Source organism: Vulpes vulpes, chromosome 8 (genome assembly GCF_048418805.1).
Source record: "Vulpes vulpes isolate BD-2025 chromosome 8, VulVul3, whole genome shotgun sequence".
In the NCBI taxonomy this organism is placed as follows: domain Eukaryota; kingdom Metazoa; phylum Chordata; class Mammalia; order Carnivora; family Canidae; genus Vulpes; species Vulpes vulpes.
In genome coordinates, this window is record NC_132787.1 from 74,514,462 (window position 1) to 74,656,568 (window position 142,107).

The 142,107-nt window shown below is 47.0% G+C and overlaps 5 protein-coding genes across 10 annotated transcripts; all 5 read right to left on the bottom strand.

Moving 5' to 3' along the window:
• Nucleotides 1-429: 429 nt before the first annotated feature.
• On the bottom strand, nt 430-35,705 carry PSD4 (pleckstrin and Sec7 domain containing 4). 4 transcript variants are annotated; one of them, XM_072767133.1, is made up of 17 exons: nt 35,353-35,606; nt 15,407-16,497; nt 14,157-14,282; nt 13,818-13,896; nt 12,940-13,321; nt 9,716-9,892; nt 9,224-9,304; nt 8,967-9,079; nt 8,672-8,730; nt 8,378-8,467; nt 7,244-7,287; nt 6,717-6,877; nt 5,605-5,675; nt 5,352-5,515; nt 4,495-4,639; nt 4,170-4,313; nt 430-2,657 (listed from the first exon to the last, which is right to left on the bottom strand). In XM_072767133.1, the coding sequence occupies exons 2-17, from the start codon at nt 16,382-16,384 to the stop codon at nt 2,400-2,402; spliced, it is 3,072 nt and encodes a 1,023-aa protein (XP_072623234.1). In that variant the 5' UTR covers nt 16,385-16,497; nt 35,353-35,606; the 3' UTR covers nt 430-2,399. The 4 variants fall into 4 exon arrangements, with proteins under 4 accessions (XP_072623234.1, XP_072623235.1, XP_072623237.1 ...); XM_072767134.1 differs by lacking the exon at nt 35,353-35,606 and adding an exon at nt 23,551-23,799; XM_072767136.1 differs by lacking the exon at nt 14,157-14,282 and having other exon boundaries at nt 35,353-35,705.
• A 9,774-nt stretch (nt 35,706-45,479) lies between these two features.
• Nucleotides 45,480-62,674, bottom strand: IL1RN (interleukin 1 receptor antagonist). Of its 3 annotated transcripts, none has more exons than XM_072767137.1 (5): nt 59,097-62,674; nt 51,029-51,080; nt 49,199-49,287; nt 47,946-48,058; nt 45,480-46,787 (listed from the first exon to the last, which is right to left on the bottom strand). In XM_072767137.1, the coding sequence occupies exons 1-5, from the start codon at nt 59,104-59,106 to the stop codon at nt 46,575-46,577; spliced, it is 477 nt and encodes a 158-aa protein (XP_072623238.1). In that variant the 5' UTR covers nt 59,107-62,674; the 3' UTR covers nt 45,480-46,574. The 3 variants fall into 3 exon arrangements, with proteins under 3 accessions (XP_072623238.1, XP_025850158.1, XP_025850157.1); XM_025994373.2 differs by lacking the exon at nt 59,097-62,674 and adding an exon at nt 51,222-51,350; XM_025994372.2 differs by lacking the exon at nt 59,097-62,674 and having other exon boundaries at nt 51,029-51,215.
• A 30,023-nt stretch (nt 62,675-92,697) lies between these two features.
• On the bottom strand, nt 92,698-96,183 carry IL1F10 (interleukin 1 family member 10). The gene is made up of 4 exons (XM_025994664.1): nt 96,152-96,183; nt 94,030-94,115; nt 93,612-93,739; nt 92,698-93,329 (listed from the first exon to the last, which is right to left on the bottom strand). The coding sequence occupies exons 1-4, from the start codon at nt 96,181-96,183 to the stop codon at nt 93,117-93,119; spliced, it is 459 nt and encodes a 152-aa protein (XP_025850449.1). The 3' UTR covers nt 92,698-93,116.
• Nucleotides 96,184-104,784: 8,601 nt separating this feature from the next.
• On the bottom strand, nt 104,785-110,317 carry IL36RN (interleukin 36 receptor antagonist). Its single transcript, XM_025994663.2, has 5 exons — nt 110,273-110,317; nt 110,033-110,093; nt 108,390-108,475; nt 107,200-107,327; nt 104,785-107,005 (listed from the first exon to the last, which is right to left on the bottom strand). Exons 2-5 carry the CDS (start codon nt 110,059-110,061, stop codon nt 106,781-106,783), a joined length of 468 nt encoding a protein of 155 aa, XP_025850448.1. The 5' UTR covers nt 110,062-110,093; nt 110,273-110,317; the 3' UTR covers nt 104,785-106,780.
• Nucleotides 110,318-129,270: 18,953 nt separating this feature from the next.
• On the bottom strand, nt 129,271-134,732 carry LOC112916862 (interleukin-36 beta-like). Its single transcript, XM_025994713.2, has 4 exons — nt 134,717-134,732; nt 134,372-134,479; nt 130,773-130,912; nt 129,271-129,960 (listed from the first exon to the last, which is right to left on the bottom strand). The coding sequence occupies exons 1-4, from the start codon at nt 134,730-134,732 to the stop codon at nt 129,730-129,732; spliced, it is 495 nt and encodes a 164-aa protein (XP_025850498.2). The 3' UTR covers nt 129,271-129,729.
• Nucleotides 134,733-142,107: the final 7,375 nt, after the last annotated feature.

Here is a 142,107-nt window from a genome sequence, read left to right on the forward strand (position 1 = left end):
TCAGAGTCGCAACCCTCTCCTTGGCGGACTGCTCCAGAAGGTGGGAGGCCTGGCCTGGATCACTGTGGATTTAGGGAAGTGGAAGGCTCTGGTTCTAGTGATGGTTGGGGACAAACAGACTAACTTCCTCTTCTTCAGGGAGCAGAGCTCTGCGGCTGGACACAGGGGCCCCACAAGCTTGAAAGATGCAAGCCCGCCCCCCAGTGGCCACAGGTCAGAACTGCAGCCTAACCACGCAGCCTGCACCTTCCCAGGCCTCCAGGCCAAGGGACGCCTAGGCAGCATTGGCCCGCTGCCGCCGGCCCTCCCCCCCCCCCCCCCCCCCCCGCAGTCACCACCTGTCTCTGATGGCTTCCCGCGCCCAGGTGAAAGAGAGGTGCCAGTTCTACTTGAACAAAGAAGCATCAAAGTGCCACACACATGCACAAATGTGGATAAACCTCTGCCTTTTTTATTCTGGTTTTAGAAATAAGGATATGCGTTCAGTGAGGTCAAATAACCCACTCAAGGCCAAGCTTGTGTCAGTCCTGGGGCAAGTCTCATCCACCTGATGTTAGGTTTTCACCTATTAACTGCACATCAGTGACCCAAGCTGCTTTTAAAAACAAAAACAAAAACATAATCATGCCCTCGACCCAGACCTACTGAATCTGAATCCCTTAGCATGGGATTTGTTCCTGAGGATGGGAATGCATCCTCAGCATGCCTCCCCAGCAAGATAAAGTGTGCTTCTATACTGATAGCAAGGACCAGAGAACAGGACTGTTACCTCCCAGAGGCCAGAGACATGTTCCAGTCATTTTGGAAATCCCTGTACTAGCCCATAAAAAGTGGTCAATATTATTTCTGAAATGAATGAATGAGTAGATGAACAAATGATTCTGAGGTCCCCTCTGGCTCACAGTCTTCCACACATGCACACAGACCTACACACGCACATACAGACACGCAGAGGTACAGACACACCTAGATGAAGGGAGACTAAGCCTGGCACCCTGCAGGTGGCTCCAGCTGCTCAGAAAGGCCTGACCCTCCCTTCCTCACACATTTGTGCACGCCTGCATTTATTGTGCGCTCACTGAGTACCTGGCCCGGCCCCAGGCCCTGGCCAGACACCTCTTATGGTCTCTGAGGGCCAGCCCCACTTGGTGGAGTTCCAGGCCACGGGGCTGGTTACAAACACAGAGGGAGGAGGCCCCCCACCCTCTGGCAGGAAGGCCAGAGAGGCAATGCGTCAGCCAGCAGGCGGCAGACAGGCAGCAGAGGCCCCTCTTGGCGGGCAGCCTGCTCGCACACTTGGCTGAACAGAGACAATGGTGGCTGCTTCTCCAACCCAGCCTCCTTCCCACAGGCAGAGTCTGAGGTCCATGAGTGTCCGGAACCTCCCCCAGAGCCCAGCTGGGAGGCAGAGGGCAGCACAAGGGGACTTCCCAGGGAGGGGAGCAAAGCCCCCTGTGAGCTGGTGGGGGTAGGGTTCTGGAAGTGGCCCTGGCACCCCTCTTGGGAATGCAACTTTATGGGATGGGGTGTGTGGAAGGGAGCCAGGCTTCTACCTGGCCCTCACAGCTCTCAGCTCCTTCCAAGAGAGCCCCCCGGGGGATGTGTCACATCTTGCCCCTCAGCCCTCTCCCAGGGTCTGAACCTGGAGGACCTCATTCCCTGCTCTGGAGGAACAAAGGCCCCTTGTTCCCAGGACTCTCCACAGAGCTCTGGAGGCTCCAACCCCTTCTGGCCCTCACCGACCACCAATGGGTCTGCTCTGATGATTAGCAATTGGGCGTGTGAGGTGGGGCCTCCTTCATTTGCCCCTGGTGCATGGATGATTGTAGGGGGGAAGGACACAAAGGCCGGGGGCCCAAGAATCAGCCTCACTGAATTTGTTCTTGAAACCCTGCCTTCCCAAGGCCTACCTGTCAGGGGGCAGGGTTGAGCCACCCTGCTGTCACCTGAGGATGGCTGGGGTCTCCCAGGACCTCTCACCACAGGTCACCAGACTCCCAGTGCAAGACCACCCCCAGGGCTATGGCTCCACTGGTTTGACTGCCCAGAGGCTTCCGCTGCCTCAGCCTCCCTTCTGGAAGCTCAGAACCCAGGAGTACTCTGAATTTCAAATGAGTGTTGAGCTGCCCCTGGGAGTATAGCCAAACTCTTATCCATCCTACCCTGAGAGTGAGCAGGGACTGGGGCAGCTGGGGGCCAACCTGGGGGTGGGCACAGAGTATAAGGAAAGTTCCAGTGAACAGGGAGGGAGGATCACAGAGAAATCGGGGTTGTCCTTCAGTGGAAAGGGGAAGGGCCTCATCCCCCATCAGGGACCCACTGAAATGAGGCTCCTCTGTGGGGTCTCATCTCAGGTCCATCCCGGACATGTGGTCAGAGTCTGTGAGGTGGCACCAGCCTCACAGCTGATTGCGGTTCCTCTTGGGTATGATCTTCCGGTAAGTTCTGCGCTCTGAGATGTTGCGCTTCACCTTGGCAGTGGTGGGGGCCTCCTCCTGGTGTAGCGACGGGCTGGAGTGGGACTTCTTCAGGCTGGGCTTGGGCTCCTGAGTGCCTCCAGCTTCCCTCCCCAGCTGCTCTTCCCACAGGTCCAGGTCATCTGAGGAGCAGTGGAGACGGGCCACCAGCAGCTGCACGTAGGTCTCGTAGCGGGTTTTCTGCAATACACGGGACCCGCCACCTTAGTGCCACCCTGGCTCCAGGGCTGGAGGAAGCTGGAATCATGCGGGACAGACCACTCACATGTGAACAAGACTCTGGTGGTAAAGATTTCTGCAAAAGGAGTGCTGGGCCAACAGCCAACATCTGTACTGAGCTTGACTTTGCAGACTTTGCAGGACACAGCAGCAACGTGCCCAAAACGTGCAGTTATCTGGACAGTTTTACAATAACACCTACCAGCCCAGGCTTGTTCTAACAGCCACCACCTTGTAATGCTGTAACTAACGCCTCCAGAACACGTTACATCTCTGAGACACTAAAAGATCCATAACCCACTAGGCCTGATCTGTGCAGTGCTGCACACAAACAGCTCACATCTGTACTGAAGCCTAATTGAGTCTGAATAGCATTTTAACAATTGGCATCTGGAGAGTGGGATGCTAACTACCTTCATCTGTTTAACTCTCCGAAGGCCTCCATAACTAGCAGCTTTCAGATGTGGGTGGGGTCCCAGGGTACTGAGTGTATGCTCATCCTCCACCCCACCTGATCCTCATCCCAGCCGTGGCTGACTGGGTGGCCAGGGAATCGTTTTCTCCACCTTATAAAGAAGGGAATGAGATCTAGGGAGAGCCAAGGTTGCAGCTGACCATAGGCAGGGAGAGGCTAGGATTCTGCAGGCAGGGATGGATCCTGTCACCCCCAGAGACTCTGGGAAACGGTGCATCCACCGCTGAGGACCACCTACCCAGCTAAGGGATGAGCCAAAAAGGCAGGGAGAAGGCAGCATGAGACCTGGCGAGCACAGCCCAGGATGACACAGATGCTTCCTTCTCTGGTCTCTGCCTCTGGATGGCTCTGATCCTCTCTGTCCTCATACTGCCCCCTCCTCTGCCCCTCTTGGCTTCAGATCCCAGAATGTGTGCACTGACCAGAGGCCTAAGATGTAAGATGAAGGAGGGGGGGTAAGATGTGGGGCCAGGGGATAAAACAGTGCGGCACAGATCAGATTATTCCTTAGTTAAGACTATGAGGCACGGCCCTGCCTGGAATAGGATGTGAATTCATCAAGTTTGGAGAAATTGTTTAATCTCTCCCTGCCTGCTTCCTCATCTGTAAAGGGAGGATGACGGTCCCTACCTCAGAGTTGTTAGACGCCTAAATAAGATAATACCGGCAAGTATTACAAGCTCTATACATACTGTCTACTAGTACTAGGTAGGTATTAGGGAAGATAATTCAACTAAAATACAGTTTTCCTTTCAATTTAGGTAAAGGCGAATATAGTATGCTCCTAGGTGAAAGTGATAAAGAGTCCGCTGGAAGAGTTTGCAGACCAGCAGCTGCCAGGTGCCCCCAGGACAAGGGAAGGGGCCTGCGTGCACAGGGACACGCACGCGGCACAGGGCGCTGCGGGCCGCCGAATGCGGCCACGAGAGGGCGGCAGAGCGCCGCGCCGGGGGGGGGGGGGTGCGGAGAGGCGGGCGGGGGGGACTCCGGCGCCTGACCTCGTACTCCAGGTACTCCTTCCGCAAGCGGTACTCCTCCAGCTCGCGGCCGCGGCCCCGCCTCTCCGGTAGGTTCCGCTGCAGATCGAGCAGGTCGTCGGAGGCAGCGTCCAGGCAGTTCTCGTGGGATCGGTGCTGCTCCTCCTGGGAGCGGGGGAGCAGGGAAGCTGTCCCACCGCTCCGTCCCGGGCCCCGGCGCGCAGCGCAGCCCCCATCCCCGCGCGCCGCTCCCGGGCCCAGGCGCTCGGCGCCCCCGCTCGGGCTTGCCAGGCCCGGCGCGCAGCCCCGCCCTCCCGTCGGCCCGTCCCGCTCCCGGGGGCCGTACCAGCGTGCTCTGGGCGGGGCCCACAGGCAGGATGGGCCGGACAAATCTGCGCTGGGAGCCCACGGCGGCAGGGAAGGGCGGCGCCGAGTGCGTGGCGGCCGCCAGGTTGATGCGCGCGATCCAGGAACTCATCTCCTTCGCGGTGCTGAGGGCAGAGGAGGCCGTTAGTCCCAGGGTGACCGAGTCGGCCCTGTCCCTCTCCCCCCAGCCTCCTGCGGGCTGCACAGTCTTCCAGACTCTCAAGACCTAGAGCCTCAAAAAGCCAGAAGCCGGTCACCAGCCGAGGTGGCTGACCTCTGCGGGTGGTTTTTATCATCTGTCAAAGAGGAAAATCTAGGAAAGCAATGGAGTTTAGATCAAATGCAAAAAAAAAAAAAAAAAAAAAAATCAGTGGCTAGAGGCTTTCCTGGAATCCTCTGTTCATAGGTAGGAGGCTGGCCCGGGGCTTCCAGGGAAGAGGCCCCTGCAGTGGCAAAGTGGGCAGGGTCAGAGGAGGCCTTGGGTGCAGCCCTAGGACCCCTGCCGGCTGCGGCGTTCTAATGTTCCGGGCCAAGAAGGCAGTTCCCGGGGATCCCTGGGCGGCTCAGTGGTTTGGCGCCTGCCTTCTGCCCAGGGCGTGATCCTGGAGTCCTGGGATTGAGTCCCACATCGGGCTCCCTGCATGGAGCCTGCTTCTGCCTCTGCCTGTGTCTCTGTCCCTCTCTCATGAATAAATAAATAAAATCTTAAAAAAAAAAAAAAAAAAAAGAAGGCAATTCCCACCAAGGCCCCAGCCAGCAGCCATCAGAGGGTGAGCGTGAGATCAGGGAGAGGAGGGCTAGGGCCTTGCTGCTTGGCAGGCACCCCCAGGGACTTACGGTGCCTGGAAGAGGTAGAGGCGCCAGTCGGCAGTCCGCAGCTGGAAGACATGCGGCTTCTTGGTGTAATGGGTGGCCGGGGTGGCCAGTGAGTGGTGCACTCCCACCGGCTCGTCCACCATCTGTCCCACCAAACTCTGGCCAGGGGGGCAGTGGTCCTCTCCCTGCCACAGGGCACAGGGCCTCAGAAAAGGGGTGCTTATCAGTTGCCCACCCTCCGAACCATTCTGGTTCCCCACCCTGCCCTTCCTACCTTCAGGAAGTAGAGGACCATCCCTCGAAGCAAGGTGTGGAACATCTTCCAGCCACGCTTACCCCACGGTGCTGCTCCAGGGGCAGAACACAAAAGCAGGTGGTAGCACCCCAACCAGACACATGCAGTCCCCTCTCCCCGCCAACTCAGTCCCTCCCCAGGGTGCACATAATAAACACACAATGATGTACCAACACAAGAAAACAGTGGCAAACAAGCAGATGCCATGCCTCACACCCAGGCAATCGTGCTTGGACCGCACAAATGACAACAAAACCAGATATCCACACCAACCATCCTCCCCTCCAAACACTCCCACCTGCAAGCACAGTTCCACCAGACATCTTTCTGGTCCCATCCAGAGAGTCATAGGGCTCAGGTTGTCATGCAGTAGGTGGCCGGCTTCCCCGGGGTCGCCTCCCGGCCTTGCTCAGGCCCAAATGCTAGCTCCTGGCTGGTCCCACACCCCGTCCAATCCAGAATTCCATTACTGCTCTGGTCCCATGGCTGCCCTGCCCTAAAGCTCCCACCTGTCTGCAGAATGAGGCCAAATGTACCCCCTGCCATTCTGTCACACACCCCCTATTCCCAGCAAACCATTCCTGCTCCTTGTCTGTGGGAAATGCCCTCTGGCCTCTTTTGCTCTGAGGTTCAACTCTGATACCATCATTTCCCAGAAGCCTCACCCATCCCTGTCCCCCACATCTCACCCTCCAAACAAAATCAAAACCTAGCCCTCCTCCACACCCCCATACTTGACCTCCCCCTCCCTACACCTCTCAGCAATTTCTACCTTTTATCCCAACACTGATGTACTTGTCTCACCTCCCCCTTACCACAGGGGTCCTGGGGGGTCCTGAGGGCCAAGAAGTACCTAGGTGTGTCTTGTCTCTGCACCCCCGCCCCCTGGCATCTTACCCGGCACCCAGCACATGGTCCCCTTCAAGGAAGGAACACAGGCTGCCTGTCCTTGACCTGCGCCATCTCTGTGCATGCTGTCACACACTTCAGCCCATGTCCCTGTGCCAAGCCACTCTGCATGCCTGTATACACACACACTCTGGTTCGGTGGCAGACACAAGCCCCACACACTCAGCACAGCAGACACTCACTCTTCTTGCCATCCGCATCGTGATGCATCTTCCGAGCCAGGATGCCCTGCTTGTAGGTGGGCGCCGTGGGGTTCTGGGCCAGCTGGAGGAAGGGGTTGCTCATCTTGCCAGAGGGGAGAGACAGCTGGGCCTTTTCTGGTCTGCCTGCGTTGTCTTCGTCCCTGGGCATCAGAGAATCAGGTTGGGGGTACTGACTGGGTAAAAGCCACCAGGAGGGGCCCGCAGCTTCAGCACCTTCTACCTTCTTTCTCACTGGGGAGCCATGTCCCAGGACCCCCCAAAAGGAGTCCTTCAAAACCAGCTATTCCTGTCATCCCTACTCCCCACGGCCCCTGGATCCTCCAGGTATTACCTGGACTCCTCCACCCTCTTTGAGATTGGCCTCTGTCTGGACCCCACACAGAGGGGACCACTGTCCAGAGGCCCTGGGCTCCTCCAACTCTCAGGTGGGTGGGTGGATGGAAGGAGGATAGGCCCAGAGGCAGGGGAGAGGGGTGGGGAGTAGAAGGAAGAGGAGTCTTACTTACACGGCCCATTCAAGCTTCTCACTTCGGATAGACCAGTAGAGGGCCTAGAATGGAAGTGCACAGTGGGCAGGGAGCCTCTGCCCATGAGGCCCAAACTCAGACATAGGACAGGGAAAAGCTGCAGTCTGCCTCTTCCATCCCCTTCCTCCTTGACCAGGAGGCAGCTCATCCATGCATCCATGTCCTCATGCATACGTGCAACCATTTATGGAGCGTTCACCATGTGCCAGGGACTGTGCCAGATGCTGCACGGTGATCAAAGCAATCCTGATCCCTACCTGAGATTCATGAGGCCTGAGCTAGTTCTCCTGAAAAGGAAATGAATCATCCACATACCATCCTGGCCCAGAGGGATCTGACAATGCAGGAACAGCTGACTAACAGGGCCAAAATATGGATGGTGGAAGAATGAGTAAATCAGTGCTGGAACTTGGAAATGATGCAACAAAGAGTACTCGTGTCCATGCATCTTGCTGGCCTTTGTAGCTCTAGCGATGCCTAGCATCATGCCAGGCACACAGCAAGTGTTCGAGAAGTGTCCATCACAGAGACGAAAGAATCAGTGCCATCATAGCTTACGAAAAAGCAGGCTTGTGCCCCTTGTCATGCTAAGCACAACAACCTTTATTTCATTGTGATAACCACACTGTAAAGCAGTCGCTACTCCTGGAAGAACTTCAGCAGCCAAGCTGCCTAAGACTAGAAGAATTCAAACCCTAGAACACGCAGCTCCTAAGTCTTAGACTTAATGCCACTTAAAACTTTGCCTTGGTTCATTTCTGAGAACCAAAAAACAAAACAAAACAAAACAAAACCTCAGTGAGTCGCAGATTCCCCATGTCTCAGAAGCACCTGGAAACTCAAGAGAACATTTTAGGGATCCTAGCCCCAGAGATTCTAATTTAGTCGGTCCAAGGCAGGGGGCCTATGAATTTGCACAAGCCAACAAATTTCAAGGTGCTGCTGCTGCTGACCAGGATGCACACTTTAGCACCTTCCATAAACAAGCCTTGGACTCCCAAGGACTTTGCAGCAGAGCCAGGCCCAGGCAGGGCATCCCCCCCGGGATGAGGAGCTACACAGGAAGCCCTGGCATCATGATCCCAGTGAGCCACCAGCCCCCCCGTGCCTTACCTTCAGCAACTCCTTGGGGAAGTTCCCGCCATCTCGCAGGCCATTCAGGTTGGTTATGAATTCCTGGCAACTCATGCTCTTCCCAATGTTCTGTGGCCATTGAGAGAAGTGGGACAGCTGGCACACACTCCCCACCCCAAGAGAATAACCCCCTAGCCAGCCACTCTGGAATCTTCTCCAGTTCTCCAGACCTACTCCTCCCCCACCCCCCACCCCCAGTTCTCCAGACATAACCCTGCCCCCGCCCCCCGGGGCCCTTCCATGCCGCTGGTCCCAGCTCCTTTGCCCTCTCACCTGTCCATGCAGGTCCGTGTTAAGGAGCATGATGGCACAGGTCAAGGTGTGTACAGAATCTGCCCCAGAGGGAGGCAAGTGGAGAGAAAGCTCGTTGGAACCAGGACTCTTGCCTTTCCACTGCCCATGCTGGGTGCAGCGACGCCCAAGTGCTTCTGGTTCTCCACAGCCACCCAAATACTCCCACGAGCTACTACCCAGTGAACTCCTGAGCAGACCCCTGGGGACACTTCCATGTCATCCTCCCAGGCACCAGAGAACCCCCTGCCCTGCCCTCAAGGCCTGCCCCTCCTACCTGCGGAGGAGAAGGCCCCAGGATTGCAGTGATGGAAGCGTTTGGAGAACTGGTAGAGGACTCGCTCTCGCTCCTGTGTCTCCCCACTGAGCACCAGGGCCTGGAGGAAGCCCCTGGAAGGAGGGCCAGACTCCAGGACAGAGCCCAGGCTGGGGCAGCCAGAGGGCACCCGAGCTGGGGGACAATCCTATTCCAGCCTCCCCAGGGCCACACCTCCCAACTGTCCCTCCTCCCCAGAGAGGGCCTGGCGGCATTACCTGAGGGCTCGGTCCAGGCTCTGGCCTCCAAATTGGAAGAAGGACAAGTATTCCTCAGCCACAGCCCTACTGAAGTCATTGCTGCAGAGAGAATATAGCAGTGAAGCCCGCCCTGGGGGTGTGGCTGGGGCCCCAGGGCCTGCACATCCCTGGAGGGTAAGAGGGCAAGGGGGCAGCCAGGGTCCTGTCTGCCACTGGCACCCATCCAACACTGAGTGGGGAGGACACATGGAGTAGGGTTGGGAGGCAAGGTGGCCAGGACTGGGGGCTCTCGGGTGGGCTCGAAAGTGTGGAGAAGAGGTGACAAGTGGGACTAAGAGGAAGAGGCAGGCACCACAAGAGGACAGGGGAGGGGATGGAATAGGACAGGAAGGACGGGTTGAAGGGCAGCAGGGACACAGGGACAGGAGGGGCAGCTGGGCGACAGAGTCCGCTGACCACTGCTCCCTCTCCTGACAACCTCCAGCCTTGCACAGGCTCCAAGCCCCTTACTTCTTCTGCAGGTAGGCAGCCACTTCAGACTTCCGGAAGCCTTCCAGGTGATAGAGGCGAGAGGCCAAGTCCCAGGCCACCTTGTCGGGGCTGACACCATTAGCCAGCTTGTCTCCAGCCTGTGGCCTTTGGCCTTCCTCCAGGGACTGTGTTTGGGGCATGGGGCTCTCAGGAAGCCTGTAGAGGTACAACAGTGTCCTCAGACTACCACGTGGGATGGGCAGGAAGGGGTACTGGGTCAAGCATCCCTATAGGTTAGCCATGGGAGGGGTGCCCAGAGTCCACGCTCAGAGTTCAGCAGGGGAGCTGGAGCTCCCAGGCCTTGAGTATTGAAGGCAGCAGCTGGACCAGGGCCTTCCTGGGGAAACTGGGGCCTGGCCTGGCCTGGGCACAGGAGGATCCGGAGAGGTGGCATACCTGCCAGGCCAGCAAGCATGGGAACCAAGCTTAGGCCCCAGCACTTTCTCAGTTAAACCACAAGGACATTTTGAGCCCAGGTCACATCAGCTGTCACGTGCAGTCCTTTGAAGATGCCAGTGGTATCTAATCCATCCCCAGGAGGGATGGCATTTGTCTCCCCGAGTCCCACCAGCCATTTGTCTCCCTCACTTGTCCTGCTGTGCTTGTGATGCCTCCCTGCCCCCTCTCCCCCTCTAAGACCCAGCTTCAGGCTTCACTCCTAGAGCTGGAGCCAAGGAAGGTGCAAGGGTGAGGGATGAACAAGAAGCCTGGCTTCAGGCATGGCGACAGCTGGGAGGGAGTCAAAGAGGTGGCTTCTGACCTCTCCCTTCTTATACCCACAGGCTTGTGGTAAACAAGCCCTCTCCTCAGGAGCCTACATGGTGACCTGTTATTATTATCATGAACATACAGAGGACCAGGCCACCCTGACAGACTCGGGGGGTGCTCAGGGTCTGACACTCAGAGCCTTGGAAGTCACCAAGCCAGTCTCCACCCGACTTTTCCGTTTCCCCTGCAACATTACAATTGGGGGCGGGGGTATCATCATTAATCTGAATATTCTGAATCCTAGTAACCACAGTTAGGAAGCTGTACAGATAAGCAACACCATGAGAACATGAAAATGTTCACTGGTAAACTGACCACTTATCAAATGGGGCTGCACTCGACCACCCTCTCTCCTTAACACAAGTGTCCATCTCTGCCCCCAACCGGGCCATGTCTTCACTGTTCATTTCTCCCTGAGTCCTGAGGCTCCCGTACACCCAGCAAGGCAGGGCTGGCATAACGGAGACCTGCGGAGAAGCAACATCACCCATCTTGCCCCCCCCCCAAAACACGGGACTTCATGAAGTCTGTGTTAGTGAGGCCAGAAGAGTCTAGGAATCACAGGAAGAGCCACTGACAAACAAGGAACTGGAGCAGTGAGTCCAGTGGACAACTGAAGAGAAAAATATGGACAACTCATCACATCTGAAGAGAACTCTGATAGCTGAGCAAGCCCTAAAATGCTTTTACAGAAATGACCTGGCCAATTGGTGTGATTACTAAAATAATATCTAGATGGGGAGTTACTCTGGAGGAAAAAATGATGCAAACATAAACTGTCATGGGGTTGTGTACTTAAATAGGTGAATTGTATGGTATGTGAATTACTTCTCAATAAAGCTGTTATTAAAATAAATTAATTGGGATGCCTGGGTGGCTCAGCGGTTAAGCATCTGCCTTTGGCTCAGGGTGTGATCCTAAAGTCCTGGGATCAAGTCCCACATTGGGCTCCCTGCATGGAGCCTGCTTCTCCCTCTGCCTATGTCTTTCCCTCTCTCTCTCTCTCTGTCTCATGAATAAATAAATAAAATCTAAAAAAAATTTAAAAATTTAAAAATTGGGATCCCTGGGTGGCGCAGCGGTTTGGCACCTGCCTTTGGCCCAGGGCGCGATCCTGGAGACCCGGGATTGAGTCCCACGTTGGGCTCCCAGTGCATGGAGCCTGCTTCTCCATCTGCCTATGTCTCTGCCTCTCTCTCTCTCTCTATCATGAATAAATAATTAAAAAAAAAAAAAGATTTTAAAAATTTAAAAATTAACTGAGGGGCGCCTGGGCAGCTCGGTTGGTTGTGTCCAACTCTTGGTTTTGGCTCAGGTCGTGATCTTGGGGTCATGGGATTGAACCCTGTGTCAGGCCCCCTGCTCATCAGGAAGTCTGTTTCTCCCTTTGTCCCTCGCCCTGCTTGTGTGCTCTCTCTCTCTCAAATAAATAAACAAAATCTTAAAAAAGAAAATATGGTTCTCATTATAGGTGGATTTACTTACTTTTATTTTGAGTTGAATTGACACTAGTGTTGGTATGACAAGCCCTCTCGTCTCAGATCCTGAAAGACTCCCCTGATTACCAAGCCTCCGAACACCTCCAGAGGCAGTATGGTTTTCCAGATGCAAGGGGAAGATGCTCTGGTTTTGGCACTGCCTGAGATTCTGTCCCCATCACCCAGTGACACTGAGATAGGGGTGAGGCCGACCTTCCAGTTAGTACAATCTGAACCGTCATCACTGGTTCCTCCTGGCCTCTTCAGTATGTCCCCTACTCGGGCAGCCAGAGAACAAAACCCCTCTCCTGGGTGGAGGCCCTGGGCGCCGACAGACCTCAGGCAGCCTCCTGGGGCAGGCAGACATTGAGACTGGCTTCCCAGTTGTCCTATTCCTGCCTTGGGCCACAGTTCTGTGGTTATTCAATCCCATTATGGGCTCTGAGATCCACTCCCTGGTTCCAGTCAAATTTCCCCTTGGTGTTCTGACTTCTCCTGAGATCTGAGCCAGCACCCTGGGCCTAGGCTCATGGATGAGTTTCTCCCAGACACCTGCTCAAGTTCAAAGCAGTGTGTAATTCACAATCACCAACTCTGATCTTCCCACTCCCCAGCCCTGCCTAGCACGACTGCCATTTCTCTGGACACATAGGCCTGGTCAGGTCCTCTGAACACCCCCACCCCCACCCTCCAACCCCCCGGTATCCAGGCTCTTGGGGCATTGCCTCGGCACACACCAATCCTGCCCCACATGTGTAATTGTCTGCTTTTTGGTTTCTCATGCTTTCAAATCCTCCAGTACTGCTCATAACTGCTGGCACCCAGTCATACAATCCTGGCTTAATAGATATTAGTATGTTAAATCCCAGTGTGCATTTCTCATGCTCCATCCAGACCAGGGTATTCTTAAATGCATCCACAATTAGAAGTCAGACGACCGGTTAGGCTAACACTTACCCTTCTGTAGAAGTCAAGCGAGTGCCAGGCTGGAAGGCTCCAGCCTCTGCAGTCCTGGCTGGACTTTCACTCCTTACTTCTTCCCCAGGGTGTGGGGCCTCTCCCGCCTCTTCTCTCTCCAGAAAACTTGGTTCTGTCCCATCTGGCTCCAAGAGTGAAGGGCATGAAGCATCTAGTATGCACCCGGGAAAACTGCTGCCCAAGTTGTGGTCCTGGTGCTGTGGGCTGCCTTCTTGGGAGGACACAGGGCTGGGCCTGGGGCCAGGGCCTCTGCCCTCAGACTCGGGACTGCTAGGCTCTGTCAAAGAGGCTGTGCTCCCCCAGGGGCCCGGAGCCAAGGTGTATGGAGCAGACTTCTGGATACACTCAGCATCACTGTCACCTGAGGAAGAGCATGGAGGGAAGCTGACATGGGGCGAGAGGCAGGCTGAGGGCTGGGGGCCTGGCAGAGCTAGGAAAACCGCCTGGGCAGCCATCCACATGCTCCCTCCCTGGGGCTCCTCCCCTGAAGCTGGGCCGCATGTTCTGTGCCTCCTTCAGACAGGGACCTCCCCCAGGCACAGGGAGTGGGCAGAGGGTTCCCAGGACTCCCGTCCGAGGCAACCCAGGGCTCAGGACTTCCTAAACCACTGAGGCCCAGGCATCAGAAATGCTGGGTCTTTTCCACATTTCTTCATTAACTCTATGCAATGAGCATTTTCAAACCCATTGTATGAATGAAGTCACTGAGGGAGAAGCAGGATTTCACCCTTGGTCTGGCTTCAACACGATATGATGGGACTTCTTAATGATATCTATGGATCCAAGGTCCATCTTTGTCCCTACCCAAATCCAAAGCCTCCCACACCCAATTTCCCAGAGTCTCTAATAGATCTCACCTCGGTCCTGGGAGAGAAGAGGCACCTGGGCCCAGGAAGGGCCCTCTTCTGTCTGCCAGCCTTCCGGGCTGGGCAGGGCCTGTTGAGAAAGGCAGGGGATCTCCATGAGCCTTGGGAGACACTCAGAGGGGAGGGCAAGAGGGGGAGGATGACTGAGGAGGGTGACAGGGCCCCTCCTTCTCTGCTCTCTTCCCACTCTGACAGCATAGCCTCAGTTCAGAAGAGGAATCCGGGGTGAGAGAAGACCCGCATCCTAGGAATGCTGGTGCTGGCCCAAGAACCACCAGGGCATTACTTCATACAGATGGGGAAGGGGGGGCCGGGAGAGAAGTGACTTGCCCAATGTGGCACACGATGTGTGGCAGAGCTGGGATCAGATTCCACTTGTCCTGTGTCCCAGGTCAATGCTTTGTCCACACAGGATGTTGCAGATAGGGCGGAGTTAAGACTGCTTCCCAGCAAAGTCTTAGAGAGGAGAGGCAAGAGGTTTGACCCAAGGGAACAGTTCTTAGGGCCTTAAACGCATCCCACAAGGATTCCGGAGCCCCTCGTCCATGCTCACTGACTCTTGGTCTTCTCTGCCTCCATCCTCCTCCCTCTGTGGTCTGCAGTACCAGCCCAAGGACGGCCTGGATTATGACAGCTCCCAGGCACGGAGGTGAGAGCAAATGCTACTTGCTGTGAGGATGGGGCTCCCAGGCTTCCCTCTGAGGACCCCAAGGGCCCTAGAGCAACAAGGTCCCAAAAATGTACTCGCACAGGACAGAGCCACAATGCCCCATGCTGGACCTCCCAGCCTTCAGGTGGGGGCCGGGGGGGGGCCTCCAAGAATACCTAGCAGCTCCTCTGATCTTGGGGTCAGGTGAGAGAGCTGCTCTGGTTCACAGCTCTTCTGCACTGTTCTTTGGGACCAGAGAGATTAGAAAGTTACAGCCCAGCTCTCCATCTTGAGTGTCCTTATCTCTTAAACAGAGGGCTCCTTGGGAAAACAGTGCTCCCCACCGTCTCACGTGTCACTTGTCCCCAGAACTTGTCCTAGTTGATATCAAGAACCTCTGCCATTGTTATGCAAGCCTGATCTATGGCCCCTGGGGAGGAGGCGGAGGGGTGGGAATAAAAGACTGTGAACTAAAAGTAACCAAATGCTGAAATATCTCAAGAAAAGAAAGGACAAGACTCTTAAAAGAGATATCTCCCAGCCTGGGGCAGAGGTCATCTCGCAGGCTGAGCACTATCCTGTTATAGCTGGGTATGTCTTGGAAGTGGGAGGGGTAGTGTCTAAGAATGGTCTGGAACATACTGCAATTGGAGGAGCTGTTTGTTCTCTAAATGTGTCCAGACTCAGCCCCCTGGAGCTGGTGAGATGGAGACATTTGCAGACTTAATTGCCATCATGTTCTGATGACATCATGGCATTTATAAAATGCCCTATAATTCTGAAGGTCATACTGGGCCTGTTTTTCTGCTCTATTACTTTAGGATTCCAAAAGGCCCTACCATCTAAAAAGGGTGTTCTGGGCCTGGTGACCACAGAGAAAGGCCCTTCCTTCCATGCACAGCCTTGGCTTGGTCCCCAGGGCTCAGCTTACCTCACTCTCTGTCCAGCACCCTGGTGCTTCCAGCGTCCCCTTGGTGGCCTCATCCACCACAGTCTGTGAGAAGGAGTGAGGTTTGTAGGTGGGCACAGGGAAGGGAGGTGTGGTGTGGCCACTGGAATCAGCTGTGCCATCCCCCAAATCCGGCTCACTGTCCAGTTCCCACAGCACCCCTCCTCCTGAGGGGGGAGGCTCCAGGGTCTGGGGACCCTGGGGCTCAGATCTCAAATCCATGCAGGAATCTGAGAACTCCCAGGAAAAGTGAGCTCCAGAAGCACCCGTGTCCGAGCAAGGGCTCTCCAAAAAGAGGGGATTGTCAAAGAACACACTCTCCTCCTCAGCACCCCACTCTGGGGAGGAGTCTGTCCTTCCCTTCCTGGGCCACACAGCATTCTGGTTCTCCCCTTCAGGGTCACTGCTATCTCCCCCTGGGGCTTCCACCGAGGGTGAGCTGGGATGGAGGCCTGAGCTGCGGGGGCCAGCAGAGCTGGAGGGGAGAGGGGGCAGTTCCACAGGGGCTGCAGGGATGCAGCATCTCAGCTCAGCCCGGAGCCCCTCTGTCTTCTCCAACTCTTCCTCCAGGTCCAGGACACACATCTGGGCCTGTAGAATGCCTGCCCAGAACATCACCTGGGTGGACGTGCTCTGGCTCTGCCTTGGGCTCCCCAGGGGATGGCTATCCTTGGGTGACCTAGGGGGTGCTGCTTTGTGCCCGGCCCCGCCCTGGGAAGAGCCACTCCCCAGGTGCGGGGGCTCCATGCTGGCACCACTGGGAGGAGCATCTGGCCTCATGCAATCAGGAGGCTCCGAGGCCCAGGTCTGTTCCCGAAGAGGTTCAGGTTTGGGAGGGTCAAGAAGGCTGCACGTTTCCTTCAGGTGTGCTTCAGGACATGGCTGTAGGTTGTCTCCCAAATAGAGGTTAAGAAATTCCATGGGCTTGGGTTTTTCAGAGAGTCTGTCGTCCCCCATCATCCAGAGTGCAAGCTGCTCCAAAGCCCCTAGAAGTGTCTGCCTTCACAATCCCATTGTGAGGATTGGGCGTGGGGAGCGCTGGCCCAAGTGGCAGCTGGGAGTCCACACCTACCCTGGAAACGCCCAAAGTAAATGCAGGTTAGCAAAGGGCTGTCAGTCCATGGACACATGCGTCTTGTGTATCAGACAGGTTTCAGGGTGCCTGTTGTACCCCTGGCACCGGTCAAGGAACACATGCCCTCCATAGCCCTCCCATAGCCCTCCCAGGGGTGAGGGGTATATCATCAATGCTGTCCATCCCACAATCTCAACTGCTCACACCAGGGTGGCACCTGCTCCAAAGACACCCATCTATTGGCAGAAGGTGGCTGAGTGGCTTAGCTGAGAAATATAAATGGGACACACTGGATCTTTTTTTTGGGGAATCTGGAAGGGAGAACAGAGAAACTGAAGTGGTTGGTAGCAGGAACAGAAGGTGGACATTCCTCAGAGCAGCATAAAAGCAGTGGCAAGCTGAACACACACATAAACCAAAGTATGGGGGAGCCGAACAGACACAGACTAGAGGTGAGGAGCCCTGAGCGAGAAGCAGGCACCCAGGAAAGGAAGGCACAGGCTGCCTTATTTCTACTTTCCAGGGCTCCTGTCTTTGAGGCCTCATCTTTGGCTCAGCTAAACTCACTGGGGGCCCCAATGAGAGGACCCACAGCCCCTGCGGCCTACCCAGCTACGAGAGGGAGCAGCAGGAGACTTGTGGCTGCACCACATCTGCCCAGACCTGCCCAGTGCATCGGCCACACTAGCTGAAGAATCTTGAAGGATCTTTTCCAGAAGCATGCATCTCCATCCTCAGCATAGAGACGAGTTACAAGACTCTCTGGGTGGCCCTACTTCTTCAGGACAATGGCTTGTTTTGACCACATAGACACTCTGCAACTCCTAACTGGACCCATTTCCTGCTTGGTAGAGTCCCAGGAAGTGCAGGGCTAAGTGCACAGCCCTTTTAGCGTGGATGCCCAATACTGAACATACCCCTGGCTGCACTGGAACTTTTCTGGGTTTCCCTTTGGCCCACATCCTGCACTCACGTGTTTCCATCCTAAAATCTTGTGTGTGCTTGTGTGCTGTGTTAAACTATTTGGGGGAACAAAGATATAAAGAGACACACACCTGCTCCCAACTTGTAACCACCTGGGGCCTACCTATTGGCCCACCATTAAACACTGGATAAATGGGACCCCGCCCCCCGGAGCTGGAAAACCAGGCTCAGGTGGGGACTTACTGTTCAAACCTATCATTTAAGGTCACCTAGAAAACATGGCTTGGCACCATGCCCTCTTTTGGGACAGTATCTGACAGAAATGACACAAGACCACCAGAAATTTCAGTTTCTTGCTCCTTCTGAGAGCTTCTTCCTAAAAGTCCCTTAGAACCCCTGTCTGGATTTTTCCCTCTCTGTCCCAAACCCTACATTCCTCTCTCAGAGCAGGAACCTGTCATTGCTTGGGCCTCAAGATCTGGAGGCTGTCTCCCTGGGAAAGGCTCGTGTCCAGTGTCCAGCCTTCGGGGCTACCAAGTTCTAGCAGTGACTGTGTGGACTGTACCTTCCCTGAAGGCGAGGCTAGTCCTTATTTTTAAGCTTGTATTCGATGCTCTGAATCAAAGCAATGTGCACCAGTCTTACCCTTGGCTCTTGTCTGGGTCTCCTTGCTCAGCCATTGGTCCTTCTCATTTCTTTGTCTCCACCTCACGCCCCTCTTCCCAATTATAGGCTGAGGACTCCTATGCTTTGCTCCTTAAGTCCTGCACTGGTCCAACAGGCAATACCAGAACCTTCCTCCCCTCAAGCAGTGTGGTCTGTTTTCTACTCTCAGTCCTCTCTGGGTACTTCCAAGGGAGAAGGACGAGTGTCTCACAACCCACTGTCTATATTTGGGCTACCCCTCCAGATCCAATCTACCTCCCCAGGCCTGTCTGGAGAATGATCAAATGTGAGAGAGGAGGTGAGATCTCCCCACTGCAGCCTTCTCCAGCAAGCCCACAGGGTACAAAGAACACAGAGAAGGCAGCTCCATTTAGGAGACAGAGGACAGAGGTGGAGGGGAGCACCTTCTTTACAGTTCACTTCTGGATCCCAAGGCTGACCTTCCTTTACCCTCCCTTCCTGCCAAGACCTGGGCTATTTGTGCTTAGCTGGCTCCCCTCCCAACACCCCTGCCCTGGTCTTCATTCCTCTACACAGTCCACATGTTGTACATGAACATGTGCCAGCCTCAGGAGCATGTCCCTGTGGGAATGAGAGCATTTTGTCTGGATAACATCAACTCCCCTACTCTCATCAGTGACCTCACTTGGTGGGAAAAGTTCAAACGCCAGTAACTGGAATGGGAAATGTTGGCAGCGGCCTTGTGGAAAGGAGTTCTGCAATTGCTATGAGACAGGAGTCCCAAGTGTTTCTCTTTGCAAATATGTACTTTTAAATAAATATGTATATGAATTAAGGAGCCAAATGGGTAAATGCTCGTGACTCTGCTAGGCATAAATTTGCCCTCCCAGAACAACCCCAGATCAACAGGTTCTGGGCTGGAGGGGCAGGGGAGGGGGCGGACAGAAGCTGTAGCAGCTTTCCAGAGATCAAAGAGGAGAGAGCAGATTTCTGGGACCTGAGGGAGGTGGGGTAGGGACCGAGGAATAGAAGGAAGAAGCAGACAGAGCATTTGGTGACAGAAGAGGCATACAGTTTGGCTAGTCCATTACTCTGAATGGATTAAAATCGACCTGACTCCACCCCACCCCTCACTCTGTTTCAGAGCATTTATCCTGAGGTGTGACTGTTGGTGTTTCACTCACATGGCTCCTGTCTGCCCTTCCCAGAATGGAAGCACCAAGAAAATAGATAGATTAGAAAGCTAAAGGTTACTTTTGACTCAAGAATTCAGGACCACCCATGGGACCCCTGGAGTTACAGAGCCTGGTGGCAGGTGTTCCTGGTTCTAGGCTGGCAGTTCCAAATGGGCAGCACATGGCTTCACGGTAGAGTTGCCACCTTTGGTAAATAAACATAGTGGATGCCCAATATTTGGGACATACTTATACTAAAAATTTACTGTTTAACTGAAATAAAAATGTAACTGGGCATCCTGTATTTTATCTGGCAACCCAACCCCACAGAGGAGGTGAAAAAAATGTACCAAGCCCCCGCAAAGCACCTGTTATCCAGCTAGGTGCTTCACAGCCATGAGCTCATTTGTCTTGACAGCCACCCCACAAATGAGACAAGTGCTATCATCTCCTTCCTAATAGAAGCTAAAGCTCAGAGAGTGTCAAAAATGTACTCATTTTTGAGTAGCTCAGCTAGTAGTATGTGGCGGAGCTGGAGTCTGCATGCAGGTCTGTGGCTCTCTTACGTATCACTCTCTCTCCCCACCCATAAATCAATTCCCTTGGGCCTTCATGAATTGAATGAAGCATGAATTACTTGTGAAGCAGAGAGTCTCTTGAATTCATCTGTTTTCCCACTGTCCAGTTCAGTGTCTGCTTGACTCAGAAGTGGTACTCCAAAAATGTTTGTGGAAATGAGAGGATGGATGGATGGATGGAATGAAGGGAGGGAGGGGGAGGAAAATGGATGGACGGATGGATGGATGATGGATAGAAGGTATGGATAAAAGAGAAGGATGGAGGGATGGGTGGATGGATGATGGATGGATGAGTGCATGGAAGGGAAGGATCCTGAAAACCCCTCCTTGACAACCTTACCAAAGGACTGGGGAGATGGGGCTTGGAGGAGATTTAGCATCATTTTGACCTTGCAACTACCTCCCAAGGACAATCTGCCTATGAACCAATCACATCTTCCTTCCTCCCAGGAAGCCCAGGACCCTTGGGGCAGAGCTCTCCCAGAGGTAGGGTCCTGCCAGGCCAGCAGCCAAAATGTTCACATGGGTCCCAGCTCCCAGGCAGCAGCTGGTAGAGAGGAGGAGACATGAGGAAGACTCATTCAATCACGTGATTTGTGCTCTCCGCCTCTGCAAGGGCTACTGTGACTAGAGTTTACGTGTTTCTCCTCCTCTGCTCCCTTTCTTCCTCTCTTTCTCTCTCTCTCCCTTCTCCTCTCTCTCTCCTTTTTTAAATCACTCCTCCCTGAATGAAGGGGTAGAATGGCCTGATGGGTAAGGTCACTGTCTATGGCCATCAAGGCAGCCCTGCCTGGGTGAGGGCAGGGGTAGGGGCCTGTTTCCTGGAGGCAACCTTCCGTCTTAGTCAGAGGTGGGCCAGGACCTGGGGACCAGAACTCAGGTCTCCATATCTAGAATTGTCTTGGTTTACCTTTTTTTTCAGCCCTGGTGTTGAGTGAAATCTCTTTTGAAACCACTTATTTGGGACCCCTGGGTGGCTCAGTAGTTGAGCATCTGCCTTGGGCCCAGGACGTGATCCTGGAGTCCCAGGATCTAGTCCCACATCGGGTTCCCTGCAGGGAGCCTGCTTCTCCCTCTGCCTATGTCTCTGCCTCTCTGTGTGTTTCTCTCATGAATAAATAAATAAAATCTTAAAAAAAAAAAAAAAAGAAAAAAGAAAAAAGAAACTGCTTATCTCAGGTGTCCTAACCAGAACAAACGAGGAAGAAAGTTCTACTGCATGCCTTACACGGTGAGTTTTGTTAACCTCCAAAATAAAGCGGCCCTTGGATGGCTTGGGAAGTTGAAGGATAAGCTCCTGGAGAAGCAGAATGGCTCTATGGAATCCAACAAAATGTTTTGAGCTCCAGAAGACAGGAAGGAATGGGAAGAAGCTGAGCTGGAGGAGAGGGAGGAGGTGGGGGGGAGGCGCCCCCTCTCTACTGGAGTGGAGAACAGTGCAGGGGCTAGGCTGGGCCTGGCTGATGGGAATATATAGGACACACAAACTCATCACTGGGGGATTAAGGGGCCTAAGTCCCTCCACCCCTACCGCCCCTCACCCTGGGATTCAATGCAACTTTGTCTTGATCTCGGGCAAGGGGGAGGGGGGATGGTGGCGCAGGAGGGCAAGGAGACCAGTTGGCTCTTGGACTGTACTTCTTGAGAGTGCATTTGCTTTTCACCCCCCACCCCCGCCCTTGCTGGGGCACACGGCTTTACTCTGAGGTGCAGGGAGGCCACAGGACACTGGGGGAGAGCCTGCCCTGGCCGAGGAGGTGGCAGCCTTGCATGTCTGTAGCCCCCCTATGTCTAGAGGCTCACAGACTAGACTCAAGTTCCAACTACAACTGATGAGCTATGTGACTTTGGTCAAAAACTTCACCTGGTTCCTTATCTATAAAATAAAGGAAATAAGATGGAGTAAAGCTATGCTATAGATTTGTGATAAAGCAGGATGGGTCTGAGAGCTGCTGCTGGCCTGGCCCCCTGGCAGGTGCTCAGAAATAGCATGTCCTGCTCAGTTTAACTTTGCTGGTTATTTAGAGAGGCCCAAACAAATAAGCCCACAAACAACCCTCCCAGTGGGCTCCCTAAGCTCTGAGCCCCATCCCCGAGTTTTATGGCTCTGTGCCTCACTCCCTTGAAGCTTCCAGATTCAGCAGACATTCCTTCCTTATCCCTAGAAAATTTTCCTTCCTATGGAAAAAGCAAAGGCTCCTGGCCCATCCAGGAATTTAGGAAGTGGCCTGTCCCTACACACCCCTTGGTAGGAGCCAGGTTAGGGATGTCATCCCAGAGGGCAAAGGAATAGAGGAAGAGTTCCTTATCTGGAGTTGCAAGACAGATGCTCCTGCCTAAACCTGGGCAAGAGCACCGTGAGAGACATGCCTAGGGGCAGCCCCACATCCTGCCTACACGGAAGAAGCCTTCATGCAAGTGTGCACAAAGAGAGAGACAGAGAGAGAGAGATACCAGCAGTGCGGAGGATCCCGTAGTGGGGTCAGCTGGGGCTCAGGCAGAGAGGGAAGAGAATGAGGGTACAGAGACAAATGGGGTACAGAGACAATGGGGGAAGAGAGGGTGGGGGAAGGGAGAGTGGGAGTAGAGAAGATGGGGGGCAGAGAGGTTGGGGTACAGAGAGAATGGGGGCAGACCACCAATGTATCTCCAGAGCAGCTGCCCCCTGGGAATGACAAAGACCCCTAGGAGGGCTCAGGGCCAGGCTGGGCCACCCTCACCCCTCCTGGGTCTCCCCTCCTTCCCCAAAGAGCCCAGCAGCCCAGGTTCTAAGCCCTGTGCTGGGTGGTTCATTACCTGCAGAAAGCAGCAGCTCTGGGATGTTTTAAAGCCTCAGGAGGCTGGGGATACAGGCCCATCTGAGGCGCATTCCTTCTAACCTGGCTAAAGTCCAACGGGCCTGAGGAGTATTTATTATCTGCTGATGACAGCTCACCCTCCCCTGCCTTTTTAGCAGAGGAGTGAAGCCAACCATAGGATCTTAGGCCCTTAGAAGGACCTTCCCTCCGTGAGACTCCATTTACCATGAGGATGACAGCTACGAGCAGAAGGCCTCACAGTGTCCTAAACAGGGAGGCTTTGGCGAGTAAAATGATGGCCACTGCATATCAGGTCAACGGGCCTAAACCACGGCTGCCCTGGCAAACCAGCTAGTGGGGTCCCTAGCACTAATCCAGCCTCTTGGGGTGGGGCCTGAAGGGCAAGGTAGAGCTGGGAGCCCCCTAATGGCCAATTCTGCGGCTGAGCTCCCTCAGCAACTACACCCAAAGCTGCCTCCGCCCCAAAGCCCAGGCCTGTCTGGCTTCCTTCTCTCTAGCCTCACTCTCAAAGGCTCACCCGGAGCTTCTGGTCACAAAGCCCCCACTGGGTACCCAGCCACAGTGGTCACCAGGGACCTGAGGAGGCCCATAAGAGGTTCAGGAAGGAGCCCCTTCCCCCTTCCTAATTGGAGACTCCCAGCGGCTCTGGAGAGGCCAAGGTACATAGGGGTCAGAGCAGGGATCAGAGGCAAGGCCAGATTGGGTGGGGTGGGTTGAGGGAGGAGGGGGACAGAGAGAAGGAAGACGAACGTGAGGGCTGCAGGCCTGCCAGGCTCATAGAAGGTGGGCCCGCAGTGGGCCTACAGAGCCCTCCTTCCTGCCCACCTGCCCCTGCGGCTACCACAGGGGCCCACATGGGACTCTCCACATCCCTTGCTCCCCTCAGCTCCCGCCAGGCCGCCACCCCCAGCAGGCCCACCTTGCTCACCTCCCAAGGACCCAGGAAGGGATAAGCGGGCCTTCCCCATGCAGGTCCGTCCACCAGTGAATGGAGAATGTGGCTGCCGGTGCTTCCGACTTCCGCTCCCCTCACCACCACGACACGCTCACCCCTCCCACCCCGCGGCCTCCTCCGGGCTCCTGAGCAGCTCGCCACCTCACACTTCCTGCCCACAAGCCAAGCGCCTCCATTCCCAGGTCCACTGCCTCTGGCCCCCTTCCTCAGGCCCCTGCTGCCTGCGGGCCCCCTACCCTCCAGGCGGCCCAGAGAGACGTGGTGACGCCCTCCTCCCCAGGCTAGGGCCCAGGGAGAGAAAGGGGAAGGTGCTGTGCCCCGGGCTGTGGACAGGCCCCACCCCCTTCCTCCCTGTGGTTCTGTCACCAGGTTCTCATCTCTGCCCCAGCTGGCGGTCCCTCGTCGCCAGGCACCCAGGGGACAGAGGAGGGCCCTAGCCTGGCAGCTTTTCTTTTTCCGTTTCTCACAAATGATATTGCAAACTGTGAAAGGCTTCTTTTCATACAGGTAACAGCGGTGCCTGACACACTTGTCTTGCAGCTACAAAGTGTCCCCCAGGAGCACCATACTGCACTCCTCTCAGCTCCATTATGAAGTACCGCTATATCCACTGCAGACTGAAGGCAGGCTTGGAGAGGTGACACCACTGCCTGGGGTCGCACAGCTGGGAAGTCACACAGCGGAGGTCAGAACTCAGAGTGTCTGACCATGAGAACCAACAGTCATCCATTCCCCACTACTGAATTCCTGCAGGATGCAGGTCACAGCTGACCACGAGTGTGACACAGAGGCTGGTGGGGAGCCTTGCTCGCGTACCATTCTCTTCTCCTTCTGTACAATCTACATCTTCAGCCTCAGGCACCCCCAGCTTCATGCTGAGGCTCCAAAGCCCCCTCCCTGCCCCAAGCTCTGGTCTTCACAATTCCAAGGGCCCAGGAGACTTTGCCACTTGTGAGCCCCAGCATCAGAATACCTTCTGACCCAGGCTGTCCTGGCCCCTAGTTTAGAGGCCTATTTCCAGCTCTACCCCTCCTCCGGCTGTGTCCCTCCCCCAGAAGGTCAGGCCCACCAGGCCTTTCTCCACCATACTCAGAGCACCCAGGAGCCTGGAATTCTCGGCTTCCTGGGCCCATGTGGCATCATCCTACCAAGAGGCCCTGCATCACTGCTCTGTACAGCCCTAGACTGCAGGGGGGTTAGGGAAAACAGGGAGAGGAGGGACTAGGTTTGCACCTGTGGGCAGGTTGCCCCCTGCAGGCACACGTGGTACAGGGTGGAGAAGAGGGAGGGGAGGCTGGCCACAGCAGGGGTTGGAGGCCAGAAGTGGGCTCTGCTGTGGTAGCCACATTCAGGGGAAGCCGAGAATCTCAATTCAAATCTCAACAGGTCACACTATTAAGATGGGAGGTAGGAGGATAGACACACTTCAAAGAACACTTTGTCAGTTGCAGTTCTAATTTTTACATATTTGAACACATCAGATGGGCCCCTCCACCATTCATGTTCTGGGGCTAGCAAATGCTAGGGGCAGGTTTATCTCCTGAGTGCCTCAGACTCAATGCAATGCTAACCGGGTTCATCACCCCCACCCTCCGTTGCCCGTCCTGCTGTATTTGGGATCTTACAGAACTGTGCCCAGCTGTACATGCCAGAAACCCAAAGTCCCCTCAGCCTGAATGCAAACCCTCCCTTGAGGCCTCTCTGGAACATGGCCCCAGCCGGCCAGCACCTACTCCTCCTGTGCTTCCTATGAGAGAAGCTGCTGACCCCTCAGGAACAGGACACAGGACATCTGTCCCCAGGGAGCTTCCAATCTAGTGACAGAGGCAGAAAATAGACAAGTGGCCTAGGTAATCTACATCTGATTGTAAACTGTGGTTACTGGGGAAGGTAGGGGTGGGGAGCCAGGAGGGTCAGCAGCAGGAGACCTGCAATGCTCGTGGGGACCGTTACACCCTGGTGAAGGGGAGCCAGCATGTCTAATTCCTTGCCTGAGACTGGAAAGTTCTCCATGGGTTAAGGGGACAGAAAGCAAGCCAGTGTGGCTGGGCAGCTGGCTCAGGGGATAGTGGGAGGAGATGAGGTGGGAGTGGCAGGACCAGATGCCAGGGGGGCCTCAGCAGCCAGCCAGCGTGCAGGCTAAGCAGGGAAATGACAGGTCAGGAGCACTGCCATATTGGTTTTTAAGATCAACTACTACCGTATGGATAACAGACAGTCAAGGGCTCACAGAGGAGCAGGGACCAGCTGGGAGCCCCGGGGGCCCAGGAGAGGCAGGCTGGTGGCATGGAGGGGCTCAGAGAGGGCAGAGCAGAGGAGCAGGGGGGCTTGGGATACACGCTGGGCTGAGTGGATGGACCAGCTACTCAAGCAGAAGCAAGGTGTGAAGAGGAAAGACTAGTCAGGGGCAAGCCCCAGATTCCTGACTACAGCAACCAGATGGGTACAAATGGGATTTGCGAAAATGGCAGGATTGGGGAGAAGATCCAGAGTTTGCTTTTTCAGAGTTCTTTTTTTTCAGGTTTGAGATACCTGTGAAACTCAAGCAGGCAACTGAAACCATGCCTGGCGGGGATAGGAAGGCTGGGCTGCAGAAGTGAGCGTGCGTGAGCAGCAGGAAGGGGCTACTTGAGGGACTGATGGAGCCTACTAGGGACGAGTCTGCAAAGGAGAGTGAGGAGGGACTGCCAGGGAGGGGACAGAAACATGAGGAGCATGTCATCACAGAAGACAAGAGAGGAGATAACTACAGAAGGAGGAAGTGGTCAGCTATGTCAAATGCTACTAGAAAGTCTAGGAAGATAAGGAGCAAAGTGGCCATCCAATGTGGCTGCACGGGCAGCCCTGGTAGCCCAGTGGTTTAACGCCGCCTTCAGCCCAGGGTGTGATCCTGGAGACCCGGGATCGAGTTCCGTGTCGGGCTCCCTGCGTGGAGCCTGCTTCTCCCTCTGCCTGTGTCTCTGCCTCTCTCTCCCTCTGTGAGTCTCTCATGAATAAATAAATAAATCTTTAAAAAAATATATGGCTGCACGGAGCTTATGGACAAGCAGAGGTTGGGAGCACCAGGGGCACGATGGGGGCTGAAGCCAGGCAGTCACAAGGTGAGGACTGATTAGGAGGTGAGGACCTGGGGTCGATGTCCCAGACCCCGATTCCGGCTCTGCCCCCCACAGTCCAGCCTCTACACCACCGCAGTGATCCTGGTGCAAGCAGCTCCGGTGGCTACAATGCTGCTGGTCAGGCAGGGTGCCAGTGGTCCGCCTCCTCTGGGGACTTATGAGTCCACATGCTCCCCACACTACCACCTCCTCAAGGGAAGGACCAGCCCATTCACCTGTGGAGCACCAAGGCTGTGGACGCCTGGCTCATGCATGCCCACGGCCACTTGAGTGAATGAATGAAAGCTACTCGTCTCCTCCTTGATCGCATCAGGAGGATGCCACAGGGAATAGAATCTGTCCCTCCCTTTCCTCCCAACCAGTCGGGCGTATGGGGGGCTTGTATGCGTGCATATGGGATGTGTGTCTGGTGGTGTGGGGGTGTTTCTACTCACAGCAATCTCCAAGAACAGATTCCCTGACTGTACCAGCCACCAGCTCTCTTCCATCTCCCAGAGCTTTCAGCCCCTTCTCAAGGTTTCCAGGACTAAAACTCTGGAGGGAGGATCCCTGGACACAGGCAAGGAGGGCACCAACTCAGTGGCCATGTGGCTTGGATGCGGGCAGGAGGAGGGAACTGGCAGGAGGAGGGAACGAGGCCCCAGAGCTCTCACCAGCACAAGCTTTGACCTACCTCCCCTCCCCACGCCCAGGGATTCCCCACCCAGCCCACCATCCCCACCCTGGAGCCCAGAGGACACCCAGCCCCCTGACCTGACCACAACCCCTGGGCATGCAGCCTTGCCAGGCAGCCCCTTCCTGCCTGCCTGGAGGTAAGTGACTTCCTGTTTGCCTGCGGAGGAAGGTACTCCTCAGCAAAGGTACTGAGGTATAGCTTAAGAGCTAAGCACAGAGAAGGGAATAGGGCCCACCTTATAGGGGAGGAATCCCCTCTGGGGATTCCAGCACTGCAGTCTGCCCTCCTGAGAGATGGAGGCATGAGAGGAGACGGGCAGCAGGGAAGGGAACAGGCACCTGACTTATAACTGCCCTTCACCACGCGCTGCCCCCCGCCCCTGTACCGACATTTACCTGGCCCTTTACAAACTGCATCTCTAATCCCCCTGAGGTTGTTGTATGAATGCGGTGTCATTACCCCCATGCTGCAGCACAGATGAGGAGACTGAGGGTCTGAGCAGTTACTCTGGCTGGATTTGAACCCAGGACTGCCAAACCCAAGCGAATCCACTTTTTGCTCTACCCCGTTGCCCCTTGCCTACTGCTGATGTGAATGAAGGAGCAGATCTCCTCTGCAAGTAGCAGCACTACTGACAGTGTAGCCTGAACTACCTCTCCCTGTTCGAAGCTTATAGAAACTCCTGGAGCTGTCCTTGCAGGGACACCAGCCATTGGGCAGGGTGAGAGCTGAAGCCAAAAGTCCCTCAGTGGGTTCCTGTGTGGCTGAATAACACTTTCTGTTGTTTAGGCAGCTACACGTTTTGTCTTCCAGAAAAGGCCCTATTCCCTCTGAGTTCTCCAGCCTCCACAACCCCGGGGCCCCAGGGAGGACAGACAGGAGGACGCTTGCCTCCCTAAACATTCCTCTCAGGTTAGATGGGGATACCTGCACTGGTCTATGTGACTATGGGCCCCCTGGGGGTCTGAGCCAGGAGCTGAGGAGGGAGCACTGGGGGTGGTAAGGGCTTCCTTCCCCCTAGAACAGGAGGGAGAAGTCTCTCAGAGGCAGGGAGCCCAGTCTAGTGGTAACACCACCACCACCGACCTCTCGACACCTATGTGGGCACCAATGCTGCCCCTGGATTCCTGGAAAAAGGCAGGAAGTGATTATTATGACAGTGAATGACAAGCTTCTACCTCTTGGGCTTGGTTGCCCAGTTCCATGGGAGGCACAGTAACTTTGGGAAGGTGTTTCTACACTGCAGGCCCAGATGCCCAGGCCACAGCTCCCTGGCTCTCCTCTTCCTTGGGACTAGTCTGGCCCCAGCCTCTGTCTCCCAAGGCTCCCCTTCTCCACTCCCTCCCAACTCTGTGTCTTTGTACTTCCCTACAGCCTCTTGTCATGGGTCTGCCCTCCTTAGGCAAGCGTGGGTAGGATCCTAGCTATTTGCCTGTCTCCAGCCCACCCTTGGCACCCAACAGATGCTCACAAGCATCTGCTAAAGTACAAGAGTATGCAGTTCTTCCAGTGGCAAAAGAGCTCACAACCTCAACACCCATAATTGGGAATTGGATAATAGATTATGGTAGAGCCCAGAGCCATATGGTGAGCCTCAGCCACCTTTAACTATCTCAGTTTTAGAGAGTATTTAATGCAGTGGAAAGATGCTCATGGCATATTATTAAGAAAACCAATTATACATTCATTATGATCTTAATTTTTAAAAACATGTTTGTGTATTTAGGCAACAAAATACCAAAGCATTGGTTGATAGTGGCTGAACGCATATGGCAAGGCTATACATGATTTAAAGTTCCTGATGCACTTTTTGGTATGTAGCTAAATTTTAAAAACAAGTATGTATTATATTTATCAGCAGCAAAAGCAATAAAGGCATTAGGAAATTAAATATGCTGAATTAAACAACAAGTGACGATTTCCATGCACTTCAAAGACTGGGATGTTCTTGACCAACCTCGTCCCTCCTTTTGGGTGGAGGCAGGGAGCTAGTATGCCACGAGGACAGTCTGCAATAGTGTGCACTGTTTTCGGCCCCTCACTGTCACCACCCTTCAAGTGGCTGCCGGGGTGACTTCTCTGACGTCTTTGACGGGGACCTGTTTAGAATTCCGGAGTTGCTAAGAAGATTATTTTAAGGTGAAGACGTTTGAGATTTGACAGGGGCAAAAAGAAGTCTTCTCAGAGCTTTCTTTAACTGACTAAATGCAGCAAATTCTGGAAAATACAGGTCCCATAAATTCCTGCTTCAGGGTGGAGCTACCCCCAGAAGATGAAATAAAAATTCTCCCAATTCCCTTCTCCAGGAAAGATTATGGCCCTGAAGGACACCGAAAGATCACCCATACCCTAGAGACAAATGTGCTCACAAACTTTCTCATCTCTCACCTGTTCTAAAAACCCATTTGTCTTTCCTAAAGAAACGGATCTGTTCTTCCCATAGAGGCCTTTTGTCTCCCTGCCTCCATCCCCCTACTAAGCTAGGTGTATACACTTTTAACCAGCTGCTTCTAACAAGCCAGCTGCTTCTCTGGTTGGGTCTCAGGTGCATGCCAAAAAACCTCTCTTGACTGGTAATCTTTTGTCAGTTTAATTTGCCTGTCCCAGTGACTGAATCTAAGAGGGCAGAGGAAGTTTCCCCTGGCTCCTACATGGCAAAGATTACTTCCTCCAGGATTCCATGAACCTAAGGCTGTGTTTGCCTAAGTAGGGATGCAGTACACATAATGAACATTTTTAGTAGTTGAGTATTTATTTGAATATGCATTTTAAAAATATAGCTGATACAATGAACCTGGGCTGTCATAGATGTTGTTTCTTAGGGCCATGTGGAAGTAAATAATAGCTATTTTAGTTTCAAATTGTGTGTAGTCAAGGAAAAACATGAAATGAAATAGTATGGATGGAAAACTCTCCCGTCAAAAATCATGACAAGACATGTAAATGAGTAGACACTGTGTACTTTCACCTTTCCGAGCATTTACTTTGAAGAAAGAACTGGGAGTTATGTATGATAATGCTAATTAGCCTTGATGGGTTGTCAACTGCTGAATGGATATTCAGGCTTACGATTAGCAGGCATGCAAGGCTGTGTTGTTCCATAAAGCAGTGAACAGGTGTGAAGGACCTAGTGAAGGAGGAAGATGACACTTAGGGCAAGGCATTTCCTGGGTCCACCTAAAAGGCCCCAGACTTCCCTGGAGGTGCTGGGACTTAACCCTGCTCAGAGCCACAGAGCCCTGGGCTTCTTGGTCCCTTCTCTGTGCCAGCAGGACCTGATCCATGCTCTCTCCACTGTGGCCCGCAGGGACAGAGGGGTGGCCTGGCATGGCAGCTTCCAGTGGGAACAGCACCAGGGAAGCTCAGAGCTCATCCCTGGGAAGAGAGCCCGCACACCTGCACCACCCGAGGTCCTCTCCCTCTTGTCTGTCTCTGTGTGTCTAGGCCTCCTCTGAAGCTGCACTGGGAGACACCAGGAAGGCAGGGCCCTCCACCCCACACCTGCCCAGGCTCCCATGCTGAGAGGAGGCCTCCCTGAAGTCATGCAGCCAACAAAGGGAGAGTTGCAGAGTGTACCCAGCCTCCTTGGCTGGTTCAGCCTGTCCATCCACTTCTACTTGCAGGCCTGCCCCAGGCTCTGGTCTGCCTGGGCCTCTCTGGCCCTACTCTCTCCTGGGGTGACCTCACTCACCTCACAGGTTCATCTCCCTCCCACCTTCTTGCTGAAAGCCGGGAGTCCTAACTGCCAGCAAGAATCCTCTAGCCCAATGAGCAGGAGTTAGATTCAGTAGCATGCCCCACAGTATGCCCACATGCCCACAAACACGCCTCCCCATCCCTGTGCCCAGCCTGCCCTCCTGGGTCCTGTCTGTGGTGTCACATCCACCCAGCTTTCCAAGTTAATAGCCCTAACACCAGCCCAGACCCTTCCTGACCCCAGTGCCCCATCCTGCTGCTTCTCCCTCCCCAGCACATGCCACTGCCCTACTCTCACCCAAAACCTCTCTCACCAGAACTGCAGGGACCTCCGGCCTCTCAGAATCATGGGCAGAAGGTTCCAGTTTTCCAGGAGATCACTCTTGCCCTTGTAAATACTTCTTGCTATCTCTCAGCCCCTGCCTTACCCATGTTGCCATCTGAGAAGGTGCAACACTGGCATGTGAGACCCCCGCAGTCTCTCCCAGGACCACACTTCCACATCCCGAAGCACAATCCTGAAGTCTAGGGGACTCCCTCAGTGTCCTTGGTACTTTGGCACACTGCTGTGTCCTCATGCTATGCTCTGGGTCATCTGTTCCTTTCACCACTTTCCATCTCTTAAATCCTCCTCAGCCTCCGAGGCTACTCCCATAATTTCTCCAAACCATCTTTATAGACCAAGCCACTAGCCAGAAAGAATCAGCTATTATGAGAATCCCATAATCCCAGCTAGGGAGCACCAGGCAGCGGTTGGGAGCGACCAACCAAGTGCTCACACAGCACTCAGATCCATCTTTTTAACAAAATAGCTTCAGGCTGAAAAAGTAAAAAGCACATGATTTGTAGCACAATACAATTTATGTAAGTTTGAAATACATGCCTATATAAATCAACATCATCTATTTCTCTAGAATACATCCAGATCCCAGAATAAACCTACCACAAACATCTCAAGAGTGGCTGTTGCTCACAAGAAGGGGGTGGTGGGGGGTGCGAGGGGGCAGTCGGTGGGACTAGATTTGAGGGATGAAGAAGAAATCACAACAAGACCCCTGATAATTCAATCACAACAAAAAGGCCGAAACCGCCAGCCAAGGATGTGAACGGTCCACAGAAAGAGAAAGACCAATAGCTAAAAACAGGTGTGAGACATAACAGCACTCCCTATAAAGACTTATTAAAATGACAACGTGGTGCCAGTTGTTTTCATCTGTCACATTGGCAGGAACAGGCTGGTAACACACCGAGTTGGTGGAGCAGTGGGGAAGCAAGCTGTGTCCGAAGTGTGTCACATGTGCCCCTGGAATGCAGGGCTGACAGCATCGACATCTAAAATACTCGTTGCTCTTCAGTCGGTAATCCCACGTTTATTCATTTCCCCTGCCGATATAGTCACAGAAGTGCACGGACCCATAGGTACACGAGTGCTTGCTGTCACGGCAGACACACACAAAACCGGGGAAAACCACCTCAAAGCCCATAGAGGACCGGCTAGAAAAACAGGCTGCACCCACTCAATGGGACATTGCATGTATATTTAAAAAGGGTGAAGTATTTCTTTATGTGCTGAATCAGAATAACTATCTTAAGTAAAATAATAATGATGATAATACAGAACTGAGTATTACTACTATTTGTTTAAAAAAAAAAAAGAGAGAGAAGTTATAGATACTTGGATGCTCCTTTGCAAACAGAACACATCTCTTTTGAAATAGTCTTGAGAAATTGCCTCCGAAGAGGAGAATTGAGGGTCAGAGCACAGGAGGGAGAGGGAGATTTTCCACTGTGCATCCCTAAGGGCTGATAAAATCCCTAGGGTACTACACACACAGGTAGTACCTTTAAAAATACTTTCTAAAGAATTTTTAACCCGTGCAATATTATCTTAAAAAGAACAAAAGAGGTGGAATGTGCTTCTAACCCCTACTGTCTCCTCTAACCATCCCCTGCTGTTAGGCCCTAGGATCTCTTTCTACTGGATTCCTCTCCTTTGTGAACAAACATCCCTTCAGCCAAAACCTCCCCCATCCCCTCTCTGTCTCTCAGTGCCTGACTCTAAAATTGTGCCCCTTGATGGTAAATCCTGACTCTTCACTTACTAGCTGTGTAAAAGCAGGCAACTGTCCTACTCTCTGGGTCTCTCAGTTTTTTTCATCTGTGAAATGGGACAGTACCTACCTCACAGAATTGCTGTGAGGATTTGTGTTTGCACAAAAGGTGCTCAAAGGAGAGCCTGGCATAAAGTATGTGTTCAATAAATGTCAATGATAAATGTCTTGTTTTCCTTTTAAGCCTAAATGAGTCACCTAATTAAAGACTGAAAGGTGACTGGAATCTTCCAAGAAGGCAAGTTTTTCTCCCCATATCCAGTTTCCAGAGATTTACTAATTTTTAAAAGCTTGGGATCTGTTTTACTACTTTAGTTCTCTTTGTGTGGCCCCATGATGGTTTTCCTGATGGATACTGGGTGTGAGAAAAGCAAGTGACACCCCTCGTGCTAAGACACATACTCTCCATCTCTAGTGATCACCTATTCCCCTGCTCACTGTAAACCATGAGGCTCTGGGTTTGCAGAGAATATGAATCTTCCTGCCACAGCACCTGGGAACATCATCTGCTTTCTTTAATGCCTCTGGTCATCAGGCTGTGGCCACACCTGAGGAGAGCCTCTGAAATGTCTGCTTGCCTCCCAGAGTCACACTGGCCTCTTTCCTATTCCTCCAGCCCATTCAGCATGCCCAGCATGCTCACCTTATTTATGCCTCAGGGCCTTTGCACTTGCTATTCCTGCTACCTGGAATGTTCTTCCCTCAGTTAGTCACATGACTACATCTTATCTACATTCAGGTTTCCACTAAAATTTCATCTCCCCAGCACAGTCTGTCCTGACCACTCTACTGAACACAACAGCCCTATCATCTTCCAACCCCTTAAGCTACTTTCCTTCTCTTAATAGCACTTATCAGATATGACCTTAAAATTGCTGTTATTGTTGTTTATTGTCCATTTCTCCCACCAGAAAATGAACGCCGTGAGGGGAAAGCCTATATTGTTCGCTGATGTATCCTTAACACCTGGAATAGTGCCTGGAACATATGGGCCCTCGGTAAGCATTTGTTGAATGAACAAATGAGCGAATGAACCCACGAAGCCTGTCTTCTGGGGAAGCTTAGAGTTCCGCCTTGATGTGAGCTCCCCAACAAGTGTATTCTGAGGACTCCAGAGAGGAGCTACTCACCACTTATCCATTGCTCACTGACCCCTCAGAGGCAGCTCAGAAGTCTCTGCTCATGGAAACGGAGGACATCCTATCCTGAGCCCCAGAGTTTTAGGACCTGAAAATTGTACCACCTTCCCACTTCATTTAGAAAGCTTGTACCTTGGCAGCCTGGGTGGCTCAGTGGTTTAGCGCCTGCCTTCGGGCCCAGGGCATGATCCTGGAGACCTGGGATGGAGTCCCACATTGGGCTCCCTGCATGGGGTCTGCTTCTCCCTCTGCCTGTGTCTCTGCCTCTCTCTCTCTCTGTCTCTCATGAATAAATAAATAGTCTTAAAAAAAAAAAAAAGGAAAGTTTGTACCTTATTTAGCTAAGGGCCAATTTCTCTTGTCTCACCACCATGCCCGCGACCAGCCAGTTTCTTTTGTTTTAAAATATGCTCTCTGAAATAACGTGATTCACCCACTTACTTATTTTCTCTCTCATGTACGTAAACAAGAGCGGCTGCCAATGCCTACATGCCTGGTTAGCAGGCAGCACTCAGTAAATATCTGTTGAATGAATGAATGAATGAATGAATGAATGAGTGAGTGAGTGAGTGAGTGAGTGGCTCTTCGTCATAGGCCCCGCACAGAGAAAACACCATGTGTGAAAGTAAAGAATGAATCATTCTGCACTATCTGCTATCAAACCTTGGCCTTGGTGTATTTCTTATGCAGAGGGGCTCACAGACATCCAATTAGTTGCTAATTACATTCAATCAGCTCTGGGCTGGGGAAAGGGCTGGGCTAATGAGGTTCAAGGGCAGGTGGAGTCCCAAACTACTCAGGCCCTCCCTTTGATACTGGCCTCCTGACCTAGCATGCAGGCCACAGACACAGGGGTCTGGGTGAGTGCACTGACCAGAGAAGCAAAACCCATCCTGCGGCATGGAAAAAACCCAGCAAGGAACGCACATTCCTGGCTCCAGCGTCCCAAGAAAGGACAAGCTGGACTCCATTCTAGGGCCAGCAAGGAACCCTGGAGGGAGTGTGAGTTTGTTAGTTGAGCAGGCACTGTTTACCTTCCCAGGAATCTCTGATGTCTTCTGGCCAGACACATCGAGATGGGCCAACATCCACGAGGGCAGGGAGGGCAGGGGCCACGGCGGCACAGGGCAACGGTCATTAGCAGCGAGGCCCTGGTGTCGCCCGGCGCTAACACCGGGGCGCAGATCCAGCGGGCCCAGCTGGAGGAGCCCGCGGAGCAGAGCCACCAGCCCAGCCCAGGCCCGGGCTGCCTCGCCCAGGGGGGCACCGTCGCACTGTGCGCCGTCCCTGTCACCAGATGGGGCTGGATTCCGAGGGCGCCGCTCGCTCTCCACCCTCCCGCCGCCTCCTCGGCCCGCAGGCCCCCTGGACCTGGGCGCAGGGCCCCGCAGCCCCCGCAGGTGCTCCCGCGCTCGGCGCGTCCCGGCGCACGGCCACCGTCGAGGGCGGCGCGGGCGCCCCGGCCCGGCCTCCCCGCGGGCCCCTCCCCACCGCCCGCCGCGCGCCTGCTCCGGCCTCCCGCCGGCCCGGCGGCCCCATGGCGCGGCGCCCGAGCGCGGGCGGGAGCGCGAGGGCTGCGGGCGGCGGCTGCGCGGGCCGGCGCGGCCTGCTCGGGCGCCCGCGGGAGGGCCCGGGTTTCCGGGAGGGCGGGGAGGGGCGGGCTGGGGGCGAAGCCGCCCGACTGGTCTGACGGCGGCGGCGCGGGCCGGCTGCGCGCTCCGGGGCCGGGGCGGGGGCGGGGCGGGGCGGGGCGGGGGCCGAGCCGTCCGCCGCGGGGCCTCCGCGCGCTCACCCCGGACGCCGAGGCCACCCAGACGCGTACGCGCCTCGAGCCAACGCGCGCAGCGCCCGGGCCCTGCACACCCGTTGCTTGTATTTCGCGCGCGCGAGGAAACTGCGTGGTCCGAGGGCGCATTTCGGCCGTGGCTGCCGGCTGCGGCGCGCTCCTGCTAGCTGCTTTGCTACTTGACGGCATGATGGCCAAGAGTTGTGTTTTGCAACGAGCGTGTTTTAGCAGCCGGATCCTCAGGCGTCGGTCGACGTTGGCGGGCAGCTTTTAGTTTTCGGGATTCCACTTGATGGCTCTCAGTTCCTGGTTTCTGTTTCTGTGGCTACCTTAAGGCACCGTATGTGAAAATCCGGGTTAAGTGATTCCTTATCTCCGACATAGCCGGTGAGACGTAGCTCCCCTGGAGACTGGCACCCGGGGGCAGCCCGTCTCCTCGTCTGATGCTGCCTAAAATGGAACTGACCAGGCTCTCCTGGAAGGAACAACAGCTAATGTTTATTGTGTTAATTATGTGCCAGGCAATAGCTCCCTGTCTTAGCACGTGCGATCCGCTCAACTACCCAATGACAATGACGTAGGCAGCTTTTCACCTAACGAAGAAACTGAGACACAGATTGATTGAGTAACCTGACCAAGGTCACACAGCCAGAAGGACCTGGAGTCCATGCTCTACATCAGCGTGCAGTGCCGATGCTTTGTCTTTTTTAGAGGGAGCCCCGCCCGATGCTAGCTCAGCCATCCTATAACTTATTCATTCATTAGTTCACTCTGCAAACATACATTATGCACCTGCAGCATATTTGTCAGGCGTTGAGGAGGCCTTGTGGGATAAGGGATGAAGACTGACCATATAGACTGACAGTGGAGAGCAATCACTGAATTTCAGTGGGTTAGCTCATGGAGATGGTTATCTTCACCTTTCTCAATGGAATTAAATTACAAATCAGTAACAGTCTTTTACCTGGAAAATGCCAAATCAAGCAAGACATCTCCAAACAACCCATGAGTCAAAGGAGACATCACAGGGAAAAAGGAACACTTGAAACCAAAGTGGCATAAAGACAGAGAAGCAGATCAATGTTTGAACCAGACTTTTCAAGTTATAGATCCACACACAAACGATCAACTGGTACCTTTTGACAAAAGCATTAAAGTAATTCAACGTAGAAAGAAAAGTCTTCCCAATTGTTCTGGAACACCTAGAAAGTCGTATGGTAAAACGTGAACCTTGGGACTTGTATCTAGAGTGAATAACGATATCTTTCAGTTCAATAACAAAAAGACAACCCAACTGAAAGATGTGCAAAGGATCTGAATAAATATTTCTGCAAAAGAAAAAGATACACAAATGGCTCAGAAGCACAAAAAAAAGATGTTCAACATCATTAGCCATCGGAGAAATGCAAATTAAAACCACCATGAGATACTCCTTCACACATTAGGCTGACTACAATAAAAAAAGACAGTTAATCTCTCTGTTGAGAAACTGGAACCCTCATATATCACTGGTGGGATTATAACATTAAAAAAATGATCTAGCAACTTTGGAAAAACAGTTTGACAGCTCCTAAAGGTTAAACATAGAAGTATCGTATGACTTAGCAATTTTACTTTTTGGTATATACCCAAGAGAAATGAAAATATATCCCCACACAGAAATATGTACAGGAATGTTTCTAGCAGCCTTATTCATAGTAGCCAAAAGTAGAGCAACCCAAATGTCAATTAACTGATGAATGAATAAACAAAATGTAGTATATGTGTGCAGTGCAATATTATTCATCTTATCTGATACATGATACGACAATATGGATTTAATTTTTTTTAAGATTTCATTTATTTATTTGAGAGAGAGAGAGGGAGAGCACAGGAGTGGGGGGGGGGCAGAGGGAGAGGGAGAAGCAGACTCCCCGCTGAGCAGGGAGCCCATCACAGGGCTCAATCCCAGTTCCCTGGAATCATGACCTGAGTCAAAGGCAGATGCTTAACCAACTGAGCCATCCAGGTGCCCCTGGATTTAATTTCAGAAGCATTTTCTCAGTGAAAGAACCAGTCACAAAAGACCCTGTATTGCATGATTCCATTTATATGCAATGTTCAGAACAGGCAAATCTCTGGGGACAGAAAGTAGATCCGCTGTTGCCTAGGCCTAGGGAAAAGGGGAAATGGTCAGTGGCTGCTAAAAATATGGGGTTTGGGTTTGGAGTGATGAAAAGGATGAAATCAATTGTGGTAATAGTTGCACAACACTACCCAAACGCTTGTATTTGAGTTCTTCAAAGAACTAGAACCGACAGGATAAATATACAGATTTCTATAAAAGTGGAGATTTATTATAGGAATTGGCTCCCGATCTGCCTTCTACAGGCTGGAGAACCAGGAACACTGGTGGTGTAAGTCCCAGTCTGAGCCCAAAGGCCAGGGGAGTTGATGGGCAAGGGCAGGAGAAGAAAAGGGATGTCCTGGCCTAAGCAAAGAGTGCAAATTCACACTTCCTCTGCCATTATGTTTTTTTCAATGGGTTGGATGATGTCCACCAGTATTGGTGAGAGCCACCTTCTTAGTCTACTGATTTAATGCTAACATCTTCCAGAAACACCCTCACAGACACACCCCAAAATAATGTTTTACCAGCTGCCTGGGTATCTCTTAGCTCCCCCAACAATAAAATTAACCATGACAGTACCAAAAACCATTGGATTGTACACTTTAAATGGTTGACTTGGGGATGCCTGGTGGCTCAGCGGTTGAGCATCTAGATGCCTTCAGCTCTGGGCACGTTCCTGGAGTTCTGGGATCGAGTCCCACATTGGGCTCCCTGCAGGGAGCCTGCTTCTCCTTCTGCCTATGTCTCTGCCTCCCTCTCTGTATCTCTCATGAATAAATAAGTGCATCTTAAAAAAAATAAATGGTTGAATTTTATGGCATGTGAATGATGGTATCTCAATAAAGCAAATAAAAAAAAAAGAATCCCGTGTTTCACCTCACATCACACATAGAAATTAACATGGATCATAGATCTAACTAGAAAAATTGAAACTATAAAATATCTAGAAGAAAATGAGATAATTTTGCAACTTTGTAAGAGACCAAAAGTTTTTACAATACTAATTGTATTAAAAAATTTTTAAATTAAGTTCACCAAAATACCCTGTTAGGGAAATGAATAAGCAAGTTCTAGATTGGAAGAAAATATTCACAAAACATATATCTGACAAAAGAATTATATCCAGGTCATAGTTGACTGCTGCAAATCAATAGTAGAAATACAAACCACTCAATTAAAATAAAGGCCGATAGACTTGAACAGACACTTTACACTGAAAGATAAATTGCCAATAAGCACAGAAAATGATGCTCAGTATCATTCATGCAAAATAAAACTGCAGTGAGATATCACATCATCTCTCCAGGAATGGCTAAAATTTGAACACTCATAATACCAAATACTGGCAAGGAAGTAGAATGACTATTACTTTGCTGATGTAAAAAAAGATGGAACCTTTTTGGAAGGCAATTTGTCAATTTCTTATAAAATATAACACATCTGGCACTGAACTCAGACATGCCACTCCTAGCAATTTACTCAAGAGAATGAAAAATAAATGTCCCCAAGAAGACTTGTACAAAGAAGTGTTCACAACTGCTTCATTTTTCAAATACGAACACTGGAAACAACCCCAAACTCCATGAATGAATAGTGATTTATTCATAAGTTGGACTAGTGCTCAGCAAATAGAAACAATCTACTGATTGCCCACAACATGTGGATGAATCTCAAAAGCATGATGTTGAATGAGAAATTGTCATTTCAAAGCAGCAAGCAATTTTGTCAGGAAAAAAAAAGGAACCTTTGGAAAGGCATTTGGGGCAGGTAGATCCTTCGTTCTGGGGGAAGAATGGAGTCATTCGATTATGCATTTGTCAAGCAGAAACCATCCTCCAAAGGGGAGGCATTGGAGATTTACTCTGTAGGCGCGTGAGCAGGAGAGGAGAGACCGAGTCCCTGCACACTGCTTCCTTGTGTTTCCTTCCCAAATCAGAATCGTGCCTGCAAAATGTTGCTGCTGCTTCTGGGGAATGCTCAAACAAATGATCACAGGCCAAGTGTTTCACTGGGAACTGAAAAGGCCTCACCAAGTGCTTTTTGGGGAGACAAGTGCCACCTAGTGGTATAAGAGCTGAAGAAATAAACCCTCTTTCCCTTTCTCAGAACCCACTAGGACACTTTGAGAACTGGATGCTCTGGGATGATCTGGAGAGCTCGCCCTTGGTCCAAACAATGATGAATAAGGGGTGGAAGGTTTGGGGCTAAGGTCTTGACAGACAAGAGTGTGGGCCCCTTACTAGGTCATCCCAGCAATCCTATGGATTGAGGGGAGGAGGGAAGGGTGTTAAGGGGCAAGCTGGACCGGGATCCTGACACTCAGACCATGTGATTTGCTTTGTTTCCACAGCCTGAAGACATCTGGGGACACTTGGGTTATAACATCATTTTTTAAAAAAAGATTTTATTTATTTATTCATGAGAGACACACACAGAGAGAGACAGAGACAGAGACAGAGACATAGGCAGAGAGAGAAACAGGCTCCCTGCAAGGAACCTGATGTAAGACTCGATCCCAGGACCTGGGGATCACGACCTGAGCTGAAGGCAAACACTCAACCACTGAGCCACTCAGGTGCCCTGGGTTATAACATTATTAAGCCAGTTTTTATATAAAGCTTTTATGCAGGGTACTTTTACACATGCTATTTAATCATCAAAACAACTGTGAGAAGTACTATGATCTTGGTTTTCCAAATGAATAAAACTAGCTTCAGGAAGCTTTAGTAGCCTGTTCAGAATCCTCTAGCTATTACATGGTGGAGCTGGGCCTTCTTCCTGGGCCTTCTGACTTCAAGTCAGGGACTTCTGTTGCTCTGCTGCCCTCTCCCTGGCAGGCTGGCATATTGGATTCTCTTCAGTAAAATGCTGACCTCTGGTGGACATTTTTTGAACTGTTTTTTGGGTGTTTTTTTTGGTTTCCGGGTTTTTGTTGTTGTTTGAAAACCCTCACATACTGGATGCAGCAGAAGACCCAGAAACATTCTTTTGAAAGCTGAACATCCCTGTATTTAGGCTTTGTCAGATTTGAGGATAAGAACCCCAAAACACATACTTCAACTATCTCCAAACTTTTCTAAGAATTGGGTTCAATATCAAGCGTGTTACATTTTGCCGCTATCATCAGGGATTTCATAATGTTATGAAGAGGAAACACAAGATTATTTGGTTTCCCCAAGATTTGCAAGACTTTTACCCCAATTTAACATCTACAGTTATAGCATAATTTATGCCAAAAAAAGAAGCTCCAAGTGTGTCTTAACTAGACTAAGTAGAAAACCTTCTACCTTCAACTCAAATTAAAATATAGTCAAAATATACTGCTGACTTGGTAAAGAACCTTTCTCTGAAGGTAAGCATCATTTACCTCCTTTGCATTTCCAGATGCTACCAGACAGGGTTCACTCTGGGGGAGCAGCTGTGAGGACTTGAACTCAGGAGCCTTCTGGTCCAGAGGGGTCTTGACCTGGGCGTGCCCTGACCACCCCCAAACCAGTCTCTGGAGATGGAGTCAGCCTTCCATCGGTTTTGGTAAAGCTCCACAGGTGAGCCTAATGAGAGCCACAGACCTGGTCTCATCCCCTCCCTTTGTAAGTGAGAACATGGAGGTCCAGAGAAGAGATGGTATTAGGTCCGCTATTTAGTAGGGAAATTCTGACTAGACTAGGAAAGCTTTAAAAACCAGATGGAGTCCCATACTTTCAGGTTTGCAGTTTCAAATGAGCTGTTCCATGATTCTGTGGTCTTCCAGGGCAGACCTCGAAGTGACCGAAAAGGCCACATTCCTCTCCGAATCTTGCCCACCTTCCCTCCCTGTGCTTTGCTCTCCTACCCAAGCCTCCAACCTCCCAGCCACCCTGATTGCCTCCTTGTCGCTTTCACGGGCGGCCCAGGCCTGCCTTTTCCGAGCCACTTCCCAGGCCCTGTGCTATGTAAGGGAGCCAAAGGTGGCCTCTGCATACTGGCCCCTAGGTCGCTGATTTCTTCACAGTGAGCTGAGACCTATTCGCTCCAAAGCCCACCTGAGGCCAAATGCAAATGTTTACACAACCAATTGTTTTACACATCACCCAAATAAGCCGTGTTTTAGCCATTTAGAGCCTGCCTGCTTTGCATACCCCACAAAGCTATTCCCAACATCTGCTAGCCAGGGATAAGTGTCAGGTCATAGAGTCCAGCTGATGCTGCGCTGACCCAGAAATCCCCCACTGTGCTGCTAGTGACATCACCTAGACACATGAGTACCCTCTCTCTCTCTCTTTCTCTCTCTCCTCCCCATGCCTGCCTCTCCTTTTTTTTTTTAAGATTTTATTTATTTATTCATGAGAATACACAGAGAGGAGAGAGAGACCTGCCTCTCCTCCTAAGTAGCAACTTCCTACCTACCGAGTAGCCTCTGAAAGGACTTCCAAGCCTGCGGGGAAGGGCACCTGTCAAAGGGTAGCCCGGTAAAGCCCATGTGCATTACTGCCACCTTGTGGCCATATCTTTCTCCTTGATGAGCTCCAAAATCTCTGCAACCTGCAACAACACCCTCATCTTTTTCCCTTCTTCTAGGTTTCTTTCAAAAATTCCCTGGCCTAAGTTCCCTGTCTTCCCAAATTTTCTGACCCATGTAATACATTAATTCCTACTGATGTATCACTGGCCAATTCATTTATTCATCCAATATTTATTGGCCAACCTGTACATATCACTTGCTGATCTAGGTACTTGGGGTGCGTCGTAGAAAAAAACAGAAAAATCCCTGCATGTGTGGAGCCGATGATGTTCTAACAGGACAGAATGGGCTTAAAGCTTTTCTTCTCTGTCTCTCTTTTTAAAAGAGTTTACTTTTTTATTTAGTTTGTTTGTTTTTAAAGATTTTATTTGTTTATTCATGAGAGACACAGAGAGAGGCAGAGACACAGGCAGAGGGAGAAGCAGGCTCCCTGCTGGGAGCCTGATGCAGGACTCGATCCCTGGACCCCAGGATCATGCCCTGAGCTGAAGGCAGACGCTCAACTGCTGAGCCACCCAGGCATCCCAAGATTTCATTTATTTATAAGAAAGAGAGAGAGAGCAGAGGGAGAGGAACAAGCAGACTCCATGCTGGTCATGGAGCCCGACACAGGGCTTGATCTCAGGACACTGAGATCATGACCTGATCCAAGTGAAAACCAAGAGTTGGATGCTTGACCAACTGAGCCACCCAGGCATCCATAAAGCTTTTCTTCTTAAAAACACTTTAAGCCAGAGAAGAAGGTTTTAATAAGGGAGTTTGGGTATCATCAGTGAGCTAGTGGGAGGAATGTTGCGGACATGGGTTAGGTTTATGAGAGTCAGTTTAACAAATGCACCTGAGTTTATACACCACATGAGGGCTGCTCTTTGAAGCAGACCTTCTTAAACTTGAACCTGGATTGAATTACCTGGAGATCTGCTCAAGATGAAGATTCTTAGGCAGTCTGGCATGAAGCCTGAGACTCTGCATTTTAACTCTTCAACACTGCTGCTGCTGCTGATCTGGGTACCACACTTTGAGCACCAAGGCTTTCAAGCAGATTCCCTTGAGCACTGACTCTTCCAGAACTGATAACAGTAGTACTACACAGAAATATTGCAAAGATTAAATAAGTCAGCCTTGTGCCTTAGTTATTACCTGCATTTAGAGATGAGGAAACAGAGCATCCAAGACATTAACTCACTTGTCCGTGAGTACTCTTTGCAAACAGGAGAGCCAGAACATCCTAGAGCTCATGTGCATGGCTGTCTCACGGCCTTGTCCATTATTTACCTAGAATTGGCTGTTTGATCTAATCACACAAAGTGGCTGAGCCTCATGTTTTCCCCTTCTGTAAGAGGAGGGCAGGGTGGCTGTAGAGCCCCACAAGTGTTGTCAATACTGGTACCATTAAGCCTCGAAGTGTTTTCAGCCCTGAACTTCCTCCTTTACCAAACTGAAATCTATCTGCCACCTGCACCCTTCTCTGACACACAGCATTGTACCCACACTAACTCATTTTATCCCCCAATCATCCCTGAGGAGCAGGTGTGGCTCCTTCCATCTTCCATCTGAGGAAGAGAAAGCTGACCTGAGGGTGGCCTCCTCCAAGGAGCGGGAGATCTTAACAAGAGCGTAAAGATTTTCTCCAATTAACCAATTGGTAAACAGGTTGCCTTTTAACCTGTTGAAGTTAGTTTTTAGCGATGAAATCTCCTCTTCCATCAAGGGGATGCGTGAAGTCCGGTCTGTAAGTGGAGAGGATCAGAGGGCTTAGCTGGAAGTGGGTTTGAGGCGTGGAGCTCAGCCTTGTGACTTAGATTTGTGGAGTTTGGTTCTGTTTCCTGGGCCTTGGAGAGAAGTCCAGGGAACGCTGTTTGCAAAGCCCATCTAAGTCAACAATCTTTGGAAACAAGTGATCAGCAGGCCCCAACGAGGGAGGCAACCCAGCTGGGCCTGACTCAAGGACTCCCGAGACCACGTCCAGAAGTCAGCAGAACCCAAGCAGGAAGAGGGACCGCACTATGTTTGAGGACAGTCTTGCACTCCCACCTCACAGGGCCAAATTCAGTATTCCACTTGGAGTTCTCATCATTCCCAGAGCCCTCTTTTCTCACACCTCAGAGGGGCAAGGTTTTTAATTTTTTTAGATTTCAAAATTATGAAATATAGCATACACACAGAAAACTGTCTAATCACATTCATGCCGAGAAATAGTGTTGCCCAGATCCTAAAAGCCTCTGGGCACTCCCCCCTGACCCTCTGTCTCCCAGGAGTCACTTAGAAACTCCACTTTCAGACACAGCCCGCCCCTGCTTCTCCATGTTTGCACCACCTGTCTACACAGCTCTCCCTGCAACTGCTCAGTTTTGCATTTTAGCTTTATGTAAATGGAATCATGCTCTGTGCATGCTTCTGTGATTCTTGACTCCACACCATGTGGATAAGATGCATGTTTTGTGGATTGCAATCCATCCACTTTCTTTGCTGTTGAGCATTGCATTGTGTGAACACACATGATTTCTGTTTCGTTCTTCCATGATGGGTGTTTAGATTGTTTTCTACTGGGGGATATTGTGGATAATGATGCTACACACCTTCCTGGCAGGGAAATTTGCTCTCATGTATCCAGAAAGAGTGAACCCCAAAAAGAAAAAGACTCTCAGAAGAGAGGCAGTCAGGCCTAGTCCCTGGGGTGAGAAAAGGCCCATTGGCCTCCTCATTTCCCAAGCTCTCCATGTGCCAAGCCTGGCAAGGCCCTAGACACAGCCAGTGAAGTAGATGAGTTTTTAAGATTTTATTGTAAAACAGAGCTTAAGTCACAGAGAGTAGAAACCTTTCTACTCAACACATACAACACACATTCAGTGAGCACGTGCTAAGGGCCGGAGCTGTGTGCTCAGCCCTGCGGGAGCCCCAAAACACAGAGGTCATGCTCCCTTCTCTTGGGAACTCACAGTTTGGTGTGGGAGACAGACAGAGACACAACCTTTCAAACAAGTCTCAGAGTGTCAGAAGTGCTAAAATGGTCCGAGAGTAATTCCTCCCTCCCAGGAACAGTGGAGCCACATTGATGCCCTGGCCTGGAGCTGGGAGTTTTGATGGGAGAGATGGGGGAGGAGAAGCACTGCAGGTGGCTGTCAAAGGTCTGGAGTGGAGATGGAACCTAGCTGGAGCAGTGGGGCCAGGCTTTAGGAACGTCACAGAAAGAAAAAAAGTAGAGACCAACATAACACACTAACTTGTCATTTTTGCAGGTCAGGACGTTACAAAAGTAAGAGAAATCAAAAGGGAGAGCTACTTTCATCCTTGCCCACCCTTTTCCAGAATGGACATAGTGTCTAAATAAAGGACTCTCCTTGAAACTGGATGAAATTGGCTTCAAAGGAAAGCCAAGATGAAATCCTTATCTTCCATCTTGGCACAGACTCTAGGGTTTCCCCACAGAACAGCATCGGTTTACAAAACACAAGGTTTGGGAGGCCAGCAAAGGGGCAGGAGGGATCCAGGACATGGACATGGGGCAAGGGAGGAGAGCAAGGAGTTACGGAGAGGAGAGCAGGGGGCCAGGCTGGCCAAGCAGCCTGGCTTTAATCCAGAAGGCAGAGGCAGCCCTGAAAGGCCTGGAGCAGTGCTGCAGCTAGAGGTGCACTTTAGAAAGACCACTGTGGTGGCAGCATTGAGGTTGGCTAGCTGAGGAGGCTGGAGGCAGGGTCCCATTACCAGGGCTCTCATACATCCTTCTGAGGGTCCACCCCACCGAGGCTGCTCCTCAGAGCCTCCACCACAGCCAGGAGACCCCGGGCAGAATGGAGAGGCATCTCTGGAGTCATTGATGTGTTGGGAGTGGGGGGGGAAGCACGGAATGGACACACTATTATTCCTTCTGGAAGTAGAACTTGGTGACCATCATGGCCTCTTCTGGTCTGTTGGTGAGGCTGACAGGCCGGTCGGCCTCCAGTGCTGTGCAGAGGAACCAGCCAGGGCAGGCAGCAGACTCAAAGCTGGTGGTGGGGCCACTGTCTGAGAGGATGAAGGTGAAGCGCTTGTCTTGATCCTTGTTCTTACTCAGGTCAGTGATGTTAACTGCCTGGAAGCCAAGAAATGAGCAGTGAGAGCTGAGGAGCCCAGAGGTCCCATGCTGCCTCCCTCTCCCCGCCACGATTTAGCCTCTGGCTGGCCCACAAGTACTGGAAAAACAGTGACCACGGACTATTGCAGTAGACCATGTGTCCCAGGTCTCTAGGATAGCAGCGACACAAAGAGGCTGTCCCATTGTCACACCTTGACTTTGGGAAATCTGGCCACTCTAGCCATGGGCCAATATGTTTGGTGAATGCATGGCATCAGCAGCAGAGGCCAGTGCATGTGGAGGCTGGTGCTCTGTTAGGGCCTGTGCCACTGGTAAGAGGGCATGGTGGAGAAGGTGGGCAGAGAGTACTGTAGTCCACTCAACACGGTACATACAATGTCCTGGTCACTCCTACTCCACACGGAGTAGTCACCCTCCAAAAGAATGCCCCTGTCCACTGGTGGGGGGAAGAGACAGGGCCACTGTTACAGCCACTCACATTGGGTTAAGATCTTGTCCAACAAGTCCCTGAGACAAAGCCATCTTTTCCCAGGGCTGGTAGCCCATTAATACTGCAGGGATCAAGGAGTACAGGGCCCTGGATAGGCTGCCAACTTGTGGGTTTGAGTGGATAAAGATTAAAAGAGGAAAGTTCTGAAGCTTGGCTTCACTGAAAGAGGGCAAGTCTAAGTGGGAGGCCCTCAGGCAAGAGAGTGGCATGCAGAGAATGAGGCTCCCGAATGAACCATCCTTCCTGTCTCCCTCCCTTATTGAGACTAGATTCAGCTACATGACTAGCTTCAGCCAATCGGACATCAGCGGTGTGATGTCAGCAGGGGTTTAACAGGCATTTGCACATTGTCTTTTTGAACTAATCTCTCTGGGAAGCCAGCAGCCATGCTGTAAGGAAGCGCAAGCTGGCAGTGCAGCTCTGAGAGAGCACGTGGAACAAGAGCCTAGAGGGTGAGAAACCCCCTTAGGCACACCTCCCCCTACCTCCGTGTCAGCAGAGCTCCCTGCTGAATGCCGCTCTGGGAGGGGTGCAGGCTATACCAAGTGGAGCACGATTGCCCAGCCTCGCCTGCCTAATCAACCCACAGAGTCCTGAGAAAGAACACAGTACAGTTGCTCCAGCCACCAGGTTTGGTGTGGTCATTATCTGAGACTGGTCCTTACCTCCAGCTGGAGCCTGGTCTCATCTCCAGACTTGACACAGGCCAGGCACAGCTTCCCCCCATGGATCCCCAAGAATACGGCATGAGGCTCGACAGGCACCACATCTAACTTCTCTGGAGGAAGAGCAGAGGGCAGGGTCAGGTTGTAGAAAGAAGAGGAGGCAGCCTAGACTCTCCCAGGAGATTTTTCTGTCTCCCTCCCGCCACCCTCCACCAACTAAAAACCTAAGGTCAAAAGGATGCTGAGGCCACATCATCCTGGTCTGCATTCAAACAGAAGATCAAACCAAGCACTCTATCGAGTTACTCCTCAAGTTCCCTATCACCCAGATTCTGCTCCTCATGGGTTCTATCCTCCCTTCTCCTCAGGACACATGTGCTCCTGGTCACCAGGGGTGCTGCCCATGGGCAGGGAAATAGCACACAGTGGGCCCCAGGGCTACACACAGGGTCTACAGGGACCTGGGTGACTTTGAAGCTGCCTCTTACCCTTGGTAGTCTCTGAGCCCTCACATAGCTGTGAAAATCTCAGCCTTTCTGCGCTTTGGCATGTCCATTAGGAGAATTAACAGAAGGACAGGGAAGGCAGGTCTCACGCTCTCTCTGAGGGAGGCAGAGGGCCAAGAACAAGGGGATGGGGGAGGGTGGGAAGGTGGAGATCACATCATCCTATAGTACCACGTCAGCAACAGGGCCATGAAAACATCCCAGAAGGCTAGCGCTGAAAGACTCTCCCCCATCTGCCATCACACTGGCCTCATTTTAGCAAAGAAAAAACTAAGGGATGGAGTAGGAGAAGCCTGCCCATGTTCATGCAGCTTGTTTTGAGCAAGGACCAGAAGATGGCTGAATATGGTGTCTGTGAATAAGGGGCATAACCCAGGCCTAGATATCGTGTATTCATTCTGGGTGGTAGTTAGGGTTTGATCAACATAGGAACATGGAAGGCTTAATAGTCACAGGAGGGAAAAGGAGCAACTTGCCTTCTGTGCCCTACCCCTGCCAGCTGTGGCTCTGGAACACCGTGCCAGTAGCTGGGGGCTCCTGACCTAGGATCTGACCCTGCTGCCCTCTGGAGGCTGCCCTCAAGTGTGCGCTCTAGTGGCCAGGCCTCCCCCAGCTTCTCACTCGGCCACAAACACCCAAGTGGGGATTAAGACTTTGAACCTAAGGTTTTCTGGGGGGCAAGCTGGAGACTCCATGGCAAAGTGACCCAGGACCCACACAACGTCCACTTGTCTGGCAACCACTCACCTTCTAATTTAGTATTTGATCCTTGCAAGTATCCAGCGACTAGTTGGTTATTCCTCAGGTAGAAGGTCTTCTGGTTAACATCCCAGATTCTGAAATGTGAAAGGACCCAGGTACAGTGAGCCACTTCTGTGGGCCCAGCCCTGTGCTCCACCTCTTCCTGTGTCTCCCAGAGCTCACCGAATCTTCATTCAACTTTTGGCCAGGAGTGTGGCCAGAGGTGTGGTATTTTTTTGGGGGGGGGGGGGGATGGCATTTTAGCACATCCCTGGCATGGAGGAAAGACTGAGGTCAACACTAAGAGGCAGGCCCAGCTGGAACACAAGGCACCCACATTCTACCCCTCTCTTCATCTTTCTCTTCACCCTCAGATTCCCAGAGCAGACACATTCTACTCCAGCAAAACATGCTCTAGAGTAGCATCATCCAATACAACTTTCCAGGGGCAGAAATGTTCTATATCTGCACTGTCCAATATGGTAGCTGCCAGCCACATATGGCTATCTATCGAGTGCTTGAAGTGTGGTGTGACTAAGGATCCAAATTTTTAACTTAACTTAATTTTTATTAATTTAAGTATAAATTTAAAGAGTTATCTGTGACTAGAGGTCATCATGGCAGTTTCAAGGGACAAAGCACGCTGCAGCTAATTCACTTGGAACCTTAGACGATGAGGGTCTCTTCCCAGTGCCAGTCTTCCATCACTCGGTGGCTGCTCTGGATCTGACAGGGGCAGCCCTCCCTGGGAACGAGCCAGCTCACCCGGGGGCTCCCAGTCTTTTCTCCTTGGTGAAGGGCTTAGAGCAAGGCTTGCAGAACCCCAGCCAGAATGTGGGCCCTCCATTCCCTGCTGCCCACCCATGTGACCTTGGACCTGTGCCTCATCTCCTCACAAATGAAATGTGGCTGACAATACCCATGTCATCAGGTGACTTTGGGGAGCTCATGAGCTCAGTGAGGGGTGGTTGGACCAACTGCAAAGGTCTTTGGACACATGAGCATTTGACCTTTCCAGATTATTCTGAGTTCCTGGATGAGACTCCTACTGGAGACCTTTAGGTGCATCTCCTGGAGCTCCCAGCCAGTAGGAGGCAGCAGAGGAAAACCTCGTGAAGCCTGGAAAGGGGAGGTATCTGGTGTCTGGAAAGGGGAGGGATGCACCCACCCACATACACACACACAGAGAATCCTGAACTGCAGCCTCAAGCTAGGAAAACTCAGTTTGAGGGTGATGTGACTCAGTCCTGGGATATCACAGGACCCAGGGCCCATGAGGACAGCATCACAGCCTGCCAATTTTCCAACAGTGCTGGTGACATCTCACAAAACTCCTGGCCCAACTTTTAAAAGATCACGTAGTTTTCTGGCACTGTGTGATCTTCACGACAACCCAGTAAGGCAGGCAGGAAGGAGGTGATCCTTAACCCCACGTTGCAGATGGGGAGACTGAGGCCCCCAAGAGTCCTCCACCATGTCAATACAGATCCGCAGCGCTAGTCAGCAGTCGCCACCAACAGTGGCCCTCCTGCTTCCTTGCCCGGCAAAAAGCCCCAGCATGGCTCCTCCGCATCTGTCTGTCTGTCTGTCACTCACTGAATTGCCAGTCTATGGGAGAAGAAGCCAGGCTTCTGGCCAAGTTCTGCCCATCTTGAGCTCTTCTGAAGCACAAGCCCTGATGACCACACATGTGGCTCCCCTTTCAAGAATCACGGACATGCTTTTCCAGCCCAAACTCAGCCCAGTCTCAGGCACGGCAGAAGCCAGAGGCCCTCGATGGCTGTGGTGGCTCCATTTCCCGGTCTGTCCACCCCCCCTCCTGGGTGGCCGCCTTACCTGAAGGCTTGCATCCTGCAAGGTCTCTTCCCCAAGGGACGGCAGGCTGTCTCTGAATGGGACAGGAAAAGGAGGAAAGAGATTAGGTAGCTGAGAGGACACCTGCAGGTTTCCATTCGGTGGCCACAGCGAGGCAACGGGACACTGCCATTTCGGCCCGGAGTCACTCCTTATAAAGAAAATAGTCACTCACCCAAGCCAGGCTGTTGCCGCCCTGTCCTGCTCTGAGAAACGGAAATGCCCCCACATTTCCAAAATGAGAAACCCTTGTTGTTGTCACTTTCAACCGTGCTGAGTGTCGCAATGGGATGTTGTAATTGATTCCCTCCCTCTTTTTCCCCTGTGCAATTTCCCCAAAATTAAGATTTCTATTTCCCCTTCACTGAGTTCCTGGGAAGAAGAGCACAATGAAAACCGAACGCCTTTATCTGCCTGACAGGTATCCTGAGGCTGTTTGTTGACTTTTTTAAAAAATAGATTTAAGTAGAAAAGTCCTCCTTCCTAATCAGCCCAGCAGTAGGGCTCCTCAGCACACAGGGCGGTCTCATGTCACTTCGTGTTCTCTGAAGGGGGGACAGCCTTGCTGGACTCTGGACCCGGGACCAGCAAACATTCTGTGAAGGACAGGATAGTAAATATTTTAGGGCTTGTCTTTGTCACGATTTCTCAACTCAGCTAGCGTCTATCGTAGCTTAAACAGTAGTAGGTGATCTGTAAATGACACTCCAATTATGTTCCAATACGACTTTATTTACAAAAACAAGTGGTGGCTGGATCAGGTTTTGAAGTTTGCTGACTCCTACTATAGAGGAAATTTCCTAAGAGCTGCTTTGAAGCCAGCGCTTTTCCTACTAGCCAAGTCTTTAAAGTTATGGTCTTGGGAAAATGGGATCTACCCAGCTCAGCAGTTGTGTAGAAACGGGTCCAAATTTCACCCCTTTCATGTGCCACTTGCTACCAGTGTGACCTGGAACAGGTCACTTACCTCCTCTGCCTCGGTTGCCCAGTGGGAGATTGTTCATGTCTTTCTCATGGGTGAAAAGAGGGAGGAAGGAGGGAAGGAAGAAAGGGAGGGAGGGAGAAATTCTAGCCTGCAGTGAGCACTAATAAGCATCACCTTCTTTCCTTCCTACATTCTAGAAGTTAGGGAAAATGTATGCATACTCCTATTTATGGCTAGGGAAAACACGGACAGGGCTTCACATGACCAGAGCACATAATGCTAATGCAGAAGCGCAGATGGCAGCATTGGAGAACTGGCTGGGAGCTCAGCCTTCGTCCTATCCCACCCTATCATTGTTCTGAAGAACACTAAGAAAGACCCAGAGAGGGAAAGGGACCTGTCCAAGGCCACACAGCTCATGAATGGCAAAGGCATGTCCAGGAATCCAGGTCTTCAGACTCCCAGACGGTGGTCATCATGTGACAGCAACTGATCTTGATGAGTCTGACTTTATTTTCAACCAAAAAAATCAGTGTCCATGTCCAAATGAGAGTAAAATCCTGTAAGGAGGGAGGCTATACTATATACTTGAAAGTTGATCATAAAAGTTCTCTTCACAAGAAAAAAGATATTTTTATAACTATGTATATAAAACAGGTGATGGGTGAATTGCTATGTTGTACAACTGAGAGTAAAATAATGTTATATGTGAATTATACCTCAATTAAAAATTTTTTAAAAATGAAGGTTACAAATGAATATCTCAAATCTTTAAAGAGCTCCTCTTTCAGAGCAAATGGAACATTTCTGCAAAAGTTGTATCACCTCCCTGTGTGATTACTTTGAGGGGCAAAGTGACATGTACGTGTCCCCTCTGTTCTCACAAGGTGAGTGACCTTGACAGAGACATTCACCTTTGAAACACATGCAAGAAATAATATCTACCTTTGAGGGCCGGGGGGTAGGGGTGAGTTCTGTTTGTTTGGGGGAAGGCTGGCTGAAGGACATGACGTTTAAGAACCTGCTTGATTATTTGCCACTTGCAGCATTTGCTGAGTTGGGGGTTACAGTTTCTGAAACAGCTACGAATCATCAGAGGCCTAAACTGGTCACCACCCCTGCTGAGATGGAAGGCAGCTAGCCCCCACTGTGATCAGTTCTCTCCTACTTGTGTTTTAATGCCTTTGCTGAAGCCCCCCTCAATGTTACCTCAGCATCCCTTGAAAAGCGTGCTTGAAGACTGAAGAGGAGGAAAGACTTGCCCAGGGGAGACCTGGGGACTCTGTCCTGACTACCTGCTGTCAGACAGGTCCCACCCATGCTGTGGCTCCTGGGTAAATGCTCCTCTGTCCCCATCCCAAATTCAGAGAGAAAGATATCTCCTGGAGAGCAGAACCCTGGGTTCTCCACCTTTGCCAGGTCTGCGCCTGAGAAGTGGCCTGGTAGGCCTTTTCCAGGTGGAGAGGAGGGAGTCCCTAGGATCGGACCAAGAAGTCAAGCTGACCTGGGGCTGCACTCTCCCATGTCACTTGGGAGCTGGGTCACCCAGGCTCTGTTCTCAAGGCCTCAGTTTCATTATCCATTAGATGAATAATGAAACTGAGGCCTTGTCACCGGTACTGTGAGGACTGAGATGTTACACAGGGTGTATTTCACCCTGACCCTCCATGTAGGAAATACTCACCCAATAGAAAGCTATTATGTCTCCTTCTTCACTCCACATAGAGTGGGAGAGGTGGGAGAGGTCAGTCACAATGCCGCTAACCCCTCAACCCTTCAACCCTGCCCTGTACACCAGGCTGGACTCCAGAGGGGGAGGCCCTCATCTGTCGGGGCTGGAGGGGGGAAATGAGTAGGGGAGGAGAGGCTCCTTCCCTCCCCTCACGCTTCTGGCTGCAATTCCACTCTTGGTTCCGTCTTATCAAAAATAGTTGGCGTCCCTGTGATTTCTGCCTACAGGAAATCTCTGACTAACCTTATTCTCAGTTCCGGGTGCTCAGCTCTGCACTCCAGTTCCTGAATTCAGGTTAATGACCACACCACTGCAGTGGACCCTGCCTTCCTGGTCAGCACCTTACACTCTCCCTGCAAGCTCCAGACATCACAACTGTATCTAGTGTCTTCTATACACCGAGCCCTGCTCTATCGGACACTAGTGACAGCAGAAATGACTAAGGCCCCCTCAAAGGGAAATAGGACAGCCATGTCTTTGGAGTGATACTGGACAAGCTCTACAAGTCCAAGCACTGGGCCCCTGTGGGTGCCTCTAGAGCACCATCCGCAGAAGAAGTGTTCAATAAATGCTATTTCTCAATTTCAGCTAATTGCATCTTTCGATTCTAGGATTTCCATCTGCTTCCTTTTTTTGGTATAGTTTCTGCCAAAAGTCTCAGTCTCGTCTTTCAGATCTTTGAACACAGTACTCATGGTTCTTGTAAAGGTTGCACCTGAGAGCTTCATTATTTGAATCTCTGCTGGGTCGCCTTCTGCCATCTGGTTTTGTCTGCTCCACAGGTTGTCTTGCATGTGCCTGACTACTTTTTATCGACTGCTGGGCACCGTAGTATATCAAACATTGTAGAGATAATTTGAAGCTCTGCACAATATTGTAGTTGCCTAGAGAGAATTCCCTTTTGCTTCTGCTGGGCAGTGAGGCTGGGTGCTGCAGCTCCAGGTGACCATCCACCCCCAGCAGGCTTGAGATGATCACAATGGCACATAGGTAACTATGCAGGCTACTCCATTTCCATTCAGTCCTAATCCTTTAGGGTTCTAGCCCAGACTTGGGGTGTTTATCAAGGCCCCTTCTCCTCTGTGGGAGATAAAGTACAAATTTTATACTCACTCACCCCCTGCCCAGCCTCATAAGATTGTCCAAAACTCAACTGGGGCTTTTGACACCAGCAAATGCTTCCCGGGGCAAAAGGCTCCAATGCTGACTTCCACTTATCTGGACCTTTGCAGTTTGTCAGAGCCTTGGTCGTTCCTCACAGCAAGAAGTTTGGTGGAACCTGATGTGTATTTTTTATTTTTTAAGTCGTATTATTCAGGGTGGCAGAGTTGGAATGGCATTTGGGGGTAGGGGCAAAAGCGATTGAAAAGTTGGGCAAGAGTGGGAGGAAGAAGAGGTTTTAATGCCACACAAAGGGCCAGGGAATTTATCTTAATGAAAATGGAATCAGAAGGTAACACTGTCAGGTTTGTTTTATTAAAGATCATCCTGGAGCCAGCGGACAGATAACATTAGACTTGGTGTCTGGTTTGGGGTCATTGAGCCTGAAGGCAGGGCAGTGGTGTGCCAGTAAATGTTGACAGCTGGATCTCCAAAAGAGTTCTCATTAGTAGCATTTGCCAATTTTTCTGGTGTAAATACCCCCACCGTGGATGACCTCAAGCCACCAGCCTAACAACACTGAATGCAGAGCTGGGAAGAGATGCTCATAGCAGATCTTGCTGTCTCCAACACCCTACAGAGGTGGGGAGATCGGGCGGCTCTTCATCTTTCTCAAGAGAAACATGAATTCTTATTTCCCAACTCCAGTCTCTCCCATCTCAGCCCAATGTTTCACCCCACAGGTCCTGTCCCCCTTACAGAAAGTAATCCCTCCTGACAAATCCAGTTTATCAGGACACTTCAGTGAATCTTGGTGCAGACGTTTTCAGCTGTGCCTAACTGGCCTGCATTCATGTCATGCAAGCACCATTTGTAAAAATTCAAGCAGCCGGCTTTGGGTGGACAGGTGTGCATCTTAAGTTGTGATGGCTCAATCTCATATTTAGGTCCTTCAGGCAACTCTTACATATGTGAGTGTCACGGCACACAGCACACAATACGGGCAGTGCTGTTGTCCAACCTTTGGAAATTTTTACTAAGATAATAGTACAAAGTCTTTGGTTACTCTTTCCAAGAGATGGGTAAATATATCAGTACAAACAGGAGGAGGAAAGGCAAATATGATCTCACAACTTCTCTTTGTCAGCTTCTACCTACCCAGCCCTGCCAGGTAACCAAGTCAATTTTAACCAAATGCAGCAGCATTTGAGAAGCTCCCTAGGGCAGCCGGCCAGGCTTGGAAATAGATATCTTGGCATCTTGTCCCACCAAGCTGCAGCCATCAGGGTCAGTGCCCTCCTGGCCCGGGAATGGCGGTCAGGAGATTGTATATGAAGTCAACTGTTGTCAATCACTGCTTCATAAGAAGCATACTGTCCTCCTAGGCCTAAATGGCAAACTCACTGTGAATTTTTTATAAGCTTCTAAGTCTTCTAAGATGGTTTTGCTCCAGCAACTTCTAGATTTGATATGGATCTGAGTTGAAAGCCATTATTTACCTGGTTATTTCGTGCTTCTAGAGGTACATGTTTGCTCTTGCCTTCATGGCATAGATGACTAGGTTTATAAGGCAGCTAGCTTCTCCACGGGCAAACAGAGAGGGAGAGGGGCAGGAATTAGGTCAGGGTGGGCACAGCTGTGTTTCTGATCGGCTATGCTTCGGACTGTGTGTTCTGTTCTTTCATATGGATCTCAGTCCTCATAACAGCTATGCAAAGTGGGTATATTTGCACCCACTTTTGAGATGGGCATATACTTATGCTCAACTTGCAGAATCAGAAATCAAGGCTTGGTGGGCAGTCTGGGTGGCTCAGTGGTTTCGTGCTGCTTTCAGCCCAGGGCCTGATCTTGGACTGCTGGGACTGAGTCCCACATCAGGCTCCCTTCATGGAGCCTGCTTCTCCCTCTGCCTGTGTCTCTGCCTCTCTCTCTCTCTATGTGTGTGTCTCTCATGAATAAATAAATAAAATATTAAAAAAAAAGAAATCAAGGCTCGGAAAGATGAAATCACTTGCTCCAGATCGTGGCTGAGGCAGGATTTGCACCCAGTTGTTGTATTCCTTCCCACGCTGATGTCCTGCCAGAAAGGCAGCTGACCTCTTTCCTCTGCTTGGTTGCACAGTGAATGGAAGCAAGACTTATATTTGTATTACAGTGTTCCCTTTGCTTTGAACTCATGTCTTACAGAGTAACAACTTATTCCACAATTGATTGGAAATTTTAGGAGTTTGTTCGTTTTTTGGTAGTAAGAAAAGAATGATTCTAAAAACTTACAGAGGTTAAAAAGAAAGCTCTTTACCTGGTTTTGGACTAGCATGGCCATTTACCCCGGTTTTTCCAGGACTTTCCAAGGGTTAGTACTGAAAGTCCTGCATCCTTAGTCTCTGGAAAACTGAGATGATTGGTCACCTTATAACACGAATCCTTAATCAGTGCTCATACCATCTGCTGGCTAGTATTGCAAATTGCAGTCATGATTAGCTGCTAATCATTGAGTCTTGCACTGCAGAAATGTGGCCCATTTTATTAGACAGGTAGATAAAGCACATAAGAACCAAGAGCCTGACCCTTCCACTCAGGAAGAAACTATGGCAGATGCAGTATTGATCAATCACTCCCCTTCTGATCAAGTGAATTTTTAGTTTAGCCATTCACATTTTATTTCCTCCAACTATGTAAGTCAAGATATGTCAACCTCTAGTAGTTTAACATTGGTTTCAAACTTAGGCTGTAAAAAGAGTTTCTCTTTCATTATCACCATCTGCACCTTCACGTCCTCTTCCTCCTGCCTCGCCTTCTTCACACGCATTAGCGGTGAGGTCAGTGGTGTTAGAGAGGAGGTAGAGGTCCAGTGAGGTAAGCACCATGCCCAGGTACATGCCCACCTCCATCCTTGCTCCTCTGTCCTGGAGCTCCCAGCTCTTGAGGCAAACTCTGAATCTCTCCCTGGTCTCTCTTCTCAAGCCCTGCTCCTGGCTTCCCAGAAAACATGACTTCACTGGGCTTGCACCGCACTCATCTCCTGAATTCAAACTTACTCCGGACCTACTATGTGCCAGTTTAAGATATTTTGGAATGGACTGTTTTTAAGTATAATAGTTTCCTCACATTCTATCACCTTCTGGTTCCAGGAGTGGCATCATCTTTACACATTTGAAAGATACATAAGACCATGAGCTGACATTTTAACTCATTCCACTGGAGACTGCCTCACCTACTGGGGTAAAGGGAAGGGTTTGCTTCCCTTGGAAGAACTGCTTGTGGTTTACAAAGCACTTCTCCATCCATGACCTCACTCAGTCTCTGTGCCTCTAGAGCACAATATGGTGATTTGGAATAGACTGTCTGCAGTAGAGCCTGGCTCCTCCCCTTATAGTAGCTGTCTGGCCTTGGGCAAATCACTGAATCTATCTGTGTCCAAGTTCCCACTTCTGAAACTGTGAACAAAAATAGTGCTTCCTCATTGGGTTGTTGTGAGGATTAGAGGAGACAGGCCATGTAAAGAGCTCAGCAGAGTGCCTGGCTCATAAGCTTATGGAAGAATTGGCTATCACTGCGCCCGTGAGACCCTGAGTGTTGGCCAGTCTCTTCTTGACACTGAGAAGAGTGAGACCCAGAAAGGAGGAATCAGAGGTCAAGCATATAATTGGAAACCAAGTCTTCAGATCTTTTCTCTGCCCCACACAGATCTTAACCAGAGATTGCAAACCAGTTGCCTACAGGTTGAATATTTTCTTTGTTCACTTTATTGTTTCATTTAATCAAAATACTAGATAGGGAAATCAGAATATCTGACTGCTCCTGAAAAAGGAGAAGTTCTAGCCATCTGGGCCTGCATTCTCATGAGAAAACCATCTGCTGGAGTGAATCAGTTCACAGTCCCTACCTTTCATACTACCCTTCAGATCTTGTGACCTAGTGCCCAATTGTGTCAGTATTTCTCATTGAACTCACACTGCTCTTTCTCTCATCTGACAGAAATATTTTCCCAATTTCCATGTCTCTATCAATAGTGGAAAATGACCAATAGACTTGAAGAGCTCCATGACTTCTCTCATCATGGTCATACTTCCTCCATTGCCTGCTGTCCTGGTAGTCACTGGGCTGGCAGCCCCTGCTCCCTGCCACTGCCTCCACCTTGGCCAGGCCTCCCAGACAGACCTGGAGCTACATACCTTTTACATTTCCCTGGAAGCTTGCTCTTCAGAGTCTGAAAGCATTTGGTAAACACTAACAGTAGATATTTTCCTACCCGTGCTTCAGATGGACAAGTAGGAGTGAAAGGAGCTTACGTGCAGCCATGGGAAGGGCCCAGTAGAATCCAAGGTCTTTTTCTTTTTCTTTTTTTTAAATCCAAGGTCTTCTAAGGTCTTCTGGCCTCTGGCTCCAGACTGAGCTGCTGCACAGAAAGAAGCACCGTGTGGTACCTGTGCTGCCAGTAACTCCCAGGGTAGAGCTGCTCCTTCTTTCCTGATTACCTGAGGAGAGGAAGGGGAAGGGCCAGGGCCTGCCTTCCACACACCCATGCAGGGCTCGCCAGACCCAGCTTCCAAAAGGGTGACTCAGGCTAATAGAAGCCAGACTGGTTCTTACCTCTGTAAAGCCAGGGTCTCCCATGAGGAACTAAGCTGGCTTAGTAAGGCTGGATCTCAGCTTTGTGTCCAACCTCACCGCTGCCAGTTCATGCACACATGCCCTTATCATCTAGACAACATGGGCTCACTTGGTCATGTGTGCCAGGCACTCTTCCAGACATTAGGGGAAAGCCAGATAAGGTCTCTGATTGTCTAATGGAGGAAGGCAGACAAGAAGCTAATAGACGAAGAAACTAACTTTGCATAACAGCATGTGCTCTAGGGAAAGTACAAAGTATGCTGTTTCTGAAGGACCCAGGGGTGGGAGCATGTTTTCTGTAAAGTGGCAGGGAAGGCTGATCTGAGAAAGTCACTTGTGGGCTGAGGTCTGAATGATGTCAAAGGAGTGGAAGAGTGTCCTGGGGGAGGGAACAACAAGCACAAAGGTCCTTGGGTGGAGATCTTCTTGGTTTATTTGGGGACCATGTGGAGGCTTATTTGATTGGGACGCAGCTTATGGAGCAGCAGGGTGTCCATTCTTTCTTCCTTTCTTCTTCTCAGGCTCCCCACCCCAGCTGTTGGCATAACACTGTCCACAAGGCTGGATACTCTCTCCTCACCTTCTCTATAAGACCCTATGTTCTAAACTTTCTCCTCTTTGCCATTCCAAGCTTGTTCTCTAGCTTCGTGCCCCTGGATCCTGCCAGCACGGAGCAGACAACTCAGAAATCCTTAAGACCATCTGAGTTGATGCATGGAGAGCAGTGGCAAGGGCCCCCTTGGCAAGCTAGAAGTTCTAGGTCTTGTCCCCAGGCCTGCAACTAATCAGCTCTCTATGATTCTGGAAGTTTCCCTAGATTAGGGGAAGGCTGGAGGAAGAAAGGGCATGCAGACTATAAAATCCTTTACAAGTTGTGTGCATTGAAACAGGGCCTTGCTCTAGGCAGTGCCTTAGGGCCCAGGGCAAGGGGAGAGTGAAGAGGCAGACCAGCCTACTGGCTACCTTCAAGCCTGTCTCTTCTGTTGGAGAAGGAAAGACCATGCTTACTTGCAGAAGGGCTCATCATTCATAAACCCCACAAGACGGGTCTATTGGAGTGCTTCGCTTTCCCCTAACCCTGTCTCTGGGGGCTGGGCTCATTCCCAGGGTCCCTTCACTCAGCCCACAGGGCCTGAAGTTGGCTGGGAGGTGCAGAGAGCCAGAGCTGGCCAGGGTGCCCTTTCCTGGGTACTCCTGACCACAGGGACTTCCCACAGGGCCTTCACTTCCTGTTCTCTTCACCCTTGGCTCATCAACTAGAATATCAAGGACTCTGAGTTTCGGCTGGGAATTTCTGAAGCAGCTTTTGCAGAGAAATGCCCATTCGCTAATGAATCAGAAACAAATTTTGTAAACCTGGAAAGTTGGGCATCAGGGCAGCTAAGGAATCTGCTTGTGCACACCATCTTGTCATCGTGGCATGCATGCATTATTACGTTGGGAGGACTACTCGGTGAGGCAGGTTCTGGCATCCAGGTTTCAGGTCCTGGACTCACAAACCACATCTGTATGATTTTGGAAACATCTGTAAAAGGACGGTAAGACTGCTACCCACCTTGTAGGATAGTTGTGAGGACTGAGCTGATAAGCATAAGATGCTAAGAACACAAGAAGCATAATCTAAGTAGTAGCTATAATTTCTGCAGAACACAGGTCTGCTTTCTGCCTGGGGTGCTAAGAACCCAGCCAGTCTTCTGGGAAGCAAGTAAACCAGGCTCCCAGTCAAGGCCAGGGATGGTGTGTTGATCAATGCACAAAACTGGCATTCCCTGCCAGGCCTGACATGGGGCACATTTATGATGGAGGGACCATTTGTGGGCACTGCCAACCCCTTGGGCCTGGCCCACTCCAGAACTCTCCTCTCCAGGCTTGCCACCTCTCCTCCCAGCATAGTCAGAGCACCTGGTATGCCCAGAGCCAAAAAACATCCCAGAGATGGGGAAGATTGCATTTGTGGGAAGGGCTGGCATCTGAGAACTTGGGAATTCTGGGTGGCTGGGCATCCTCAATGGTGGAGGGGGCTGCTTCTGAAGAACACAGAGGCACGCCACCTCGAGCACAATGACTGACCATTCAGTCAAGCATTGACCTGCCTGCGGCCAGCCTGCTGCACAAAGAAGAAGGGAGTAGGAGACAGATAGGAGATTGGGGGAGGTGGGAGGTAACAAGAAGAGCAGGCCTCAGGAATGGAAGCATGAGATCCTGAGGTTCAGTGTTATTTAGAGCCCATGTTTCAGACTGAGACAGCTGCAGGTGAGGTCTCCTGGTAGAACAGATGCCAAAGCTCCAAGGGGAAGTCATCCGCTGGGCTCCTGGCAGGGTCCCTGTGCACTGTGGGAAGCCTACGAGCATCAGAGAATCCCCTCACCACAGCGCTGGGCAAGAGGCATGGAGGGGGCATCCTGCTTCCTGCTAGTTTAGGTCCTTGAGGCCAGAGCCATGGATCTGAGTTGTGAAAAGAGACAGCAATGAGCTGTTCCCCAGGGTCTTAGATAAATACTAGTCCTTGCAGGGTTTCTAAGAGTCTACACAACCAGACTTCAGGCTCGACTTGCAAAACAATCTCCTTTTTCCTCTGAATTCTAGCTACACAAGTCTCTTGATTTCTCAATAGCACCTCTTCCTCCTGCCTCAGGATTTTGACATAGGCTCGTCCTCTGTGTGGAACTAGCAGACTATCCTCACCCTTGAGACCTCAGGTCAGACACTTCATTTGTGTGATCCTCTGTGTGCCCTGGCATGTCACAGCAAAGATTGTTCTGTTTATCATTTCATCCCTGACTCACAGCACAGAACCTGCCACACAGACAAATGAGTAAAGGAATACATGGGAAGCCACCGCTCATGTATACAGTACCTCTCTCTCTCTCTCTCTCTCTCTCTCTCTCACACACACACACACACACACACACACACCCTTACTCATACATCTGTATAAAAGAGTAAGACTCCCAACATGACATTCAAAAGGGGTCACACATTGAAATATACAAGTTCACATCAATTACGGTTAAGATATGCAGATTCTCCTTAACCCCAAGATCTACTCTTCTGGGAACTACCCCGTCATCACCATCACAACTCTCAGGGCCAGTCGTATAGAAATGTACCTGACTTTGTCCCCAGGCCATGGCTGACAGGACCTCTGGTGCTTCCAGCCAACTGGCTGCCAGGAGGGGGAACTAGAATGAAGAGAGGCTAGGCCATGTGGAAACACTCTCAAACCAAGGACTTCAAAATCCATTACCTTTAGAGTGGCCACTTGCTGCAGAGAGGCAGAGAAAGCCCCTCTGAGGGGAGGGAAGAACAAAGCAGAGAGATGCAGAAGTGAGAAAGCAGAGGCCTTTGCCTGACAGATAATTACGACTGGCTTCCTGTCTCATAACCCCCCTTTTCCCAGGTAGTCTCTCATGAGGTCTGACTGCACATCCTATCACAGGGCCCTGTCTCACCAACTCCCCATTATGGTGGAAGCTAGCTCAAGCATGTCTGTCTCCTGCAACCAAAGCCTTCATTAAACAATCCTGTAAAGGCCAACAAGCAAGATGGAAGGGAACTGAGAGGTCCATCAAAATGAAAATGCAAAGGCACAGACTCAAGCAAGGCACAGGCTGACAACTGGGAGGCCATTCCCCAGCTCTGCGCAGTACGCTGCCCTTCACAAAGCTCCTCCTCATGATCCACAGCTCAGTAGCACCTGAGGTTTTCTCTGCCAGGCTCCCTGCCTCATGCTAGTGAGCTGCCCCTGCTTTTCTTAGCCCTGCCACCTTACCACATCCTCAGCCACAGTGCATGGGATGTGGGACCTGAGTCAGAATAATCTGAATCCTCCTGGTTTTGTTCAAGCTGATCTCAGGAACACAAGCGGTTCCTCTGACTTTCACAGCAGCCACATGGTAGATGCTGTCAGCCGGCTCAGGGTGGCGTTTCATCCCTTGTGACAACAGCTAACAATTGTAACAAAGCCCAATGTACATTCACTCCACAAAAATTTATGCCTCTCCCCCAACCCCCACCACCGCCAGGTGCTAAATGTCAGATCCTGAGGGGACAGAGGTAAGCAGGGCAGGTGTGTCCTTGTCCTCATGGACTTAATCTTCACACCCTTAGAAAACTACATCACAGGGTAACATGTGCGTGGATAAGGGAAGCACAGGGTTTTATGGGAGCATAGACCAGGGGCACCCTACACAGGCTTGGGGGAGCAGCCAGGGGAGCAAGATGGGACAGGTAGGGAAGGAGGAAGGAAGAGAAGCTCCAAAGTGAAATGGGGGGTTAGGCAAAGCAGAGCTGAAGTATAGTGCTTGCAGGGAAAAGCAGCAGGAGCAGCCTACAGAGTTGGAACCTCTGGCCTCCAGGCCCTTACCCATCTATATCATCATGGGCTCTAGATCTGGGGCAGCATTAGTGGCTCAAGAACTTGTGACAGGGAAGACTTGGGGTGCCAGTCTGGAAGCAAGAGAGGAATAGGCTAGCAAGTGTTCAATTTGCATTTTGCCTCTTACCCTGTATGCTTACCTGGGGGAGGAGAAGCTGGGGGACCTGATGGTAAATATGGGGTCCTATTCCCACCCCCTCAAAATAATTTGAGCTAAAGTGGATCTCTGTAGGTTGTTTCATGTAACAGAGTGTCTGGGTCCTGGGAAGCCCTACCTCAAGTGTTAGTCACCTGAGAAAGCTTCCTTTTCTGAAGCCAGGGACTTTTATGAGGAAAGAAGCATTCCAACCACAGTGTCTTGCGGTGCGTCAGAATTCCTGGAGAGACCGAGCCACAAGCCTCTCTGTGCTCGGTAACAGGAACACGATTGACCTGTGGTCTGTTGCAAAGAATTGCATCACTGGGGAAAGAAGGCTGTGCCCAGGAACAGAACAACCCAGAGTCTAGGGTTGCTCAGACCTAAAGGCTTCCCCAGCTGTCTGGATCCCAGGGCTGGAGGCCAGGGTCATGGACTTACAACCCAGAACTTGCCCGTCCTAGTCTGTTGTAAGGACATGGGGTGCACACCTGACCCAGGCCAGCCTCTCTGCTACCCTGGGAAGAGGGCTTTGTGTGGATGGTTCCATGCAAACCCACTCCCCTTTGTGGTTCACACCTGATTGAGGATGGTTTTCACACATGCGCACAGAGCCCAGCATGATACAGAGACTAGCACACAGGGCACTGACTGGAAAGTCAGCTTGGGATCTACCCCTGCATGGTAGATCTTCCATTCCTGAAGAAAGGAGGAGTGAGCAGAAGGAGCTGAAGTGCCATGCAGTCACAACACTAGCCCATCCCTAGGATATCCCCCATCCCTCTGGAGCTAGGGTGGACCTGGAAAGTGAGCCAGGTCTCCACATCCCACACTGATTGGCCATTGGATGTAGGTTTCCCTTGGAGAGCAGCCACAACTTCATGTGTAGGCCATTCTCATGGGGCGGGGGCAGGTCTGGGCAGCACACACCAGCATCTACAGCAGTAGCGCCCAGTGCCAGCTGCCATGCTACCATAAGGACTATATCCCTGAACTTTCACAATAGTTTCAGACTGTGTTACTATTATCTTCACTTTGCAGACGAGAAAACTGAGGCCCAGTGTTGTTTGGCTCAGAGTCTGCTTTACAATAACATCTGCTTCACAAGCAAAGCACTGGATGTGTAGTGAGGAAACCTCGGCACAGAACACCTTCACTTCCCATCTAGCCACTGACTGCTTCCCAGAGAAGTCTTTATTTCTCTCTTGGATGCAATTTTTCCAGCTCTAAAATGAGGATTCTAATACTTGATCTACCTTTTGCTGAGTGTGCTTTATGAACTGCTAACCCCTAGACAAATATTAGATGGAGAATTCTTATTACACGTGAAGAACAATATGTGATCTAAGAAATGGTAGTCATAAGACCATCCCCAAACCTCTAAGCATGGCCAGAAACGTAAACCTTTTGGGTACTTCAACTGGCAGAGGGCAAATGCAAACACCTCCATTTGGCAAATGGTTGGATGGAGGTAGATGACAAAGAAGTCTGTGGACAGAATTGAGGCCAAAAATTGATTCCCAGAATCCATGTCCAACGGGGCCCTAGCCTGTATCTGATGACACAATGGAAACAAGAGCTGGCCCATCCAAGAGGATATGGACTTCCTGAGAGAGGTAGGAAGGAAGCAACATTTGTCAAATGTGTACCTGTGCTGGGCGGCACCATGCCAGGTGCTTTATATAGATTATGTTTTCATCCCTTCAATAACCAGAGGCTTTTGACAACTGACCATCAGAGGTTCAAAGGTGAAGGGTAACTTGTTAAGGACACAGAGCCAGGAAGGGGTGGGAACTTGGCTTCTCCAGCACACCTAACCAGGTAAGGAGCTTGCTCCAATGTCACAGAAGTACTGGGAGCTTTATAGGCTGGCCAGCTTATGAACCTGTCTGCCCCAAAGTGCAAACTGTGGAAGAGAGTGAAAATGTTTGCCTCTTGCAGCAAGACCTGTTTCTTTAATTTGGGTATTGCTCTGAGAACCTTTCTGGGGTTAATTTGCTAGGGGTCTGAGGTGGGTGGTTAAAGACAGTTGTAGGCTATGGAGGCAAGATTTGCAAGCCCCATCCCAGAAAGAAACCCTGGGGTGAGGACAAAGGGGAAGAGAGAAGAGGTCTTCCTATAAGACCCAGAAGACAGTTTCCTCAAAGAATCCAGAATAGGACCCAGGATCTGAGTGTGGACATTGCTGCCAGGCCAAGAGAAGGCTGTGGATGCATATGTGCATGCAGTGGTTGATCTGGGATCAGACATACTGCATGGCCTCTTGATTCATGTGCGACCAGAGAAGCCTCCTTCCAGATTAATCTAAACACACTTGAGGATGACTATTGTCCTTTGGTAAAGGGACACCACCTGCTTGTCCTATGATGGGTCATGTGAAAAAGATCTCCAGGTGAGGTGTGGGCTCAATTAGGAGGGAGTAGAGCCCAAGAGAAACCAAGGCATGGCCCAAATATAATCTCTGCCTGTAATGGGAAGTTTTCTCCATCTGTGAAATGGGAATAATGTTAGCACCTTGATAACACAGGCAAAGCTTTCTGTAGAGTGACATAGACATAGCATGTCAGCTGATAGCGATGACTCATCCAAAATTTCATGTGTGTTGAAGTTTTTTATTATCATATTTTTGCAGCCATACAAGTTCATAAATGCCCTATATTTGTGGCAAATAAAAGAGCTGGTTGCTCTGCTGTGGCCAGCCCCTTCCTGTTGGTCCTCTCTCAGTGAGATTCTGCTCCAACATTTAGAGTGACCCAGCTGTCTTTTAGTTAGAGCCTGGCTATATTCTTTCATCCTTGTACTTAGAACTTTTATGTTTAATATTTTAGGCATGTGTCTTGGACACCTCACCAAACCAGATTTTAAAATCTAATCTGGCAATCTGTCTTTCAGCTAGGAAGCCTAGTTCACATCCCTTTTTTGGAAATCTTTAATATATTTGGACTTGCTTTATTACTTACATTTTCGTTTCTATTTTAGCTCTCTTGCAGTGCTTATCTCTCCTCTCTTGTCAGTGACTGCTATTAAAATTTTACCACAAATATTTTACTTTACAGGGTCTAAAGGTAATAAATATCTACACATCCTTACCCCCAAATACATGGATCTATAAGCATTTTAAACTTCAGTCATCTCCTCCTCAACCTCTATGTTATTGTTCCATGGCATTGTAGTTTTACTCTGTCACTAACCCCACATTTTTTTTTAAAGATTTTATTTATTTATTCATGAGAGACACACACACACACACAGAGGCAGAGACACAGGCAGTGGGAGAAGCAGACTTCATGCTGGGAGCCTGATCCCTGGTCTCCAGGATCACACCCTGGGCCGAAGGCAGCACTAAACCGCTGAGCTACCTGGGCTGCCCCCCCTTTTTTTTTTTTAAATAGACAAGGCTTGTTTATTTTCCCACATGTTTACACTGGTTTCTTGGCTCACCATTCTTACTAATAGCCCAGATTTCCTGGGCTTCCCAAAGCTGTCTACCTCCTATTCTCTGGGACCTATGAATGTGTTATGTTACATGACAAAGAGGAATTAGGGTTACAGATGGAATGCAAGTTGCTAATCAGCTGACCTTAGAATAGGGAGATTATTCTGGATGATCTGGGCGGGTACATTATCTATGTACCTACAAGGGCCCTTCAAAGTAGAAAAGGGAAACAAAAGAGGAGTTAGAGTGATATGATGTGATAAGGACCCAACACCTGTTACTGGCTCTAAAGATGGAGAAAGGGACCACCAGCCAAGGAATGCGGGAAGCTTTTAGAAGGTAGTAAAAGCAAGGAAGTAGTTTGTCTCCTAGAACCTCCAGCAGCCCTGTTGACTGATACATTTAGTCTAACCCAGTGAGACTTGGATCTGAATCCTAACCTGCACAAACGGAAGATAATTTTGTGTTGTTCTGAGGCAGTACATTAGCGGCAATTTGTTACAGCAACTAATGAAAAACTAATATATCTTCTTTCTGGACTCATTTTCCTTCTTTTTAAAACACTCTTTACTCTTTTCATGAAGGCTTGGTGGTGGTAAGCTTATTTATTATTTACCTGTAAATAAACTTGTTGCATCCTTTTTTTAATAGATAGTTTTCATTGGTATACATTCTGTATTAACAGTTAATTTTCTCTCAGCACTTTAAAGATAATTATGATTTCTGAAAACTCAATTTAGTTCTTTCCCCAAACTGCCAGGTCATTTGTTATTTTTCTCTCTTGCTCACATTTTGATTCAGTTTTTTTTTGTTTTAAATATTTCAAACATGGTTATTTAAAATTCTGAATCTGATAAATCTGAAGTCTTAGGGGCCTCAATCTGTTAGTCGTATTTCAGACTCTGAGGTTCCTATGTAACTCGGATCATGTCATACTGAAGTTGGAGGTCTAAGTCATGAAGTCAAATTCCCTCTGGGACTCTGAAGTCCACCCAGTGATAGGCTCAAAACACTGGGGGGAAAAAAAGGAAAAGAAATACACTGAATTATTCATAACATTAGACTTCTAACACAAAATATAATAATGCAGCTTTTTGCTAAGACAGGCAAGAATGAGTAATAATCAAATGAACATTTTAATTAAAGTGCTTATTATAGAACAAAGGATCTTAACCTGAGAGGTGTCTGTGTATAGGCTTGAGTAGGTCCACGAACTCATTTAAATTTTATGCAATAGGTCAGGTTCATTTCAGAAGTAAGGACCCATATCGCAAAAAGATGTATAATCTAAAAACAATTTAAAAATCACTACTCTGAGGGCACCTGGGTGGCTCAGTCAGTAAAGCATCTAACTCTTGGTTTCAGCTCAGGTCATGATCTCAGGGTTGTCAGATCGAGCTCCCAGTCAGAGATAGCCATAGTTAAAAAAAAGGCATTTATACCTAATGAATTAGTGAAAATTAGGAAAAGCACACCTCCCAACACTGATGAGGTTGCACAGAAACTTGATGCCAGCAATGGGCTATTGTTCTAAACTTTTCAGAAAGTGATTGTGTAATATGTACCAAAAGCCGTAAAAACATTATCAATCTTTGATCCATTAATCCCATTTCAGGGAGTTTTTCAGTAGAAAATCATCCAAAGAATGAAAACCACATGGGTTATTTCATGATGAAAATAGTGAAACATTAGAAGAAACTTCAATGTGTAGAAAAGGGAAATTAATTAATAATGCCATATTTATGGAAAATGATGCAGCTCTTTGAAATGTTTAATTTTAGAGACCAAGTAGCAAACACAAAAAATGCTTATTGCACACTGGTAGTGTCATTTCACCCAACTGAGTCTCAGAAAAAGCATGGAGATTTTGAAGGTGCACAGTTCTCAGAGGATGTGCAACTAGATGCCAATTTCCCTGTATTTTAAAGAAGTCTGAGCAGCTGGCTGTGCCTCATGATCAGATGACCTTAGTGTATGAGCAACAAACTGAGAAACCTGTGACTACATGCACAGAGTTTATATCCTGATCAAACAAATCTCACCAAAAATGTTACCCTGACACGTACTTAATGAACAACATAATTATTACTGAACAGAATGATAAGCAGGCCCAAATGTTCACCTCCTTGGTTCTCCTGAGGGACAATGTATAAGCAGCATGGCTTTAGGACTTAGCTGGAAGTGTTGAGGGTTTTCTTTTTATAGAGCCTCCCGTCTTCATCCATGTCAACAGTATCCCTGATGTCATAAATTCTTGACTCATCATCTTCATTGCCAGACTACACATTCTTCCCAAACACGGCCACTATCTTCACATCTTTGCCTGTTTCTTGCTCTACCCTTCTCCTGGCCAGAAACTCATTCACCTCTGAGCTCTGAGGTCACCTCCTTCGAGAAGTCTCCCCGTTACATCTCCCTATCAGTAGTAGGGCTTCTTCCCTGGCCATCCATACACTTCTTCTTAGCTCCACATTACTACACTGTGTTATGGTAAACTGCAATTATCTGTTTCCCCATTGTGACCAGAAGTTTAATTCATAGCAAAATGTGTCATGTATGGGATTTGGAGTTGGATAAAACTGGTTTAAAATTTTTGCCACACCTTTTACTAGCTCTGTGATCTTGGACAAGTTACTGAATCTTTCTGAACTTCTGATCCTTATCAGAATAATAGGGTCAGAGAAAACCTGCTTTGTGCAGCTATTGGCACATGTTAAGTGCTCCATAAATGGTAGCTATGTACTCAGGTTTATGAATCCCTGGAGTAGAATAAGACCAAAGTCTTCTGGGTCCAAGCCCAGTGCCACACTACATGGGCAGGGGAAGGTATATGAAGTACAGAAGGCTCCAGCTCCTTGAGCCAACAGGAATCCAACTGTAGATCTAGAAATTAGAAGTTGCTTCTCCTGTCCCTTTGGAACCTTCAGACATTGGGGAAATCCCTTCATGCACCTCCTCTTGCCCCCACAGTGAGGAAGTCTAGGAATAAAGTACTGTAGGGGCAGAGGACTCAGATCCCTGGCCACTGCCTAGTCTCCTGCCCTATCCCTCTGCTGGGCCAACAGACAGTGAATCACTGCTGTCATCATCCATGACACCCACTGGTCTTGGAGTCAGTGACCCCACGACGTGAAGAAACTTTCCTTCTGAGAAGCATCCTCTCCAGGTTACCAAAAATTTGTCACCCCTCTTACTACCATTGCTCTAAACTTTATTTACTTCTAACCTCTCAAAGTGGCCCTTTAACCCTGGTGCTACCTATTTGGTGACCTCATTTTCTGTGTTCCTGAGAAGAATCAGGACATGGATCAGAAATTGCCCTGATTTCCTCCTCCAGAACTGCAGTAGAACCATAATGGTAAAAGTGACACTGTCTAGAATTAGATTGGACCCAGATATGAGTCCTGTTATTAGCTGGGTAACCTTTAGCACATCTCCTAATCCTTGGCCATTTATCTGGGCCCCTTATTTGTGAAAATACATTTAAAAAAACTTACCTTCAAAAAAACAAAACAAACAAAAAAAACTTACCTTCCAGATGTAATAAGGATTCAATTAAATAACTTGGTGAAAGAACCAGAAACCTTGTAGGTACCCAACAAAAAACGGTTATTATGCATTTCTCCTCCTTTTAAAATATTGTTGTTCCTTCCTTTCTGTCCCTGAAGTTCCAGCTGTTGGATGGACATATTCCCAATAATATGCACCTTACACATGACATCTAGAATGCCCCAAGCAGAGTACATTAGCTTCCCACTCCACCCTTCAAACTACTCTATTTCAGGGATGCCTGAAAAGGCTCAGCAGTAAGCGCCTGTCTTCAGCCCAGGGTGTGATCCTGGAGTCCTGGGATTGAGTCCCACATTGGGCTCCCTGTGTGGAACCTGCTTCTCTTTCTGCCTGTGTCTCTGCCTCTCTCTCTCTAAAAACACAGATGTTATCTTATAGTTCTGCAGGTTAGAAGCCTGACACAGGTGTTACTGGGAGAAAATCAAGGTGGCAGTATGGCTGTGTTCCTTCTAGAGACTCTGAGGGGGGATGTCCTTTTCCTGGTCTTTTCCTGCTTCTAGAGGCTGCCCATATTCTTTGGCTTGTGACTTCATCTCCTTGACCTCTTTTTCTGTTGCCACATCTTCTCTGATTTACACTCTTGCTTTTCTATTATAAATATCCTTGAAGTTACATTGAGTCTGCCAGGAAAATCCAGGATCATTTTTCTTACCATTTTGAGATCCTTAATTCCATCTATAAAATCCCTTTTTCCATGTAAAGTAACATGGAAAAGTAAAATAACATGTTGGCAGGTTCTGAGCATTCTGTGTACATTGATATGGACATGTTTGGGGGCCAGAAATCTACCTACCACACTTCTTCCAGAATCCTGGGCCAGAATCATCAGGAATATTTGTGACCCCATCTCCATCCCCATCCCCATCTCCTTTCACAGGAAATCACCCAATATAGTAATAGCAAAGATGTTTGGGGTCACATGTCCCCTCTGATCCACTGGTGCAGGCTGCCTGGAGTATGGTACTAAGGACTGTGAGACTGTGTCTTGGATCCCTTAAGAAAGAGTGATCTTCTCAATTAGTCATGTCATCCGTGGTCATCAGAGGACAGAACACAGCAAGAGTGCTGTGCATCTCCATGCAGTATCTCTCACATCTGACCTCTCCTTCCCATGCCCACAGGCCTCCCCTGCTCTTAATTAGAACTGCTTGTTCAAAGTACTGCAATAGCCCTTAAGATCAGAAATCTTTGCTCTGCCTGTGACCTTTTGCAGCATCAGTCTGCCTTCTATACATGACCAGATCTTTCAGAGCTGTGGTTTCTACATGTTGGTCCTTAGGCCTGTGCTAGTATAATAATGGGCTAAATAAAATGAGGAAAGTGAGAGACCTTGATATTTAAGTGTATTGAGGTACTGTTGACAACTCTCCTTTTTTTTTTTAATTTTTATTTATTTATGATAGTCACACACACACACACACACACAGAGGCAGAGACACAGGCAGAGGGAGAAGCAGGCTCCATGCACCAGGAGCCCGACATGGGATTCGATCCCAGGTCTCCAGGATCACGCCCTGGGCCAAAGGCAGGCGCTAAACCGCTGCGCCACCGAGGGATCCTTTTTTTTTTTTTTTTTTTTTTTTTAAAAATAAACAATGATTTTATGAGGTAATGGGGACATAATTTGTTATTTTCATTAAAGTCCTTGTCAAAATTCAAAGTTGTTTTCCTGAATTAAAAAAATTTATAGAATAACACCTAGTGCTCATCCTGTCAAGTGCCCACCCCAGTGCCAGTGTTATTCTATATGTTGCCAAATTGAACACCAACAAAAAATAAATTTATAAATAAATAAATAAATAAATAAATAAAGGCAAAAAAATTTGGCATCAGTTGTTCAAAAGAGAGGTCTACAGATAGCGGTTTTAAATCATAGCTCTGATCATCGAGCATATCAGGCCGCCTGCCCCCAACTCACTCTCAATCTGAAAATGCCCCCCCCCCCTTAATACAAATCAAAACTGAAATGAGCTACCACTTCACACCAGTCAGAATAGCTAAAATTAACAACTCAGGAAATAGCAAATGTTGGCAAGGATGCAGATAAAGGGGAACTCTCTTACACTGCTGGTGGGAATGCAAACTCAGCCATCAGAAAAAACGAAATCTAACCATTTGCAATGACGTGGATGGAACTAGAGGGTATTATGCTAAGCAAAATAAGTCAGTCAGAGAAAGTCAAGTATCATATGATTTCACTCGTATGTGGAATTTAAGAAACAAAACAGATGAATATAGGGGAAGGGAAGGAAAAATAAAGATGAAATCAGAGAGGGAGACAAACTATAAGAGACTCATAACTATAGGAAACAAACTGAGAGTCACTGGAGGGGAGGAGGGTGGGGAGTGGGGTAACTGAGTGATGGACATTAAGGAGGGCACATGATGTGATGATCACTGGGTGTTATTTGTAACTGATGAATCACTAAACTCTACCTCTGAAACTAAAAAAAAAAAGAGAAAGAAAGAAACAAAACAAAATAAAAAATTCTCTAAATCGATAGGCCCACATACTTAATAAATAATGGTAATTAATTAAAAAATAAAAATGCCTCCCTTGCCTGTGGAAGGAAACTGTTTCACTCTTTATGCCCATCCAGGTTATAGCAGGTTCCCCAAAGGAGGTCCCCACCTCTCCTTTGCCCTCCATGCATTCCCATAGCTGTCACATGGACCCTTCACTGTCTCTAGAACTAAACCCCCTCCACCCTTCTGGTTCACTTGGCTTGTTTCATGCCTTCAAACTGCCACATCCTCCTTCCTACACATATTCACCTGCTGATACCCTGGTGAGCTCACAAGGCCCATGTGGAACACTGCTTCCTCCATGAAGCCTTCCAGATTTCCCAGCTGCTTGCTATCTCTAACTCCTCACAGGTTCTTTGAATCTTCCTTGTAGCATCTACATCCTGGCTCATTTGAGATTCCTAAACACAATCTCCAAAGGAGGAGAAGAAATGCATAGTGTTCACAAACACTTTGTGTTTGTGACTTTGAAAGTTTTGACTTTGAAAAAGTCAAAACACTTTGAAAGTTTGTGACTTTCAGTTGGGAGGCTCTGAATTGGAATCTTGTCTGTGTTGCTTACTAAGGCAAGTGCCTTAATTCTTAGCCTTGGTTGCTCCATTTCGATGATGGGGTCTACCAGTAGACCATCTTCATAGGTTTAATAAATACCAGGACAAACTCTTTCTGTGCCTCCCAGTGTCCAGCACTTGGTCCAACATACTTGTGTCCTGATACCACATCTTGTCATTCCCTGCTTCTTTGGGCACAGGACTCAACTAGCACCTGTTGTGTGAATGTAAATGTGTCTAACCACAAAATACTCTCCAGTTTGCCAGTGTTTAAGAAAGAACAGAAAGCTACAGCACAATGCCCCTTCCCCTGGGAGCAGCCTTTCTCTCTACCCTTTCTTGGCTCTTATTTCTGCCTGTTTTCTGAGCCAGCTCTGCAGCCTTCCCATGGATTCTGGGAACCACTTGATAATATTTTTCAATAAACTATTTTTCTATTTAAACTAGTCTGAGTCCAGAGGCACCTGGGTGGCTCAGGTGGTTGAGTGTTCAACTCTTTAATTCTGTTCAGGTTGTGATCTTGAGGTTGTGAGATCAAGCTCTATATCAGGCTCCACCTTCAGCATGGAGTCTGCTTGAGACTCTCTCCCTACCCTTCTGGCCCTCCCTACTGTCCACAATCTCTCTTTTTTTCTTTAAAATAAATAAGTAAATAAAAAAAAACTAAGTCCATTTCTATTCCTTGTCTCTGGCTGACAAGCATGGATCTGCCAACCATGACAGGCTTGTGACACTAATATTATAACACTTCATGTGCCATGTGCACGTGTGTTCACCAAGTGTGTGATGGCTATCACTGGTGGTACATGAGACAAGATCAGATACCAGAATATATTTTCATATTTCAGTAGTGTTATTGCGTTTAAGATGTAACAGAAACAAATATAGCTAGAATACAAAACTTGTGATTTCAAGGGTGTTAGTATTCAGAAGGAGGCTAAAATGGATAATTTCTATTTTAAAAATATGTCCAGGGGATCCCTGGGTGGCTCAACAGTGTAGCGTCTGCCTTTGGCCCAGGGCATAATCCTGGAGCCCCAAGATGGAGTCCCACATCAGACTCCCTGCATGGAGCCTGCTTCTCCCTCCCTCTGCCTGTGTCTCTGCCACTGCCCGCACCCCCTCCCCGTCTCTCATGAATAAATAAAGAAAATGATTTTAAAATTTTTTAATTAAAAAAATAAAAATATATCCATAGCATAGTGGCTTTTAAATTTTCTATTCACCAACTAAACATGCTACCCATGGGGGATAAATCCCCCACTGGTCTTGGTAGGAAGTAGCGCTCTCTGCGTTCCATTTCAGAACTGGAAAGAACCAACTACTCCTCTCTTGTTCCCTAGACAGTGAGGAGGGTGTGGGAGTATGTTCAAAGATGGGCCAGTGGTTGCTCCCCGTGGGGACTTTGAATTTGAGGGACTGATTCAAAGAAACAACACCAAGTTACTCACAGCAATGGTGGCAGCTGTTATCCTAATCCCTCACGTTGAGCATGTTGAGGACATGAAGCACTGAATGTGATAGAGAACACTGAGGTAATTTGTCTAAGTCCACAGAGCTATTGAGGAGTAAAGCTCACTGTGGGACAAGATCTTCTGCCCACACCCCTCCCCTGGGCCCATGCTCCGCCCACCACACTCCCCCCTAGGGGAATACCACATCTATCATTGTCGGTCAGCCATGACATGAGCACTAATCCCACACATGCTGGTTCTAAATTGGACTGTGAGCTGTAAGGTGGGAATCCAGAGAAGAAGCATAGGCTTCAGCAGAGAGTGTTGACCCTGAGACCCAACAGACCCTGCCTGCATTGTTGAGCAGAATGGCAGGGGAGCAGGAGGAGTGACCGTGAAGACAGCCTGGGCTCATCTCTCCCACATAATACGGGCCATTTCCGGTGACTGTGGCTCTACTGAGGCGGAAGGGGGCAGTGCATATGGTAGCTTGGCTCCTCTGCCTAATTATAGTGGCTTTCCAGCTGTGTTTGCACCACCCAGAAAGCAGAGAACCACATTTTGCAGACTCTGTTGCAGTGAAGTTTCCAGATGTGACTTTAGTTCTGCCAATCAGACACATCCATGGGAGACTTGAATTTGGAATGCATTATTTGGGGAGAGCCACCCATTTCTTCCCTGCAGATTTTAGCAAGCATGGCATGCTTCAGGTCCCCAGATCTGGGTGAGGCTACATGTTCTTGGAGCCAACAGCCACGGCAACCACTTCCTGATTTTGCACTGGGCTCTGGTGGTATGAAGCTGGAGCCTTGTGACAGCATCTCCCAAATTGTGGCAGAGATGATGGCTGCCTCAGCAAGCTATCCTCCAGAGATTATTTCTGAATGCCCAGCGTAAAGCTCATTCCCCTATTCATTCCGTTGATTCTGTAAGCGTACAGTTCTTGATACGAAAACATTTCCCTATTAAATCAGCTGTATTAATTTCCTGTCACCTGCAACTGAATCCTGAAAAATAAACCAACATCTCCCCATCTTCCTTATCTCTGTGCCGGCGTGTATTCTCAACTATGTGTAAAAATCCTCTTGCCCTGATTCTGTCTGGCTAACTCCTACTTCTACCTCAACACTGGCTCAAATATCACCTCTTCCTTGAAGCCTTTACTGCCTATTTCTAGTATGGTTTAGTTCCTGTTCTTCTCCATTCTCATGCACTCTCTACCTCTCTCTCTCTCTACCTTTCTCCCTCCATCTCTCTCTCCCCATCTTCCCCTTATCCTTCCTTTCATTCATTTTTCATTTCTTTCATTTACTCATTTATCGCACATTTACTAAGCACTTCCTACAAGACTCTCATTGAGATACAAAAATATATAGGGCACAGCTTTTGCCCAGAGGTTGCTTATAGATTAATCAGAGGTTCACAATTAAAATGTAGTTTGGCAAGTGCTATGACGGGGTTGATCCAGGGTCTCAAAAAACCATAGAGACCATAGAAAAGGGATACACCTTGTGGCCACAGGGTGAGACACTGTTTCCCTGAGGGCCTGAGTCCTTAGCTGAGCTCCAAAGTATGAGTAAAATTATCCAGGGAAGCTAAAGAGGAATAATTTTCGAAACAGAAAGAGCAGTCTGTGCAAGGACAGACCTTGGATGTGAGAAAGAGTATCCTGGGGGGTGTGGTGGGGGCTGCAAGAGGTTCCGAATGGCTACACTGTGCTGGGGGCGGGGGGACTGTGACGGCAGCTGGGAGATGACCTGAGGATTGGCTGGGCCCCAAATGTGAAGTATCTTGTCTGTGCTAAAATCATATGGGAACCTCGGAAGAAAAGGCATAAGACCACCCAGATGTAGCAGTCTGGACCAAAGTTTAGGACAAGGCAAAACTGTGGTAAGGCTGCTGGTGGGGAAGTCACCTACCTTAGCACCACAGATGAGGAGACAAGGGTCTGAACTATGGTGCTGGCCATCAGGATGGATGGAAGTACCTAGAAATACTTAGGAGATCAATTCACTAAGACTGAGTGACTACTGAATGTGGATGCAACACGTGAAAGTAGAGGGACAACAGAGAGCAAGGATGTTCTTATTTGGGGGCTTCGGTAACTGAGAAGACAGTACAATCATTTACTAAGAATAGAGATACATGAAGCAGAGGGAGCAGATTGTTTCTGAAGGTAGTGGGGTTAAATGAGCTCAGTTGCATTGTGTTAGCGATGTAAATGGGCCACCCAAGGTGGGGGTGTCTAGTTGGCAGATGGACCCACACACCTGGAAGTTAGAAGAGGAGACTGCTCTAAAGATAAAAATCTGTAAGCAATAGTCGAAGCCTGGGAGAGGCCTAAAAGAGAGTGCAGAGTGCAGGATAAACCAGTGCTTCAGCACAGAGTAGTTTGTAATGTCATTTTTAAAGACAATTGGTTCTCCCTACTGCGTTATGAACTATCACGTTTTTATCTTTGAGTCTCTGTTTTCTACTACAATTATCTTGAATATAGTAAAAGCTCAAAGGGTAGTAACAAGTGAATCAATATCGATTTACTTACTTTTAAAGGGAAGGGCTTTAACCATAGTTAGAAAAATACATCTTCTTCATTACCTCAAGTGACTTCTTCATTATCTCAAGTGAAGAGAGCATGAGGACATACAAGACTATAGGATTCCTGATCAAGGAAAATTGGGCAAGGGGGCAACCATCTGGGCTCAAGTGGCATTCCCAGCACCCCAGCCAATCAGGGCATCAGAGAGGATCACAAGAGCCCAGGGCTGTTCCTGGGGCCACCTGAACCGAGGAAGCTTCCTCCCCTAAATCCTAGTCCTCATTATCAGTCAGTTAGCTCTTTCCACTGGGTATTGTTCCTGGTCTTCCTCTAACCTTATTTAGAGACCTATTAAGAAAGTAAATTTCCTGTATTTACTAACCCTGGTAAAGTAAAACTTCCTTTTCTTTGCTGTAAAAACATCTCCTCTAAGCCTCAATGAGTGTCATGTCTGAAGTGCTAGCCACTTCCCTTTGCTCAACTTCAAGAACACCATTGTTTCCTGAGTGGCATGCAAACTGTCTTACCCTAGAGGTTGCCTCCATTCCCACACAGTAAGTGTCTGCTCTGGTTTCCAGTAGTTCAGTGACCTGTGAGACCTGTGGGGCCTGTGGGCAGGAATTGTAAGTGTCTGTCCTTGGCTTTGAGGTCAAAAAGATAGGAAAGGTCATGCAGTGGCCATAGCTTTCTCAGGGGGCTATGATGGGAAAGAATTGCTGTAAAAACCCTCGCAGTTATTTTGCAAAATCACACATCCCACAGTGATGGTTTGCAAACCCTAATGTGCTTTCTTCCATCTGCTATTCAACAAAATTATTTATTCTAATAAGCATTGATTCTATAAAATCTATCTTGGCTTACTGTCGACACAACTCCGACTGCACCCTCCATTCCCTTTGAAGGACACAATTTGTGACAAATAAGTTCCCACTTCCTCCACACACCCTCTACTTTCCAGCTAATAGCCCTATTTTTCTCTTTCACAGCCTGTACCATCAACCAAAAGTTTATTGTGTATGTATTTGCTCGAGTGTTTATCTCTCTGTCTCTTGCTACTGGAATATAAATTACTTTTCTTTAAGATTTATTTATTTATTTGAAGGAGGAGGGGCAGAGGAAGAGGGAGACAAGCAGACTTCCTGCTGAGCAGGGAACCTCATATTATGGCCTGAGCTGAAATCAAGAGTTTGACACTTACATGACTGAGCCACCCATGTGTGCCATGGATACATCCCAATGCCCAAAAGAGTATCACACACATAGCAGGTGCTTGATCATTATTTTTTTTTTTAATGAATGACTCTCTTTCCATTCTCTTTTCTAAATATTCCCCCAGTTCTTGTGTTGACTGAACCCTGGCTGTCCTCTAGGGACCGTGCTTTCCCTGTAGCTTTCTCAAGGAGAAAGAACCCAAGCCCCCCTATACCAGATATTTCAGGGCCAGGAAGTTGGGACCAACATTGGGTCACCTCTCCACTGACATCAGATTGTGACATCTGCAACCTTTGTTAAATGAACAACCAACAAAAGCAAACAAATGAAAACCCCAGCCCTTTTGAAGTTTATACCATCGTGTACCTCTCTTTGTAGCTTTCAGCCACTGACTTCCTTATCATTCCCCTCCATTTATTAAATATTTGGCACTGGAACCAAGTCCTTTTCTTTGCCCTAAACCCCAAGGGACCTTGACATTATTTGGATGACCCACACCATGACCTCTCCGGCCTTTGACTTTCTCACTTTCAATGACTTCCACTTCTACACTTTTTCACCCACCCTCATTGCTATACCCTATGACTTATCATTTATCATAACCTCTTCACTTCTGAAAAGTTCAAGCATCTTACTCTCTGACCACAAAAGACAGACTTTATGGCCTGTTTTTCCTTTCTTCCTTTCTCTTTCTCTCTCCCTCTGTTCCCCCACTCTCCATCTTTCCCACTGTTTACTTTTTTTTTTTAATTTATGATAGTCACACACAGAGAGAGAGAGAGAGAGAGAGAGAGAGGCAGAGACACAGGCAGAGGGAGAAGCAGGCTCCATGCACCAGGAGCCCGACGTGGGACTCAATCCCCGGTCTCCAGGATCGTGCCCTGGGCCAAAAGGCAGGCGCTAAACCACTGCGCTACCCAGGGATCCCTCCCACTGCTTACTTATTCAATCACCAGAGACCTCTAGTCCTTTGACCAACTCAACTTTGTTCTATCATCTCCTCCTATCTTCACTTCCTTCCAGCCCCTACTTGGACCATTCTTTTGTCAATATTCCTCTCACTGTACGGCCCTCTGCTCACCCATTGCACTACTTGGCAAAGCTCTGGATCTGTCCAATGTCTGCCTCCTTAGATTCTACATCAGAGCCACCAAGAAGCTTGGGAGAACATGGCAGATCTGTACATTGCACCTTCATGATAGCCAACCAACTGTCCTTTATAGTTGCTTAGCATCCTTTTCTTGTTTCTTATAATTTTCTAGCTGTCCCATCTCCACAGAAAATATTTCAAATCTTCCTTACTTTCTTCAATCTCCTACCTAATTTCTTCTTCCTTTTTATAACAAAATAATGGAAAGTGGTAGAAATACTTTCTCAACTCCCCATCAGCCCACATAAAAACCCATTGAACCTTTCTTCATCCTTTCCTTTTTCTTTGATCTTGTTCAAGGCTAGTCCCTGGCTGTTTTAGCTTTGGGTACCAGCCCACTCAGCCTCCTCAAGGTTCTGACATTACCCACCATTCTTAACTATTGAGTGAGCACTCTGTGTGCCTGGCCTCATGCCAAGAGCTTGGCATGCATTAACTTACTCAATCTTCCCCCAAATGGGGGAAGGCTATGAGGCTATGATGAGGCGCTCACATTAGTATACACCCACTTTATTTCCCCAAGTTTACATCAAGTGGAAGAAAAACACTCTATGTTCCTTATTCCACTATCATTAAATAAAATCCTTTTTAAAATTCTTCCATTCTGCTGTTAAAATTAAATCCAAGGGTCTGCTGTTTGCTTATCATACAAATAATCTTGCTAGAGTGCTAGTCCTCATAACTAACAAACAAAAAAATCCCAGCAATATGGGAGGTATTCCCTCTTCCTTACAGCTTCAGTGGGACAGATACAGTTCTGCGGCATAAACTACTTCAAAGAATCCATTTTAAGCAACATTAAATCAAGAACAGCCACAAGACTATCACTTTTGTTCTACACATTATGAAGACCGGTATGAATATTCATTACTGTCACAAACTTTTCTATTCTTAGTTAAAACAAATATGCCCTTGCAAGTATTATTTGAACAAGCAGGTCTTATAAAACACTTCAGGGTTTAGAAGTTATGTAAAACTAATCCTGATAAAGAAAACTATAGCTTTAATTTGTCTTAATTGGCAATGTGTTGTTGTTGTGGTTTTTAAATATGCCCACACATTCTTTGAGACTTTTCTCATTAGGAGGTGGGATCTAATTTCCCTCTTTTTCAATATAGGTTGACAATGTTAGTAATGCACTTCTAATGAATAGAATAATGCAGAAGCTATGCTGAATGATTTTTAAGCCAGATCATCAGGAATTATTCAGCTTCTGCCTGGCTTTCTCTCTCTCTCTCAAGATACTCACTCTTGGAACCGAGTTGTCACGTGTGGGGAAGCCCACTCTGTGTGGAGAGGCCATATGAAGGTGATTTGGCCAACAGCCCCACTACGGTCCCACCAGAGAGCCAGTCTTACCTCCAAACCTGTTAGTGAAGGAGCCATCAGATGACCCCAGCTTTTACCTTTGAGTTCCCTTAGCTGATGCTGGGTGGATCAGAGATAAGACTGAGCCCTGTTCAATTGCAGAATCACAAGCAAAATAAGATTGTCCTTTTTTTTTAAGCTACTAAGTTCCAGGATGCCTTATTTCATAATAATAGATAAATAAAACAGTCACCTTGGAAATAACGCTGAAAAATCATTTCCATATCTTTAAATGGCATAAAGGCTTAAAAGATTTCTTGTTAAATCTGAGGAAGGTCCTTGGCGCTTTTCTTTTCTCCCAGATGCATCCTCAAAAGAAATCGAACTCCAATAAAAAAAATACAAAAAAATAAAAAATAATAAAAATAATAAAAAATAAACAAAACCGGTATTGCACAATATAAAAAAAAAAGCATATGACTCTGCTATATAATTTTTAAAATAACCTCAGTATGACAATTTCATTCAGTGTACTCACAAGAGAATGAGCAAAACAGGAATTTAGTCACCCAGACTTACTCCAGAGCTCACACACTTACCTACAAACCCATCCTCTCCCTGCTCCTTCCAACCCATCTTTCTCTGTTAGCTCCTTCCTCTCAGCTGTTTAAACCTGTCATATCTTGAAAAATTCTTCCCTTAGCCACATGTCTCCCTCTAGCTATACCCATCTGTCTCTCTCCCCTTCACAGCCAAATCTATTAAAGAAATTGTCTCTACTCATTGACTCCATGTTCTCACCTTCCACTCACTCCTGAAGACCCTTTATTTCTCTTTTGCTCTACAGTCACCTAGCTCCTAGATCCAATAGACACTTCAAACTTTATCAGCCTTGATGTACTGCTAGTGTTTGACACTGTTGATTCTCACTTTGAAACCCTTTCTTCTCTAGATTTCCCTACTTCATGTCTCCCAATCTTTTCTCTACCTCTTCAGGCCTCTCCTTCCAAGCTTCCTCTGTGTCCTCCACATCTCCAAATCCCTCTGTCCTAGACCATCTTCTCTTTTAAACTAATCTTTCTCCCCATTTTACTCACCCCCTAGATTCAATTATCTCCTTTATGCTGGAGACTCCAAAATTTAAATCTCCATTCCAAATTCCTCTCCTGAATACCAGATCTGCATAGATAGCTGCCCACTGAGCACCTCTATGGGGGGTTCATACATATCTCAAAATTCAACTAGTCAAAAGCAAAGCTTATCATCTTTTCCCCCAAAACTGCCACTTTCTCCTCTATTATTCCTTATGTCAGTGAATGAAATTGCCATCCACCAATAGAGTGGATGCCAATAGAGGTGCCAAGGGGCGCCTGGGTGGCTCAGAGAGTTGGGCAACCAACTCTTTGTTTGAGCCTAGGTCATGATCTCAGGGTCATGGGTTCAAGCCCCACACCAGGTTCTGCTCTCAATGGGGAGTCTGCTTGAAGATTCTCTCCATTTGCCCTTTCATCCACTCTCTCTCTGTCTCTCAAATAAATAAATAAATGAATATTTTAAAAAACTAGATCTACTACCCATCAGTAGAAACATCCATCAATAGACAATAAAATAGAAATTTGTTAAACCATCTCAACAATCACCCCTTCATTCTGCACACAATAAATCACCAAAATCTATCAACTCTACCTTCTTACTATACCTTAAATCCATTCACTTTCCTCAAATCTCCTTGACAATTGTTAGACACTCATCTCTCAACTGGATTAAAGGCGAAAAAGGAAACCACTTGAGAGACTGTGCCAATACCTGTTCTTCAGCCAGATGCCAGAAGCAACTATTGGACGAGGCAAATCGAATCACGTTATCCCTCTGTTTGAAATTGTCCATGGGGAATCCATGTTGTCCTCCTGTTAAAGAGCAGGGTTTAGCATATATAGCCTTAATAAATTTCATGATTTGGCCCCTATTTTCCTCTGAGCCACAACTCTTGTCTCACTCCCTTTCCTTGTACTCTTTGCTCCAACTACTTGTGGTTCCTTGGAATGAATTAGCATAAAGCTTCCTTTTTTATTCTCATCAGCTAGAAAGTCATTAGAAATACTGTTGGTTTTTTTTTTTTTTTTAGTACAGGTCACTTTATTGTCAATTACCATAACATTGTCATAATAAATATTTAAGTCCGTGATATCAAAATGTGAGTGGTGTCTTCTAGAGCCATGCAGCATAAAATCTGCACATCCATATGAGGTGATGTTAGCAGTTTTGTGCTCATTTATGAATGTATAGGAATAAAAATGCCAAGTCTCTGCCCTTTAGGAGCTCACAGTCTAGTGCCTTGTAATAAGAATATTGATAAAGGGTCAAGCATTCATCTACCCCCAGCAGTGTATTTAGAATGAGTGGGTATGGGCTTCTATTCCCATATTCTCTTATCAGGACCTCGGGTTAGTAGCAGGAGCTCCTATCCCTTTGGTTAGAAGGTTGGTCAGGCCTACAAAGTGCCACCTACAAGGTAAAATACAAGTGTACCCGAGGACAACACAGTAAGGAGAGACACCCAACTTCCAGAATAAGAAAGGAGGTAACATCAACCTTGAACTCTCACCTAAAAACCATGTCCCTAGCCCCCAGATTAGCCAGTCTTAGGCAAAGCACCTCCTGCCCCAGTGGAGTCTACTCTAGTGAATTCTCAGAACCAGGCTTCCCTGAATTTCCATGTTGGTCACCCACTTTGCCTCTCACACAAAGTGTCTGAGGGAAGTTACAACTAATGAGCAGCCCCTCATAATGAGAATGATTTTCCATGATCTTCTATGACTAATGAGCCTGAGCAGAGAATGACATTTTAGGTCACATTTGTGGCACATGTTTTTGTATAGAGAGTTATGTTCTGATTCTCAACTTCCTGTTTTAGTTATTCCCTTTTTTGTCATGGAAATATACACAGACAGAGCGCCATGTGCCCTGACTGGGATTTACTTCTGTGGGGCTGATTGTGGAGGAAGTGAAGTTTCGTTTACATTGGAGATCCTCAGAGACTTCTGAAAAATCACCCACCAGCTCCCTAGAAATTCAGGTTTCTAGGCTTAACCCCATAACTCTGTACCAGCTGGTTTGAGATGGGAACACAGGAGTCTTCATTTTTAACTAGCTGATCCTGATATAAGTGGTTAAGAGATTTTGAGACCCTCTCTTACTCTGAGAACAAACTATTATTTAACCTAGTAAGCATGCAAATCTATACTACCTACAAGGTGATCAATATCCTAGGAGTTGTATGATGTGAGAGAGAGATAGTCTTGGATGAGGATCAGCTACTCCTTAGAATGTCTGTGAAGGAATATCTTAGGAAGATACTCTTTGATCTTCCTTTCAGTTTGAATCTGTAGCTTAGAATCATCTCGATCCATTGATTAAGTCTTCACTACATGATCGACAATGAATTCAAGATTTGAGAGTATGAGGTTGAGAAGGCTACAAAGTCAAAACCTATAGATATCTTCTAACAGAATCTAAAGTAGGATTCAGTAAATACAAATGGAAGAGAGAGAAGGAAGAAAAAAGAGAAGGAAGGAAACATTGAAGAACAGCATTCCTATCTTTATCATAATATTGGTAGGGCACCAGAGGTCAGTTGGTTTGAGGCAGGTGGTATTTACCTATTTCAGAACCCATTCCTGGGGCCATAGGCCCTTTGCTTTCTGCTATTCCTTCTCTTCCTTGGATCTGTTCTTCTCCAGCCTTAGTGATTTGCCTTAACTCCTACCCTCACTTCTACCAGTCTGCTTCCCACAGATAAGAGCTCTAGTTGGACCACACTTCCCTCTGGACATCCTTCCAAGAGCTAACACTCTCCTTGAGTTCCCAGTTAGCCTTAGAACCACTAAGCAGGATAAAGAACATCCTAGAGGCTTGAGCAACATGGCTTTCCCATTTTCCTTAGAAGCATCAAGTGCTGGACCCCACTCATTTCTGTATCCTCCATGCCCAGCACTGTACTTGAACACAATGCGTACTCAGTAATGTTTGATGAATGAATGAGTGAATGAATGAATAAGAGTTTACTGCCCTTTGAATTTATTGTGAAGGCAGGGTAACATGAAGGTCAAGAGTGCTCATTCAATCTGGGTTTAACACCTCCTTTTCTTTTTCAAGTGACTTTGGGGACAAATTTTTTGCAGTGCTTCCCATTAAGAGGTGGAGTTTATTTCTCCACCCACATTCCCTTAAACCTGGGCTGGCCTTGTGAGTCACTTTGACCAGTAGGATATGGCAAGAATGACAATATGAGTTCTGGAGCCTAGGCTTCATGAAGGCTTGCAGCTTCTACCTTTCCTCTTTTGAACAGCTGCCCTAAGATTTGTCACATAAGGAAGCCACTCTAACCTGATGGAGGACACATGGAGGAGAGCCAAGGCCCCCAACCAACAGTTCATATCAACAACCAGACATATGAGTGGGACCATCTTGGACCTTCTAGACCAGCTAATCCTCAGCTGAATGTGTCCAAACCCAGGAAAAATCGGCAGAGGATGCATCAGCCAACACACAGAGTCATGAAAAATAATAAATTGTTGTTTTAAGTTCCTAAGGGTTAGATTGGTTGTTACATGGCAATACGTAACTGAGATACCATGAGAAGCACTTCAGACATTGACTAGGAGTCCTGAGACCCCATCCACTCCTATCAGCTCCCCTGGAAACTAGACCTTTCCTCCACTACTCCTACCCACTACCAACCATTCCTAACAAATCTGGGAAAGTGTCCTGGTGCTATTCTTCATAGGGCCTGACCTCCAAATTGGACCATGTTGGGAATCCTACTTGAGTTCCTTGGGGCTGAGCACCACAGTGACCTGAATAATGAATATTCCCTCAGCTTACTTGTTCATCTATTCCCGTATTTATTCAGCAAATGTTGCTAAGTGCCTGACACATGTGATAAACACTTTTGCATACTCATGATATATAAACAAACAAAACAGATTAAAACTTCTGCCCTGTGTAACTTGTATTCTAGTGGAACAAAACAGAAAAAAGTAAAACAAATAACTAAATCATAGAGTACGTTAGAATATGATAGTATTATAGAGGATTCGGGAGTGCTGAGATTCGGGGAAGGGTACACGTTGCTATTTTAAATGAAGTGATCAGGGTAGCCCTCATTGAGGAAGTGAGACTTCCACACAGAAAGCTAGTGCAAAGGCCCTGGGGTGGCATCAAGGCTGGAGTGTTTGTTTTTGGAGAGCAGTGAGGAGCTTGGTGTGGCCAAAGCAGAGAGAGAAATGTAGGAGAGTAAATCAGAGATAACTGTATTAGGGTTCTCCAGAGAAACAGAACCAATAGAACAGATTAAATAGACAGATAGATGATGATCATGATAGATAGATAGATAGATAGATAGATAGATAGATAGATAGATGATAGATAGATTATACAGAAATACTGAGATACAAAGATATAAATACTCATATCAGCCCATATATATCTATTTATCCGTGGAGAGAGAGAAAAAAAGAGAAGGATTTATTATAGGAATGCACTCATAAAATTATGGAAGCCAAGAAGTTCCACAGTCTGCCATCTGCGAGCAGGAGAACCAGGAAAGCCAGTGGCAGAACTCAGCCTGGAGTCCAAAGGTCCTAGAACCTGGAGCTTCAATGTCCAAAGGCTTGAGAAGATGGATATCCCAGCCTGAGAAAAAAGAAAATTTACCTTTCCTCTGTCTACTTCTTCTTTTGGGGCCCTCAGTGGATTGGATGAAGTCCACCCACATTGGTGAAGGCCATCTTCTTTACTCATCCTACCAATTCAAATGCTAATGTCTTCCAGAAACACTTGCACAGACACTCCCAGAAATAATGCTTTACCAGCTATGTGAGTATTCCTTAGCTCAGTCAAGTTGGCACATGAAATTATAATAATCCATTTCCCCCATAAACCCATGAGCATTCATTGAAATAACGTTCTCTGTAAGAAGTCTAGAAAATACTTAGCTAGGAGATACCCAAGTCTCCAGTTCTCTGAGTAGACAAGGTCATGGTGGCTGTACTATTTATTTGCTTGTTTGTTTGTTTATTGATTGATTGATTGATTGATTGATTGATTTTCTCAGATCCTATGGCCATGAGTCTTCAGAAAGTATCAGTGGAAGATGCTCCAGTGAAGAAGGGCTTCTGCCAAAACTCCAGGCTTCCAGGCTTCTTTGTCACTCTACTTTTATGATCAGAGCTTAGGGGTGTCCCAAGGGGGTTGGAGGGAATGACTGTGGGAGAGGATGATTCACTGTAGCATCTCTGTCACCAGGAGAAGGAATCAGGTGTATATGTTTTGCTCCTTCACATATATACACAAGAAATAAAATTGATATGTGTTCAATATCTATCTTTCTTCCTTCCTAGGCTCCAAGCTTCTAGAGCACCAAGAAGGTTCTAGGAAACTTGCCAGAAGGAAGGAGCATGCAGGGCTTTGTGACGTCTCCCAGTGATTTGGATCTGCACTCACACACCATCTGAGAAGGATGCAACTCTTGTAAGTGAGGCAGAGATTTGGTGCACGGGGGTTAACACACAGTGGATACTAAATATAGGAGGATTTAAATTTAATTGTTCACAGCCTCAAAAAGGCAGTGAAGAAGGTTGATCTTTGTTGCCACCTGCAGCCCAAAGGCTTCACTGCAAGCTGTTGGCCTCAGAAACAGGCTCCAGGACCAGATCCTGGATTGTATGGAGTTTGTGCCTTTTAGGGGCAGAGATTGGAATTTGCTTTAAGGATAGACTTTGTTTTGGCAGAATCACTAGGGAACCTTAATAGTTACGCAAATGTAAAATCCAACCAGCAATGTTATCAAATAACTCAAATGCCAATGCTTCTAAGATGTTAACTTTCCTGTTTATGCTCATTTTGTTCATTTTTGTCATGCTCATTTATGAAATGGTCGTATATTTTAGCCAAATGGTATCTAGGAAAATTTGGCTCCCATTAGAGTCTTCTTTCTCACTTTTATTTTCCTCCCTGATTCCAGATTTATACCTCCCTAAAACTGCCTTATGTTGTGGAGCCCGTGGAGTTTGTGTCAAATGTTTTGAGCCATTGTTTGTAGGGGCTATAATATAGGAGTGGGATCATGAGATGAAAATTGGGGTCAAAAGGTAAGTGTCCCTAGATTTTAAATCCTGCTTGGAATGACATATGGGTTACAGGAAACCCTGAACACATTATTCTCTTGTATAAAGTTGCTCCAGAGCTTCTTGGAATAAAGACAAAGTCCTTTATCAACAGCTGCCTAGCTGTCTAGCACATCTTGCAGGCACACATAGAGCACACACACCCAAACATTAATGCATACATACAACACACAAATGTACACATGTGGACACCGGTTCACACGTGCATACATGCACACCATACATATATACGCACATGTACATGCTTATGAGCACACGCATACATGTGTGCACTAACTACCACCACACACACATGCTGCCACAGTCAGGACTTCCTGAAGGCATGTGACTGTCTCCTCTGCCTGGAATATCTTGACCTGCCCCCACAGCTCCTCCTGTCCCTCACCTGGCTGGTCCCCATGGATGCCTCACTTTCTCTAAATCCTTTCCTAACCCCCTTGAATGGAACCATTTACCCTTCCCATCAGCCTGGCTCCCTGGTGCTACCAGAATGAGAGGTTACTACACTGTTTTCCAATCACTTGTTTTCTAGCTTCTGGCTCCCAACTACCGTTCACCCTGAGATGTAAATAGTGGCTGAAACATAAAGTGTGCCTCTCCCAGAAATTTACACAGTAATAGCTTTGATTGGCTGGGGTTTTTTTTTAAAGATTTTATTTATTTATTCATGACAGATACACAGAGAAAGGAAGAAACGTAGACAGAGGGAGAAGCAGGTTCCCTGTGGGGAGCTCAATGCGGGACTCGATCTTAGACCCCAGGATCATGACCTGACCAGAAGGCAGACTCTCTATCACTGAGCCACCTAGGTGTCCCTGATTGGGTGATTTTGGAATGAAACCTTTTTTGTGGTCACCAGGGGGAGGAAGAATTAAAAAACAAAGTCTTGGGAGTTGGAGGAAGAACATTCCTAGCATCTCTGAACTGTATTTATCAGAAGTTACTTCCATTTCCTACTCTTAAATTCCAGTGTCAGAACACCCCAACACAATTCATAACAGACCCCTGCAGAGTTTCAGTCCAAAGCTCCCTGAGTGCTGTTTGGAGTGTCTTCTAGTCATTCTGTAGAAAGCAAACAACAAAACGTGTTGTTTTTTATTCCTAACATCTAGTTTCCCCATACTACACGATCTACACCTTTAAAGGATAGAGACTGTGTCTCCTGAGTTTCTTGCAACCTTTTCATCTCGCAACCACTAATAAAGAATTGACATATATTAGAGGCTCAAAATGTGTATTTTTTTCTTTTTTACTTAAATAGAGAAATTTATCCAATTTACCTTTTTCTTATGAACTTTGTCCACAACCATCTAGGCAAATCCAGTCCTACTCCCATTTGTGGACCCTGTGCCAAGTTGGGTCAAATTGAGTTACCATGAGTGAAGGAGATAGGCAAATATGGGGAGGTGACAGGGGCTAGACAAACCTTGGAACCAAAGCACCAAAGCTGATCCCAGGACAGTGCCAAACAGAAGGCAGGTGGGGAAAGTGAAGAGGAAGGTGGAGTTACTGAAGCCCTAGTAGCAGCTGGATTTGTCCAATGTTGACCTCAGGGAGTCAAGCTTAAAATCCAGTCCTGCTTTGGATGATTTTTCCAGGTCTCCTGGATAAAGTGTAACCTCCCTCACAAGGCACTCATAGCCAGGCCCTTCCTAACTTCTCTCTCTCTTTTTTTTTTAAATTTTTTTTCCTTCCTAACTTCTCATCTTAATTTTTGACAACTCCTCAGCCACAAGCCCTGGGGGCCAGCAGGTGGTGTCCCACCATGCCCCAGAAGTACTAGGAGCTCTTTTCCATCATACCTCTCCAAATTGTTCTCTCTGCCTAGAAATGCCTATGCCCACACTCTCTGCCTGGAAAACTACTCTTTCTTTGAGACCCAGACTAAGTGCCCTTTCCTTTTGGAAGCCCTGTCCAGTCCTCTCTGCTAACCCCACCTCTGTGCCGCAGTGGGGAGCATCCACCTGGCTACCATATGGCTCTCCTTACACTGTATCTTGAACAATCCACAAGACCCAAGTGATCATCCACTAATCTATTGAAGGCATTGTACTTCTGCATCATCTTTGGTGTTCTAGCAGCTACTCTGGGTACTGATGACCCAAAATTGAACAGAACATGCCCTCAAAAAGCACAGAGTGGTCTCAACACATAAACACAATAGTTATGACATGGTAGCCAGGTGATAAAATAATTGGGGCAGAAGCAGGCCCTGGAGAAGCAGGGTAAGAATCTAAACTCATTAAAGGCATAAGGCCAACATGTCTCTCCTCTGCTAAATCCATTCCCATAGGGGTACCTGGGTGGCTCAGTGGTTGAGCATCTGTCTTTGGCTCAGGTCATGATCCTGGGTCCTTGGATCAAGTCATGCATCAGACTCCCCACGGGGAGCCTGCTTCTCCCTCTGCCTATGTATCTGCCTCTCTCTGTGTGTCTCTCATGAATGAATAAATAAAATCTTTAAAAAATAAATTAAAAAATAAAATCTTTCACATAGCTACCTTTCACACTTAAAGATAAACTGAAGCCCTCACTTTGCCTTTAAGACCTCCATGACCCAGTCTCTGCTGGTTTTGCTCACCTCCTAATTTCTCCCTTGTTCCCCAGGATCCAACACCCCTGTCCCCCATTGCTATTTGAACACACCAAGCCACTTCTGTATAGGAGGCTGTATGCTTGCCACTCCTCTGCCCTATCACTCCCAGTCCCCCTCTCTCTTGTCCTTCAGACTCAGCTCAGATGTCACCGCCTTAAAAAGAGTCACCGCCCCAGACACCTTCTCCAATGTTATATCATTCAATACCTACCACCCTTACTCTCTATCATATAAACTGTTCTTATTTGTTTAGTGTTTCTCCCACTCAATGATCAGCTCCAAAGAAGCTTGTTCTTGTTTGCCCTCTTTTCCCCATCTCCCAGAATAAGAGTGGAATAAAAATGTGTGGAACAACATTGGGGTCAGATGGGCCTGGATATCTTGGGTTTCATCCTGTACAGCTCATGCGACCTTCAGCAAGTTATTTCACCCCTGCTGGTTCAGCGTCCTCATCTGTCAAAGGGATACAAATGCTCACCTTGCAGGGCAGCTCTGAAGGTGAAGACAGCCTGTCCTTGGCTACCTTGGCCCCTGGTGCATGTTGGATGGACGCTGAGTAGTTACACAGGAGAGAAAGAGTGCCAGCAGCCCATCACTCTGAGCACTGACACCATGGGCTCTCTGCCCACGTCTGTGCCTGACCCCACATTGTCTGTGAAATGGAGAGGGATCCTGGCTCTGAGACAAATGTCAGTCCTGACTGCAAACTCTCAGCCAAGTCACAACCCTGTATTGCTGGCTGGAACAAGTCAGCTCGGCCCTGCTCCTCTACAGCCTTAAACTCAACACACTCAGTACAAACTCGACATCTCTCCCTCGCTGATCCTCCTTGCTCCTCACAAGTCAAAACTAGCAGACAACCAGGGGCACTGATCAATTGGTTGAATGACTGATTAACTATGAAATATCTGATAGGCAAAGCACAAGACTTAAACTAAATCTAAAAAATTATGAGCAGCCCAAGACTTTGTCCACCTGTGGACAGAGGGGGAGAGCTGGGTTCTGCCTGGAGCTTCTGGCTGTTTCTGGAAGTTGTAGAGCAGATGGGCTGCAGGAGAAGCTGTGGCAACCTTCCAAGAATTCACTGAGTGACTCATTCCCCTTTCAGTAAGCACTGTTCACAGGGATATACTAAGACCTTGTACTATTTTCCTATTGTTACTATAACAAATTACCACAAACGTGGTGGCTTAAAACAACACAAATTTATTATTTTAAAGTTCTGGAGGTCAGATGTCTGAAATGGGTTTCAGTGGACTAAAATTCAGTTGTTTCTCCTAGAATCTCTAGGGCATAATCCTTTTCTGGCTTCTGGAAGCCACCTGCATTCACTGGCTGGTAGCCCTCATCCCCTACATTTGAAATTAGCAGCACAGTATTTTCCATTCTCTGGTTCTCACCCTCCTTCCTCACTCTTAGAAGGACCCTTATGGTTTTACTGGGACCACTGTGATAATCCAGATGCTCTCCCCATCTCAAGATCCTTACCTTCATCACATTCGCAAAAGTCCCTTTTGCCTTGTAAGGTAACATTCACAGATTCTGGGGATTAGGATGTGGACATCTTTAGGAGGGGCATAATTTTCCTACCACAGATCCTGAGCAGGACGAGCTTGGTGCGGGGGCATTGGCCTGGAGCTCAGCCTCCTGCCTCCCTACCGACTCTGCTCAAAGTAGAATTCAGTGCGGGCCAATGGCTCACTCTCCTTGACAAGTTGTACTGGCTGCTGGGGCTCAGCTGGGCCACAGAGAAACCAGCCAGGCCAGGCAGCAGCCTCAAGCTTGAAGGCTGAGCCTGAGCTTCTCTGGAAGAAGGTGAAGCGTGTGGCCTGTTCACCACCCTTGTACAGGTCCTCGATGTTCACATCCTGTGGGGGCAAGATGGTTGCTGCAGGATGAGGCCACTGGTTGAGGTGTCAGCCCTAGAGGCCTCTGGGGGTTGGCCAATGAGGGACTTTACAGGGAGGGTCCATACCCAGGGAAGGGCCTTCTGCAGGTTCTGGAGGGCAGGGGTCTTGGCACTAGGTGCACAGGGAAGGGGAGGAATGTGTGGACCTGGCCGGGAGTCCCACAGATGGGTGCAGAGATGTCAAAGCATCCTGGAAGCCAGGTCATGCCTTCAGGGTCCCCCAGAAGGTGTGGTTTCTCACCTCCAGCTGCAGGGTAGGCCCCTCTCCTGTCTCCACGCATGCTAGGCAGCGACTGCCTCCTTGGATCCCCAGGAAGATGGGGACTTTGGTACGGTCCAGGCCTCTGTTGGGAAGTATGCAGATCTTCTCTGGGAGGAAAGGAAGAAGAGAGCCAGGAGATAAAAGGACCCAGATTGTAAGCTCTCAGTGAGCTAAGCCTGGGCAGGAAAAAACTGGGCCAGGGCACACCTGGCTTGACCCCTGCATGCAAGCTGCCAGGCAGGCTGGGACCCCTGCAGCGGTCATGACACTCTTAAAAGGAGAGGTCCTCAGCTGCTCCCTGCTTCTTCTTACTGTCACCAGGGCAGGAGGAAAGAGGAAAGCCAGTGGCAGGTGGAGCATGAATGTGTCCAAGGGGGTGGAGGCCCCAGATGCTCACCTGCACAGCAGTTGTCCACATTGGGATCTCCCACCAGGAGCTGGTCACCTCTTAAGTATAGAGCCTTCTGATCTGCATCCTTAATTCTGGAACAAGATGGTAGAGCTGACAGCCTGCTCCGTTTAGGCAGCACCAAGCCCCAAAGTCACCCCCATGCTCTGAAGGATTACACTGAGCATTTAGGTGTTCTTCTCTCCTACGGGAGGAAGTAGGTGTATGACTCCACCCAAGAGTAGGTGAAACCAGGTCAGCCTTAAGGCAAGGGAAGGTCTTCTGGAACTCATGATTCTCAGAGGCTCCCTTTACCAGCGTTAGCCTCTGTCAGGGCCCTGGGCTAGCAAGGAAAGCCAGTGTCTTCTCACTAATGGGTAGACAGTTTTCCTGATTATGCTAGCCCCCTTTTCATGCCCTTCCTGAGAAATTTCCTAATGAGGCTCAGATGTCTCTCTAGGATAGAGTGACTCTTTTCCCAGATTTTCTGGGCCTGACCCAATTTTGCATAAATGTTTATTCCCTTCAAGGAAGGAATTAATTGAGTATATAATAAAGTGTGGTTTGTGGGGCACCTGGGTGATTCAGTCAGTTAAGCACCCAATTCTAGATTTTATCTCTGGTCTTGATCTCAGGGTCATAAGCTCAAGCCCCACGTCAAGCTCTGTGCTTACCACAGAGTCTGCTTGAAATCCTCTCTCCCTCTCTCTCTACTCCTTCCCTTCGAGTGTGTGCTTCCTCTCTCAAATAAATAAAATCTTTTAAAAAATAAATTGGTTTGCTCTTCAAATATTTTAAAGGCTTTCTTGTAGAGTAAAACCCACAAATCAGAAAAAAAAATCTTACGTGACAGTAGGTTTGCCAACATGGCCACCCTGTTCCATGCAAGGTGTGTTCTAGGGTGAGCCCGTGCTATGGGTGCCAAATTTAGGAGGTCAGTGAAGAGCTGGAGGGTGTGATTACAGTCATTTGGGGTTGGCAGTGGTTCCAATGATCGGCATGGGAGGGTAAATACATGCTGGGGAGCAGGGAGGGAACTGTGGTTGAATGTACACAACATCAAAGTCACGCAGGTTATTAGCTCGCAGGTTATTAGCTCGGTCACTTGGCTGTCTTCAAAATGTCTGTCAGTCACTCTCAGGACCTTGGGAGCCCGCCCTACCTCCAAGGGCAGAACCTCTGGGCCAATGCCATCGCCTCCAGGAGATTTTTCTCTCTCAATAACAGCTGATTATAATACCCTTAGCTAATGACTGTATGTGTTTAAAGTAGGTTCACTTGTACAATAAAAATAAATTTCTGAAAAGAGCTTGGACTTGCCAATTGGCATTCCCTCTCCAACCTGGGCAATGAGGACTTGTGGGTAACTCATCTGCCAGCAACATTCTATTTGGAGACCAGGACCCAAGTTAGATATGCCAAAGTGCTGACACCTGTTTTGTCATTTGGGTGCTTCACACACCTGTGTCTTGCCATCCTAGGCACGTTGAAAGTTCTTGGAGGCCCCCGCTGGCCCCCTCATGTCTAGCACAGGGCAGGCCCATGGTGGAACTGAGGAAATGCAGCCCAGAAGTCAGTCCTGTTTTATTTGTGTTATGTCTCATCTTGTTTCTCAAAGGGCTGGAGGCAGTTTACAATGAAAAAATCATAGGCAATAAAATATACACTCTAAGTAGTGTCTCGAATGTCAAATGAGGTAACAGTGACAGCTGGGAGTACAGACAGGGAATAAAGGGCACGGAGGCTGACATATAAAGATGCTGTCACTGAGATTCAAAATTGTCTCTGAGTTCCTGGAGAGAGGAGGACGGAGCAGCACAGAGGGTGAATCCTGGCTCTGTGTGACATGAGGTAATTTATGTAACCTCTTTGAGCTTTGGTTTGAATGGACTCAGTCATGTCTCCCTTGTAGGTTACTTGGGATGGAGGCAAGGGAGTAGAAGGGCTGGCATCTTGAGGATGCTCAGGAAGCAGAGCTATTGTTATGATCATGATGAATAAGCTTAATTATGGGTCACTTGAGATTTTTTCGGTGAGAAGGAGCTGCATCCCTCTCCTTAGCCTTCTTTCCCTCTTCCCATGTCATCCCTAAACCCCTGGTTCATAAAGGAAGGACTCTAGGAAGACTTACGTGTAGTATCGTGTCATGGGGAGGGAGCACATTCCTGCGATTGTGGGTGACTGGTCCTTGCTGAGGGAGAAGGAGAGAAGGGCTGTCAGAGAAGGAGGGTATGTAGAGCTGGGGGAAGGCCCCCTAGGGGTCCCCAAATCATTAAATCACAAACTGGAAAGATCTCACTAGGCTGCTTATCTATAATTGGCCTGCTGGAATCCACCATGGTCTCTCCAGCCCAGCAAGCTCCAGGCAACTCTGCCTCACCCTCCTCTGGGGCCATCTGGAAGGGGTGTGAGCCCATGACATGTGCATGGTGCTAGCTTGGAGAAACCAAAGAATGGGTTCCTCAAAGATTTTAGACAGGAGTACTTCCTGGGGATGAAACTGAGGTGGCATGTGCTCCAGCCTCACAGTTTGAGGAAGAGCTGAGCTCAAACCATGTCCCACTGCCCAGCCTGGTCCTAGAGTCACCACACTACTGCCCTCCCCGACCTGAGCTGAGGGAATAGCAGCACTACCAGGAGGCATCACCAGCCTGCTGCTGGAGGGTGTAGGATCTCCCTGCAGGGTTAGCCTCATTCCTAGAGATTGGAACATTCTGCCAAGACTGTGAAAGAGAGACCACCCACCCCACCCCACCCCCATTCTGCTCCAGATGTAAAACAGGACAGGCCTGAAATATAGACTTGTGTGTTTGAGGATGAGTGATCTAAATTGAATCTGGTATCCTATTATTAATCCCTGGCCACAAAGCTTCACATGGCTCTCCTCTCCTTCTGGTTGGATTGTCCTGCCCTAGAGCTTTTCCCCAAAATGACCACCTTCAGAAAGGCCATTCCAGAACCTAGCAAGGAAGAAAACCCAGAGTCAATCAGGGCAAAAGAGTGGTAGCCATTAAAAGTAGCCCAGAGAAGTAAATGCAAGGGCGGCTGGGGCTGAGGTATACACAGTAGGTCTGATTCTCACTGAGTAAGAAGAGGAAATAGAAAAAAAAGAGGGAATAGTAGAAACTAAGAAGGAACAGGGGAAAGAATGGGGACAGAAAGGAGCAGGGCTCAGAGGGAGAGAGTTTGACATGGAGGGACATTTTGAAAAATAGGTGAGGAGGAACAGGTTGATGATGACAGCAGGGCTTCTGGCCACACCAGTAGCACTGAGCTCCAGTGCCCAGTGTTAGTACTGGATCTGCCACTTAGTCACTGTGGACAAGTCATTTTCCATCCCTGGACTTGGAGGTGGGCATGTAAGTTTTGGTGAGAGCAAAGAATAACAGGGTACCTCTAGGAGTGCAAATTCTGATGGATGTCGGTGACATGATTAAAATCTTAAAACACTCTACACATACTTTAATATCACCTGTTCCCCTTATTCTAAAGAAAAGTAATGGATTGTCCAAATGTTTAATTATAAAGAAGTTCACTTTATTCAGACAGTAATAAGAAGTTGGAAATAAGCTAAATGTCCAATAACACATCATTAGTTTAAAAAATGATGGCAAATTAAGTAAATAAGAAACATGTACATTAAAGATGATATTGTGGAAGAACATTTTACAACATCAAAATATGGGAAGTGGAAAATTCAGGTTATAAAGAATGTGTGCCTTATGATCCCATTTAAAGGCACACACACTGAGAGATACACCCAGGGATAAAGACTGTCCATATTGTTACACCACCTGTCTTCAGCAGGCAGAATCATGAGTGATTTCCTTTTAAACATGTCTTAACATCTTTACCATATGAACATGAATTTCCTTTGCAGTATAAAGTAGGTTTTCATTTTTTTCAAAAATTGAAATCCTCAAAGAGTTAAAAATAGAGCTACCCTATGACCCAGCAATTGTACTGCTGGGGATTTACTCCAAAGATACAGATGCAGTGGAAAACTGAGACTCCTGCACCCCAATGTTTATAGCAGCAATGTCCACAATAGCCAAACTGTGGAAGGAGCCTCGGTGTCCATCGAAAGATGAATGGATAAAGAAGATGTGGTTTATGTATACAATGGAATATTACTCAGCCATTAGAAATGACAAAAACCCACCATTTGCTTCGACATGGTTAGAACTGGAAGGTATTATGCTGAGTGAAGTAAGTCAATTGGAGAAGGACAAACATTATATGGTCTCATTCATTTTGGGGAGTATAAAAAATAGTGAAATAGAATAAAGGGGAAAGGAGAGAAAATGAGTGGGAAAAATCAGTGAGGGGGACAGAACATGAGAGACACCTAACTCTGGGAAATGAACAAGGGGTAGTGGAAGGGGAGGTGGGCGGGGGGATGGGGTGACAGGGTAATGGACACTGAGGGGGGCACTTCAGAGGATGAGCACTGGGTGTTATGCTATATGGTGGCAAATCAAACTCCAATAAAAAAATTGAAATCAGTTAAAGTCATTGGCTCCCAAACACGCCTGCCCACCAATCACCTGGGGGCCTCTGGATAAGTACTATTTCCTGGGCTGAAGGTTCTGATTCGCCAGTGTTTGAAGTGACTCCATGACTAGCCAGGCTTGGGAACTGGTACACCATCTCAGTTTTTCTCACTCTCCAGTAGAACATATAAATCACCTGCCGATTTTGGTTCCCTAGGTCTAGGCTGGAACCTGAGACTGTGCATTTCAAACATGCAACCAAGTGATATGAACACCACTGGTCCCTGGCCACACTTTGAGTGGCAAAGGACTAGTAAGATGGACAGGCTGCCAGCAGCGTCGCCTCAGTGCAAGCACTCTTAATGCTGTGCCATCTCTCAACTGAACCACTGGGGCTCCTTTGGTTGTAGCTGCAAAAATATGGGAAGCCTAGTAGCTTTGCCAAAGTCTGGCTGGGACAGATCAAGTGGAGGGCTCTGTGTGTGAGGATGAGGACTCCTACTCTTGGTCACTGTCAGCACATGGGGTGGGGGCAGAAATTCAGTACTGGTCCAGTCCAGCTGGATCCCTGGGGGCCCCAGAAGCCTTTTGTCCCGGCCTAACCCTAAATCCCAGTATTTTTCTCAAAGACTCCCATATCAGCCACCCCCTACCTGGGTTCTGGCTAGACTGTAATGAGGTGAATAGGAGTGAGAAGCCAGCCTCTAGTCCATCAGAGAGCCTGGGGTTCTGGTGCTGAGTGTCTGCCATGATCCCTCTCAATGCACCACACACTCCATACCCTAAGCTTTCCCTTCCCTATCATCACCAAGTGACCTTTCCCTGGACTTTGGCCTGTAGTCTTCCCTGGACACCACTTCTGCCTGTCTCAGACTTCATCAATCCACCTGTCCTGAGTCAAAAACAATTATCCAAGTAGTGCTAGGCTTTCTCCATCACACCCTCTCCTCTTTCTCCTATACATTTTCTATGTGGACTATGTTCTCTCCAAACCCATATGTTAACTTCTGTGGAGCCAAATCTAAAGACTCTTTTGATTCCTCTAATATTTGGCTTCTGCCTCTTCAGAGCTCTTGACATTGATTGATTCATTCACACCTCCATTTTCCCCTTCTCAGGTTCATGTAGATTCTCCCTTCCATTTGGCAGTGTTCCCAAGGTGGAAGTCACAAGTCTAAGTCCTAAGCACTTTCTCTTGTACTGCATGGATTTGCCATTCACCCATTTCCACAGCTGCAGTGATCATCTTGGTCTAATGCTTCCCAAGCCCCAACTGAACATGCTATTTTATCTCCAACAGTCTATAGGACACCTACCTTTGGACATCCTGCCATCACACTCAACCAAACAGATCTGAAATCAAATCAATCTTTTCCTCCTCTCAGCCCATTCATCTCCCCCCTTTTCCTTACTCTAGGTCTGATTTACCAACAAGTACTGATAAGTTATTCTTTAAAACATAATTTTGTCAGGGCACCTGGGTGGCTCAGTGGGTGAGCATCTGCCTTCAGCTCAGGTCATGATCTCAGGGTCCTGGGATCATGTCCCACATCAGGCTTACCATGGTGAGCCTGCTTCTCCCTCTGCCTGTGTCTCTGCCTCTCTCTCTCTCTCTCTCTCTCTCATGAATAAATAAGATCTTTTTTAAAAAATGTAATTTTGTCTCCTTTTTAAAGATTTAGTTATTTGAGAGAGAGAGAGAGCATGAGCAGGAGGAGCAGAGGGAGAGAGAGAGAGAATCTCAAGCACACTCCATGCTGAGCATGGAGCCCGATGTAGGGCTCAATCCCACCACCCAGAAATCATGACCTGAGCTGAAGTAAAGAGTCAGATGCTTAACCAACTGTGCCACCTAGGTGCCCCTAAAATGTAACTTTGTCTTCCTAATAGCCACTGGACCTGTGCCTGGATTCCTGGTTTTTCTACCTTTAATCTAGTCCAACCTATGTGAGGTACCTGGACCTATATTCTAGGTATTGCTTTCACAACATCCCCACCCCGTTCTAGAATCTACAGTGGCTGCCCATTTCATCACCATTTGGCCCCGATTCGCTTTTATGAGTGTATTTACTTTTCTGTGGACACTAAACCACCCCTCTAGGCACGTGCCTTCTTCTTATCTTTCCAGTGGGCATGCTCAGAGTTGTCTTTGATTTCCATGCCTCAAAAGCCATCCCCCATCCTTGCCATCCATTCAGGTCTTTTGGCATTAGAGCCACTGGATATGGTATCATTTATCCATAGATTGAGTCTCTGGCTCTACCAAATTAATTATCAGGTCAGAGTAACAGCTCAGACATATGAAGTTATGTCACTTAACCTCCAGTTCTCAGTTTCAGCATCTATAAAATCATAGAATTAGAGTCTGTGGTTATTAAGTTTCTTTCCAAATCAACCTATCTATGATTCCATGACTCAGAGTTTAATGAATCTTTACTCTTGTAACCCTACTCTAAACTCCTATTAAATTTCACTGTATTGTATATTGTTCTATATACAGACATTTTTCCCTTATAAAAGTTAACAATATCTTGATCCATGAAGGGTAGCATGTATCTCCTTCCCACCACCATGACACACACATATACTTACAACCAGGACATAGAAACACACATGGGAGATTTCAACCGCGGTTGGGTTCTAGACCTAAGTCTGCTACCAATTTGTCTTGTCACCTTAGAAAATCCCCTGTAGTCCCTGGGCCTCCCACTTGTTATTACAATGAGAGGCTAGGCAAGGTCAGTATTTTTCAAAACTAAGTTTCACAATGAAAATTTACAAGGAAACCTAATGAAAGTAAAACAGATAAAGGGGGCTTGCTTTTGCTGAAACAGAGCATGATGGTGACACCAGAACCCTGCGAACACTGTACTGCCCTTGACCACTAAAGCAAGCACCGGGGCATACCCCAAGCCTCACCACACACTTGAATCCCACTGGCCTAGCTATCTGAAATTACTTTTTAAAATCTTCTTATCTAAGTATTTTTAAATCTTGACTTGGCTTAACCAATGCCTTCTCTCAAATTCTTTCAATGTGCTCCCAGACTTATTTAGCATCCCATGAAATTCTGTGGAGGGGGTACCTTGTTATCTAGAGAGCTTGCCAAGAGGCATTAAGGGAGGGGACGTATCAGAAATATTGACAGAAAGGAGAAGGAAAACGAGAAGGAGAGATAGAATACTGCCTATCAACCACTGACCTGCAATCCTGGAAGCCTGGAATGTCCAACTGATTTCTCCAGGGCATCTGCCCTGAGTTTATACTGTCTGGTCAGGGTGGGTCAAGCCTGCAGCAATCTTCGTAATTGGCTTTAGGATGGGAAAGAAGAGACTAGAAATTTCACAATGCCTTTAGTACAGAGTGGATAATAAGAAGGTGGGGGCATTAATGAGTGTTTGTTGAAGGGGGAGAGACTCATCCATTAAGCCCTAGCAGAAGCCAGTCGCTGGGCCCCTGCTCATAGCTACTGTCATTGACATTGTTATTGGTGGTTTCAATAGCCAGGTAAACAGTCTTGGGGTCAGATGTCTTCATATTACCTTCCCTTTGGTGCCCCCATGGGACTCTGTCCTAGACTTAGAGAGGTAGAGGAGGCAAGAGCGGATGCATCTGAGGGGCCCAAAGACAGAGCAACGTTTGGTGTTTTAAGCCAGGCTGCAGCCAGTGAGATAAGAGAGGGGACTGATGGCATTACATGTATGGGCCAGTTTGGAAAGAGGGGAGGGAAGCTTTTCAACAGGTCCTATATTAGCTGATACTAAGCTGATGACACAGAACATCTAAGGAAACCCACCTACAGAGGACATTGACTTTAGATACATGCTGGGACTGAGCAGCCATCACATGCCCTGAAGTGCTTGGACACATGACAGTGTGAGCAGGGCAGAAGTAAAGAGAATACTCAAGCCTCTAATCAACATTACTTAACTCAGTCCATCCATCCACCTATCTGTCTGTCCAATCAACCAACCATCCACCCATCCACCCATCCACCCATCCACCCATCTATCTATTCACAAGGGTCAGAGAAGCTTAGTATAGTGTTCTCTGGGGACCATCTGCCTTATGGTAATTTTCACTCTAAAGTCATTTGCACAGTTCCACAAAGGGCCTGCTAAGAAAGTAGGAGAGGTCCTCATGCAGATGCTTAAAGAGTCTGGGAGGGAGGGGACCCAATTTCTGTTTCTTAAGGCCAACAGTCATTCTTCACCCCTCTCCCAATCTCTTATCTCTCTGGAAAGGGCCAATGCATGGGGTATTATGCTGGGTAATCAATGAGCATTTACTGAGCATTTCACTGCTGTGTGACAAAGACATGCAGTGCATAGTCCCTGTTGTTAGATAGCTTTACGGTTCAGCTGGGGAGCTAAGTCATAAACACTTAAAAAGATAATTAAGAAGGCCAGACTCTAATCTGCGGGACAAGAGCACATTGGAAACAATAGAGGCAGAGAATCTCCTTGATTAAAAAAAAATTCCCAGAATTGAAAGGGCCTTAGTCATGGCATATAGGCTTCCTCCAAATGGAGAAACCTGTGCGATGGCACCCCTGAGACATAGTTAATCAGGCTCTTCTTCAACACTTCCGCAACCTCTTAAAGGAACCCACCCTAACAGTGTATGTGGTCCTTGCGGTTAAAATTTTGGGGTCACACATAATTTCTACTCATCAGTCCTGCTTGTGCCTCCTGGAATTACACAGAACAAGTTTATTTTTCTATGAGGCAGAGCTTTGAGTGTTTGAATGGAGCTCTCTGTGTTTTGCTTCTCCAGGATAAAGAGCTTCAGCATCCTAGCCTCTGCCCTTAGGATTTGGTCTTAGGACACTCTCTATTACTCAGAACACACTTGTAGTCCTCAATGCCTATAACTGGCACCAATGCCATGGGATGTGGGCATTTCACCTCTATAAATACAGGCCAATCTGGGGGCTTATACTGAAATTGAAGAAATCTAAAACCACTATGTCTCTTTCAAAAAAAGAGTCATGATGCCAGGGTCCCCTAGCCTATACATTCCTAAAGGCAGCATTTAATACTCCTTCCTTTTCTATGGATTCATATCAGGTTATCTCTGCTGAAATCATTTTGAACTCTACCATCTTACAAATGATGAATCAATCACTTTAGGCTGGAGAAAGCTTCCAGGTTGAGGTGAAATTTCAGCTGCTCCTTGAAAGGTGGGCCCATTTAGATGGGTGGAGGAGAGAGAAAGAATATTCCAGGGTGGAGGAATAGTTTCCACATTCTGTACTCACTGATTTCCAGTTATTTTTCAAACATTATTTGAGGTGCTTAGAGACAAATTGAGAGCCTTGACCTTGAGGTCATTTCAAGGGCCATAGAAGTTGGCATAGCAATTTAGCACTGAGTAGATGACCAGAGATCTTAATTCAGCAAAGCCTTCTTGGAGGAGATGATGATATGAGACTAATGAATGGGCCTGTGGGCAAAGAAAGAGTGTGAACTGGATCTGTAGAAACAAGCTTGATGCCCGGAGCTCATGTTCTTGATACTTCTGAGAGGTCTGTGATACAACTTATGCTGTCTGCTACCTGAAGGCTTTGGCGGCATCTGGGTCTTAGCAGCTCCACGGAGACAGACCCTTCTGGTCTGGCCACCTCCTTGCTAGTGCCTCAGCAGAATCTGAACCTGCTAAGCTTGTCTGACTGGTGAGGTGCAGGAAGAATGCCTGAGGCTCAGATTTAGACCTCTCCTCTGGCTTCTATTCTGATCCCCTAGAGTTTAGAAGGTAGGGGTGCTGGAGTCACAGTCCTTGGCATGTCGGACTGGAAGTGCAAAGGTAATCAAGGAGGAACCAAATCTTGCAGGAACAGAGAATATTCAACAAATTTAGTATGATCAGCTTTTAAACAGAATGTTTGGGGAAATAAAAGGTCAGATGTTAATTTGAGAAGGGAAATGAAAATATTGGAGAAAATTGTAATCATAATAAAATAAGTGTATTTCTTTCTCTTTCCCTCTGTATTAGTTATCAATTGCTGTATAACAAGTGACCCCAAAATTTAATTGAGGAGTCTGAGTGGCTCAGTCAGTTAAGTGTCCAACTCTTGGTTTCAGCTCAGGTCATGATTTCAGGGTTATGAGATCAGGCCTTGTGTCAGACTCCATGCTCACTGGGAGTCTTCCTGAGATTCTCTATCTCCCTCTGCCCTCCCCACTTGTGTGTGCCTGTCCTCTCTCTCTCTCTCTCTCTCTCTCTCTCTCTCAAAAGATGAATAAATCTTAAAAAAAAAAACCTTAGCAACTGAAAGCAAAAACATTTATTTTCTCAGTTTCTGAGAGTTGGGGATCTAGACCCGCTTAGCAGGGTGGTTCTGCTTCAGAGTTTCTCTTGAGGTGGCAATCAAGTTGTCGGCCAGAGTTGTATCATCTGAAGGCCTGACTGGGGCTGGGGAAGCTGCTTCCAAATGCACTTATGTGGCAGTTGGTAGGAGACTTCATTTTTCAACACATGGGTCTCTTTATAGGGCTGCTTATGAGATGGCAGCTGGCTTCCCTCAGAGCAAGTAAACAAAGACAGAAAACAAGATAGAGGTTGCAGAGTCTTTTGTAATCTAATCTCAAAAGTGGCATAATATTACTTCTGACACATTCTGTTGGTCACAGAGAAAATGTGGGTACAATGTGGGAAGAGACACACACACAATGTGAGATGGGATCAGCAATGGCTGTGTTAATGTCATAGGGCCACCACAACCAATTACCACACAGCTGGTGGTTCAAAACAATAGAAATTTGTTCTCTCACAGTTCAGGAGACTAGAAGGCCATCCTCCCTCTGAAGGCTTTGGGGAAAAATTCTTCCTTACCTCTTCCTAGCTTCTGGCAGTTGCCTCAATCATGGCATTTCTTGACTTATTGCAGTGAAAGTACAATCTCTGCCTCCATATTCAGATGGCTTTCCTGGTCTCTGTGTGCCTACGTGTCTTCTCCTCTTCTTGCACATGCAGTCATGTTGGATTTAGAGCCTACCCGAATACAGCGTGACCTCTTAACTAATTGTATCTGCAAAGAACCTAATTCCAAATAAGGTCACAGTCTAAGGTTTCCAGAAGGAAATAAATTTCAACCAGCACAGGATCCTTTGGAGGCTGAAACCCACACCTTGCAATCTTAGGGAGCTGTGACCACTCTAGGTCCAGGATTGTTCTTTCTATAAATTCCTTCTCCAGGAGATTTCAACCATGTTAACTCATCATATTATCTTTCTTTGCAGGTTTGAGGAGATCTATGTTCTGATTCTTGCTGCTGCTGACCAGCAGAGTTCAATTCAATTCGAATTTCACTCAGGGAGTGCCGAGGATGGTCACAAATATTGTCTGCTCTGTTTTCCCCAAGATTAACTTATTTATTACACAATGAGTCCATCTTCATCATGGAAGAATTAGAAAATGCAAATAAATAAAAGAACAAAAAGAAAAATCACCGGTAATTGCTAAATTGATATTGGTAAAATTGAAGTAAACTCTTTCAGACTTCTATGCAGACACATATAGATAGATATTTTTTAAATTAAAATGAAATTACAAGATATGCTACTTTGTAATTTGCTCTTCTCACTTAGAATGCCACGAGCAACTTTTCATGGGAATAGATACCAGTATCTTGGATTTTAATGGTACCTCAGGCTTCAAAAAGTAATGCCTGGACATTCTCCAGCCTTCTGAGCTGGAGTCATTCCTCGGACATCACCACCCTCTCCTGCCATGGCTAGAGCACGAGGGTTGACATGGAAAAGATAGAATATGATGGCAGCTGAGTTGTAAGGAAGAGGGATGGGGCTGGGCCTTGGGTCCCTAACTCTATGACCTCCCTATTCTGCATACTGGTGGATGACAGGACTTCATGTGAGCAGCTGGTGGCCCTAATAGGCTCAACTTGGGATGGGCTGGCCTGTGGGGCTCTGGACTACTGGGTAAGTTACCATGAAGCACGAAGGATTTCCACAATTCCCCCAACCCTGACCCCTTAGGAACCTTTTTATGTGATTTCCAATTCATCTTGAGTGGTTTTTGCAAGATTCCACACAAGTAGCACCACTCAACAGGGAAAGAAAATGTGGACAAAGCCCCAAATCTCAGAAGGATTTACCTAAACTGGGAATCAAAAGGGAGAGTGGCCGAGTGCCAGCCAGAGGTGAGGCCCTGAGAGCAGATGGTGGGTGGTTGCCATCAGTGTCTTCCTCCACCTCTGCCCCGCCTGAGCTGCCTCTGCTCAGGTAGGTTCTGAGGGATGCATTGCCCTAGTCACACTGCTGGAAGTAGAAGTCTGTGATGGGGTTGTCCCAGCTGGCATCCTCTGAGAGCTGGGTAAGTCTGAGAGGCTGGTCTGCTTCAGGCACAGTGCAGAGGAACCAGCCTGGGTAGGCAGCTGACTCAAAGCTGGAGGTGAGCCCCGTGTCCCGCCGGTAGAAGGTGAAGCTCTTGGATTCCTTGGCACCAAGGTAGAGTTCCATGATGTTTACTGGCTGTGAGCAGAGGGGCAGGTGAGGGGAAGGAGTGGAGGAGGCAGGAGAACTGGGCTGGGGGCATGGAAAGGCAGGGCTGCAATCACAGAACCCTGTGAGGGAGAGGAGCTCAGGCCCCAGGATGCATGGCCCAGTGGCTTCAGCATCTGCTGGTTTATGAGGTCAGATAGCAAGGAAGCCCCCACAGGACTCACCTCTAGTTTCAGAGTTGGTTCCTTCCCTGTCCCACACGACAGGCACTGGCTTCCTCCCTGGACGCCCAGGATGACTGGAGACAGCTTGGCATCCAGAGACCGGTTGGGGACAACACTGATCTCCTCACCTAGAGAAAGGAAGCCATATTCAGGGGAATCTTCCCCTACATCGTGGACTTTGGAGAGCAAGACCTGCATGAGACATCCTGTCCCTAGACTGGGAAAAGGGAAGCCTGTTAGCCGCTGTCATCTAGGGAAGGGTGGTCTCTTGCCAACTGGCCCAATGACATTGAGGCATGTAAGGACATTGTACCATATTCCCATCCCTAGGCCGATCCCCTTATCCAGGTTCAAACCTTCAAGTCTTTTCTAAGCTCTAGGGAAGATCTGACCATTTCCTTTAATGCCTCTTGCCCCTCTGGCCTTGTTTTGGAAACTTGATTTGGTAAGACTCTCATCAGATTTATTCAGACATATTTATACCTTCTGTGATATTCCTGAGAACAAGAGGGTCTCCTTCTTCTCTGTACCATCCCCCACCACACATACAAACACATACACATTCACACATACATACATGCGTACACACACACACACACGCACACACACGCACACACACAACCTGGCAGGAGTATCTGCCTGGCTCCACAGACCAGTAAAGGTGTCCCAAGTGGGCAGGTATGTGCTATTTTAGAAACAAAACCTGTCATAGTGTATGGGGCAGAAGAAGTAAGCATGAGGCCAGATGGTACCACCTGCTATCTGGGTTGCATCACTCTGAGTAACCAGGAATCCCCACAGAGCAGAGGGGACCCTGTGTAAAGGGGTGGAAAGTCACTCTCACATGGGAATAAAGGCCTAGAGGCCTGTTTCAGATCTCTCCTCAGCACTGGGTCCCAGGAAAAGGAAGGTTTGGCCTAAGTCCACCTATGAGGGAAGAACAAAGCATTCATCCTGGAAAATATTCACACGTTTGCATAGAGGCTTCAGGTGGCACTGGGGCATGTGTCCTCACTTTGCTACAAGGTATAGTACTTTAATTGTCCTGCTTTTATGATGTCCCCTCTAACTGTGTCAGGTCTGGGATCTGTAGACCTGTGCCAGTTTGCATAGCTATTCTAAGCCCTCTTCAGGCCCCCTCCTCTCAGTGTGTAGACACCTAGGACGTTGGGTAATTTTTTGCCACCAACCTTTGATGACCTTCCCTGCATGCAGCCCTCCAGCTAGAAGCTGATTATCATGCAGATAAAGTACCTTCAGTGCTGCATCCTTCATTCTGAAACATCAAGACACTTAGTTAGGGGAGGGATGGGTGTTCGTTCAGGCTGGCTGGGCTCTACAGAGTCCCCCAGTATCAGGCATTGTCTCTGTCTCCTCCCACTGTGCCAGAAGTAACTGCCCAACCTTCTCTGCCAGCCCTGCTGGGCTCATACCCTACCAATGAGATAATAACACAGCCTCCCATCTGACTCTTGATTTTGCTCCTTCACCTTATTCCATCTTTTCTACACCAACCAATATTCTCCATGTGTGGACTGTGAGTCAGAGTGCTGGGTTCTTGTCTGGCTGTGCCACCATTGCTGCTGAGTCACAACAGATAAGCTGCTTGCTCTCTCTGGGCCTGAGTCTCCCCATTGCTAAATTAAGACAATGGGTTAGATAATCCCCAAGCCTCTTCCAGATGAAAATCTGATTCTTCAATCATTTTTGAAGACATGAAGACACATTTACTTCCATTTATTAAGTGAGAAATATCTTTACATTTAAAATTCTTGGGGCGTCTGGATGGCTCAGTCAGTTGAGCATCAGACTCTTGGTTTTCACCTCAGGTTGTGATATCAGGGTCATGAGATTGAGCCTTGTGTCAGGCTCGAGCTCTGTGCAAAGTCTGCTTAAGTTCCTCTCTCCCTCTCCCTCTGCCCCTCCCCACTATGCACACTCTCTCTCAAATAAATAAATAAATCTTTAAAAAAATACAAAAAATTAAAATTCTTTCATTTTACTTTTCAAACTTATTTCTCATCTCTGATCACAGTTGATTTTTTGACATCCTGTGAGGTGAAAAATATATCCTAAAGTGGGTTTCTTCGGAAATTATATGGAAATAAGTATGCTATGTGAAAACTGTTTCAGTGATAGCTAAACACAAACAAATCTCATTCAAAGTTACTAATATATTGCATTGCACTGTGGTTCTCTTATAAGAAGACACAGTGGTATTTCCCACATGACTTGATCAAGGAGCAGCACTGTATAAAGCCACTCATAGGATTGGGGCTCTACAGAACACACGTTGGGAAAAGCTATGGTAGACTCTGAGTTCAGAGTAAGCAAAGACCATTTTCAGTCACTAGTGCAAAATCCAGAACGCAGCAGACTGACTGGCTCAGTACATGCCAGTGGACAGAGAGATTGATTGACTAAATCATTTTTTTGTTGTTTCGCCCTGAAGGGCAGCAGGGAGGTAATGGAGCAGAGTGGCTGGACTGACATCAATTCACCCCAGTGGGTGGTAACAGCTCTGACTGGGTCTCCTGACTTCCCTTCTCATTATGGATACTCAGGGCTGCGGCTGCACACAGACTGATGCACTTGCTCCCTCTTCTCATCAGGGAACCCCCATGAGGTGGCCAGCCTCAGCTTGACAGAGGCTGGAAAAACTTCTCTTAGGACAATGAGGGGCTGTTCACAACTTCCGAGCTGCCCGCCCACCCATGAGAGCCCCAGCTCTGGGCAGCCACAGCCCTTCCCTACCCAGAAAGGATGGACAACGGGTCTACCCATAACTTACTTCCCCCAGAGGACACACCCAATCAGAGGTTCAGATACTCACCGGAAGCACAGCGCCCCACTCAGGACCATCTTTAGCTTCACAGTGTGTAGACTCTCTTATTCTGAAATAACACAAAATCTTAGGTGGAGATAGAGACTGAGCTGGCAGGGGCCTCGGTAGCAAACAGCCTTCTGACCCCGCCCACAGTATGTGAACATCCCCCACAGAACAGAGGGTTCTAGAGGTGGGGAGAGCCTCAATCCTGCTGGAGAGAATGAAACCCAGCTCCCCAAAGGACACCTCAGAATGCTCCTTTCTCCTGGCAGAGCCTGTGTATCTGCCCGTTCCTCTGGGATGCCTCAGCCCTTTTAATAATGCACTAGGGAGGAGCCCCTGAAACTGCCAGAAGCTGAGGAGGAGTAGGGTTTCCCAGGTATTTCACACCACCCTAAGCCTCTGGAAACACCTACTGTTCATTACCTCTCCCAGGGAAGGAAGGTTCTGCAGATAGCATTCTTTCAGCAATTCTGATGAATTTCCAAGGGGCTTTCCAGCTCCTCAAGAGCACTCAGCTCCCAGACCTTAGACCCTTCCAGACCCAAAGGCTTCAATGCAAATAGCCCCTCAAGGAAAGCAGATTTCAGAACAAATTCCCCCTTTCTCCTCCCTTCTTCTCTTCCTTCTGTCCTTCCTTCCTTTGCCAGGCCTATGGAAAATGCCAGAGGTGGGGCTTTCGTGCTCAGGCAATGTTTTAGTCTACATTTTCATTGTAGAAAAAACCTGAAAATCCAGATTGGAAAAAAAAAATCCATGAAAACTTGTCTTCTAAAAAAAAAAAAAAGAAAAGAAAAGAAAACTTGTCTTCTTTGAGTGTACCATCAGAAAACCAATGACATTTTTCCTCTGTGTAAATATACATGTGACTGTCAACCCTGTCTCCCACAACTGTGTCATAGAGCCTACACTCTATTCAACGTGCTTTTTTTCATGTAGCAAAATAGAAGAATATCTTTCCATACCGAATATGAATTATGGCATAACATTGAATAGCTGCACACATTTCACTGTATAGACGCATCATTTATTTATAACGATCAATTATCTGTAGTCTATTATTATTTGCTATTGAAAATCATGTGATGACAAACATCTTTGTATCAACCTCTTCACTCATGTGTCTGATTATTTCCTTAGAAAATAAAATCTAGTCCATGCCACCTGTACTCAATCCTTCTCCGATACCTAACTGGCAAAAAAATATGTGACTGGGAAAAAATTCATGTGGTTTCAATACCTCCATACACTCTCTGTGATGGAGCTGAATTAAAGGTAGAGGGCAGTGCATAATAACAATTTAATGACCAACAATTTAATGACTGATAGCCATTTATTGTTAAGGTACAAATTTTAAAGAAATTATGTTCCAGCTTATAGGTTAAAAAGTCCTTAAAGCATTCAAAAATAAATAAAATATTGAGGTTTTCTAATGTGATAAACACCTTTCAGAGAACTTTAAAATATAGAGGCTACATTATGCAAAATCATTAAATTGGCCAAATGGAAATGACACTGAAAATGACTACAAAAAGGAACAAAATGAAAAAGAAATACCAGAAGGTGTTGGCCTATAGACAGAGTGGTTTGTTTGTTTGTTTAAGATTTTACATATTTATTTGAGAGGGATTGAAAGAGAGATGGGCAGCCTGGGTGGCTCAGTGGTTTGGCACCTGCCTTCAGCCCAGGACATGATCCTGGAGACCCGGGATCAAGTCCCACGTCGGGCTCCCTGTGTGGAGCCTGCTTCTCCCTCTGCCTGTGTCTCTGCCTCTGTGTGTGTGTGTGTGTGTCTCATGAATAAATAAATAAAATCTTTTTAAAAAATGAAAGAGAGAGAACACATGAGTGCTGGATGAGGAGGGGCAGAGGGAGGAAATCTTCAAGCAGACCCCTGGCTGAGCCCAGAGCCCAACTGACCAGGAGCTCTAACAAACACTCATGAGATAACAACTTGAGCCAAAACCAAGAGTCACACGCTCAACCGACTACACTGCCAGGCACCCCAAAAGTGGTTTTAAGCAGACCAACTTTCATTTGTAAAGTGATTCTAGAGAAAATACATATTGTTTCACTTGAAAAGGCTGCCCTCTCTGATCCCCTGACCTCAGTGATTTGTACCCACGTGCCTACAGGACACATCTGTGGAGCTTCAGAAGCTCTGTCCTCATTCTGACTAAGATAGAATGATACCAGTGCATGGCTTCCCCTCTCCAGATGGGGCGGCTTGCTGAGGGTACAGGGGGCTATGTCTGCCAGCTTCGTCTCCCCTGCAATGTGCTTCATGGTGATGGGTACAGGATGAATGGATGGAGAGGTGAATATGAGCTAAGACAATGCAAGTGACAAAAATAAAATGAATGCCATGAAGAAAGTTAAGTTCTTCAAACTTGAAAATAAGACAAAATGGTGACCACATGTGTTTCCAATATCACACTAGAGCATGGTCAAACAGGCCCCACCAGCGATTACTCAATTCTCTAGGAAACAGATGTCTTTGGCTTATTGATGACTATGGATTAGATACAGGCTCTGTGAAGTTAGGTGTGAACTAAGAGGAAATTGATAAATTGCAAATCATTTCTGCCTAATAATAAAGATGGCCCTAAAGGGTGCAGTTTTATTGCCTTGCAATTCACTAAGCAGGGTGTTGTTGTTGTTGTTGTTTTAAATCTAAGTCAGCCAACCCATTCCACCATTTATTTCCTGACTGATCATGTCTTTTGAATCAGTTTTATCATCCTGCTAGTTCCTTCACTTATTAATAATGATAAATCCTTGGCACATGCTCACTCTGTGTTTGTGTGAGAGTTGTGTTTTGGATTTTTTTGAAAATTGAACTGATGCTACTTAAGATATGTTATTTTGCCTCAAGTCACACATCCTGTGTGATGGTTTTAAAATCTGTCCACAAATTCTTTGATACTCTACCATTTAAGAGGCGGAGCTTAGTTTTCCTTTGAGTGTGGGCTGGGCTTCGTGGCTTGCTTCTAAAGAATATACTACCTGGTGGAAGTGGCAGGGTGCCACATCCTGAGCTCTCCTGGCTCTCTCTCCGCTTGGGGAAGCCAACTGCCATGTCAGAAGGACACTCAAGCAGCCTATGAAGAGGCCTGTCTGGTGGGGACCTGAGGCCTCCTGACAACAGCTATGTGTGAGCAGTCTTAGAAACAGGCCCTACAGCTCCACTCCAGCCTTCTGATGAGGAAGCCTGTGACATCTTGACTATAACTTCATGAGAAGTCCTGAGCCAGACCACCCAGTAAATGTCACCTTTCTGATTCCTTATTCTATGAAGCTGTGTGAAATAATGCTTGCTGTTGTAAGCTGTTGCTAAGTTTTGGAATAATTCGTTACACAGCAACAGGTAACTAACACACTTTGTCATCACCATGGGCAGTTTCTTCTCCTGTTCTCTTTTCATTCTCCTCAGGCTTCAGCTTGTATCCTTCCTTCTTAGGAAATATCTTAATTCTTCATGGACTTTATATGACCATGGAGGTTGTTCCAAAAGCTGTGCCAGTCTGCAGAGGAGTAATGTCCCCCAAGGTGATTCTCACCACTTTTGTGAGAGTGGCAGTGCCCTAGAGGTGAGGGTGGCTCCTGCTCTTGCTGTAGAGATGAGGGAGGAAACAGTATAAGAGCACACACCTGTATCAATATTAAGCACATTCACAAGCAGTTTATTATAGTAAAATAGTAATTTCTTATTAGGCAGATAAATTGAATATCATTAAAATAACCAGTATTCTTTTGGTGTCCACTATGTCCCTAGAACTATGTTTAATGGGTTTTTTTTTTCTATTTCATGAGAATTTTCTCATTTTATGCTCATAACTGCTCTATATGGTAAATGTTCTTATTATCTCTGTTTGATGGATGTGGACACCAAGCATAGAAAGCTTAATTATGTTGCATAATATGGAACCAATAATCAGAATCAAATTGAGGAAACCCGAGTCTAAAGCTATGGACCCTAAGACACAACACAGCACCCAGTGGGATCCATTTATAATCTGCCTCAGTTCATGTCACTCTTGTGCTCCCTGAGTCTCTGAAACTAAAAGGCAAGTCTCTGCCACGTTTGCAGGCCCCGCAAAACTAGGCTGACATTAATTCTTGACCCCATTCTTTAACCACACCAGGCAGTACACTCAAGTCAAATGGACCTCTCGCTCATTCTTGAACAAGCCAGGCACAGTCCTGCCTTAGGGCGTTTGCACTGACTCTACTCTCCGCCTAGGAACCTCTTCTCCAAGATATGAGCATGGCTCACTCCTCACCTCTGTAAAGTCTTTGCTAAAATATTACCTTCTCCATGAGACCTATACTCACCATCCTATGCTTTCTTCTCCTACTGCCACATTTCTTTTACCATGCCCTATTTCTCTCCACAGCTCCCCACATCTGTTAACACACTGTATATATAATTCAGCTATGTGTTAGGTGTGTTATTTATCTGCTCCCCCACCCTATATTGCTGGAAGATAAGCTCATACAAGGGAGGGGTTTCCTGTCTATTTTGTTCATTAGTGTATTCCAAGCACTTAAGGTGATGCCTGGTATACAGTATATCTTTAATAAATAATATCATACTAACACTGAATGAGTGATATGCTGTAGCACATTGGAAAGGCCAGAGAATTGTCTCACATTTTGTTCGCAGCTATGATTCTTATTTCTCAGAGAGCTTTGATGCTTCTGGGTCCACATTCTCTTAATATAGCAGTTATGACCATAGTGCACACTCTCTGGCCAGTGGGCTAACATGGTCCCACTGTTTGTTTTCTAAACAATGCTTTATTGTAACCATGCTCATTTGTTTACGCAGTCTGTAGATCCTTCTGCACTACAATGGCAAAGTTGAGTATCTGTGACAGAAACTGCATAGTTTGCAAAACCTAGGATATTTAATATACAGTCCTTTATAGAAAAAGCTTGCTGAACTCTGGTCACAACGATCCTGATTCAAGTTCTAAATCTGTCACTTATTAGCTTATGTCCTTAGTCAAGTTGTTTAAACTTTCTGCATTTTGGAGTTCTCATCTGTAAAATGGGAATTAAAAATAATACTTACTCAGGAGTGGTTGTTAAGATTAAAGGAGTTAATGTATGTGAGGTGTTTAGAGCCATACCTGGCACAAGTAAGTGTTTAAATGTCAGCTGTATCATCATCATCATCATCATCATCATTGGCCACATGGCCTGAGGGAATTTGCCTCATCTCTCTGATTTGATGATTCATCTCACCTCATTTGCATTTCTTTCTTTAAAGGAGGAACCACCACCTCACTGGACTGTCATGAGGATGGGTGAGACAGAGGCTGTGAAGAGCAGTGTAAGCACTTAGCACAAACCCACAGACAACCTGCTTCCCACGCCCTCTGTTTCTCACCTCTCTGGCCCTCTTCCCCAGGTATGTGAAGAGGACCCTGAGAACATGGCGGAGGCCATGTTTACTCTGATCTAAACCTGAGGCCAGTTTAAGACCAAACACTTCCTTGTGCTTGTGCTAACACATCTTACCTGACCCAGAGAGGGAGAAGGCCCCAACTCAGCCTGACTGAATGACCACAGCATATGCTGTGGATTCTCAAATCCCTTACAAGAAAGGTTAACATTGTCTGTGCATTCAAGCATTACCTCAAAAGCAGTACAGACATTGTGCCATCAGACCTGTGAAGTGAGTGTAATTTTTATTCCCATTTAACTAACAAGACAAAGCCAAGTATAAATAAGTTAAGTAACTAACTCAAGGTCACAAGCTAGTAAGACCTGATATTAGGACTCCGGCAGTTCGATTTCATACTAACTCATCCCCATCCCCTGCTGTGAACAAATAAGCCACATTACACTTATAGACTCAAGCAATCAAGGAATAGAGGGCAGAGCTGGAGGCCAAGGAGGCTCCCTGCCAGGAGTCTTTGGCAGGAAGGACCAAGGGGCTTCTTGAGAAGAGCAGAGACTTCAAGAAAGACAGAAGAAACCAATGGAGTTAGTCCAGAGACACAGGGCTCCACCACAACAGAGTGTGGCACACATCAGGACAGAGGGAATTTTTCCCTCTCTACAGTGACTTTTGGTGGCTTTGAACAACCATGAAGGCCATGCCTGGCACAGGAGATATGGTGGTAATGCACAGACACACAGCCTCCAGGGAACTGTGAACAGAAAGGGACTCCTGCCAGAGCCCTGAGAACCCGCCCCAACTACAGCCACATCCTATAGTCACTGTGTGGAGCGACAGAGGAGAAGGTGCTACGCAACTCGTAGCACTTCTGAGTAACGCTGGAATCCATGTGGAATTACAGGCAAGTCTGTGGGTCAGAGCACGGCAGCTGGGTGCTGAGCCAGAAACGTGTTGCTTTGTTCCTTGCTTAGTCCCATGGCATCTTCCAGGGTGGAGGGTCTAGGGAAGGGCCAGTTCTACAGGCTGGGACCGGGGAGTGTGTAGGCAATGGCAGGGTGAGACTGTGGTGTGTGTCACACCCACAGGCAGTTTCTCCTGACTGAGTCACCAAGGGCAGGACTGGAGATACAGGCAACTGCCTTACCTCAGATCCAGTTAAGGCCCTCCAGAGCAGGTCCAGGTGCTTCATGCATCTGTACTTAAGAGGCCTCCAGAGTCTGAGAACCCACCTCCCACAGATAATGTGGTTTGGCCATTTCTGGACCTCTGTCCACAGAACAGCTTGGACTTGAATCAAATTCTGCAGCTGAAAATTGGAAATAAACCAAATGTGGAAGGAAAAAGTCAATAGGTTGGGAAGAGTACCGGTCTGGCTCCATCATTCCTGCTCCCTGGGCCATGGTCCTTCTGCTTGGGCAGAGTACAGGTTCTGTGTGCATGGCTATGACCTCTCAGAGATGGCACTCTTGGCCAGGCTGGATTGGGCAGGCCACACTTGGATGCATTTCTTCCAAACATCTACCTGATCAATCCATGCAGTCTTTCCTATTTTTTTTTTAAAAATCTCTTTCCACAGAAGACTTGGAGCAGTGAATACCCATAGCAGAGTTAGACAGGGCAAGGGGAACTACATTGGGATTCCTCCAGAGGAGACCCCAAGCCTTCCTTGGATCTGTCTGTGGCACTTGGCACTGACAGAGTAGAATAATCTCCTTTCGCAAACTCCTCGAGAACAAGGGATTACTTCCTTTAATATATATAGAACATATATATATATATATATATATATATGCACACACACATATATAATAATTATGTAGGTAACAATTGTTAGTGAGTACTTACACATTTGTTTTTTCTATTTTTTATATTATATTTAATTGTAGTAAAATGCACATAACAAATTTACCATCTTAACCATTTTTTATTATAAATTTATTTTTATTGGTGTTCAATTTGCCAACATATAGAATAACACCCAGTGCTCATCCCGTCAAGTGCCCACCTCAGTGCCCGTAACCCAGTCACCGCCACACCCTGCCCACCTCCCCTTCCACCACCCCTAGTTCGTTTCCCAGAGTTAGGAGTCTTTCATGTTCTGTCTCCCTTTCTGATATTTCCCACTCATTTTTTCTCCTTTCCCCTTTATTCCCTTTCACTATTTTGTATATTCCCTAAATGAATGAGACCATATAATGTTTGTCCTTCTCTGATTGACTTATCTCACTCAGCATAATACCCTCCAGTTCCATCTACGTCGAAGCAAATGGTGGGTATTTGTCGTTTCTAATGGCTGAGTAATATCTTAACCATTTTTAAGTGTACAACCACGTATGTGTCCTTTACATCCTTTGTTAAATCCTTTCCTAAGTATTTCATTGTAAATGGAATTGATGTTTTATTTCATTTTCTAACAGCTTGCTGCCAATATATAAAAAACATAATTAGTTCAAGGATAATAAAAATAAACTTAATATTTTTCAATCATCATAGTAATGAGTGATTCAGGTAAAAATCATCAACAGATGTTAAAGCCTTTATGCGAATGTCTGATGACGAATAAGAGCTATGCATTGTCTTAAAGAATCTCCTCACAGATTGCTTATCAATTCAAAAGGAATATTGGTCATTTTGCAACAGAGAAACCTGGCCAACTTCATCTTAACCAAGTGGCCAAAATTTCATTCACCAGTAATGGCGCAAGACAACACAAGGTGCCTCTTCCTAGGAGATGGCACATTTAGAAGGACACATTACCTCTTCTGTAGCACTCCTGCCAAAGGTGTGTAAGCTTAATCTAATCATGAGGAGACACCAGACAAACCCAACTTGAGGGGCGGCCATAAAGTCACAAGCTCTCTCCCATTGCCTCTCTCCTCCTAAGATTATTCCCTCACTTTCCAGTGGCTGTGGTTGTCCCAAACCTGTCCCCTGGATCTTCAAGGAGGACTGTATAGTTTTCTATCAGTTTTAGTTGTCTCATGCCATGCAGCTTAAGCCTGACCTCAGTGTAAAAATAGGGTATATAGGAAACTGACCCATTCACAGCATTTTTTCCAAGTAGCTACTCCCCTGCAGAATCTGCCTATATGTGTTTGCTTGTGCTCACTATCAATGCATTCAAGTTTCCTACTCATTTCCCTCCAGATCTTATAGCTGTTTTTGTGAAAGCTTTGGTCCAGTCAGAGCCTACTTGGCACCAAAAAAACAAAACAAAACAAAACAAAACAAAACAAAAACACAACCCTTATGCCTTTCAGTTGTTAAGTATGTTTCTTTTAATTAGCACATTGCAGTATTTCTTTTTCTAGTCTGTTAAATTAAATTGACCAATTACTGAAATACGTCAATTCATTTCTACCATCCTTTTATTTTTTCTTTTCATTCTTTCTTTTTTATTTGTTTCTTTCTGGTGTCTTTTTTTCTGTTTCTTTTTCTCCTTCCTTTAGTGCCTTCAACTGGGTTGAGTGAGATGGTTTTGTTTGCTTTCCCTTTGCTCATCCTTCCCTCAAATTTGGAAGTTACATGCTCTCTGTTACTTTGATAGTTACTCTATTTTGACAGTCTTTCTTAACCCAACTAAATAAAAGTTAATCAATATTTTTTAGCTGGAGAACTGTGCCCTAGTGAGGGTGGCCACAGGGATAGGATGGGGACCACCTTTTGGGGTATCTGATTTTCCCTCCTTGAGTGTTGAGTTTTGTGATGAGGGCATACAGTGGAACTCTCTGCCATTTGGGTAGTAATGATGAAGGGTCAAGAAAGAGCAAATGGTAAGTATTCATCCTTTCCTTACCATTTATATCAACATGAATGAAACTGGAGGGTATTATAGGGTAGAGTGAAATAAGTCAATTAGAGAAAGACAATTATCATAAGGTTTCACTCACATGTGGAATATAAGAAACAGTACAGAGGATAATAGGGGAAGGGATGGAAAGCTGAATGGGAAGTCATTAGAGAGGGAGAAAAATCATGAGACTCTTAACTCTAGGAAACAAACTGAGGGTTGCAGGAGGGGAGGTGGGTGTGGTGATGGCATAATTGGGTGATGGGCATTAAGGAGGGCACACGATATGATGAGTACTGGGTGTTATATGCAACTGATAAATTATTGAACACAACATCTAAAACTAATAATGTTGGTTAATTGATTTTACATTTTTTTATTTTTTTACATTTGTTTTATTTAAATTCAATTTGCCAACATATAGTATAACACTCAGTGCTCATCCCATTAAGTGCCCTCCTTAGTGCCTGTCACCCAGTTATCCCATCTCTCCACCTACCTCCCCTTCTGCAACCCTTTGTTTCCCAGAGTTAGGAGTCTCTCATGGTAGGAAAAATTAGAGAGGGACACAAACCATGAATTTAAATTAAAAAAAAAAGAGGGACTCCTGGGTGGCTCAGCAGTTGAGCATCTGCCTTCAGCTCAGGGCCTGATGCCAGGATCCGGGATCAAAGTCCCACATCGGGCTCCCTGCGATGAGCCTGCTTCTCCCTCTGTCTCTGCCTCTTTCTCTCTGTGTGTCTCTCATGAATAAATAAATAAAAATCTTTAAAAAATAATAAAAATTAAAATAAAAAAAAAGAAAGAGTGGAACTCAAAGTTGATGCCTGCCCCATCTTACAAAACACATACTGACTACATCCTTGAATACCCAAGATGCCTGGAATAAGTCTGGCATTCAGAGTCTTATTACAGTAGAGACAAGATAATATCCAACCTAGAGACAAGAGGCCAGATGCATAAATCCAAGACTACCCTACCCTTCCTCTCTCCTCAGCCTTAGACCCATGGCTATTTGCCTTCAGTCTGGTGACAAAGGGAGAAGATCCCAAGAGGACATGGTTTGTTTGGTCCTCAACGGGCAGTTTCTCACTGACTCACTCTCCTTGGTGAGTTCTTACCTGACACACAAGCAGAAAAGGAGATTGAGCAGTCGAGAGGATGGGATTTCTCCAGTCTGTCCCTGAATCCATGGACCCTCAGAAGCTCAATCTTTTGCCTCATTCCTGTCTCTTTGTCTCCAACTCCTACCACAGGTCCTTGGAGTCATGAAGCTTATGTCTTATCCCTGCATCCTGGGATCATGCCTTCCTAAAATAACCAATCCCATAGCCTCTCATCTGAGCCTTAATCTTCACTACTCTGTATTTTCCCCTACATCAACCAGCCTCCTCACACTGAATTGAGACTTAAGGATATCACTCACTATCATACATTTCACTTTCTCTGAACTACCACAGTGATGCAACCAGAGGTCACAGCTAGGTTTGATATCTTCTATCAGGAAATTACCTTTCTTATAGGAATTGGACCTTCTAGAGAAGTCGCATGAAGCAGAGATTTCTGGGGGAAGAAAAGGGCATGCCCAGAACCATTTGACTTCCCTGTAAGAAAGCTCCTCTATCTGCAAGGAAATAGAAGTACCACAGAACAAGGTCTAGTCCAGAATGACCATAATTTTGTTTTGGGTTTTGGGTTTTTTGCAAGTGTCCATAAGTACTTTATTCACACAAAGTATTGTTACCTCTTGAATCTCTGTGTTCAAGTAAGAAAACCAGCCCACCCCCACCATGCCTCAAGATCACCCAACTGAGGACATTCTCCCAGAGGATATTTGGGCTTTGGCAGAACCATTGTAATAATAAATAAAAACTCAATTCTAAAAATATGTATATACTAACTGGGAAGAATTTAAATTTTACAACAATGAAACTCAAAATTCCAAAATGGAAAATGTACAAAGTGGGAGTCAAGGTACACCCCACCCCCTAGCTACACCCCATCCCCAAGCTCTGGCCTCAAAGAAGGGCAGCCCTGGGCATTAGCCTTCTGGTCTTCTAGCTCTGGGCCCCTTCCCTCTCATCTGCTGCTGGTCCCAGATGGAGATTGGGCAGAGTTCGGTTTTTGGTCAGAAGCCAAGAACAGTTGAAGAAAAAAAAAAGAAGGAATATTAACTTGCTCTGCACAGAGGACTGGAAAGGACAGCTTAGAGATGAGTAGCATTTGAGTTAAAACTATGTTATTCGCCAATTTGGTTCTCATATCTTTCACTTTCTTAGGCAGATCCCTGAGCCCAGCTAGCAATGAGAAGCCTACTGGAGCTGGGATTATCTGGTCTGGATACTCCATTTTCTAAAGCCTTCTCTCTATCATCTTGTAGCAAAAAGAAAAGCATCTTTCCTGTTTGGGAAGAGCAAAACTGAAATCCCAACTGTTTCCTGGCCCAAGCTATCATTACAATCTGTTCTCTGAGGATATCTCAGCCTCACTTAGGGCTTTGTAGTGGAGGGGAGGGGGTAGCTATTAAGCCGTCATTTAATCTGAGGAGGAACAACACCACTGAACTTCAAATGTCAGTATCAAAGGCTCACCAAAACTCATTATTCATTCTCTCAAGAAGGGAAATGCCCAAGGAAGTTCTCATCGCAGAACTGCCTTAATTATGATGCAGAAATTAAACTGGACTATGAAACACAAAATTATCCATGCAAATTTAGTAGTACCAAACATCCGTTCCTTTAACTAAACTGACCTCTCAAGCATAGTATCTGGTGGTTACTAAGGGCAACTGCCTAAAGGGTTCTTAAATGTGTTAAAAACTAGACAAAATAAAAGACGACTATAAGGATATAGAAGAATCCCATCATTCATATAATGATTTGAAGAATGTACATAAATGGAAATTATGGTCCAGTTGGATCATGTAGAAGTTGGATCTTCTACAAGAGCTGGGTCATCCAAAGAGCAAATGGTTGCATTCTCTGGACTATTGAGAGAATCCACAAATGAGTCTCAAGAGAACTCTGAAACAGCAAAGGGTGTTGATGATGGAATATCCAGAGAGGCCATGACAGAAAGAACCTGGATATGGTGGTTACACAGCCTCATGGAATCTGAGGACCATTCCTCCATCTGTGGTTACATATGCATACAGACACCCATACTTATCATGGGGAAGGACAGGGGGAGATGCCTCTTGGTTCTCAAGCACTTATAAACATATCTCAGGGTCATAAGGAGGAATCTAGAGCCAGGGCTCCTCCAACTCTATAGATTCAGGTTAAATCTTAGCAATTATTTTTGCTATAGTTACAGTGATTCAATAATATTCACCAGACTTGAGAAACTTAGGGAAGGGCAAATTGCTTACAGGTGGAATGAAGGCAGGGCAGTGCAGCCCTAGATTTTGTCTTAAGCAGATACAGCCTCCACTGATTGAATCATCAAGGCTGGGCCTCCAACAGCATCCACCTTACTCTAAACCAGGAGAGGAACATCTCTGAGTCCTGGCTTTGAGAAATCAGGATGAGGCACTCTGGGCAGGATCAAGTGCTTTACTCATTCCATGGCTCCAGGGCCTCTGAACACCTGAAAATGACCTATTCGGGAATTGAGCTATTTGGGCACCCACAGAAATGAAGTCTTATGAATGGTCAGGAGAAAGAAGCTCTAGTTCATCACTGACTTTGTCACCAAGAAGTACAGGGATTGAGGCACAAACTCCAACATCCAGGTGAAAATGAATGTGAAAAATGAGCGTGATGTTCTCAAGTATATTCATCAGAAGTTTGGTTTTCCTCTCCAGAGAAAAGAGGAAAGATGCCATGTTTTGTGATTTTGGATGAACCCTCCTGGATTTCCCATATTTATCTCCTTAAAATGGACTCAGTCTTTATCGCAATGAAAAAAGAAAGACATTTCCAGATGAGTAAAACAAGGGCAGAGAATCATACCGCTTTTACTCATTTTAATTTTTATTATAGTAATACATACAGACTGCTTTTAAAAGCCAGATAGAAAATTTTAAATGCATAACTGAAAACAACAGAGTCCTGTGCACACCGTCTTCCTTCTCTTAGCCCAATCTTCAGATCCATTCAGGAAATGGATTCTCTATTTGTAGGAATCCCCATGCCCCTCTTCTGGGCTGAGCCCTTATTCTGTGACTCCGGGGTCTTTCTCTTCTTAGTCTATTTCCTTTTCTAAACCACTTATAAGGGACCATCTAATCATCTAGATATAAACATCAAAATATTTCATGTTTTTCTTTTCCTTTAGTGCAATCGCTTTAGATTTTGCAGTATTCACTCCACTTTCCCACTCGGTATCAGGCCCCCTAACAACACCGATAACATCATCCATCCAACAACCATAACTTTCTTATCATTTTTCTCAGAATGGTGGGGGGAAGAAGAGATGATGCTTTGATTTTGGAAGCTGTTCCCCCCCCCTTTTTTTTTTACCAGACTTTGTGCCAAAATGTTGCAAGCAAAGAACAAGAATAGGAAGGGCAAGAGCCCCTCTCAGGACGCTGGCTTTGAGTCTGCAAGGAAGATGTTCCCACACTCCTGAATGTGTAGTTTGGTTTCATCAGATTTCAGTAGGTGGTGTGTGTGTGGCTGTTGGGGAGGGTATGACTGTCAGCATCACCCTGCCTCTACCCATTGTTAAGCACCCTTGAAGAGACCGAATAGCTCCCAGGATCAAACTCTTTTCAGGGTGGAGCTCTAGTCACTTGACCCGTTACTCCCTTGGAGAAAAATCCCATGGTTCCCAGCCTTCTTCCAACCCCAGTTTTCTTTACATGCATCATGAGATCCTCTGGGATTATCTTCTATCCTCCTACATATCTCAAAGTTCTGAGTTGGAATGGGAGTTTCCACCAACTGCTTCTGAAGAATATTACCCCATAGGCCCTTCCAGATCTGCTGGTATAGGAAATACTAGAAGAGTCTTCTGTTTTCATATATCTCTAGAAAAGTCAACACTTTCTAGGTACTGGGAATTGGGAAGAGGTTATTGGGAAAGGCTGTAAGCCAGAGCCTCAGCCTTAGAGAAAATTCTTCTCTCTTCTGGATTTCTAACAGGGATTCTGAGTCCATTTTAGGGTCCAGGATGCTCATAGTGGTGACATTCCCTGGGCTCTGAGAAGCTGCGGAACTGTCAGGTGGAGATGCTCCTCACCAGAACACCTTCACTGAGCCCTAGGAAGTGCTCTTCTTGACCCCAGTGAGCTCCCATGTTCAGACAGAACAGGGTCCAGGCACCTGACTCAGGACAGTTCCACAAAATGTTTACCATTTCATGTCTATAAAGATGCTTTCTTCAATGCAATTGGCTCCCAATGGAGAGTAGGCAAATAGCAACTGAGCCACACTATCCCTGCTGTTCTTTCTTTCTTTCTTTCTTTCTTTCTTTCTTTCTTTCTTTCTTTCTTTCTCTTTCTTTCTTTCTTTCTTTCTTTCTTTCTTTCTCTTTCTTCCTTCCTTCCTTCCTTTCTTTTCTTTCTTTTCTTTCTTTCTTTCTTTCTTTCTTTCTTTCTTTCTTTCTTTTCTTTCTTTCTTTCTTTCTTCTTTTTCAGTAGGCTGCATGCCCAGCACAGAGTCCAGTGTGGGGCTTGAGCTCACAGTCATGAGATCAAGCCCTGAGCCAAGATCAAGAGTTAGCTGGACACTCAGCTGACTGAGCCACCCAGGCGCCCCTCTCTGTTTCTAATAGGTAGGGTGACCACATAATTTATCATATAAAATGACACTTCTGAAAGGGAAAGAAGGTCATACCAGCAGTTACACCAAGATAGTGTGTACTGGGATGTTCGGGCTTTCTTCCACTTGGGTAGAGGAAAGGAGGGAGCGACAGAAAGGCAGCTGTGTAACAGAAGGAGACATCAGAAGTGGAGAAGAATTGTTCTCCGTCTTTGGTGGTTTATGTCAGAGGAGAAAGAGAGGTTAAAGAGGGCAATGAAAACAGTCTTCACAAAGCTATGTCCTTACTCTGTGGACTTGGGAGATACCTTCTCCACGACATTGAGGCTTAGGAGCAGGAAGGTAGGTTTTATTCTGAATGAGGCCATTCTCACTAAGGAGAGCAAGCTGCCTGGGGAAGAAGTCAGTTCCTCAATCATTTATTCACTTACTAATTTATTAACAAGCTATATATTTATTAAACACAGACACCATGTAAGGACTAGGGATATAGTGGTTATCTAGACAAATACCACTTCCCTGCAACCGAAGACTTTATAGTGTAAGGAGGGGGGTAGAGATAAAGACAGATAAATAAAGTCATTACAAATTTTATGATAAAAATAGTAAAAAAGAGAGATAGAAAATTTAGGAGGTAGAAGAAGGGGCTTACTTTGAACATGGTGCTCAAGGAAGGCTTCTTTGAGGAGGTGACATATGAAAAGGCAACTTGAAGGAGCCAGAAAAGCAGAGAATGAGAGTAAACTGATATAAGTATAGGGATGTACCTGAGCACAGCATATGCAAAGGCCCTGAGGCTGTAAAGAATTTGGCATATTCAAGGAACTGAAAGATGAGCATGACTGAGAATAGTGATAGGGAGAAAGAATTACTATGGAAGGGAATTTGCATTTCCTTCTAAGTGCAAATGGAAGCACTGAAGGAATGAACATTGAAAAAATATAGTTTAGATTTCCATTTACGGAAATAACCCTGACTGGCTCACAGAGGCCAGATTGAATGAATACAGGTAAAAGAGGATGGAACACACCAGCCAGGAGTCTGATTTACAGCACCAGTGAGTTATAGTGGCTGCCTCATTTGGAGTGGTGAGTGGCAGAGAAGCTGAAGAGAAATGGGTGGATTAGAAATCTTTTGAGGGTAGATCTCTTTAGAGATAGACTTCATGGATTAGAGCTAGGGCTCCAAGGAAGTTAAGAATCAAGGGTGGCTCCTAGGTTTCTCTCTTGAGTAAGTGTGATGGAGAATATGGGGTGTGGAAATGGGCATGTCTGATTCCTTCAAAATTCATATGGTGAAATCCTCATGCCCAGTGTAATCAGATTAGGGAGGTGATTAGATCCTGAGGGTAGGGCCCTCATGAATGAGATTGATAACCATGCGAGAGAAGCCTAGGAGACCTTTATCCCCTTCCACCACGTGAGGAAACAAGAAGTATGCAACCCACTGAGGGCCCTCACCTGACCATGCTAGTACCCTTCTATCAGACTTCCGGCCTCCAGAGCAGCAAGACACAATGTTTATTCTTATTAAGCCTGCCAGTCTACAGAATTTTGTTATAGTAGGACTAAATGGACTAAAACCTCCCTCAAACTCGGAGAGCCAAAAAAATATCAGAAACTGCCTCTTGAGTCCTTCTATGGTTTCTTCTGCCCCTCCTCATCTTCCTCCTTCACCACCACCACTTCCTCACCAACTCTGTCTGAAGGAATAGGTGGTACAGTGTAAAGTAGGCTGGTCATCTACCTCCTGCTCATCTCCAATGCTCTTGGGATTTCTGAGAAGTTAATATTTATAATCACAGCCTAGAATTATGTTGTGTTTTTTATCGATGTCTACTATTATTTCTACATGGTCAGCTATTTATAGAATTGACATTCTTTGTAGCCCTTCTCATAAAACCTGCTTACTATGTGTCCATTTCATTGCCATCACAAGTCTCTCATAGCCAGACTTGCAGTCATCTAGTGCTTAGTCCTGACCTTGTCAGAGAAAAAAATTGACATTGGAAACACTGGACCCCCTGTTATCCTTTCCCTGTGCTCCTAAATAGTTTATGAGTATGCATGAATGTATGTTGGTGAAGGTTTGGACAAAATCCAAGAGAGAGATGCCATGAAGTCAGTGGACATTGCCTGGAGGCCCTTTGGAAAGCTCTGGGTTGTTTTTGCAGTCATCCTGAGAGGATAGCCTAATATCATCACAGTCCCCTAAGGTCGGATTGGCATATAGGGAGGAAGAAGAGTTGAGACAGGAAAGTTCCTAGCCAGCTATTCTGTGCTTTCCTTCCCCACCTTCTTCAAGGAGCTTTGACATTCCTTGCATCCTTCTTCCAGTTAGGACTGACTCTGCCACAATAAAGCAAACTCCACTCTGACACACTTCAGTATCATTGGGAGATGCTAATACATGTAATGAGAATTCATTTGTTTCAACAATGTATTTTGAGCAATTATTATATAGGATGAAAGATTTGGCACCTAAGGAGTCTAGAGATATCAAAGTCACAATCTCTGCCCACTAGGTACTTAGAATTTGGTTGAGGAGAAAGGAGCAAAGAGGCCAAGACAAGGAGGAAAGAACTCCAGCACAAGTCTAACAAAAGAATGTCTGTCACATGATAAGGCAAAGTGCTACAGACTTCAAAGAAGATAAGATATTGGATTTAGTTGGGAGAATGAGGAGCAGCCTCTAAACACTTCAGACAGATGTAAGATATTAAGAAGACATAGGCAGGTGAGATACACAGTGATAAGTGTTTGAGATGTTTGCAAAAGCATGCACAGAGGCACAGAGGGAAGAAATCCAACATGTTGGGTGTAGCTAGCAGAGAAAAGAAGCTTGCTTTGACTGAATCTGTCTTAGCCTTAGTTTACACCAGAAAGCAGAACCTGAGATAAGGGTTTGTATTCAGATGGTGAGAAGTTAATCCAGGGAACAGGAGTGGAACCTGGAGAAACCAAAGCAGGGAAATGAGGCAAGTCAGCGCAAGGGTGTGTTCTTGAGCTCTGCACTGCCATGGGTGACTATAACTCCATCCTACTGGGACTCTCTGGGGAACTGTGTAGGTAGAATGTGTCTCAGAATTGTCCACCTGAGGGATCCAAGAGAGTAGCATGTATCCACCCCCACTCCCCTCCCATGGCATTAGTCAAGGGTTCTTCATAGGCAGCTCCATCTCACTTCCAGGTGTGCACATGTGTGAATGCTAAGCAAGTTCCTGCAAGTGTCTTTCCCCAAGGTATCCTGGGAATCCCAAGCAGAGAAATGCTTGGTACAGCTCAGATGACATGCTCTCAGGTTATACCTTCTCAGAGCCAGTCACACAGCAATGACTAGACTAAGAAACAGGCCAACCAGATGTAAGGGAGGATTCAAGGATTATCTCAGAACCACGGCCAGTGAGGCACCAGAAGGTAACATCACAAGGATAGATTTTGGAACAGATTATGCCTGGCTAAGAAATTTGAACTTAGTTAGCAATGAGTATCCATTGCAAAACCTAATACCACTGCTTGTCATGTGCAAAGAACAAGATTCCCTATGCCTATCATGTTCACATTCATGAGCAAGATATTATGGTAAATTGCAGTTCCGTGCGATTGGCTGTGTGAATTTTAGATTTTATTACAGGCTTTAACTAAGTAATCCTCACCAAACTAGCCTAAAAGCATCCTAATAAAGAAACTGTTAATTAAGGATTTGACTAAAATTCTAGAAAACATGAATAATAACAGGAAAATATCACAAATAGCTCTTCTACTTTGAGCTAATTTATAAGTAAAAACAATAAAATGTTTTTTAAAAAACATTTTAAAAACAGTGTATAAGTAAATAGAATAAGTTCTGAGAAGTCACCTGAAAAAGCCTTAAACTAATACAAGTGATTCCTTAAAATATGGATTGATTTAAATTCACTATAGTGAATTAATTAATCTTAACCAAAGTATATATTATGTGTCAAATTATTAGCTAATGATATTATGAATCCATTATGATAAAGACATGTAAAACTTTCATTTCAAATGTATCTTATCCTTTATTTATTTTTTTTAAATTTTAATTTATTTATTCATGAGAGACACAGAGAGAGGCAGAGACAAAGGTAGAGGTAGAAGCAGGTTCCATGCAGGGAGCCTGATGTGGGACTCGATCCCGGGTCTCCAGGATCACACCCCAGGCTGAAGGAGGCACTAAACCGCTGAGCCACCGGGGCTGCCCTCATATGTATCTTATCCTTTAGATTCATCTTTGGTGGGGCACCCATCTGGCTTAGTTGGAAGAGCATGTGACTCTTAATCTCAGGGTCACAAGTTTGAGCCCCATGAGGTGTGTAGAGATTACTTAAGTAAATAAAAACTTTAGATTCATTTGGGAATACATATCATAATATTTATAATAAACATGCAGAAAATTAACAAATAGTACTCTTTTTGATAGGGTTGTATGAACAAAAATATTTGGAATTCACATCTCTAGGCCATAGGCTCTCAAAAGGAAAAGAGAGAGGGGTGTACAGGAAGCATTTTGGATGTTGACTTAACTGGATGTGGCAGTTGGTGGATGGTGGGACAAGATCAGGAAAGAATAAAAAGTGACTCAGATTTCATATTGGGATGACGTTTAGGTGGGAAGACATGGTGCAGAAATGATGTCTAAAGGATGAGGTGGTTTGGGAAGATGAGAATGAGGTGGATATGGATGGGTATCAGTGCATGTTGGTCTCTCAAGATGACCCATTGTATTTCTGAATGGAAGATTCTTGGACTACTTGACCCTCTATCCTGGAATCAGCCACTCACATCTCAGGATGAGGTAAGTCCTCAGGCTCTAAATAGAAGTTTGTGTTGTGATTTTTGCCCCTCTCCTTGGTGAGAATGACAGGATGTCCTTCCATTTTGGAAGTGCCTATGAACCAGTCAGGAAAGGAGACAGATTGAAAGACAGAGGTGGAACCCTCCCTACTATGGAAAAAGAGAAACGGCTTCTGTGCTTTCTTCTCCCGGTACATATCCATGATCTTTTTCTCCTAGGATTAGGAAAAAAGGCTTATTAGAGAGGATTACTGAGAGGAAGGGTCTAAACTAACACAGCTCTGAGAGTACCTGCCTTCCCTGAAGGGAGGGAAGAATGCCAAGGACACAAGCAGATGAAAGAACACAGGTGTCAAAACAGGCAACCTGCTGGTTCCCAATAGCTTGACTCCACTCCAGGATCCCATGACACCAAGTGCTTCTGATTCTAGGAGAAAGCACTACCTTCCCTGAGAATAGAGGCAGGCTTAAGTCTCTTTTATGGGTGCTCCTGGTGGGCACTCATCTGCTGGTGTAGGCATCTCACAAGATTCCCAGCCTCCAAGTAGGCTGACATCTTACAGCTTTCATCATAACCAGAAGGATTCACTTCATAACTACAAATGCTACCTTCAGTATAGAGACCATAAGCAAACAATCCACAAAATCCAGACTAAAAATCTCTTCCTTGTCTCCTATGCCACATAGTGGCCTTTGCTTATGTGGAAGCAGCCCAGCATCTTGGAGGAATTTCTGGGAAGCAGTCAAAGAAAATTGAGAATGGAGAAGCCACCATTACTTGGCCTTTTCAACACATTCTCGTGGGTGTATTCTCTGGCTTTGGAGAATGCTCTCACATTCAAATGAGTGTAACACCCATGCCAAAAGTAGCACTTGTTGACTAGGGGGTCAGCCAAGTCACATTTCTTTCCTTAAACTGAACAACGCAGGATTGAAAAAAATGTTATTTTTATTCAGTGATATGTTACATTAAATAAAAAGGGAATCATCTCCCAATGCTTCTCTCATTAGCTGTACAACCACTCACCTTTAGCTGCAGAGAAGGCTGGCCCTGAATTTCTGCACAGAAGAGACAGAGATGGTTGCCCTTGATTCCCAAGTAAACTGGATTGCCTTTTCCTGCATCATGGAATTCTTTGTCTGTACATGTTGTTAAATCAAGACTGACTGGAAACACAAGGAAAAATGGAAACAGGTAGCATGCTCTAAGAAGCAGAAAGGCCAGTCCTTCTGGCCTGACACTCCTCCCAGCCTAGGGGGGATGCTGAGCTGTCAGGACTCCCCCAAAAGGCTCCTCCCATTTGCCATGTAGCTGAGACCCTTCATTCATTATTATCTGAAGCCCATTTTCATTTTTCTTACTTGATATATCAGACCTCTAGTTGTTACCAAGGCATATTGCATCCCAAAAATAAAAATAAAATTCCCCACCACATTTGCAGCTAAATTTGATCACATGCTGAAGCTGTAACCCATCAGATAAATGTGGAAGTGTTGTGCGGGATTTCTAAGAATGTACTTTAAAAGGAGTTGACTCAGCTGGGAAAAGCTCCTTTCTTATCCCCCAGGTCCTCTTCCTGCCAGCCTCAAATACTTGGATGATGGTTGAGGAGAACTTGAGCTTGGTGAAGCAGAAAGCTAGAATCCTTGGACAATGAGAGTATCATGGAACCACCACATTGGCCTCAACCTACCTGGTCAGGCTTCTTTTTCATGAGAAAGCAATAAATTTTTTAGTTAAGTCCCAGTTATGTGGGTTTCCTGTCTCTATCAGCTGAATTTAATTCCCAACGAATTTAGCCTGGGTGTTCTGCATCTATCCTTCTGGGTAGGGGGCCAAGAATTCTCCAGTCAACTCTCTTTATTGAATGCCCACTCAGGACAAGGCTGCATGTGAGCATCAGAGATTTAGCTGAGGATATGAGAGACATTGTCATTGCCCCCATGGAAAATGAAACCAAAAGATGTAAGCAGAAAAATGACCAGAATCACAGTAAATTGCAATGCCTACTTTGGGGCAAGTGTCCAAAGTCTGGGACAGCAGAAGAGCCGATTTAGATAGAGAAATCAAGAAAGACCTCTCTGCAGAGGTGAAGTTCAAACCAAGATCCCAAAGTTAAGAGGATGCTAGTAAATGAAGATATGGAAATAAGGTGCTAGAGGGGATCTGAAAGGAGAGTGTCACAGGGGAAGAACGGATAAAGGACCTTATGTGGCTTTGAAAGAAGACTGGTGCCCCTGAGATCTCCCCACTAGCCCCCACTTCCCACCTCCAAAACACAAACATATGGGAATGATACTTTTCAATTAAAATAGTTCAAAAGGCAGAAATCTCACAGAGGAAGACATAGACATGGCCAACAAGCACATGAGGAAATGCTCTGCATCACTGGCCATCAGGGAAATACAACTCAAAACCACAATGAGATACCACCTCACACCAGTGAGAATGGGGAAAATTAGCAAAGCAGGAAACCACAAATGTTGGAGAGGATGTGGGGAAAGGGGAACCCTCTTGCACTGTTGGTGGGAATGTGAACTGGTGCAGCCACTCTGGAAAACTGTGTGGAAAACTGTGTGGAAGTTCCTCAAAGAGTTAAAAATAGATCTGCCCTATGATCCAGCAATTGCACTGCTGGGGATTTACCCCAAAGATACAGATGCAGTGAAACACCGGGACACCTGCACCCCGATGTTTATAGCAGCAATGTCCACAATAGCCAAACTGTGGAAGGAGCCTCGGTGTCCATAGAAAGATGAATGGATAAAGAAGCTGTGGTTTGTGTATACAATGGAATATTACTCAGCCATTAGAAACGACAAATACCCACCATTTGCTTCAATGTGGATGGAACTGGAGGGTATTATGCTGAGTGAAATATGTCAATCGGAGAAGGACAAACATTATATGGTCTCATTCATTTGGGGAATATAAAAAATAGGAAAGGGAATAAAGGGGAAAGGAGAAAAAATGAGTAGGAAATATCAGAAAGGGAGACAGAACATGAAAGACTCCTAACTCTGGGAAACGAACTAGGGGTGGTGGAAGGGGAGGAGGGCGGGGTGTGGGGGTGACTGGGTGATGGGCGTTGAGGTGGGCACTTGACAGGATGAGCACTGGGTGTTATTCTATATGTTGGCAAATTGAACACCAATAAAAAATAAATTTATATAAAAAAACATAGTTCAAAAGGTCACTCTTAATGCTTTGTAGAGAATGGATGAAGCTACACAAATGAAGAGGGAGGAAGCACAGTGAGAAGGCAATAGCAGTGGCCCAGGTAAGAAATGATATTATCTTAGAAATAAGGCATATTTTGCACACAGATTCATCAGTCTTTGCAGGTGGATTGAATAGAGATTGAAGCAAGGATGCCTCCTGCACTTCTCACTCGAGGAAATAGGTGATAGTAGTACCATTCATAGAAATGAGGAAGACTAGGCTCATCAGCAGTTTTGAGAAGACAGATGCATAGTTCTGCTTGGAATAGATGAAGTTAGAGATGTCTGAGGGGACACTGAGAGGATGTGGATAGATTGTTTAGAGGGGACTTCTAGGTTGGAAGCATAAATGCCAGAGTGATAGACACAATACATCAATGAAAGAGGCCAGCTGCCAATCCCTTTAGAGGGGTTGCATAATGATTGCAGACTGAGATCTGAGGATCCCCAGCATTTGGAGATTTTATAGAGAAAGTGGAGTCAGAAAGGAGAATGCCAAAGAGAAGCCAGTGAACCACAAGAGGATGTTCCTACAGAAGGAGAAGATGGGGGGTGGTTCAGGAAAGAAGGAGTTATCAATTATGTTGACTGTAGCTGAGGAACCAAATAATGTGAGGACAGAGGAGTGTATTTGGAGACCTTGGGAAGAAGAGCTTGAGAGAACAGTTCAGAAGTCAGGTTGTTTGATGAAAGCATGAGCAGGAGATGAAGTAGAAATAAGTTGTATAGCCAGTTCTTCTATGAAGTTTGGCTGCGACTGGTACATAGAACGGTATGGTAATTGGTAGGTGGGGGTGGGGGGAAGAGTGGTAGTAGGAATGGAATGTGGGAATCAAGAGAAAGTGTTTAGTATTAACTTAGAAATATTATATTAGAGCATGTCTTTCAGTGTAGAAAGGGTCCAGTAGGCAGACAAAGGTGGAGTATGGAGGGAAGAGAAGAATTAAATCAAACACTGAAGTCCTAGCAAGAGAAAAAGAAGCTGAGATAGATTGACTTTTGCTGGGAGCAGAGAATATCCTCCATTATTAGAAGAGAGGATACTGAATTAGGAACATGTGTTGTTTTGGTGGTGAAAAGATAATCAAGTTTGATTCTGGAGACATAGGTAGTGATAGTTAAAATTTAAAGGAGAGAAACTCCAAGGAGGTCAACTGCTGTCTAAGTGGACAACCCCTTATTATCTGAAGACATTTTCTCTTGGTAAGAACTGCCAATCCCTTGCACCCTCACTTCTAGATGCAGGGTTTCCTCTCTGGAAGGGAACATTCTTATCCTTTCTGTGAGCATTGGGCTGCCACCCAGAAGTAAGAGAGGCCCTGGCCAGTTCATGTAAGTTTGGCCCCATCCCCAGTGGAGGTGGTGTCCCGTTTAGAGGCAACAGTGGCTTTGATTGTCACTCACCAGGTTTGACATTTCTGCTAAAAGGAGTTGCTATTAATGAATTTTCTTTCAGGACCCACACCATTTGTAGAGAATCATAAACACCAAAGATTCTGGGAAATTCTACACCTGCCAGAAGACAGAAAAGCATGAAACACATATGAGGTTATTATAAACTTCAGGACATAATAAGAAAAGAGCTAAATGGTTCTGAGATTTTTCAAATGCAGACTTTCCAATCTCAGTATTTTAGCAAAAAATAAACGCATCTGTAAGCTGAGTAAATGATGGGGGCCTTTGTACTCTATTGTCTATGGTGAAGCAGAATGGAGATATTTTCAAACTGGTTTGAAATTCACCACTCACTTTGTGGGGTGGCCATGATAGCTTCTGAGCTTCCTTAAAGGGAACAAGGTAGATCAGATGATGAAGAGGAGGTTGTCAGCAGCTGGTCTTGCTGGGGAAAGAAAGAAGGAAAACATGTCACCCACTTCTCACCCACCTATACCCTGGAATTTTACATCAATTTTTTTTTTAGAAAGCTGACCCAAGATCCTGTCCCAGATGCATATTTGAGACTAAGGAGGGGGGTTTTACAAGGCCAGAAAACCCCAAATAGAAATTCCTATCTCTGGTGTGACTGGGTAGTCCTGGTTCTCCAGATTCTGATGCCCTCCTGTGATCTGTGATTGTTAGGAGGCTCCAGAACATTACCTTAGCCACTGTTTGGTGCAACAAGTCTCTGGATTTAAAGGAAGGAATGGAGAGGAGACTGTGCATCTATCTTCATTCTAGCTTCCCACACTGCTGGTGAGTCACCACTAATTCTGACTTCAAGCTTCAACATGACTAAAGTGGCAGCAGACCTGCCTCTCTGACCCTCATCTTCCCCCATTCTTTATCCAAAGAGGCATCACTTGGAGCTTGTACATGGACATTTACAAGCTCCATTAGGTGTTCTGACTGTCAGGGGCATATGTCCCTGAGCTTCTGATTAGGGAACTAGGACAGCTCCCCATGAAGGCCACAAACTTCCCATAGTTAGAGCCAGTTGTTCATATCTCTCCCTGCTGCAGGATCCTCACGGCCTGATTCAATAGTTATCACTGGACAGGGAGTAAGAAAATCACTACCTGCCCTCTTGAAAGAAGCCCTAGCTCCTCCAATACCCTGTGCCTTCCACCAAGGGCCCCCCAAGGCTCCCCAAGGCTAGTAATAGAGCAGTGAAAGAAGACCCCCCACAAATGGCATCTGAGCTGAAGTTACCTTTGTCCAAGAGATGCTCTTGTCCTGGGATCCAAAGTTAAGGCTCTATCTGCATCAAAGAGCTCTGGAAAGCTGTCTAGGACTCCTAGTTCTTTTACTGAAAAGGAGACACCAGGGACCTAGAGAAGATCAAAGGTCAACAGGCTTCATGACTTCAAGCTGTACCTGTAATCTGTTATTATGGACTATGCCTTCCTCTGGACTGAGGTGCTCTGACTGACTCCAACAGGTCCCAAGCTTTTTATCCACACAGGGAAGGAAGGAGGTTCTGCCTCACTTGGGCTGGGACTGCCTGGCATTCAAAATTTGCTGGTTCCTGCTGCCAGAGATTTCAGTGAGTATTTATGTAAATGTCAAACAAGCACAGCTATGACTTTTCTATTCACCCTGAAAAAGTAGGGCATGCTAAGCCTTTAAGAGCAACAGCCAGGAAATATAGTCATCAACACCAAGTTTGAGGAAAGAAACATTATGGGATTGCCCCCAGGACTGATGACTGGATTCTGTTGCCACAAAATGACATACTGGAATGTTATTCCTGGGGGTAGAAGCCCCAGGTAGGTTCAAGATAGGCTAGGGAAGGGATGGGTCCCCTAAGACCTGTGCAGCTTGCAACTACTCCTGGTCTACAGTCACCATAGTCTCTGCCAATCTCAGACCAGGTAAAAATCCCCCAGTGTATGCTTCCCCAGGTTTTCAGAGTCTGTGTACATGCTGCTTCTCCACTCAAGAGAGCCACACCTGGGCAAAGTCAGCAACTGAGCATCCTGCCCATCACAAACTAGATCACTGCCCTGGATTATTGAGAAAGGAGCCTGGTTCCCAGATGCTCCAGCGCTCTCAGCTATTAGACATACATTAGGTCCTCTGTGAAGGAAAGTTGAGGCAATGCCATTGATACTCTTCCCCAATCTCCTCAGGCCAATTGAGTTCAGTGTCACTGTGGCAGTTCCCAGTACCTGTCAGCTTCACACCTCAAGGATATTCATCTCAATGGTAACCTCAGTCAATGGGGGAAGGAGCTGGTGGATAAATGTCCTAGTGTCCTCAGCTTCTAGTGAGACAATGGTAGGGTTTCTCAGGGAGAATCCACACTAAGATAGTTAGTTTAGTGTTCAAAAGCCAGAGACTTGGGATGCCCACGTGGCTCAGTGGTTAAGCATCTGCCTTTGGCTCAGGGTGTGATCCTGGAGTCCTGAGATCAAGTCCCATAGCAGGCTCCATGCAGGGAGCCTATGCTCTCTCTGTCTCTGTGTCTTTCATGAATAAATAAATAAAATCTTTTTTTTAAAAAAAAGCCAGAGACTTGTATTCAAAAGATGTATATTCATAATTAGGCTTTGTAACTTTCAGACTTATGTCCTTAGCAGAGTCCTTTCACATCTCTGATCCTCAAATGACTGTTATATGAAATGCATCGTACCTTGTTGGATTATTGTGTGGGTTAAAATAGAGTATGCAAGGCTCCCAGTACATGACAGCTTCCTGTAACAACTGGCCTATTAAGTCTCCTATGTCTGTCACCAGACCCCAGATCAGCCTATTTCTCTCTACCAGTCTTTTTGCTTTGACAATCAATTGATTATTCTAGCTCTTGACATTTGTGCTACCTCATCAGTGTACCTAACCACATAAAAACAGTCAAGTTCACACTGTATACACTTCCCAGGGATTCTCACTGCACAATGGGATATAAAAGGTCATTATGGTCTTGTCCTGGGTAGCCCCAAAGTCATTTCCTCAAGACTGTGGAATCATGAAGCACCCACACTTAAATGTGCAATAGGTGTTTCTGAGTCAAAACTAGGATTCAGAATCAATCTGCGGCTAGGATGAGGAGTTGCCCTAGGTATCCATTAGCATGAGTTGGTTTCCATGCTCCAAGAAGAAAATCTAGAGCCTATGGCATCACCCCCATAGTCCTGAGATAGGACCAGACCCCCTTGAATATCTTGAGGAGAGGGGTTCAATGTCCTACTATAAGGTACAAAGAAGCAAACATTCAGAATACATTGGTATGGATGCTGTATATATTAATGCAAACACATTCAGGACCACAGCTAATAAGATATGGGTCCTTTCATTTTTTTAATAATAAATTTATTTTTTATTGGTGTTCAATTTGCCAACATACAGAATAACACCCAGTGCTCATCCCGTCAAGTGCCCCCCTCAGTGCCCGTCACCCATTCAGCTCCACCCCCCACCCCCCTCCCCTTCCACCACCCCTAGTTCATTTCCCAGAGTTAGGAGTCTTCATGTTCTATCTCCCTTTCTGATATTTCCTACCCATTTCTTCTCCCTTCCCTTCTATTCCCTTTCACTATTATTTGTATTCCCCAAATGAATGAGACCATACTTTCAGAATCATCCTTTCATCCTGTAAATACATGGAGCTCCGTGTAGCCAGTGCCATTAGTTGAGGTGATGGGGGCTTTGGTGATACCAGATAACCTGATACCTCTACTTATGTCTCCCTACTATGAAGGTACACCCTTTACCACCAAGGTGGTGAATGATCCTGAGATGAGACACTGGGTCAAACATGTGAAGGAAATTTCTGTGTAAGAAAAGAGCTTCATAAAAATAAAATCTAGCGATATAGCCTTCCTTCTCTCTTCAGGTAGCCAGAACGGGATCCAACTTGAGATTTCATTCCTTTGTCCACCCATATCTAACCTTTACTACTTCAGGTCAAGGTCTAATATGGTCACCTCAAGTGACCATATTATGGTCAAGTTCTATAAATCCTTCCCGACTTCTATAGCACAATTCCTATCATTCAATTTAGCTTTTGTTCACATGTTGCCAAGTTACTAGATGTAACAGTCCTTGTTTTATATATCCTCAATATTCAAAGTGTGATCTGTGGACCAGTAGAATTGGTATCACCTGGAAGCTTGTCAGAAATACAGATTCTCAGGGTTTATCTCAGACTTACAGAATCAGGATCTGAAATAAAGGAGCATTAAAACCTCTATATGTTCTGTGCTGATATAACATACACACATACCATACTCTAGTTACAGAAGCACCAAAAAGGAGGGAGGGGCCAGGACTCAGAGCTGTGTAGGACTGGGGAGGGGACAAGCAAACCAGATCTAGATGCACCCTCACCTTTCTCTGGGGCACATGAAGTGGGCTGTCTTGGCACTGAACAAAGGGGGGAAGGAAAGATATAAAAAAAGAAGTAATTCTTGAAAGGTTGTGGCAATGGACAAGCCCTCTGGAGGATTTTCACTTTGAGTATTCACAGTTTGATTGAGCCAGGGACTCTCAAACTGTATTTGGTTTAATGTAGACCAAACACTTTGGACCAGAAACAAAGAGAAAGCCTCTTTAGAGGAGGGCAGAACCACTTAAATAATTTTGCAAAGGCAACAACCCACAAGTAACTGAAGATTACCAGGCATACACATAAACAAGATCACAAGAACAAGAACCCCAAAAATAGACAAAGCAAGATAGCAGAAACATACAAAGACATCAGATTTTGTATTTTTATACACAGAGCTTAAAACAAATATCCTAACCATATTTAAGAAGCAAATAACAAATATGGATATATTTTTCTAGGATAGCAAACTGAAAAGTGGCAGATTTGAAAGAGTTAAACAGCATCTCTAGAACTATATAACACAACAAATAAAATCAAATAAACCAAAATTTGTATTTAGCAACAGACAACATACAGCAGAAGAAATATTAGAGAGTACCATTAACAATCTGATGGTATAGGAATTTCTAGCACTTATTGCCTCCTAGAAATGTCAGTTTGAACAATTATTCATACGTAAAAATACCTTTACAAGAGCTAAGAATTCCAGGTGAAGGATGACAGCACCTGAGTGGAGCATAGAAATATGAAAAGAAGCATTGAAAAAAAGGGTAGGAAACGTAATTTCACATTACTGCCATTACCAACCCAACCAACCAAGCCAAGGTAGCCCAGCATGGAGAGAGACATCCACCTTATGGGAGGAGAGTGAAGTAAGGAGCTGACTTCACAGTGAACTCCACCATCAGCCCACACCAGCACCAGACTGACTCATGTGGCCTTAATCTCTTGCCCTATCTGAGCACCAGACCAGTTCCCATGGCCCTAGACTTTTGGTAGGCTCCAACACTATCAGTCTAACCTAGCATTGGGCAGACCCCCCACAAACTCAGGCTCCAGGCAGCCTCCTGCTAATCCAGGAAACCCTCCCTAACATGAGACCCTAGGCTACCAGCTTACCCCAGCATGCAGGCCAGCCTTCATAAACTAGACTCCAGATAAGCTCCCATGGAATGAGGTTCCTGGCTTGCCCCAGTTCCAAGTTGGTACCATTGACCCCAAGATCCAGGCAGTCTCTCGTGGATCCAGCCACCTAGGGTACCATAGCACCAGCCCAGACCCCATGGCCTCAGGCTCTAGACAGGTTACCCCCATAAACCTGGCTCCAGGTGGGTTCCCATGGATACAGGCTACCAGCCCACATCAGCACCAGGCTGGTCTCTAGAGCCCCAGTCTCCAGACCAACTCCCATGACCCCAGCCTCCAGGCAGGCCCCATGGATCCAAACTCCAAAGTGGTCCTCATGGCCCCTGCAGCCACAGGCTACAGACTGACTCCTATGGACCCAGGCTTCAGGACTGCCCAACTGCTACAGTGGCCTCTATAGTTTCAGCTTCTAGGCCAGCTCCCATGAACCCAGGCTCCAGGGCCATCCCAGCACCAGGACAGCCCTGTGCACCCAGACACTAGGCCCATCTACAGCCCAGGTCCCAGGTCTACCACTATAGACAGGCACTGGGCATATGAACCCAGTGGACCCAAGCACCAGGTCTGCCCACCTGCTGACCCAGGTACCAGACCTGCCTATCTGAGAACTTCAGCAGCAAGCCCACCCAGAATCTCTGGATAAACTAACTGGTAAAGCCTGTGCCTTCCAAAGCCAGCCTACAAAGATTGAAAAAAGCGCCTACTTCCTTAAATGTGCAAACACCAATAAAGATCACAAAGATCACAAGCAATAAGGAAACATGACACCACTAAAGAAAATTAATAAAGCTCCAATGACTGACCCTAAAAAAATGACGATAAATGAACTGTCTAAGAACACTGGAGAATCCTCTTAAAGAAATTCAGTGAACTACAAGAACACACAACTAGACAACAACAACAAAAAAATGTGCATCAGATAACCACCTTACTTTGTACATCTTAAACTTACACAACGTTATATGTTAATTATATCTCAATAAATCTGGAAACCAAAAAGAATAAGAGAGAATTAATAAATTGGAAAATAAATTAGAAGAAACACAAATTATAGCACAGACACAGGATAATAGAAAACACAGAAGAGGGTGTAAAAGATGTGGGAAATAAAGTGAGGAAGCTCATGGCATTTATTGGAGTCCTAAAGGGAACAAGAAAGTAGGACAGAGGCATTATTAGAAGAAAGAATTGCTGGCAACTTCCTCAAACTGATGAAGACACCAATTCACAGGTTTAAGAAACACAATAAATCCCAAGTAAGGTAAATAAAAAGGAATCCAAATCAGACTGAAATTGCATGAAACCAAATAAGCTAATAAGAGCAACAGGTCATAAAAAGGCATTATTTTCAAGGAAGCAAAAGACTGACAACTAACTTCTTAATGACAACAATGGAAGTCAGAAGACAGTAGAATGGTATCTCGAACATGGAAAGAAAAAACTTGCAATGGAATTCCACACTGCAAAATTTCTTTCCAGATTAAAAGCAAATCAAAAACCATCTCAGATAACGTAAATTCATCAGGCAGAAAGGCTCACTCTGGGGAATAATAAAGAAGGTGTGTCAAGCAGAGAATTCTCTATAGCAGAGAATTATATGCTTTTTTCAGAGATAGCTCTTCATGTGTTACTGAGCCCTCATAGAGAAAGAAACACTTATATATGAGGCACTAAGTGATGATCCAAAACTGTCTGTTTTGATTTGAATTATGTCAGACTATCAAGCAATAAAGTTAGACACATGCCCAGCAGTTGTTCACTCTTTTTTTGTATATTTTTTTATTGGAGCTCGATTTGCCAATATATAGCATAACACCCAGTGCTCATCCCATCAGGTGCCACCCTCAGTGCCCGTCACCCAGTCACCCCAACCCCCCGTCCACCTCCCTTTCCACTACCCCTTGTTTGTTTCCCAGAGTTCGGTGTCTCTCATGTTCTGTCACCCTCACTGATATTTCCCACTCATTCTCACTCTCAATCTAGAACTGACCCCAAGCAGAACTAGAGGGTACAAGTAAGCTATATGAAGAGGTAAAGCATACCCCCACATCACCCAGCACAATTACACCAGTACCCTTCCCCTAGCTCGCATTTGGAGTTATATGGAGGGTCCCTCTATAACTAGTTAAATGAAGAGAAAAAAGCCCAAGCATTGTTTACACATGGGTCAGTTCACTATGTGGATACAAGGCAAAAATGGATGGCAGGTGTATTACAACCACACTTG

Excerpts from the sequence above, each read along its gene's own strand:
- PSD4 (XM_072767133.1), bottom strand. The coding sequence starts at position 16,384 with ATGATGGGGGACGACAGACTCTCTGAAAAACCCAAGCCCATGGAATTT. Across the intron at positions 9,893-12,939 it reads CGCTTGACTTCTACAGAAGG|GCTTCCTGAGAGCCCCATGC; the intron begins GTAAGTGTTAGC and ends GTACCTCTACAG. Across the intron at positions 9,080-9,223 it reads AGCCTGGACCGAGCCCTCAG|GGGCTTCCTCCAGGCCCTGG; the intron begins GTAATGCCGCCA and ends CCCTCCTTCCAG.
- IL1RN (XM_025994372.2), bottom strand. The coding sequence starts at position 51,144 with ATGGAAACCTGCAGGTGTCCTCTCAGCTACCTAATCTCTTTCCTCCTT. Across the intron at positions 48,059-49,198 it reads ATCAAATACTAAATTAGAAG|AGAAGTTAGATGTGGTGCCT; the intron begins GTGAGTGGTTGC and ends CTCTTCCTCCAG. Across the intron at positions 46,788-47,945 it reads AGACCAGGCTCCAGCTGGAG|GCAGTTAACATCACTGACCT; the intron begins GTAAGGACCAGT and ends CTTGGCTTCCAG.
- IL1F10 (XM_025994664.1), bottom strand. The coding sequence starts at position 96,183 with ATGTGCTCCCTCCCCATGACACGATACTACAC. Across the intron at positions 94,116-96,151 it reads CCCATGACACGATACTACAC|AATTAAGGATGCAGATCAGA; the intron begins GTAAGTCTTCCT and ends ATCTTGTTCCAG. Across the intron at positions 93,330-93,611 it reads GGCCTACCCTGCAGCTGGAG|GATGTGAACATCGAGGACCT; the intron begins GTGAGAAACCAC and ends TTGCCCCCACAG.
- IL36RN (XM_025994663.2), bottom strand. The coding sequence starts at position 110,061 with ATGGTCCTGAGTGGGGCGCTGTGCTTCCG. Across the intron at positions 108,476-110,032 it reads AGTGGGGCGCTGTGCTTCCG|AATGAAGGATGCAGCACTGA; the intron begins GTGAGTATCTGA and ends TTGATGTTTCAG. Across the intron at positions 107,328-108,389 it reads TGCAGGGAAGGTCATCAAAG|GTGAGGAGATCAGTGTTGTC; the intron begins GTTGGTGGCAAA and ends TCCTTTCTCTAG.
- LOC112916862 (XM_025994713.2), bottom strand. Across the intron at positions 130,913-134,371 it reads TAGCAGAAATGTCAAACCTG|TCAGTCTTGATTTAACAACA; the intron begins GTGAGTGACAAT and ends TTGTGTTTCCAG. Across the intron at positions 129,961-130,772 it reads AGCCTTCTCTGCAGCTAAAG|GAGAAAAAGATCATGGATAT; the intron begins GTGAGTGGTTGT and ends TCCTAATCCTAG.